Raw genomic sequence first — 144,179 nt, 5'->3', positions numbered from 1 at the left:
TCTTTTCTAATGCATATTACTTAATACCAGCAATGCACTTGGATCTTCCCTTTCACATATTTAATCTAGATCTCAAAGGAGTACCTGATTTTAATTTTTCTTTTCTTTTATTTTCTTCAGATAAGTGAGGGCTATCAAGCATGTAGTTCATCCTTAAGATTTATTGACATCAGAATTTGACAGATAAGAAGCAATAATCTAGTTTGTGACTTGGTAATAAAATACGGGAAGTAAGTTTGACTAAGATCAAAATCAGAATTTGCTTGTGTTAGTGATTTCCACATAAATAACTAATTCAAGCATGTCATACATAGTTTGTTAAAGACTACTAAGTCACCATCTAACAAGATAATCCTCATTGGATTGAATAGTCACAGAACATTCAAAATACTTTCAGAGTTTATAGAATCACATCAGATAGTAAGCAGTGTTTAATATGTTATAATTTAAGCACAGATTACATTAAGATAAGAAAATCTGTAAACACTGATCGTAAAATCTGATGTATGAGAACAAAAACTAAACAGATTTTGAGAAAGAACCTGAAACCATTCCAAGTTCATTTACCAGTCTTGTAAAATTAGCTTCACATAGTGGTTCTGTGAAGATATCTTCTAGTTGTTGATCTGTTGGAACAAAATGCAATTCCAATGTACCTTCCATCACATGTTCCCTTATGAAATGGTACCTAATGCTGAGGTGCTTTGTCATTGAGTGTTGAACTGGATTTCCTGTCATAGCAATAGCACTTTGATTATCACAGTAAATAGGTATTTTAGAACATTCTAACCCATAGTCCAGTAACTGATTCTTCATCCACAGAATCTGTGCACAACAGCTTCCTGCAGCAATATATTCTTCTTCTGTAGTTGATGTGGAAATTGATTTCGGTTTCTTGCTAAACCAAGAAACCAATCTGCCTCCAAGAAATTGGTAGCTTCCACTTGTGTTTTTCCTGTCTATTTTGCATCTTGCAAAATCTGCATCTGAGTAACCTATTAGCTTAAAATCTGATTCCCTAGGATACCACAATCCTAGATCAGCTGTACCCTTGATGTACTTGAAAATTCTTTTCACATCTATTAGATGAGGTTCTCTTGGATCAGCCTGAAATCTTGCAAAAGGACAGGTAGCATACATGATATCTGGTCTACTTGCAGTTAAATAGAGTAAAGAGCCAATCATACCTCTGTAGTTAGTAATATCTACTGATGAACCAGTATCTTTATCTAACTTGGTTGAAGTGGCCATGGGAGTGGATGCAGTTGAACAGTCTTGCATTTCAAATTTGTTCATTAAATTTCTGGTGTACTTGGATTGACAGATAAAAGTACCTTCTTCATTTTGCTTGACTTGAAGTCCCAGAAAATAACTTAATTCTCCCATCAAACTCATTTGATATCTTGACTGCATTAACTTGGAAAATCTTTCACAAAGTTTGGTATTTGTAGAGCCAAAGATGACATCATCAACATATATCTGTACCAAAAGTAAGTCATTTCCATGGTTGAGGTAGAATAAAGTCTTATCAATTGTGCCTCTGTGAAATCCACTTTCCAGAAGGAATTGAGCCAGAGTCTCATACCAAGCTCTAGGAGCTTGCTTAAGGCCATAAAGTGCTTTGTCAAGCCTGTATACATGATTTGGAAATTTTGGATCTACAAAGCCTGGAGGTTGTTCAACATATACCTCTTCTTTCAATTCTCCATTGAGAAAAGCACTTTTCACATCCATTTGAAAGACTTTAAACTTCTTGTGAACAGCATAAGCCAAAAAGATTCTTATGGCTTCCAATCTAGCAACTGGAGCAAATGTTTCATCATAGTCAATACCCTCATGTTGAGAGTAACCTTTAGCAAATAGCCATGCTTTATTTCTTGTAATTATGCCATCACTGTCAGTTTTATTTCTGAACACCCATTTTGTACCAACAATTGATCTGTCCTTTGGTCTTAGTACTAGGGTCCATACTTTATTTCATTCAAATTCATTTAACTCTTTCTGCATTGCTTGCATCCAATCAGCATCTTGAAGAGTTTCTTCCAGTTTCTTTGGTTCAGTCTGAGATAGAAAGGAATGATAGGGACATTCATTTATTGTTGTTGTTCTAGTTCTGACACTTGCTTCAGGATCTCCAATCATTAAGTCGGGTGTGTGTGATTTAGTCCATAACCTTGCAGATGGAAGTTGATCTCTAGAACTCGATCCCCCCCCCCATGATCCATGTTGTCTCCATCAGCATTTTATGATGCTCCCCTGAAGTTATGCTCTCTGAGATTCCAGAATTTGAGTTGGATCCTTCAGGAATTGAAGAATAAGAGTTTCCAGAATTGTCAGAATTTGGCTCATCAGAACTTGATGAATCAGAACTTGAAGAGCTAGTGACTGGTTCTGATTCTTCTTGAGAGTCTTGAGATGTGGTATGATAATCAGCTTGCTCCCCCTGAACAGGTGCATTTTCCTTTAGAGCAGTTACCACATTTTTAATGACATCAGAATTTAACCCGTCAAAACATACAGGATCAGGATTTAGATCATCAGAATTTACAGAATCAGAATTTACATCATCATTTTCAAACCTCAGCTGATCATGATCATTGAAATCTTCAAGTCCAGTAATCTTTTTATCATCAAAAGATACATTGATAGATTCCATAATAACCCTTGTTCTTAAATTATAGACTCTGAAGGCTTTCGTGGAAAGTGGATATCCAACAAAAATTCCTTCATCAGCTTTTAAATCAAATTTTGACAGTTGTTCAGGATGAGTCTTAAGAACAAAACACTTGCATCCAAATACATGAAAGTATTTCAGATTTTGCTTCTTTTTCTTCACCATCTCATATGGTGTTTTTCCATGCTTGTTTATGAGTGTAGCATTCTGTGTAAAATAAGCAGTCTGCACAGCTTCAGCCCAAAAATAGGTTGGTAGCTTTGCTTCATCAAGCATAGTGCACGTAGCTTCAATAAGAGTCATGTTCTTTCTTTTTACAACTCCATTCTGCTGTGGAGTTCCAGGTGCAGAAAATTCCTGCTTTATTCCTTGCTTTTTGCATAACTCTTCCATGATTGAATTCTTGAACCCAGTGCCATTATCACTTCTTATTATTTTAATAGAATCTTTGACTAACTTATCCAGCTGTCTAACATGATCAGTTAAAGTAGATGTAGTTTCATTCTTCTTGTGCAAGAAATACACATAAGTGTATCTTGTGAACTCATCCACTATAACCATAGCTAATTTCTTCTTTTCAATAGACATGACATTGAATGGACCAAATAGATCAACATGCAGCAAGTGATAAGGCTCAAGAATTGAGGATTCAATTTTCCTCTTGAATGAAGATTTTCTTTATTTTACCTTTTGACATGAGCCACAAAGACCATCAGGAACAAATATTGATTTTGGTAGTCCTCTCATAAGATCTTTCTTTACTAGCTCATTTATGTTGTTGAAATTTAAATGAGGGAGTCTCTTGTGCCAATTTCAACTTTCTTCAATTGATGCTCTGCTTAACAGATAGATTGCAGAACCATTAGAATTTTTTAAAAGTCGGGCTTCATATATGTTACCATGTCTGTAACCTTTCAGAACCACTTTTCCTGTAGAATTACTTACAACTTCACAGTGTTCTTCAAAGAAATCCACATGATAACCTCTGTCACGGATTTGACTCACACTTAGCAGATTGTATTTAAGTCCTGAGATAAGAGCTACTATTTCAATTATGAGATTCCCAAGATTGATATTGCCATATCCCAGAGTCTTTCATTGTTGCATCTCTATAAGAAACTCCTGGGCCAGCTTTCTCCACAAAGTCTGATAGCAGGGCTTTATTTCCAGTCATATGTCCTGAACATCCACTGTCCAGAACCAGGATGTTTTTTATGTTTCCCTGAAATCATGAAGACCACTATTGATTAGTTTTAAGGACCTAGACTTACTTGAATCCTTTGGCCTTGTTAAGTTTGTTCGCATTTGCAGCGGATTTAGTTTTAGAGTTTATGCTAACATGCTTTTTATCAGACTTTATATCAGACTTTGCATCAGAATTTACACTAGAAGGAATTACACTAATTTTTTTTAAAGAAGGTTTTATTTCATAATAATTATAGTACAAACTATGATATTCCTTACAAGTATAAATAGAATGCCATAAACTACCACAATGAAAACAAAGATTTTGTGGTTTAAACCTAACAGACTGACTCTTAACTCCTGATCTAGGAGGTAAAGAATTTATATCTTTATTTTTCCTGCAAAAAGAAGTAAGATGGTTAGAGTTTCCACAATTATAGCATTTATTTCTAGGAGCATTAGGAATAGGCATATAATTATTACTTTTATTCACACTTTCCTTTCCATTCCAATTTTTCCTAGCTTCCTTTACCTTGTTCACATTTTTAATCTCTTTCATCTTATACTTAAGCTGCTTCTTTGTCATTAAGCCAATGTTTACCAAAGCTGGTTTATCCTGTTTTAATTTGTCAGAAGTTGACTTTTCTTTGACTTATATTTTAGAGTCTTTCATCTTTTCAGAATCAGACACAACGGTTTTTAAAACAAATTTAACAGGATTTACCTTTGGCTTTACATTCTGTTTAATTGCAATTGGCAAAGTCCCTTTCTCACTTTTACCATCTTTATAACCTAACCCCTCTTTCCAGTTTCCACTACTTAGAATATTCTGAGTTGTTCTTTCTGAGTTAGTCCAATTCCTGATGATTTCTCCTTCTTTTTCTAATTCAGTTTTTAGATAATCATTATGTTTAAGAAATTTATTCTTAACATACACAACATTTTCTCTCTCTGTCTTAATAGTGTTCATCTTGACTAACTCTTCTTCAAGATAGCTATTTCTGTTTTTGTACTTTAGATTTTCAGATTTTAATCTTTCATTCTCTAAAGTCTGATCTCTATAGCTAATATAAATGTTTTTCAGAAATAATCTCAACTCAGTAATATCTTCTGTATCAAAAGCAAGAGTTGATAGAGGTACCTTTAGTTCAGCAGCATCAGAACTGCTATCAGCATTTGCCATTAAGGTATAGTTCACCTCTTCTTCAGATTCTAAAGTGTCTGCCCAGTTTTTCTTCTTTGTGATAAGTGTCTGGCTTTTATCACCTTTTCCTTTCTTGCAATCAGGAGAGATGTGGCCTCTTTCACCATAATTGTAGCATTTGACATTTGAGTTGTCTCCTCTGTCAGGCTTTCCTCCTTTTCCTTCAGTCTTTCTGAACCCTTTCTTGTCAGAACTTCCACCTATCCTAGAAAACTTTTTACCCTTTATGAATTTTTTGTAGGCTATCTTTGTGATACCCTTCACCATAAGAGCAACAGTTGCATCATCTCTGCATCAACATCCACTTCAGATAAATTTTCAAGTTCTGAATCATCATCATCAAAATTTGATGACTGAATCAGACTGTATGATGAGAGCCTTTCCTTTTGCCTTCCTAGAGACAATTGGCTTTTCTTCAGTCTTTAAAGCAACTGTCTTAGACTTCCCTCCATGCCTCTTCTTTCTTTGCTCCATCTCAAGTTCATGAGACTTGAGCATCCCATAGATTTCATCAAGAGACATATTAGCAAGTTCATAGTTGTCCCTTATTATAGTAGCTTTCAAATCCCACTTTTCAGGAAGAGCTAGTAGGAATTTCAGATTTGAATCTTCTGGATCATATTCCTTATCCACTAGTGACAGATCATTCAACAGCTTTGTGAATCTGTCATATGTATCAGTTAGTGACTCTTCAGATTTTGAGTCAAAATGCGCATACTCCTGTGTGAGTATTGTCTTCCTGTTCTTTTTGATGGCATTGGTTCCTTGACATCTCACTTTCGATGCATCCCAGATTTCTTTTACAGTCTTGCGTCCAATCACCCTGTTTGACATGACATTGTCAAGTGCACTATGAAGTAAGTGTCTTACTTTTTCATTCTTTCCTAGTGAAGAGATGTCTTCAGTGGTGAGTTCTCTCTTTTCTTTGGGAATCATCTTCTGTGGCTCATTCCCACTGCAACAGAAAGCTTTGTGGGTTTGTGTGGACCATCATAAATTATGTCTAAATATTCTGGATCTGTAGTTTCCTGAAACATGTCCATCTTCACACTCCATACAGGGTACTCAGACACCCTGAGCATAGGAACCCTGATGGTTTCATATCTACTAGTGTTTTGAATGGGTTGAGCCTTTACAGGTTCTTGAGGGTCTTGTGTTTTTGATTGATCATATATGATTGATTGTTTGTTTGGATCTTAACTGTTTGTAAGCTTAATAAATTGGTTCTAATACCACTTGTTAGGCCTCAATGATACTATAGAAGGGGGTTGAATATAGTTTCTACAATCAATTTGATTATAAACACAAGTATGTAACAGAAAACAAGTTTGTTCAATATATCAAACTCTGTTACAGTGGGTTTAATCTACTCTCTCAGTGATGTATGATATCACTAAGAGTTGCTAGGGTTACAATGAATCATATTCTCGTGAATGATAACACATATAGTGTAAACCCTAATTTGTGTTTATATACTACACAGTTACAAGATATCTCCTAATTGATATGATATGTTCTGTTTCCTAAAATACATCAATCAGAGATTATCTGTAGTCCTTTAGTTGTACAACTCTCCAAGCATGTCTTCTTTTGTTTAATCAAGATCCTATCCTGTAAATCAACCACTTTTCATCCCTGAAGTGTATCCGCACTTAAGTTCTGATGAAAGTCCTGATGGCTTAAGTTCTGATACTTCCTGTCTTTAGTAAGTTCTGATTTCCAGTTAAGTTCTGATAGTAAGTTTTGAAACTAAACAAATCAGATTAGACATGACATCACAAATATATCTAACAAATAATGTTACCTATGGGGTTGCAAGTTTGTTTAATGGTTTATACTCATGTCTATAACATAAATAATGATAATAAACATATTAAGATGAAAGACTCAAATCAAACATACCTTTGGCATTGTCGTTTAGGTCACATAAATGAGAAATGCATTTCCAAATTACATCAAGATGGTTACTTGAATAAGTTTGATTTTGAATCATATGAAGAATGCAAATCTTGTCTCATTGCAAAATAGCTAAAGCTCCTTTTACCAGACAAGGTGAAAGGGCCATTGAATGATTAGGACTTATACATAGTGATATGGACTGAGAAACGTCACATCATGTCGTTTATGAAAGTATGGGGATGCGAAGCATTTATGAAATGCTTGGTGTCTGACAAGCTAGGACTAAAATCAGATAAATGTTATTTTATGGGATATCCTGAAGAAACTAAAGCGTATAGTTTCTATAATCCTACCGAGAACATAGTGTTTGTTGCTCAAACCGATGTATTTCTTGAAAGAGAGTTACTTTCCAAGAAAAATAGTGGGGGGACTATAGATCTCGATGAAGATCGAGTTGTACAAAATAACATTGAACCGAAGTTAGAAAGTGGGCAGGATGTATATCAAGATATTACTGCTCCGGAAACACAGGTTGTTCGTGGATCTAGTAGGGCTCATCATGAGCCAGAGAGATATTACGGATTTCTCTTGACTCAAGATGAAGATGTAATGCTCATCGATAATGATGATCCTCTTACCCACCAAGAAGCTATGAATAATACAAACTCCGAGAGATGGCTAAAGGCCATAAAATCCGAGATGGAACTCATGTATCAAAATGAAGTATGGACTTTGATTGATCCACCTGAAGGGGTAAAACCTATAGGGTGCAAGTGGGTATTCAAAAAGAAGATTGACATGGATGGTAAAGTACAGACCTAAAAGGCGTGACTAGTGGAAAAAGGTTTCAAACAAATTCATGGTAGAGACTAGGATGAGACTTTTTCACCAGTTGCTATGGTTAAGTTCATCGGGATTTTACTAGTAATAGATGTTTACTATGACTATGAAATTTGGAAAATGGATGTCAAAACCACTTTCTTAAATGGGAGCCTTGAAGAGGATGTATACATGATACAAATTGAGGGTTTTGTAAGTTTGCTAAGATGGTCTGAAAGTTGCTTCGAATTATTTATGGACTGAAGCAAGCCCCAAGGAGATGGAATCGTCGTTTCGATGAAACAGTCAAAGAATTTGGCTTTATTTAAAATGAAGATGAACCATGTGTTTACAAGAAGGTTAGTGGGAGCCATGTGGCATTCCTAGTACTATATGTACATGACATATTACTAATAGGGAATGACATACTTTCTCTACAGGCTGTTAAGACTTGGTTGGGAAATAGTTTCTCGATGAAGGACTTAGGCGATGCTACCTATATATTAGGGATCAAGATCTATGGAGATAGATCAAGAAAATTAATCGGCCTGAGTCAAAGTACATACATTGACAAAGTATTGCATCATTTGGGGATGCAAGAGGCAAAAAGAGGATATGTCCCAATATCTCATGGGATATTGATCTTAAAAGATAAATGCTCTAAATCATTAGATGATAAGGGCCGTATGAGCAAAGTTCCATATGCTTCAGCTATTGGATCTATAATGTATGCGGTGATATATACTCGTCCTGATGTGTCGTATGCCTTGAGCATGACGAGCAGATACCAGTCTAATCCAGGTGAAGGTCACTGGACAGTTGTCAGGAATATTCTTAAGTACTTAAAGAGGATTAAAGATTCATTCTTGGTGCATAAAGGAGATAAGAAGCTGGCTGTAAAGGGTTACACTGATGCTAGCTTCCAGATAGATAGAGATGATTCTATATCTCGGTCAGGTTTTGTGTTTTGCCTTAATGGAGGTGTTGTAAGCTGGAAAAGTTCAAAGCAAGAGACAGTAGTTCATTCTACAATGGAAGCTGAGTATATTGCTGCTAGTGAAGCAGCCAAGAAGGCTGTTTGGATACTGAAATTCATAACGGAACTTGGTGTGGTTCCATCGATCACAGATACAGTTGATCTTTATTATGATAATAATGGAGCTATCGCGTAGGCTAAAGAACCAATGTCCCATTCCCAGGAAAAGCATATACTTAGGAGATATCACCTTCTTCGAGAGATCAACGAAAGTGGATATATATATATATATATAAAGTGCATATTGATGATAATTTTGGAGACCCGTTGATCAAAGCTTTGTCACAGCAAAAGCACGAAGGTAATACTAGTTCCATGAGTACTAGAGACATGGGTGATTGGCTCTAGTGCATGTGGGAGATTTTTAGTATGTGTGCACTAGAGAAAACACTACTATGTTTATGTTATGAGACATTTGGATTATTAATTATGATTCTATGGATTATTCTTTAGAAATTTATTATATCTTTATTTTCTGTGATAAAATGTTAGATTAATAAATGTCCTTGGAATATGATATATAAATATATATCTTTAAGTACATGACTTATAAATGAGATTATGATAATAGTATTGATATTCCTAAAGGTCCCTAATAAAGTATTATTATTACGGGACGATAATAAATACGTTGAGAAGTGTGTTTGTTGACTGATGATCACATCTCATTGATCATATGTATGGTGATACTAAAGTCAAAACACAGGCACATGTATTGGATACATGATGCTGGATTGACTCGTTGTGAGATACTACATGTTTATAGTGTCATAAGTTAATTTCACAATGATAATGATGTATTGGTCCTTACACCTGAAGTCATTATATTTCTATACGAAAATTAATATACTTTGATATTATTGAAAGTTATCCTTGACAATGTAATAATAAAAGTAGACATTGGGTATATTATGAATCATTAAGAAATATGAATGATCTAGATGGGATTTAGCCCTCCTATATTAAAGGAGTGATATTATTGGCATCTTGATTGAGTAAGACTATAAAATGCATGACCGTTCTCAAATACTGATTTGTTTAATAGTTTACTCATCGATGAAGGAAACAAGGAATGAACGTTAACAAAGGATGACATAATGCATGCCTCGAGTTTGACCTATAATATAAGGCTAAAGGGATTATATTACATTGTATATTATTCACAAAAAGTTTAATTGAATTACTAATTATTATTATTACTTGGGTAACAATGATGTCACTACCACATAAATAGTCTATAACAACATTCAAAAAAAATGTGGAAAATGCTAAAAAATGTTGCCATAAAGCGTAACGCAACACTTTGGTCAATTTAGAGAGTGTTGGAAAATTGCATGTGGTCTTTGATGTTATACCAACCTTTTTGTAAAACTATGCCAACATCCGAAATTTGTTGTTTTTGACATATATGGCAACATTATTCTTTCAATAGCAACACTTGAAATGGTGTTGGCTTTAATGTTATGGCAACACCCTGTAGTTAGTAACAACAAAGAGTTGATGTTGCCTTAATACTTATGGAAACACATTTCTCGATCTATAGCAACACCAGTTGATTACCATTTCTTTTCTTTTCCAACACTTATCTTGCTTATCAACATCATTTGATTTATTTTTTCCAACACCATATCAGGCTAAGGAAACATTTTTAATGATAAATTTTGAATAGCTTCTTACCTAAATTAAACATCCCAATATTAATCAAATTCAACTAAAACAAAAAACCAACCATTAGTAATCACCCATATATACCACTAGATGCAAGTAAATTAAGTTAAATAAAGATGTGTCAAGTCATACAAACACGACATAACATTTCATGCCTACCAACTTGATATACGCCATAAGTGCTCAAATGATATGCTCTTCTTTTGTTTCCTTATGTCAAAAAAGTGTTGCATTTTCAATAATGCAACACCAAGGGGCGTTACATCTACGGTCGTTGCATTAGAGGCCTAATGCAACATTTTTTGGGGCTCTACAGCAACACAAATAAGCATTACCTAATAGATGTAATGCAACTTTATATACATCAAATGCAACACCAAAAAGCGTTGGCTCTGATATAAGCTGGATGTAAGACTCCATGTGTGGGGCCCACATGAAGGCCACGTCGGCACGTGACAAGTGGATGCCACATCAACAGTGGGTTATAAAAATGTAAAAATGAGTGAAGTCGGCAGGTTCCCGATTAAATTAAATAGTTTATAAATACTCGGAAAAAAAACTTATAAATCCATAAATTTCCTATAAATTCATAAATCAACATAAATATAAATAGGAAGATATGACAATTATCTATATTTTATTTTGGACATATAAAAATTAAAATACTCAATTTATATTATTTTTAAACATCTAAGCACATATACCACTTAACAAATACTTCACAGAATAAACACGGAACATGCATAATATTTATTTATTTGTAAATTAATTACACGATATATCCCATATATCTCTTTTTGAAAACAGTTGTAACAGTTGAACTAAGTAAATTGCATGTTTCTTTACAGAATATAAACAGTTAAGGGAATAGGGTATATGGTATCACAGGGGTATAACTGGTGCAATAAATAAAGTAAAGTAAAACAGGTGCAGTAATGTAAATGACAATGCTGGAAAGGAAAAGGTACTGCTATATATAGATCAAAAGTTTTAGGTAGTACAAGCGTTAAAACGCTTCGGAAGTAAAAGTAAAAGGTACAACAAACCTACTCACTAGTCAGCAGATCTAGTATATAAATATAAACCAAAATCTACTGATACATACTACACACTACTGTACATACTAAACAACCACAACAGCACTGGTCAGCATCTACATCTCTGTGCCTCTGGCTCTAACTCCACGGAAACTCTAGTCCGCCTAGCCTCTCAAGTTCCTCCATCACCTCACTAGCCCATCCCATAAATGCATCAGGGCCTCGGCCAGGTAATGTAGCTCCATTTAGCCTAGCCTCAAGAATCCTGCGTGTCAGATGGATCTCCTCTCGAAGCTCCCTCACACCACGATTAATATCTGTAGTCCTAATGATATTCTGCAGCTCTCGGATCTGTGCCAACAAGGAATCACGCTCTAATAAAAGAGCCTCATACTAATAATAAGGAACATGATGCAATGTAGACTGAAATGGGGCACCCGCAACTGAATGCCCAGTGGAATCTGAATCAGCTGGTGGGAGTCCTCTGATAGGTGGTCTCATGCCTGAGGGTGGAATGGCCTGCAGTGGTACGGGCTGCAACACAGTTGGAGGTAAAATAGCCAACACTGGTGGAACAACAGGTCGTGGATCTGAAGATGGTCTTCAAACTAAGGGCTCTGAGTGATCAGCTGGTAGGGAGATGAAAGAGTCGGCCATCGCTGCTATCAGAAATCATATCGCAATATAAGAATCTTGAACCACAATGTGAATTATACTAATACCTGTTATACCGTCACACTCAACCTTTCGACGTTCTATCTTGCTATTTTCTTACTTCTAATCCTAACCCTCTACCCATTCCCGTCAACCTAGGCTTGTGTCAGTGACTTATAACCTGTAGCTCTGATACCAAACCTATGGCGCCCTCCAAACCTGGGTCAGAAGTTTGGGGTCCACACACACACACCTTAATTATAACCTGCTTATAACAATATCAAAGATAATAATATTATGCAGTGACTCTACTTACCAACTACCACGGATCGCAACAGGTTAAAGTATGCACAGAAGCCACACACACACACTTATCTTACAAACGCCCAAATCCCAACTATTCAAACTTACAACTGAATATTAAACATTATTACAAACTTCATAAACTTAAACTATTCCAAAAGCTATCAGCTAGCTTAACTCGATCAACCTGGACCCGTAGCTCCCGCACTGGATTGGGGATCCTCACTACCAACTGCTTCCTTCTTAACTGGAAAAGAACATAAACAACATCGCACAAATGAGCTAACTAGCTCAGCAAGTCACAGTGACAAGACTGAGAATAATGATCATCAAGTGAAAAGGGTTAAGGTATCAAGTGAACAATGATTAATGATCTAGAATTGGATATTATATTTTTATTTTAAAACCCAAGGTTAGGCTGCTGATCAGTCACGCACTAACCCCGAGCAAGGCACACAACTCTGCTCTAATTACTGGATCCAAGGCATACATTGGCCTAACTAGACCACCAATTTGGTCTGACCACGAATCTGGTCCACAATTTTGTAAAATAATCCAATTCTAACATAATAACAGAATAAATAATGTAAAGCAGTAAACAAAATTCATAAGCAACATTGGATGTTCAATAATGAGATGGTTCCAATTTTCATAAATGAAGTATGGCTATCAAATGATGAAAGAAATGGATAATAAAAGAATCAAAGTTTCAAGGTTATAAGGATTTAGTCTTTCAGAGCGTAAGGTACAATGGTTTGAATATGTAAGCAATCTGATTCACTGTTCGGTATTTAATTTGCATGTATTTATGGAGTAGTATCGTATATTTGTGGTTCGTTTTCGGGGATTTAACAATCAATGGTTCATAAAGAATAAGGTTTACGGCTCAAAGATCAATAGCTGGAATCAAGGTATAGGTTGCAGTGCTTCAAAGCACTTACAATATAGGACTATCAATAAACTACAATATATCTCGAGAAAGTTCAGAACACTTTCCTGGTACTAGCTTGCTATACTTTACCAATTTCCAATCACAATCTCCTACTCCTTGACTATCTGTTTCCCTTTCCTACGCCTTGCCTCTTCTGCTCATATAACATAAATATCTATCAATATTCAACTCATACGATTCTGTTTGGTATACACTTCTATCTACCCTTCGTTTTACCCAAATCCGACTAACGGATTGAAAGTTATGCTAAAAACAAGTAAACACTGAACATATAGACCGACAGTCAAACAACAAGTCACATATAACACGTACACGTCAAACAATCAATGACATTCCATTTATAAAGAAGTCTCGAGTTATAAACAGGCTTTCGGGTATTTAATATGATTCTTAAAACATTTTTCGGAATTAAAACGGGTCGCTGGATCAATTTTAAAGCAATAAATAGGGTTCGGTTGGCCACATATGGCTATAAAATAATTTTTTAATAATTATCGAGCCTTGAAAACAATTTAAAATAATATTTTAAAGCTCAAAATTATTTTTCGGAATTTTTAAATCATTAATAAATAATTAAATCTAACTAAATAAGTAATTAAAAAAATTTAATAATTAATTAAATCAATTAATCAATTAATTTTCGAATAATTAACCAATTAACTAATTAATTATTAACTAAAATTAATTAACTAATTAATTCATATTTATTTTTTAATTAAAAATAATTTTTGGAATTAAAATGATAATTTTTGGAATTTTCAGAAATTAAAAACGAATTTTTATAATTAAAATAAATAAAAAATATGATTATTAAATAATTTATAAACAGGAATCCTAAATTTGCAAGTTCTGGAAACCTGGGGGACCAAACTGTATCGTTTTTAAAACTACAGGGGCCTGTTTGCAATTTTGCCAGCCCCGCCGTCGACTTCGCCGGAGTGTGGTCGAAGAACACGATCCCGGCCACCTCAGGCCACCAAACTCTCCAGAATTAAAGCACAGACCACCAGGAACTTATACCAGTAATCAAAACACATAACCTATTTCATAATTGGCCGAAAAATGCTCAAGAAACTCGCCAGTTTCGGGTGAGCTCGACGAAAACTTAAAAATACAACTTCCTTCGAACCAGGGATCGTGTACACCAATCGATTGCAAATTTCAAGAGGTACAAAACCCACCCATCTAGAACATCTAATAACCCCTGGAACAAAAAGGCCTAAATTTCAATTAAGAACATTCATACGGGTTATAAACCCTAATTTCAAAATTCAAAAATCAAACTCAATTTTGAACATGTTAATGAACTCCAAATCAGTCATATGACATATCAAAATCATCAGGAAAACAAGTTGTACAACATGTAAGCATCAAATCATTCAAACAATCATCCGTACAGAAATTCATATTTTTAATTAAAATAATTCGAAAATAAATAAAAATATATAAAATCAACCTTTGATTCTGCAGTTCTGAAACTTGTATAATCTGACAGTACTCTTCAAACCCTTCGTTTTGATTACCAGAGCTTTCCAAACGGATTTCAATAACACCTCTGATTTGCAGTTTGATTATTTAAAGGTTATATGAATATATGAATTTTCTCTGTAAAGTTATATAATTACTGTTTGCAAATGATTTTTGGTACAAAATAAAATACGGTAAAGGCTATTTATAATTACGGAAAATTAGTATCCTGTTGGATCATTCCGAATATAAAATAGTACATTTATTTATAAAAACAGATCCAAACGGTACCGGTTTTCGGGATAATTATCCAAATCAGTACAATTTGTACTGCGGTCTTGGTCTCAGCTCCCGGTTACACGTATTATGAGGTGATAATTATAATAGTTTAATAAAAAGATCCCGTTTATCAAAAATACAAGTTTTATTGATTTACCGAAATGAATAATGTATCGAAAATATTGCGCCGGGACCCCCACAGGACAAACCGTACGCCGGATCGAAAAAGTCGAAATATGAAAATGCTCGAAATATTGCAATTAGGTTAGGAAGGAGTTCTCGAAAGAGTTTCGGGTTATAAAAACGTAAAAACGAGTGAAGTCGGCTGGTTCTCGATTAAATTAAATAGTTTATAAATACTCGAAAAAAGAATTTATAAAATCCATAAATTTCCTATAAAATCATAAATCAACATAAAAATAAATCGGAAGATATGACAATTTTCTATATTTTATTTTGGACATATAAAAATTAAAATACTAAATTTATATTATTTTTAAACATCCAAACACATATACTACTTAAAAAATACTTCACAGTATAAACACGGAACATGCATAATATTTATTTATTTGCAAAATAAATACACGATATATCCCAGATATTACATACTTAGCTGACTTCAACTCATCAAATACAGAATCTGTTACTTGTCTTCTTAGTAAAGCAAGTCAAGATGAAAGTGGCTATGGCACAAAAAGTTATCCCATCTGAACTTCAAGACCATGAATGAGCTTGTAAAGAAAGAACTGGTTAGAGGTATTCCTCAAGTGGAGTTTTCTAAGGATGGACTGTGTGATGCTTGACAAAAGGGAAAGCAAATCAAATCATCATTCAGAAAGAAGCTTGATCAACAATTGAAGAACCTTTGCAACTGCTACACATGGATTTGTTTGGACTAGTCAATGTGTTGTCCATCTCAAGGAAAAGATTTTGCAGTAATTGTAGATGATTTCTCAAAGTTCTCATGGACATATTTCCTTAAGTCTAATGATGATTCTAGTGAAATCATCATCAATCACAGAAGGCAAGTCAACAATCATCCTGATTTCAAAGTTAGAAGAATCAGGAGTGACAATGGAACTGAGTTCAAGAATTCTATTATGACAGCATTTTGTGAAGAGAATGGGATTATGCATGAGTTTTCAGCAGCAAGAACTCCACAATAAAATGGAGTAGTAGAAAGAAAGAACAGATCACTTATTGAAGCTGCAAGGACAATGCTTGAAGAATTAAAGTTACCAACATATTTATGGGCTGAAGCTGTAAATACTGCATGCTACACTCTTAATATTTCTTTGGTTAATCAAGCAAAATGCATGACTCCCAACCAATTGTTCAAGAACAAGAAGCCAACTCTAAATTTTCTTCATGTCTTTGGCTGCAAATGCTATATCTTGAGAAATCAAACTGATCAAAATGGGAAGTTTGATGCTAAAGCAGATGAAGGAATTTTTGTTCGATATGCTATTGGTAAAGCATACATAGTCTACAATCTAAGAACCAACATTGTTATGGAATCAATACATGTGTTTGATGATAAAAATATTAAAGGACTACAAGATGGAGATTACCATGAGAGCCTAAAATTCGACAATGTGGAGATGGTTAGTGATGACAGTGATGATGAAAGTGATCAAGAAACTACAACTAAGGATAGTGCAGAAAAATCTACAACCAATGAAGCTAATAACTCAACATCCATCGAGTTACAAAATACTTCATCTGTCGACAGACAATCTGCATCATCCATCAGGAGACAATCAGCTTCATTCGTCGAAACTCAAAATATACCATTCGTCGGGTCATCAAAAGAAGTTGAAAGTCAGAATAGATCAGTTACAAAAAGTCCCTCTTTCTCAAATCATAGATTTACAAACTCAGGGGGAGTCTCTAATAATCAAAACTCAATCTCACATCAAGACAAGAATGAGGCTTCTTCATCTAGAGCTAATCTACCTCAACAAAGAAAATGGACAAAGGATCACCCCTTTGAGCTCATCATTGGTGATGTATCTTCTAGAGTTCAAAAAAGGATAGCAACTCAAGAAGAATGTCTATATAGCAGTTTCCTATCTAAGGAAGAACCAAGGAAGGTAGAAGAAGCTTTGTTGGATCCTGATTGGATTTTAGCTATGCAGGAGGAGCTAAACCAATTTGAAAGGAACAATATTTGGAAGCTGGTACCCAAGCCTAAAGGAAAAAATCCAATAGACACCAAATGGGTATTCAGGAACAAGATGGATGAAAATGGCATAGTAGTCAGGAACAAAGCTAGATTTGTTGCTAAGGGATATTGTCAACAAGAAGGAATAGATTTTAATGAAACCTATGCTCATGTTGCAAGACTTGAAGCCATCAAAATCTTCTTAGCCTATGCAGCCCATGCCAATTTTAAGGTCTATCAAATGGATGTCAAGAGTGATTTTCTAAATGGAGATTTGGAGGAGGAAGTCGTTGTCAGTCAACCTCCTGGTTTTGAAGATCCAAATCTACCTGATCATGTATACTATCTTTTGAAAGCACTCTATGGATTGAAGCAAGCACCTAGAGCCTGGTATGACACTTTGTCAAAGTTTCTTTTAGAGAATCACTTCACTAGAGGTACTGTAGACAAAACTTTATTCTTTAGAAATGTTAATGGCTATAACTTACTTGTTCAAATTTATGTAGATGACATTATTTTTGGCTCTACAGATGAAAAACTTTGCAAAAAAATTTCCAAATTAATGCAAAGTAAGTATGAAATAAGCATGATGGGAGAATTAACTTAATTTTTTGGTTTGCAAGTTAAGCAAGTTAGTGATGGAATATTCATTAGTCAAACTAAATACATTTATGATCTTTTTAAGAAGTTTGAACTAATGGATTGCACATCTGCAAAAACTCCCATGGCCATTGCAACTAAACTTGAATTAAACACTACTGAAAAGTCTGTGGATATTTCTAGTTATAGAGGCATGGTTGGCTCACTTCTATACTTAACAACAGTAGGCCAGATATAATGTTTGCTACATGTCTTTGTGCTAGATTTCAGGCTGATCCTAGAGAATCTCATTTAATTGCTATTAAGATAATTTTCAGATATCTCAAAGGTACACCAAAATTTGGCATTTGGTACCCTAGAGATTCTGATTTTGATCTAACTGGTTATTCGGATACAGATTATGCAGGTTGTAGAATTGATAGAAAAAGTACAACAGGAACCTGTCAATTTATAGGAAATAAGCTTGTGTCATGGTTCAGTAAAAAGTAAAATTCAGTTTCTACTTCTATAGCAGAAGCTGAATATATTGCTGCTGGTGGTTGTTGTGCACAGATTTTGTGGATGAAAAACCAATTGCTAGACTATGGTCTGCAAGTGGAAAGAATTCCCATTTTCTGTGATAACACAAGTACAATTGCCATCACTGAGAATCCAGTACAACACTAAAGAATAAAGCACATAGACATCAAGTACCACTTCATAAGGGAACATGTAATGAATGGTACCATGGAACTATATTTTGTTCCAAGTGAAAAAACAACTTGCAGATATATTTACTAAGCCACTGGATGAATCCACCTTTTCAAGGTTGGTAAGTGAGTTAGGTATGCTTAATTACTCTTGAATCTTTTCAGATAATTTGCATGTTGTGATGCAGCCAGAAATTTAATTGATTTTTCAGTCTTGGATGAAATTTTGGCTAAGTCAAAATTTACATCCCGACGGATGATCATTATCCATCAAGTTCGATCATCCGTCGATATAAAATTTGTTAATAAAATCAATTATTTTTCTGGAATATTTTATATCTCGACAGATAACTGATTTATCCTCATTCGTCGAATTGTCTCATTCCTAGCTGTTGATTTTCTGAACATTATCCATCGAGTATACTTACAGTTTGTAAGCATAACACGACGGATAAGTGATGGAATTTTACAGTTTATTTTTTAAACGGCTATTTTGGGCAATTTTTATCGGTCACCTTATTTTACATTATTATTTTTAACAGTTATTTTTTGAGATAGTTTAAAAGCAAAATTCATTTTCATTTCTTTTCTTTTATCATTCTCAATTCATATGCTCTAACTTCTTTCTTTCTCAAAAACAATGGCACCAGTCGTCAAAATCATGTCTCAAACTGGCTTTATCAATGAGAAGAATAATTTCACGGCTCTAGTGAATAAGGGGATTCAACAGTCTGGTGACTACCACAAAATGATGGATTTTGTGCAAGGCTGTAAGCTCAAATATGCCATGTTGGATTCTCCCACTATCTACTGTGAGGTTGTGGAGAAAATATGGACGACTGCAGTGTACAACTCAACTAACAAGACCATCACTTTCACTATTAAAGGTAAGGAATTATGTGTTAATAGTGACATTGTTAAAGCATGCTTTAAGATTCATGATAATACTGTCACTACTCCACACACAGACAATGATATTGTTAACATGTTAAACTTCATGGGTTATGCACTCACCATCCCTAAATTAAGTGAAATTAGGAGATTGGGTCTTAGGAAAGAATGGAGTTTTCTGTGTGATATAGTTACTAAAGTATTTTCTGGTAAAATTAGCAACTTTGCTTCTGTTAATATCTCCATGCTCAACATGCTTTACATGCTAGTAACTGATAAATACTTCAATTTTAGTGATTTAGTCTTGTTTGAGTTGGGGTTTAAGTTAGGGGAGCTTAATAAGAGGGGTAAGAATGTTTATTATGCTAGATTTTTCATGATGCTTGCTAACCACCTCTCTGAGGATATTGTGCTTGAGAACCCAACCAACAAGTAAGATTGCTAGGTTCAAGAAAGAATAATTTTTGCAGATCTCAATAGAGCAGATTACCACAAAGAGGTGCCACTCTTCTACTTTCCAGTAATGGAGGCACCTCAGGTAGGTGAGGTAATTTCAACCGTCTCTACTCTTCCAACCTCAACCATTTCTTTGCCTTTTAGTGTAGCAGTGGCATCTGTGTCAATGACCAGAAAGATGCCTACCCAAGCTACCAAAACCAAAGTTTCAAAACCAAAGACAAAGAAAGCCCCCTCTGGTGTCTCTCAAAAGATGCCAGCTGTAATATCCACTAAACACAAAGAGGGGAGTGTGAAGGTGGGAAAGACAGGTGAGGGACAGGGTGAAAATCAAAGAAGCCCTAAGGATAAGGATGGTGAGCATAGTGTACCCAAACCAAGCCACACCACAGTTTCCCAACAAACTGTGGTTGTTAATAAGGATAAAATCTCAATTCTAGTTTCATCCTCCCAAAAGGATGTAACTATTAAAACAAGCTCTCAACCAGGAGCACAAAACAAAAGGGGTAGGGACACAAGTTCACCACAAACCTACACAAGAAAGAAAAAATCTAAAACACTTGGGGATGCACAGGGTACACACACAATGCAAACTGGAGCTAAAGACCCAGTCACTGCACCATCTCAAAGTCAAATTGACGTGGCTCCAACAAATATGGAGTCACAGCCAAAATCTGTACAAATTGAGACACCTCAACACCAAATTCTCCCACACAATCTTTGGATGCTGATATGATTCAAACATCATAACCATATTCTCTATCTTTACCTTTGTTGGAGAAGCCAAAAATCCATGCAAGTGAGCATCATCTGCTAGATGATTTGTTGGCTCACTTGCCATTTCTTTCTGAGACTGTTGAGACATCTATGCCAAAATTTTCATCAATCTGCACAGAGTCCACAATAGTCTCCACTCCAAACTCATTCATTTCTACTCACTCGATGGATATTGTTCATCCGTCGAGTAGTGATTGTATCCCGACGGATGTGCCTAACAATAGTCATCCGTCGGATAGTCAAATTACTAACCCGATGGATATTTCTCATCCGTCGGGTGTCTCTGCACAACTCCAAAGTTTAACTATAGTTACACTTGCAGATGACTTAGTAATTGTGCAATCACTATTAGGATTGAGGGAAGGTAGTGACATGAGTGAAAGTCTGGGTTGCTCCCAGGAAAAAGGAGAGGAAAAGAGTGATCCAATGCAGTCCATTTCTTCAGGACTGGCAAAAGTGAGTGTGAGGAGTCCCATCTTAGATGGTGAAGGTGAGGGTGTGAGGGTGGGGTGCCAAGGTGAGACCTTGATGCAAGAAAAGAGAGATAATGAGAGAAATGCAAGTATAGGAGACATAAGGGTGGATGTCATTGTAAGTGAGTCAATGAATGTCCAGGATGCAGACAGGGAGGGACTATCTTAGCAAACTCAAGCTGTTATAGATTCTACCTCCTTAGATGTTGAGACATTTACTAATCATGTTCCAACATATCAACTTCTAGCTGGACAGGGCAATGACAATGCAGAAATGATACTAAACTTGGTGCACCACACAGTCCATGCAAAGAGCTAAGGATGCCATCACATCTTTGCCTTCAACAGCTGGTGATTTTGATTATGAGACTGGTGGTTCAGAAGAATTCTTTGGAGGTAAGGGTGGAGATAGTGAAGGAGAGCCATTGGACATAGGGGGAGAAGTAGGCCCTAGTTCAAGATCAGTCATGCTATCTTGGGCATTTTCAAAGCAATGTGATGAACACTATTTCAAGACCACTCTCATCCAACTTATCATCCAAACACAGTCTGCACTTCAATCAACCACAAATGCTAGCACCAAGAAGCTTCTGCAAGCATATCTTGCATCTCTCTAACTACAGAAAATATCAGGCTACCAACAAAGTCAAAATGTCTCCCTCATCAAAAATGAAGTTGATCAACTCAAGAAAGACATGTCTGACAAGTTGGAAGCAAGACTTCCAGAGATAACAATGATAGACATCAAAAGACAGCTCAGGAAAAACTCTGATCTTGGAACCAAGGTAGATTCCTTGGACAAAAGAATGGTTGCTATGGAAGCTTCTCTTACAGCAATCCATCTACACCAAGCACAACAAATAGACTTGCTTCAGAAACTGGTGGCTGCACAGACCTCCTCCTCTACTCAGCTTGATGATAACAAAAAGGGGGAGAAAGAGAGTTCTAGGAGTGGAGGGGAGAAAAGGTGCTTAACATTCAAGTGAGTAAAGTAATTGTGCCAATAATTACTTTCACAAAGACACCAGCTAAAGATAGCATTGATATGATAAATGAAGCAGCAGCCACTTTGAGAGCAGCTGAAAGAAGCAGTTTAGTATAATAAACTGGAAGAAAATTGATGAGGATATTCAAAAGAAGTTTAGTCTAGCAAAGAAGCCAGAAAAATCAGCCAGTCATCACTCTCAAGTCAGGAAAATTTCTGTGAATGATATGAGCATGAACTATCTGGAAAAAGGCCAAACATCCTGCATCAAATCCCCAAAGGCAGATCTAATCATGAAGCCAAAGGTGAACTACCCAAAATCTTCACTAAAGAACCCTTTGGACACAATGTATGAGACACCAAAGCCTGATGAGAAAAACTGTTATCAAGATCTATTGCATTCTATAAGGATCCAGCTGATTCAGCATTGAAAAGGAGAATTTCCAAGGTTTTCAGAAATGGTAAGGAAATTTGTGTGGTGGCTGGACACCCTCAATTTGTTGAAGCAAAAAGGGAAGAAAAGGCAAGATTGAAGCAAGAAAAGAAGCAAGCTGCTCTAGATGTTAAAAAGCTCAAACAAAAGAAGGAGCAAGCTGCTATCTTGGCCAAGTTGCAAGTTGTGAAACCCATACAACAAATTCCTGAACAACCATTTGAAACCACTGGATCTAAGGATATGAAAATGCAAGAAGAATCACAGAAGAAAAGAAGGTTTAGATACAAACTTCACTCCAAGAGAAAAGTGAACTTTGATGAAGAAGGATTGGAAGATCAGTTTCACAAAAAGTCTACTTCTACAACAACTCAAACATCCATGCCCTATGTGGCACATGAAGAATTCAAGATAGATCCATCCAAGAATTTCCATGGTGAACCTATCATTCCAAAGGATGAGCCAATAGACTGGGATAATCTACCAATTCCTGAACTCAATCTACCTCATTTCATGAAGCCAAAGAAGAAAAAGACCAGAGCAGCCAAGAAAGTGAATCCCTCAACTCTCAGATCCAAGTCTCTAACCAAAGCTCAAACCAAGGTCAACAAAGGAGATATCATGTACATCTGTGACATCAAGGAATTCTCTGATCTAAATCTCTGTCTATATGAACTGGAAGAAGTTAGAGGAATTGATACTTACAGGATTCTACCTGAAAAGTCAGTATTCAAGTACAAGGGAGGAAAAGAGATACCATGGCCATTTCACAGGATTCTTCAAGAGAGCCAATCTGTACTGATAAAAGTTTATTCATCTTTCCAAAAGAACTATGGATTCAATGTGACAGCTAGAGGATTAGTTCTAAAGAAGATTGAAGAACTGAGGATTATTAGAGCCAAAGATGCACTCCCAAAGACCTTAAATATTCCTTACACAGGGAGTAGAGTGCATCTAAGGCCCTACTGGCTGATGGAATTCATGAATGATAAGGGAGTTAGAAGATTCTTCATATTAGAGGACCAGTTGAGCATCTCTAGCAATGAAACTCTTCCGAAAATGCAAGGAATGCTAGATCTTTCAGAATCTGATGAACTTGAATTACACAGACAGCTCCAAAATTAGATAGAAGAAAACAACAGGAGGCTTGGAAAGAAATCCAGACAATCAAGGAAATAGATCAATCTGCTCAGACTAGAGGAGCACCTTGAAAATGATTGTGAGCAAAACTTTGTACACTTTGTCTTGTAAATTTTTCACTAACTAATGCAGCACTTATTGGTTTTATCTACTACCTTTTAAATCTGTATTTTTAGGGTGTTTTTTTATCATCAAGTTTCTCTTAATTTATGACTATAATTCTAGCAGGTATAAATTGGGGGACATTGTTAGGAATATATTGTGAACTTGATGATTACATTAACAAAATACCTTAGTAGATTTAACTTAATGAAAAATGTAGCACTCGCCGGATGATCAAATGTAGTCCCGATGGATGACTCAATATAGTCCCGACGGATGATGATTTGACATCCATCGAGTGAGTAGCTTATGTAATAAGAAGTCATGTAGCACATTTCTGAAAACACCTTTGCATAGATTCTGTAGTAGCATATAAGTCATGTTGACTTTAATTAGATATGCAGAATAGGTTGATTAATTATAAATATAAGATGTCTTGTAATTCTGCATAAATGAAATGAAGTCAAGTGTCAAATAGCTACCCGACAGATGATCAACAAAGCTACCCGACGGATGATAATCATGTACCCGACGGATGATCAATTCAAACATCTGTTGATAGTGACAACACAATCACATGCATCGAGTGTTTGCAAAAGGAATGTGGCAGCCTATTTAGCTAGGTTTTTTAGAAAAAGAAGCATTACCATTTCCATGCTATTATGAAGATATTCAAAGATGTTGGAATAGAGTAGTGAAGCAGCATGGTATTTGACTTGATAGATTTTGTTTTATTATCTTTTCTTATTACTATGTAACCTTGGTGATATATAAACCAAGAGTAGCAAGTAGAACAACAACAAGACTAAGCAAATACATTCTCAGAGAAACAATTGTAAGCTGAATCATGTAGCATTTCTCTATAAGTTTAGTTGTTCATATTTGTAAGCAGCTGTGAGCTATTCAAGCTTCACATGGTTCTCTTGATATATATATATATATATATATATATATATCTGGTGGATACATTCTAATCCACCAGAAAGTTTTTAAAGACTTGTGTTTTTATTACTAGTGTTTTGATTTATCTAACTCTTCATTCCGCACTTTGCAAATCCAACACTTATATATTATTAAGTTAGAATCATTTTTCATTAATCTCAAAAAGTAGCACCCCCCCCCCCACTTCTGTAATTCTTGTTGTATTGTTAAAGACTAACAAGTAGCAGCTGAAGAGGTAACTCCTTAAAAGGAGAATGAAGCTGAGGCTTCTGGTATTTTGAAAAGGAAAAGAACTTCAAGTTTTGATGCTGCTCAAGCAACTCCTTCACAACCAAAGTCCAGATCAAAGAAGAAGAGAGCAGGTGTGAGTATAACACAAGCTCAATATGAAGAAGTTGAGGAAGGGGATCAGGAATTTCTGATCTCATCAGAGTAAATAGTCATTGAAGCCCTTCCAGCACCTAAAGACACTGTTCAAGATACAGTGATCATACCTCATGTCTCTCCAATCAGAGAAACAACTACATTTGAAGATTCAGGATTAAGTCCTGAAATTGATATTCATAGGCTGCATATTCCATCTGTCCTATTTCTGGAAGTACCACAAGTGACAACTCCACCAGTTTCTCCATTAAAAGCTGAAATACCAACTTCTCCAATTCTGGATGTGGAAACAGGTGAAGTTGTACCAGAATCTCCTATAGCCACACACACTCTTGTGTTGTCAGAAGATGATGAGCTTCTTCTTGGAAAGGAGGCACTGATTAGAAAGTTTGTTGAAGAAAATGCTCATGTTCCATGTGAAGAAACTCACAGAGGAGTTGAATGGACCAAGAAGTGAAATGATGCTGACTTCATTCCCAGTTCAAAAGTTCTGTCAGATCATATTGCAAAAGCTAATGAGTTGTTGACAAATTCTGACTTCAAAGCTCAACTTAAAGTCACAGCTTTCAGTACTAAAAGTCTTCAAGGCCAACACTCCATTACTCATGCCAAGGTTGATAAACTATAGGAAAATGCTGATAAGCTGGACCTGATGCTCAAGCTAGACAAGAACAGGTTTATCGGACCTATTCATGAAAAGGTAAAGGCTATTGAGAAAGTTCAAGAAAAGCTACAGGCCCAACTGAATGAGATCCTGCAGAATAAAGCCTCTCAACAAACTCAACTGAATGAAATCCAATTTTCAGTGGAACTTCTTCTCTCTCTACTCCTACCAGATGATACCAAAAAGGGGGAGAAGGTAGTTAAGTCTAAATGCTCAACTAGTCAAGTACTGAAGAAGAAGGATGATAAAGGAGATGACCAGGGAAACCCTAGCAAGGGTCAAGGTCAAAGGAAAAACAATAAAGTTCCTTCACAGAAACTAATTTCTGATTCTAGCAAATCTTCTACACATAAGAATACAAGTTCTGTAGTTGTGAATGCTCAAATTCTAAAAGCAAGTTCTGATGATCAAAGTCTGATGACAAAGCCTGATATTTTGATTTAAGCAGAAAGTCAAGACTCTTAGAAGTTTTTATAAACTCTGAACCTTAAGGGAAGGGAGACTACTGTCTACTATAAAGATCCCAAGATTCATGCACTTGATGAAGAAATTGCTAGAAGATTATTTCTCAAGGATAATCATGGAATGGATTTAGAAAATCTAAAGGAGGAAGAAGCTGGATTTGCAGTTGAGAAGACAAATCTTAAATCTAAAGCTTCTAATGCAAAGAAACCTCCAAGGTCTAAGGCAAAAGGCATTGTGATCAAGGAAACTTCTGAGGCTTCAAAGCCCAAGACAAGATCACAAGTTAAAATTGATCCCAAGGCAAAAGGGAAAGGAAAAATTGATGAACCAACAAAGACACAGGAGATGAAGATTCCTCAAATCCAGATGAAACCAGTGTGCAAAATGGTTCAAGTTTTTTATGATACAGTTGCTGAAGATGAAACTGTTGAAACTCTGAAAAGAAGGAAGATAACAGAAGAATCTAAGACAACCTCTGACATAGCTCAAGTTGTTGATAGTGAAGAACAACGAACTATAGAAGAAACAGCAAATCTTGAACAAATCATCAAGACATCAACCTCTAACAGAGCTCAAGTTGATTTGAACAAGATGATAGTTACTGATAAGAGGAAACTCCTATGGATAAATGTTCAACCATCAGATCCTAAGAAAAGTCAACTGCTATCTGATTTCATGAATGTTGGATTGAAAGCCAGAGAAGCAAGAGACAGAGCTGGATTAGGTTCTGAAGAAGCCAAGATCGAAACAGGAGTTAAAGTAATTACCAGAGATCCATTCTTATTAACTGACAAACCAATTGAGGAAGTTACACAGAAACACCTTGACAAGGTTATATCTATTCAAGTGGTACTGGATACTCATGATAAGAGTAATATCAAAGAAAAGCTGATTATGTTTCTTGAAGATGGAAGAACATACCGAATGTCAGAAACAGATGTGCTGAACAAATCTCTGAAATAACTTTAATTCTTTCATTATCTCTTGGAGATATAGTCTGAGATTACTAGAAGATGGTCAAATTTCATAATGAAGACCATAAGGGATAAAGCCAGAATCTCTGCATCAAGGGTTGTAGAATTTATTCCAAAGATAGTTGAAAATGATGGAAGTGAAATTCCAGTGAAGAAGAATTTTGCTAAACTTGAAGTTATTCTGAAGGAGAAATGTCTGTTCTATAATGAAGACTCATCTCATCCAAGGGTAATCAAACTTGGTGATGGTTTGGAAAGAAATCACATCTCAGCACTTAGGACTGCAATCTACCAGATTGGAAGTCAAGATGAAGAAATGAAGCAAGTCAAAGCTACAATAGCTCAAGTCCTAAGAAATGCAGAAGAGAAACTGATATCAAACTTTGTCAAGAATCACTTTGGATTCAAATTTACTCGGTAAAATTGATAAAAGCTGCAAGGACTGTAAGTTGTAGTTAGTTGTCTAAATAAAATCTCATTGCATTTGTACTTAAATGTTTTTGACATCATCAAATCTATTAACTTGTATATTTTTCATAATTTACAAGTTAGGGGAGATTGTTAGATATAGTTGAGATGTCATGTCTAATCTGATTTGTATTTAGTTTCGGAACTTAATATCAGGACTTATCAGGACTTACTGGAAATCAGAACTTACTGAAGCCATAACTTATATCAGAACTTAAGGTCGTCAGGATTTATATGAGGACTTAAGTGCGGGTACTTCAGATAAGGAATACGGCTGATTTACAGGAGAGGATCTGGACTAAAACAAAGGAAGATATGCATGGAGAGTTAGACAGCTAGAAGACTTGTAGAAGATAATATCTGATTGATATATTTTAGGAGACATAATTATATTCAATATCAATTAGAAGATATCTTGTAACTGTGTACCATATAAACACAGCTTAGGATTTACACTATATGTGTTATCATTCACGAGAACATTATTCATTATAACATAGCAGCTCTTAGTGATATTTTTCATCACTGAGAGAGAACAATTGTTCTATTGTAATAGAGTTTATTATATTGAATACTGTTACATACTTGTGTTGATAAATCGATTTGATTGTATAAACACTATATTCAACCCCCTTCTATAGTGTTGTGTGACCTAACACCTATCGTTGTGATGCACCTACTGATAATAGTTGACTCCATGGCCCCCAGCTGAAAGGAACTTTGATTAGAATTTCTGTAGAATACTAATACTATAAGTACTTGGAATTTTGAAATGAAATTCAAATAACAATTTGTGCAACACTAAATACTTATTGGGAATCTGGTACGGCCCATATAAAAGAATTACTTTGGCATTCAAATAACAAGAAAATTAAAGAAAGACATATAGCCTTTATACTATGATAAAATGTGGTCTCTTATAGACCATAGCTAAAACATAAATAGGACACTAACTCGATTACATAAAAATAGATAAAATAGGCAATAACTGGAGTTGCTGAGTTAATTTAAGCTAAATGATACAGTTCTACCAGGACCATATCAGAAGTTATTTATGCAGTATGTTATAAGCATATGTAGCTAGGACTGGAGATGATTTAGATGGCACGAAAGTCAAAAGACTTGAAACTAAACTCATTTGAGGCTCCTCGTTTTCTAAATTCATCTTTATTCGTTACAAAAAAACCTTCTTTATGTCACCTAACCTCTGGACTAATAATCATGTATTAGTCCGTATAATCTTTATCCCATTGATTGAAGAATGGAAGCAGGTGGAAGATATTCAAAGGATATAATTATACCTTCCTGACTTTAATGTTCGTAGAAATAGCCGAAAGCAATCTTTGCCTGGGTTCACTAGTCCTTTGTAGCACAAATGAAGTGCCCTGCACTATACCAACATATATGGGGTCCTTAATCCTTAGCAGGTACATACTAGAAGTGGCTATGAGTATAATGTTTTACAGCTGAGAGCGGAAACTTAAAATAGCAGATAAGCCAGAGGTGCCAAATAGTTGCATATTTACCAGACATATTCGCAGACAAACATTGCATGTTAAAAGATGTTGCTAAAAACAAGGCACAAGTACCATGAGCATGTCATTTTTGGTGGTGAGTAATCGATCCTACTGCCGGAGTTCCTCTAGCGCAATTTATGCTGCAACAAGCTCAGCCTGTTTTCTGTCTATTTCCTCGAGCCATCTAAATAAAAGATGAAAAAAATATAGATATGAAAATGGAACACCGGAAGTAACTGATCCTCAGACCTGACATTGAAATTTAATGTAAGAACTTACCCTTTTCTCTCCACAACGAACTCAGTTAGCTGCTTTTTTAGATTACAAACTCATGTTATCATCTTAAGTTGGACAACCCCGAAGTTGAACACATCACTTTTTTCTGTTAGCCTTCCTAAAGTGTAATAACTGTAACAGAAAAAAAAAGTGAATTAAGACATAAGCATGATATTTCTAATTAAATCATAGTTACTCTTGATACCTCACATTCAGTTAACCAGAGAGTTGGTAACTTAAGTAGCAAATTGTAGCTTTGATAACATTTTGCCACCCTTGTTCAATAATAAAAGGATGTACTAGGAGGAGCAAAACTTATGCCATGACTTTTAGTGCTTTGAACTGTTCCCCAAATTATAAATTATTAAATTAAAAATACATGGAATTGTTTAGCAAAATAAATTAAATTATGAAATCTCTGTGTTCCCTTAAAGTACTACTTTATGACGAACCTTTTGCTTGTACTCACAAGCCTGTGCTACAATTCTTACAATGGAGATTATGTTATCATATAAATAATGATGCCCATTACAATCAAGATTTAGTATCAAATTTAATCCCATACCAACTGTACCAGGTAGTAAGCATCTATATAGCACGGCAACACTACACTCCCACATTTTAAAAGGTGGCCAAACTGATTTAACATCAATATAAATCAGCTACATACCAGCTATACCCAATATCATCTCCCTCATTGCGGCCATTGCGCTCTGCCTCTTCCCTCTCTAGGGAACTCCTCTCCTTTTTAATGCAACCCCATGCTTGAGACAATTAACAAATGATACTAAACAGGTTCTCCGCCGGATGTCGAGCCTGGGAAAAAAATATTCTCCACTTACATGTTCATAGATACATTACATACACTAAATATTACAATTTTTAAACACTTTATCAATGATTGGTGAGACACGTGTTGGTTACAACTCAATTTATTGATCATTATAGTCCTCACAATAACAGTTAATGTAATAGTGAATCAGGTTCATTTGGATCTTATGCCTAAAAATATTTACTTTATTAAGTCGAGAAAAATCTTAAATACTGGCATATTAAGTGATGAAATCAAACCATAGCAAACTCAAAACCTAATATTTGAAGTTGACAATTAAAAATCCAAACATAAAGCAAACTGATAGAGAGCCTATTATAAGTACTAAATCCTCATATTATAGTTAGTTCTTTATCACACACCAATCAATTTCACATAAATAAAATAAAAAAAAAAACCAATCAATTGACAATGTTAAAGATTCAACTTAAAATTTTAAAACCTAGGAAGAGAGAAAGATAGATAGATATATAGATAGATAATTAGATAGAGATAAAGATAAAGAGAGAGAGAGAGAGGGGGGGGGAAAAGAGAGAGCACGAGAGAGAGAGGGATACAGTGGGAGAGAGATAGAAAGAGAAGGGAGAGGGAGAGGGGGGAGAGAGGGAGAGAGAGAGAGAGAGAGAGAGAGGAGAGCACCTTCTTTTTGACTTTCTAGTTGAGGTTTTTGATGTAAATAGTTTGATTGGAAGGAATGTCTCCGGTAAGCATAGCTGCTAATGCTAATAGAGCAAGTGAATCAGTGTGTGCTCGCTTGAAAGAAGACGAAAGAGGTGAATCGCAGCAGACGATTGGTGAACTTTAGGAGCCCTAATTTATAATTCATGTCTCTACAGTTTGGGTCATGTACTTAAGTTAGCTCCACCCAACCGAAACATTATATGGCTTCATTTCATAACAGGCCCTTCTCTTCCCATCCTTTTATTATTTTTAGATTTTTTTTAATTTTCAAAATTTATAATTTTACAAAAATTAATAATATGATTTAAAATTATATAAAATATATGTCTAAATATGTTTAATTAAATAAAATACTATATTTTATATTTTGAATAAATGATTAAAATTTTAAAGTTATTGTATTTATTTTGATAATATATCTATTTTTTAATCTCAAAAATAATTTAACGTAATGAAACGCTTAAACGAAAAACCTATATTTTGATTAAAAAATATTTTTAAATTTTTTTTTAATTTTCAAAATTTATAATTTTACAAAAATTTAAAATACGATTTAAACTTATATAATATGTATGTCTAAATATGTTAAATTAAATAAAATATTACATTTTATATTTTAAGGAAATAAATGACTAAAATGTTAAAGTTATTGTATTTGCTTTGATAATATATCTATTTTTATAATCTCAGAAATAATTTAATATAATGCAACACTTAAACGTGGTGTTGCACGTCACAATACTAATAATTTTACCAAAACAGTATATTTCTGTTAAATGCAATGATTTTTGACTAGTGTTGGAGAAGATTAAGCAAAACCATACCTAACAGAACGTTTTTCTTGCAACACTTAAAAAAAGCATAGCATTTCAGCACTTATGGCGTAGTACTACATAAATAAAAGTACATGCTTCAAGTTAATTCTACGGCCACACATAAACATATTTAAAAAGTACCACATATGCTTCTAATATCTCAAAAGATTTCTTTATAACTACGATATGCAGGATCAAGGACTGGAATTGCTTGCTCCAGTTGCATCACTTGGTGGCTGCTTGCTCAGCCCTTCAATATAAATATGCAGCTCCGGATTCTTTTCCGCCAACTTGGACATCATCGCCTTGATACTGTCTCGAAGCTCTCGGACCTCTCGAACATTCCGATCCATTTTCTCTTCCATCTTCTACTCAACTTCATCCCTGATCTTTTCAGTTAAACTTAACAAGTACTGATCTGAGATAGCTGATGCACGTGATGTGGAGTTACCCTTTGGCTCCTTTTTTTAAATAAGTCTCCCTACTAAATAAGAGCGGCTGTGTTCCTTACCACCATGGAAAAATTCGTTAGCAGCATCAATATCATCCTGCAATAAGGAAAGTTAAAACAATAATATATAAAAATTGTAGCAAATATTTTTAAGTACTGAAAATTAAATATATTCTCATTTGGCAACTTACAATTTTCTTTTCAATCACATCAGCATCTGATATTGGTACCACTAGTTCATCAGGTTTAGCAAGGAGCTCCCTCCCAATTTCCTTGCATATATGAGAAATTATTTGATTTTAAAATGGTGGAAATTTTAATAAATCGCGGAAACAACTATTGACAGGAAATTGATACAAATTATTAATAGATACAAATTATTTATCGGCTTCAAATATTGACATATCTAAATTACCATTGATCTAGTCTAACCAACATATATACAACCTTCTATATTGACTTATCATAATCATCGAAAAAGTTCACAGCAATCGAAATTATTACTAGCATAAGATCTACATTAACTGATCCAGTAGTGAAATAAATATTTTGACTTACCATTTTATGGCAGACTTGGGCGAAACTCCTAGGCCTAGCAGTATGTGTTTCTGTTATCTTGTTTCGTGCATCTGTATTTTTTCTGGCCATTTCCTATATATGACACAATAACAAATTTAATCGGGTGATTTGATTAATTACATGAAATATCTAAGAAAAGATCTTGTAAGTATCAGGAATGTGATGATAGAGGTTGGATGAATAGATTTGTTACCTGGACTTTTTCATCACCCCAATCATTTAAAAGTATCTTAAAATCTTTCAAAGGAACCTCTCAAGGTCTGTTTTGCAGTCTTAACTCATCAATATCATACTTACTTTAATGATCTTTCTTGATGGAAGCTTTATACCCCCTAAACTCATCACACATCGTTGTCATTACATATTGATACCCCTCTTCAGAAATGGTGTACTTGTCCTAAACACGAAACAAATCAAGTATATTTCAAATACCAATCAACAGGAAAATAATTGATTTAATTTAAAAAAAAAACATAATCCCTAATTAAAAGTTACTCCTAAAATAAAACTATCCTTTCTTATCAATATCAGATATGCAGATTATATATTCTTGATTCACGGGCATATATAATTTCTAGCCAGACACTATTTTGGTTGTTCATCTTAATCTTAACATATATATAAACAAAAAACACAAATAATATTTATATCGGCCATTTATGAATTTTTGAATTTTATTTTCAACCTTCTTAGTTATTTAATAGATACAAATTATTTTAATTGGGGTTCATCTACCCTATCTTACATAAATTTATTTTTATCTTATATTACCCATGTTACTAAATTTTAAACCATCATTGAATAATTAAGATAGTCCCAACTCATTTGAATTATAATAATTTTGTTTCAATCCCCCAACACCAAAATAGTTCCTCTCTTTAATTTTCACTTTTATTTGGAGGAAACCCAAAGACCAAAAATGGTGTACACGCATAATAACATATCATAATCATCGAAAAAGTTCACATTAATCGGCAAGTATAATAAATATATGATATAATAATTTACCTTGACATATTGCCATAAGATGTCTTTATCAGGAACTTCAGTCTAACTACGACATGTTAGAGAAAAAAAATCCCTTACCGTTGTTCCCAAAAAATTGTTGAACTCAGATAGAAAGAGATCATCATCTGATATTGGTTGGCCCAGCTTTGACAGTATGATCTCTCTCTTCTCACCTCGTGTATGGACATGATTCATTTTTTACTTCCCTCGAGTCTTTCTAATTTTTTTTGCATGTGCATCTGCTAAAAATTAAGTAAATTGTAAACATACAATTAACTACCATGGCGTACATACGAAATATGAAGCACTTCATATATTTCGAAATATAAAGCACTTCATATTACCCTGACATTCGACAAGTGATGATGACAGTGGTCATATCCGTCGCCCAAAGCCTTAGCAATATCTTTGATCCCTTTCTCGACCTCTAACTTTAACGTATCATTATTAGAAAGAGTTCCCTTATGCGCTTCACGAAGGTCGAAAAGTTCTGGATCTAGTGTATCTCCCCTTTTCCTCTCCTCATCATGGAGTGCGGCCTCAAGCTCTCTCACCCTGCCATTACTCGCTTTCATCGTGGTACCCAACTCACCAACCTGCGTCAAGTAATCAGAGTTACTCCCAACAAGTTACCCAGCAAGTTTCTCCATCTCTTTGTAAGCAACCTCCAACTTCTTCTTCTCCCCTTTCAGCTACTCCACCTTGACCCCCCAACTTCAATCGGGCCTCGCCATCAGTATCATCCATAAACTTCTCTAAGATAAGAGTCAAATCATCCAAAAACTGTGAACATAAACTGAGAAAGTCAAAAAAGGAAATATATGCCATGCCAATACATAAAAAAAAGAAACAAAATAATAGTGGTAAAAATAGACAAGAAGGATCTTACATGCCCTACTCGCCCTTTACACCTTTCCACAAGGTCGTTGCGACTCCTCGAGCCATAGGCGACAGAATCTTGAGAAAGATGAAAAAATATTAAAAGCCTGAAGGGGGACAACATTACCACCCGTCCAACACTCTGTCGGCTGAATTTCCACACGAACAACCTCCCTTGGCACATGAGAATCCACTGTATTAGTCATAATAGCACGATTCCCTACTGAAGTCAAGGTCTTGTTGCCATTACCCACACCAACATCACCTAACCCCAACGCATCCCCCCTGAGATCCACAGTTTCACGACGATATCTTTTGCGAGGATTGGAACCGATGAGATCAACATCCGACACAATCTTGCCCTGATCCTCTGCTACCTTATTCCCCTTATCATCCAACAGCTCTATCGAGACATAATGCTCAACCTTCGACAGACCAGGCTTGGCCACATCGACAACTCCCTTCGACGCTCGTTGCACGAGAAGCATCATCGCCTTATCCATCTCTTCTCGAACACCGTTGTTCAAAATTTTCTTTAATGAAGCCTCATCCACTGCAAAAAGAAGAGCAATAAAAGAGTCGGTTAATCTTTAATATAACAAAAAAATAAAATAAAAATAAAAATCATATCATATACACAATTAAAAACTATCAAATTCATTCCCCTTACAGTCACGCATCTCCAAAAACCTAAGATCTTTTAACTGTAAATGGGTATATATCGACCTCGACCCATGTAACTCATCCAGATAGCTCGTAGCATACTTATCTATATTGTTCAAATAATTTATAGTACCCTGGATATCCTTCCTACTCAGTCTCACGAACACCAAATCCGGGCCACCAACATATAACCACTTGGCATGGTATTCAAAGACCTCACACTCACAATTTTCATTCCCTTGTGAAGGGTATCAAAGTAAACATGTCCTTTGTGGTAACGAACCCCGTATATCGAGAAAATTAACTTTATCGACGAAATCATATTCTTGTCACAACACAAGGCGACAAAGAAACTAAGTTTAGCAACAGAGTTGGTTTCCAGTTGGCCAACCCCACATCCTCTGGCCTCGTACATCGCCAAATTGAAGGGATGCATCGGTAGCCGAAGCCCAAAATGAAATAAGATCATCAGGATACCATGCATCCTGAATTTGATCATCATCCAAACATGGTCGTTAGCAATCAGAATACGATATCGATATTCATTGTCTAAATCGACATACATCTTTTATTTTCTTAAAAGGAAATCCTTATTTATGTAGGGACTCAGATAGTTGAGACTTGGCTTATCCAAGAATTCTTCTCTTCCCACATGGAAACTTTCCTCTTGAATCTGGTTTCTAAGCGTCACAGTGTGAGGGCTCAAAGGAGGTGTAGGATGTGGACATCGGGGATTCCCTTCAAAAATTTATCTTCCTCCAAGAAGTCAAAGGAGCGACACTGATCCAAGTCAGGATTCTCCAGCTCGTTTAAGTTCAAAGAAGATTCTTGAATGCCAAGAGGCCTTTTACCAGGATCACGGTTGGAAATAGTGCGTATAGAAGAAATTACCTTACTCCCTCCATCGTAATCTTAATTTTACTTAAGATATTACAAAAACAAGAACTTACTCCATCCATCATAATTTTTTAGTACAATTGGGCCTAGTGGACCTTTTTCTATATATATTTATCTATTCTAATTATTATAAATGGGCCCTTTGGGTCCTCTTCTAATTCTTAATCCAACAATAATCTATTTATTATATATATAATACAACAACAGGGGGTTTGATGAGTAATTTAATTAATATGACGATTATAACCCTACATTAATGTCTATATAATATTTAACTTCATCATTCATTTATTAAAAGTTATTAATTGTTGTATAATAAATATGTGCATACATATATACATACATACATATAATAAATATATATATATAAATAAATTAATACATGTATGCATGCATGCATACATACATACATATATACATACATACATACATACACACATAAACACATACACACACATACATATATACATACATACATGCATACATGCATGCATGCATACATACATACACGCACATACACATACATACATATACACATAGATATACTAATATATTCTTATTTGTTATTAATTTAACATCGTTCTCCAATACAATGAAATGACCAAATATTATATTTAATTATATGAAATAAAAAAATATTTATACACATATGTACATTTTATACTTCATTATTAATAATTATGTGACATATATCATATACTCCCACCTTCCCATAGGTTGTTAAGACCGTTAAGGGGTTTGTTGAGCAAATTAATTCATATGACAAATATACCCCTACATTAATATCTATATAATAGTTAATTCACCTTGTCACTCATTTATTAAAAATTATCAATTATTGTATAATTAATATATGCATACATACATATATATAATAAATATATACATATATATAAATTAATACACGGGCATACACTCACATATATACTCATACATTCTTATTTATCATCAATATAACTTCGTCCTCCAACATAATGAAATGGCGAAATATTATATTAAATTTAATGAAATAAAAATTAAATTAAATTATTTATACATATATCTATGATTTATATTTCGCTATTAATCATTCTATGACATATATTATATACTCCATCTGTCATAATTTATTACTTTCTGCAAATGCACCATTGCAAACATACCTCAATCACTTCTACTCATATGTACTCATATGCATAAACTAATAAATTATTCTTATTAGGTAACAATATAAATTTATCATCAGCAAATACAGCGAAAACAATTTTAATTAGCACCATATAGAGTATGTTGGTGAACTGCACGGGGTACAGAGCTAGTTCTATAAAATACTTACTCGGTGTGTTTCCTGTCATTGATTGTTTATCAGCATCGTAAGAGCGAGCGGTGATGTTTAAAGTCACAGGGGTAACAGGTGTATTAACTGAACACAGTTTAAGGAAGCTTTGTAAGCTAAACAACATTTTTAAAACAGTGATAAAGCCAAATAACAATTTTCTCCTGAAGATGAGAAATGTTCAAATTCCAGAAATTGGAGATTGTTGTGAGGTGGATGTCCCCCCTATTGACATTGATGATGTTGTTCTCTTTTTCATCAAAGACTTTACTCGTGCTCCTTCTCGCCATTCTTTTAGGTTTGTTATCTAGAGTTCGAAACTTTCAACAAATGTTAATGTAATAATTTCAAAAAAGACTGATGAATTACTAAGCAAATAATATTGCTTCTGCATAAAGGACCTAGCATCAGATCTTCAGAAGAGAAAAAACGCTAATCTTGGTCTTGTTCTTTGTTCTGCAAAAAAAATGAAGAAACTTATTATGTTAGTAACACCGTTATGCTCATAAATAAAACTACAAAAGATTAAGGAAGTGCTACGAAATAGCTTACAGCTGCCATCTTGAAATCTTGATGAAAACATTCTCTGATTGGAAGTGAATACGGCGTATGCGGAGTGAAGTTGTTGAAACTAATCTTGTTGCATCCAATTATTTTTTCGTTGTCTGTAAAGTTAAACAAATCTCTAATGTCTAATTTGAAAATTTAAAATTGATAGGTTAGGTTTTCATTTCTCTTTTGGCATGCTGTGTCTGCTATACTTGAAGATATGAGGGTCGACGATTTTTAAAAGATTGGTTATATAATCTATATCAATACTGCAAATGGTTTGTTTAGTAGTTCATGCAGTGATTCAGCAGCAGTTGAGTACATTCCTTTGCACACATGCCCATGTCAGAAGGGTTTCCAATAGGTAATGCAGCAAGGCCTAGCTGGAAGTGAGGTTATTTTGTAAATATCGAAACTCTCAGTAGCAATCCAGATGCGAAAAATGAAATGTTATTGTTCAAAACAGGCTTCGGCAACTATTATATAGAAGAATAGATAAAGAAGTTGTAGGACATTGTCATGGTGTATTTTTCTTTCTTTTTTGACTGATTTTCCGTTGTGTATTAGTTACGGTAAAAGTAAAAATAACACTTGAAAATCGGATTGAGATTTAAAAAAATCGATAAATTTAAATACACAATTGGGTCAGTGAGGCTTGGACCTCCGACTAATATCTGCTAGGATACAATATTAGAAATGGGTTACTACTTTTCTATAGTAATAATACTAAGAGCATATGCACCCCTCAACTTCATCAATTCATCAATTCATCTATTCAATCGATAGAGTTGATTACTATTCATGCTAGAATCACTTTTTTCCTTAATTTTTATACACCCACATGACTCCATCAATCCATCAATCCATCAATTGCTATTCATCAAATAAATAATTATATTATGGGTTAAGTTCTATGGAGACCACTTTTTTTTGGAGACCTTGGAGACCACTTGTGTCCTGCAAGTTAAATGTTGCATAAAAACATTGCAAAACATATTATTTTGTGAATCATGCTCTACAAAGATATTTATTTTATTCAAAATCTTGAATATCATATATGTACTGCATGTAAAAGATTACAAAAATACCTTATTCTCCAAAACATGTTAAGTTTACAGAACATTTTTTCAGCTTGCAGAACATACACATTCTACTTATTAACCTTAAATAATCTTCAATAATTTTAATGAATTAGTGATACTCGTAGAACATACTTCACAAAATAATAAATTTTATAGTGTTTTGATTGCAGAACATATGTGGTCTCCAAGGTCTCCGATTAAAAAGTGGTCTTCATAGAACTTTTCTCATTATATTATATATCATAAATTTAATGAATTTGTGGAAGAAGATTTTGTTGATCCGGTTGAAGAAGATTTAATGAATCCATTAGCATCACAGGTTTATGATGGGCCAATAGATAGTAATGGAGTTTGAATTCCTTTTGCACCAGTACAGAGAAATGAAAGAAATCAACAAGCATTTTGGGATTGTATCGAGAACTTGGAATCAGTTTATATTCATACAATGCTTCAAAATGATTTGGTGGAGCATAACTAGGCAATGGAAGCTAATCAGTAGTTGTCAATTTATTATCTCTTGAAATGTACGATTTGACAATTTATAATAAGTTTATTTTATTGAATTCAAAAGTAGTAAACATGGTTATAATTAGAAAACATGGAACATAATTAATTTAAAAACATAATAGCTAAATCTAATCATAAAAATCATCATCAAAGCGAGGAACATAAGCACTGCCAGTAGTAGTCTCATTCACTTGTTTCATGATCTCAGCATTCTTTCTTTTAAACCATTTTTTTGTATTAGGGGTCATTTGGCTAGTATCTATTGTCATGATCTTAGTTTGCTCCCTTAATTCTTCAATAACCTCATGTTTTTCCAATCTTTCTTCTTTCCGTTCCTCTAGTAAATCAAGTCTTGCCTATCTTGCTTCTTTTTGTTTCTCAAGTTCTAACATCTTCCTCGACATTTGAAGGGTTTCCTCATCTCTTTTGATATTGGCCTCCACTAATTATTTTTTATGACATTGCATACTATTGAAAATAGCCATAAACATCTCTTCTTTTTCGGTCATATGTTGTTTTCCTTTCTTTTTGCATGTTTGGACGCCTTTACTCCCATCGGTCTAAGTGGACTGGAAGGACTTTAGGTTTCTTGATTAGACTCTAGAGTTGTAAAACCTTCTTCATCAACACAATCATCACTATTCAAATTCATTAATGATTTCGTTTGTGTTGTAAAATTTTATTGAAATAGTGGAGAAGTAGTGGGAACATCCACAAATTGAGGATGTGTTGCAACTGCTTTATAACATTCCAATTTGTCAAATGTCTTATTCATTTCCTTAAAATATAATCCTTGAGCCTGAGTTATCTGAAAAAATAAAAAAAAATTGGATACTAAGTTATCACAAATAAAAAAAGTATTGAAATATATATATATATATACCTCATCTACCAAATTGGTTCCTCTTGCACTATATCTACTAGCTTGATTTTTTGTACATTGCCATTTTTTAGTGCTCTCTTCAATGGTGCCCAATGCGTGTCTAGAGCAATTTTGGAACGAGGTTTGGAACGAGGATTCTCTGAAGTGCCACACCAAATTTTTGCATAATCCTCGTGAATTCGCCCCCATAAATTATTCCTGTTTGAATAGCGACCGGTGATCGGATCAACAGATTGTCGAGCCCACGAAACACATAATTGTAATTCTTCGGAAGGAAGCCAATTAGTGCCCATTTTCTTAACTATAAATATGGAAAAATCACAAAATATGTAGAAAAAATATGAGTGAAAAAGTTGATAATAGAAATAATACTTGAAGTTGCTATTTATAAGCAAAAAAAGAATGTTGGAATTGATTTTTTATAGCGGTTGGCACACATGACCGTTGCTTGACTAATAAAACTACATTTTTTCTTCATGTAACATGTGGGGTCCAGCAACCAATGGCCATTAATCAGTCCATTAATAATCAATTGCCTCCTTGCTGAATTGATGCTCCATTTGATGGAGTAATAAAAGGCACGTTGCATGCCACTTTTTTGAGTGACCATCAATTCAGTTGCTGAATCAATTTTTTTTCACTCCCGGTGCATATGCTCTAAACTATAAGATTTTGTACTTCCAAAGGAGGAAAGAAATTGGTCCAGATATGGTGTGTGCATCTTCTAGACTGATGTTGTGTAAGCATTTTGTAGGGCTTAATTGTGTGCGTACATAACATTAGTATGATTAAGTTGTTTTGGGATTACTTATCTTATAAATTTTATTAATAATGTTGTTCTGTTTTGTTGGAGATATAGAAATGATAAGTTGTGAGCACGAAATAAAGGACTTTAATAAGTAAGAGTGAAAAATTATTGAGTGTGTCTAAATTGTATGATGCGGTTTGCAAAGAAAATGAGATCTAAATGCATTGCTTGGAATTATTAAAATTTCTTAGTATAAACTCAACAGTTAACATCTAGATGTTTTCCCCCAACAAAAAAAAGGTCAGCATCGGGATTGATTATCTTTTGCTATGATAGGTTTAGTGGGTCAAAGGGCTTAAGAAAAAAATTAAATTTTCATTGGGCGATTGTATCCTATTATATTATGCTTCTCTGAAATTCTCACCCACCATTAATTAAACTTCAATATTGTGTGTGATATCTTAACTTGGTTTTACATTTGATGTTATTTCAATAACAGGCGGAGAGTTACATGAAAACTCTAACGGACAAGACCGTCACTCTTGAAGTTGGAGATTCGAAAACTGTTGAAGAGAAAATTCAGGATAGAGAAGCCATCCTCGCAGCTCTACAAAGACTTATTTTTGCTGGTCAAGTGCTCCAGGATGGCCCGATCCCAGCCGATTACAGCATCCAGAAGGACTCCACCCTTCATTTGGTTTTCCGTCAACTTGGTGGCATGCAAATATTTGTAAAGACCCTTGTTGGCAAAACTATCACCCTTGAAATAGAAAGCTCCGATACCATTAATAAAGTCAAAGTTAAGATTCAGGGAAACGAAGGTATTCCTCCAGACCAGCAAAGACTCATTTTTGCTGGCAAGCAACTCGAGGATGGTCGTAAGCTTGCAGACTATAACATCTAGAAGGAATCAACCCTTCACTTGGTGCTCTAGCTAATAGGCCATAAATAATTAGGTCCAAAAGAACATTATAAAAGCCCAAAGAAAGGGCACCCCAGGCCCAAAATGGCGTGGTCCCGGGGACACATGGAAGGTACTCAAAAGGTCAACCATCCCATGTTGACAGAAATGGAACAATAACTTCCCAGCCGTCCATGTGTGTCAATCTCAAGGCACCCCAGCTACAAAAGGACAGTCGGGCCCCACTAGTAATCTAAACCATCCAATCATTCACCAACCAAGAATCATCAAAGTCTAGGATGAAGAGGTACAAACCCCTAAAACCCTAAGATTGGGAGCCTATAAAAGGCCCCAAAAAAGGGGTATTAGGGTTTGAAAAATATTTACCTGCTTTCTACACATATACACACACCACTGCATATATATTTGAATAGCTCTTTCTTCCTTCTTCTTCTCCTTCAAGAAACCTCATTCTTATTCTCACACCGAAGTTTCTGCGGGGACACGACCCCTCTTTTGGTTCTGTTTTGCAGAAGCCCCCACACAGCAGCTTAACCACACAACTTCTGCCATGTGTACTGAACTCGAGCTCGTGGAGAGTGAGGAGAAGATCGGGGAAGAAACAGAGTTATCATTGGTGCTAGAAGGAGGGCCGAACCTCCGAATCGATGGTGTCACTCACAGCCGTGCCGTTCCACCCCAGAATACAGAAAGCTTTACACCCAGTAAGGCTAACACCCATACTCTCTCTTAAATTTGTTTTTCGTACCGTTCATCCCTTAAAACCATACATATCATTGTATTTATGGTATATTTCCCTATTTTACCCTGAAAATGATTACGAGGAAGAGCAAGACGACAGTTTTCGGGTCAGTCCTTCCCACTGTCATCCCCGCCAGATATGGGGAAATGGAAGAAATAGAAGAGGAGCCCCCCATAACTCGTGCTTTGTCACAACAACTCCATCCAGGAGACCAGATGATAACTATTGGGAGAGTAGCCCATAAGTATGCTGAGACGTCCACAAACCCTTGGGCCAGTATGACCCCGGAGCAGATTCAAACAGCTGTGAGCTTATGGAAAGAAAAGAACCACCATGAACCTGAAACCCATCTAAAAGATCAGGAAAAGCATTTCGGGGAATCTCGTGGATTAGTCCTGGACTGAATCGCCAAGAACCTAAAGAGGCCGCCTGAGGATGCTCGGGATGAAATCAAAAGAGCCTCGCTCCGGGACCGGATCTGAAAGGAAGAAGGAGCCAATGTTAAGGCTATCATTGAAAATAGAATCCAGGAAGAGGAGGCGAAGCTGAAAAAAAGACACGCAGAGTTCATGACTACTTAGACTCCGAGCCTGAAAATGAGTCCAAACAAGAGCAGATAGCCCGGGCTCTCCGGGACCTCAAGAGGAGAGTCGAGAAAGACATGGAACCTCCACCTGGTTTTTTGTGAAGGCTATGTCAAGGACCTGATTCACAGAGAGCCCTAGAGCCTTGCCGCGGCCTATGCGCTAGCCTCAAAATTCATCAAGGAAAATGACTTCCTAAAGTCGATGAAAATGAATAGGAGAATCCACGATAAAGACGAGTCCCTGGAGAGGCGCACATCGTACAAGAGAGAGAGAAGGTTCAAGGTAGATAGACAAAACAACTATATCCAACAGTCTCGGGGAACCCCACCCCGGGGCGATTATTCAGCTCCAGAAAAGAACCAAAGAAAGCCATGAAGCAAGAGAAACCTCAAACTCGATCCCGAATGGACCCCCTCAACCATTCCCGGGTAGACATTCTAAGAGAAGTCAAAGCAAACATTTCTACTATCCTCCAAAGCTCCTGCTCGCTCCTCCGGAGAACAGAGTAAGAGACAAGCATTGTGGATACCATGAAGAACACAGACACACCACGGAAAACTGCTTCTCATTTAAATTTTTTATTGAGGACCAGATTAAAAAGGGAAACATGAACCAATACTTGTAGAGGAAGCCAATATAACAAGGACAAAGCCCCTGGGAGTGGGAAACACGTAGTGAACGTGGTACTGGAAGGCACTTCCACACCACCCCGGAGTCTAGATATGGACAACAATGACATGATGATCCAGCCCTATGAAGATGAGGCAATTTCCTTCTCGTACGCTAATTACGAGGGGTTGGATCCGGGGCACAATCAAGCATTGGTGGTGAGCCTGGACATGGAAGATAATGAGATGAAGAGGATCCTGATTGACAACGGATAATCTGCTAACATCGTCTTCGAGCACACCCTCAACAGGATGCAGCTAGGTCCGCATGGATCCCTTCCTGGAAGACCCTTTCTATGGTTTTGGGAATACCATGATCCCGATCCGTTGACAAATTTATCTCCCTGTCACATTTGGAATAGCGCCCCGACATGTATCCCATATCATGAAATTTTATGTCATGAGTGGAGCTTCTTCTTACAACATGATTCTAGGAAGGCCTTCCATCACCAATCTTCCGGCCATTCCCTTCACCTTACACCTTTAACTTAAGTTTCCTACCCCGAGTGGGATTGGAGAAATAAAGGGATACAGAGATATGGCGAGCGGATATTACGGGAAGGCTCTTATCATGGCCGAAACTGAACCCGAGAACAAAAAGAAGGAAATGTCCTTTCCTAAGGGGCAGAGCCGCAAGAAGCACCGTGAGCACCTGAGCAATAAGAAAAAGATGGATATAAATGTCACTGAAGACTCGGGCTACAACATAACCAACGCAGATGCCTGCATTCAGAAATTTTTGCAAGTCAAGTAAAATACCAAGGTCGAGCCCGCTAACCAAATAATGGAAATTGAGTTGGATCCCGTGAACCACACTTGGAAGTTAAAAATTGGAAAAGGACTCGGAACCACCTATCAGAAGGAACTGATCGAGCTATTAAAGGATTATGCTGACGTATTCGCGTGGAGTCCAGAGGATATGCCTGAAATCGACGAGTCTGTGGCCATGCACAGTTTGGACATAGATCCCAAAAAAGCCCATCAAGCAAAAAAGAAGGAATTTTTCCCTAGAACGATATTGGGAAATCGACGAAGAAGTAAAGAAGCTCCTGAAGGCATACATCATTTACGAGATAAAGTACCCAGACTGGGTAGCCAATGTGGTGCTGATCAAGAAACCAGGCGGCAAATGAAGGATGTGCGTCGACTACACAAGTCTAAACTATACCTGCCCCAAGGACTCCTACCCTTTCCCCAACATCGACCAGTTGATCGATGCAACTTCGGTACATGTAATGCTGAGTTTCACGGACGCTTTTTCTGGCTACAACCAAGTCAAAATGGAACCCAAGTGTAATAACCCCAATTTTTTGGGAAATTTTGAAACCCTTATGAATAGTGTTTTTGCTGAATGAGAAAACTTTTCATGCCACACTATGTAGGGGTTCTGATATGGATATTCTGAGATTTTATTAGTACTTTATATGGGATATAAGTGTATGTAAAGATCGTCAGAATCCAAATCCGAACACTTTGATTTTTCCCGGAAATCCAATAGATACGGAGAGAATTGAGTATAAGGTAACAGGATAAAAAGGATTTAAATTAAAGGATTATAATAGAGGATCATAAAAAGGAATATAATGTATTGAGAAAGGTTAAGGGAACCTAAGTAATAAGATCCCGGGTATGATCCTTCAAACGATAAACGAGAATGAAAGTTAAGCGAACCGTATAGCAGATCAGCGGTCATTAGGCAAACAATTAGGAAGTTAATCAAAGGGATTAGAGTGAGTGATGTCACCCAACCAATGAGAGGAGGACAAAGAGGGAAGGATGACATCACAACATGACATAGGCATGACATGGGAAGGAAGGAGGTGTGGTTGAATGAGAACCACACAAATTCAAGGGCAACAAGGTAATTAACTAAATCAAACACAAAAACAAGTCAACCAAGCCAAGAAAAAATCATTTTTCATCAAAATCAAAAAGCAACCAAGGCATTGTTCATCTTTGCTCTCGGCTTTTTACTATTGCAATTGGGCAAGAATTCAAAACTCAAGATCCAAGCCTCCTAAATTGGTGAGTTAATTCCCTAATCATCTTCATGCTTAGTTAGGGCTATATCATGAGTTTAAGCCATCAATTCCTTCTCCATCTTCTTCATTTAATCAAAGAAGAAGACAATGAATAGTGTTTTCAAGTTTTTAACTTGATATTTTTCTTGTTTTCCTTGAAGATCCAAGCATTCCTAAGACTTCTCAAAGCTTCTTAAGGCTTCCTAGCTACTCCCACCACTTCAAGGAAGGTATACCATCTCCAAACCCTATATTTCTATGTATTATAAGATGATTTTGATTAGTAGGGTGATATTGTAGCTTGTTGTTGTGATTAGAGTTTGGGATTTGAAATGGTAGTGAAATGGAATGGTAAATGTTGTTGTTTTGATTAAAAGAACTTAAGTATGATTAAAGTTAAGCTTAGGCATAAGTATGAATGTTAAAATTGAATTGGTTGGGGTTTTTATTATGTGATAAGGATGGATGTTGGTTGTATGTTGGATTTGAGGTTGAATTGGGTTGGTTTTGAATGGTTTAAAATTGGGAAATCGCGTAAACATAGCCGTCGTAACGTCCGATTTTCTTTAGACTATTTTATGCATAACATTAGGACCCGAGAACCCCCTGCTAGATTATGACCACTGCCATGTTTAGATAGCTCATGTTACGAGCTTCGTTTTGATATATAGTTCGTTCGATTCCGATGCACGGTTTAGGAGAAACGACCGTTTCAAGTAACGGCGTTTCGCGAACGAAACTTTTCCCCTCGCCTTACTTTGAAATATAGGTTAAAGACCAAAAAGGGTTAATTAATGTATGAAACATTTATGGTAAGTGTGTTAGGCAGTTGGTAAGACACTCGCGAAAGAATCGCCTTAAAACTCGTAAAGGTTAAATTATTAAAAATGGTGGAGCCGAGGGTACTCGAGTGACTTAAGAGAACCAGCGAGCGCAAAACAAGCGTTAGAGTCTAAGTTAGTTAAAGTATAGATTTACAAGTGACTTTGGTTTAATTCCAACTTACTTGTTGTTTATAGGTTACCAGACTCGTCCCGAGCCATTCGTAACCCCCAGTCGCTCAGGCAAGTTTTCTACCAGTTATAACTGTTGTTGTGATGTATATATGTATTTGCATTATCTTGCGATAGATGCATGTTGGTTAATTAGCAAATGTTGCAATATATTGAAGCATGCTGCTATGGTATATATATATATGCATGCATGTTTCGTATTCTTTCCATATATATCTGTTGATTCAGTTGATAATACCTATGCTAGAGGATAGCGGTAATTTGCATATACCCTTAGTATAGGGACCCAAAGGTGAAAATATTTTCTAAAATCGGGAGTCGAGGATCCCGAGTAGATTTTGTATATATGGATATAATATATATATATATATACTTATATATATATATATGGTCATAGTTTTCAAAACTATTAATCGAATAAGGTTTATTCGATAACTTTAACTTTATATTATTTATTGAATATTATTTTGAATATTCATTCGAGAACTTATGACTCCTTTTATTTTATTAATGAATATTATTTTGAATATTCATTCGAGGACTTATGACTCCTTTTATTTAATTATCTGAATATTATTTGAATATTCATTCGAGGGCTTATGACTCTTTTATATTATTTATTGAATATTATTTGAATATTCATTCGAGGGCTTATGACTCAGTTTATATTATTTAATGAATATTATTTAAATATTCATTTGAGGATCTATGACTCCGATTATTTGCTGAGGTATATTCTTTATTCTATTAAAGAATAAGGTGTCAATAATCAAACTTATTTTCGATTATTCAAATAAAGATAGTACTTTCATATAAGTATATCTTTGGTTATTTAATACTCGTTTCAAGTATAAGTTTTAATACTTCTACTTCAATTATTTTTATAAAGATTATTCTTTATGGGAATATTATTTAAATAATAATATTCAGTCATTTTCTAAATATTCCGGGGACTGATTTACTTCATTAAATCAGCTTTACTCCAAACACTCTATAAAGTGTTTTCGAGTCTTCAAAATGATTTTTAAAAGTTAGAGCGGATCCCAAAACTCATTTTTTATATTTAAGATCTTCCTTTTTAAGGGGATTTAAATACTCGCTCAAAACCTGAGGGATTCGGCTCTGTGGTGTATTTTATATTCGCAACACGGTTGCAGCTTTGGTAAATGAATTGATTACTTACCCAACGTTCGGGAAGTAAGTCCATCTATTGAGTCGGCATAAGCAACATGGGCTCAGTGGGCGTCCATGATAGTGTAAGTGGCTCAGTGGGAGTCCATCAAATGCATAAGTGGCTGAGTGGCAGTCCAGCATAAGGTCCTATTACGACCAGGGTGATGACCAGTGGGGAATTCGTCCATCTACTAGTAGAAAAGGTTACTTATGGGTATCTTTGCCTGATCAGCAAGATACCTGGTTTATGCCAAATTTCTTTTCCTTTCCAAATTTATTGGATATTGCAACTCTGTTCATACTTTACATGACAGAGGTTTTCAGGAAATGTATAAAGAAGATGTATATGTGGATATATATATATCAGAACTTAATGAAGTATATCCTAACTTCATTTCCTTTAATAATAATTCAAAGATTGAATCTATTCAAGTCTTATCTTGTGGTCTCATTAGTGGGATGAAGTTTTGAAATTAATTATAACTTGAACGGTGGTAGTTCAAGTAGTATTTGGAAAAGATATAAGTATATTGGAGTATCTTGTAACTTCATCTTTTAAACTTATATCTAGTTAATAATTGTCTTATGAATGACAAAGATTTTCAGAAAAACGTTGAGACAAGGTTAGATATATGAGATCACCTTGCAACGATATTTTTTTTTATACAGTTATACACTGGGACTTTGTGTATATTATGCATGGAAGAGGACTTCCAATATTTTGAAAAGTATATATGTATATATATATACTGAATATTTTGCGACTTCATCGCATTAAGTTATCAACTTGGTTCATTTCTTTTGACCAAGACTTTCATGAGTATTATGAGTAGGCTCATATATTGTTAATCATTATACATATTATTTTGGTGGGCTTGCTGCTCACCCTTGCTTTCTTCTTTCATCACACAACATCAGATAGATAAGATGAACAGGACCAAGCTCCCAATTCGCAAGCGGATAGGAAACGTTCCGCAGCTTTATGGAAGCGTTGAGGCCGCTGTAGCTGAGGTAGAAATTACCAACAGGCTAAGTTTTCAACTAGTAATGTACCAGACTTATGTATATTATGAATTGTAATAATGGCAAAAAAATGTAAATTTATTCAGAAACCTTTTTAAGGTGTATTGACATATAATTGTGGAATAAAATGACTTGTGATTATTTTTGGATATTCATCTCTGAGACTATAACTTGTAGTGTGTGTGTTTATTGTGGGGTCACAGTACAGAGTAGTTGATTCTGTATTAAGATTGGGTGTTATTAAGGGAAATGGAACTCGTGACAACCCGGATCCCCGACCCCGGATTTGGGGGTGTTACAGAAGTGGTATCAGAGCTAAGCGTTATAAACCTCAGAGATGATGGGACGTTAAGATAATAAGTTCACTAAGATAATAAGAACTCTTGCCAAGTTCATAGTCGGGCTACCTAACGTAGTACTGACAGTTAAAACCCTTATGGGAACCCTTATAAATATCGTGATAGAAGAGTAGTCCGTTATCATATATGGTAACGGGACTCCGAACCCTGAGGTTGAGGAGCAACAACACGATGATGTTTTATTACTAATTGGAGATCGGATTGTGGATCCGATAGAGCGTCCTAACGTAGGACCGGACGATGTTGATATTGAGGATGTAACGGTTGAGGATGTTGTCCTAGAAGGGATTGTTGCTGAGGAGGATCCCGTGAAGGATCCTGACAAGAATGAATAAAGGACCACTGAGGAATTGATGACCAGGGGTAGGGCAACTCCCAGAGGTAGGATTGGTTAGGTCGACTACCAGAGGTAGGATTGGTCGGTCACTACCGGAGGTTCGTTCAAGTTTGTAAAGATAGTAGCCCATTTAACGCGGCTTACTCGTAAGACTGAGAAGTTCGAATGGACAGAGAAATGCGAGAACAACTTTTAAGAACCGAAGCAAAGGTTGGTGACGTTCCCTATGTTGGCGTTGCCGGATGGAAAATGAGATTTTGTGAAATGTAGTGACGCTTCGCATAAGGAATTAGGGTGCTTCTTATACAGCACAGCAAGGTAATCGCGTACGCGTCAAGACAATTAAGGAAGTATAAAATTCGATGTCCCCATCCATGAGCTTAGGCTCGTGGCAATAGTTTTGCTCTAAAGATTGGAGGCACTACTTGTATTGAGAGAAGTGCGAGATTTACACAAGCCATAAGTGCTCTAGTGCATTTTCGTGTAGAAAGAGCTCAACATGCGCCAGAGAAGGTGGTTAGAGCTAATCAAGGATTACGATTATGAGATTCTTTATCATTCGGGGGAAAGCCAATGTGGTGGCTGATGCCCTTAGTAAAAAGGAGAGACTCAAGATGATAATGTCTTTGGGAGAATTGATAAGAGATTTTGAGGGAATGGAAATAGTAGTGAAGGTAACCGGAGCCGGTACCGAAAAGCTGTTTCAGATTGCAATAGAGACCGAATTATTGGAAAAGAGCATATTGTGCCAGAAAAAGGTGATGAATGAAGGCAGAGAGCCAACAAATAAATATGAGATTAATACCGAGAAAGATGATAAGGGAATAATGAGGTATTCCTATAGAATTTGGGTTCCGAAAGTTCAAGAGCTTAAGGATGAGAACTTAGATGAGAGCCATAGTTTGAGGAATAGGATTTAGGGCAAACCCTGAACGTGATAGTCAGGGAGGTCGTCATCAAGATAGAAGGAACCCATGACATAATGGAGTGGAAAATGAGGATTTTAAATTAAAAGATGACCCCAATTATGGGGAGTAGGATGAAACATTTCATACTAAGGAAACAGAAAGTCGAGTAAGGAAAGGAGACCCGAGACGGTACTCCTATACGGCAATTCATGGACCTGTCTAGACAGAACTTAGACTATTATCCCCAACCACCACCCTGAGGAAACAATGCGGTGAGAAATTCTTTCAGGTTCTTTAAGTCGCTAAGCTCTCAGAGTTCCAAGGAACAAGCTGACCTAGTGGAGGCAAGAGCCTAGCTAAAGGAAATATAGGAATCATTTGAGATTCTAAAGGATTGACGAATCACAAAAGATTGTTTTTGTCACTTACCCTCCTAAGAGAGAGGCCACCCGCTGGTGAAAGACCAAGAAAGGCACGGAGCCAGAGGTTAGAATAAACTGATTTAAGTTCAGTCAATTGTTTTCGGGAAAGTAATTCCCAAAGATAAGGAGATAGTGTAAAAGCTTTGGAGCTAGAACAAAAGTGGATGAGTATGATGAATTATGAATCTAAGTTGTAAAAGTTATCAAGATTCGTTCTGAGGACATGACTCCAGAATGACGGGATGTTTGAAATTAATGCTTATGTTGTGTTGGTTCATGAAATAATGAAAAGAGAAAGGAAAATAAAAAAGAAATTGAAGTGGAAAGGAATATAACGGCAATAGAGTTTGAGGAATGATAAGGGAGTTGGGTATGAGGAAACCCTAAAGACTCGTAGCAATAGACATAGAAAAGTATGCATTCGTGAGGATGAGGGTGATTCACCATGAGTTAAAGTTGATGGTTGAAGGCATAAGAGATATATATAGTTTACCCCTTGTAAGTTGGGAGGATTTGAGGAAACCTTGAGATAGTTTGAAAGATAAATAATGAGACGCGGATAGACTGAGGAGACAAGGAAGTAAGAAATTTGGAAAATTGGATGAAGGAAGTGACCTTCAAGAATGTGAAGTGTAAGACTGGTGGCTTGATACCCGGAAAGGGAGACGCCAGGTATGAAAGATATCCCAACATTGAGGTGACTGTTGAGATAAACAACAAAAGTAACTAAGGAATTATTAAGAAGAAGTTCACGTTGAACATGACCAATATCTTCCAGAACATCCTTGTTATCGTTACCAAATTAGGAAAGACAAGCGGATAACCATTGTTATCTTATGGAGGCCATATTGATTGACCCCATTTTGAATACAGATGTTATTGTGAAATTAGACATATACTATCGAGGTGGGAATGATTGAATAAGACACCCTTATCAGGGATATATGACTTGATTTATCCATGGAAGGATGCAGGTACCTTTTAAAGGTGGAATTAAGGATAGAACAGCGGTAACTTAAAATGAATCCTAGGGGAATGCATAAAGGTTGGCATTTCACCCTTAATAGGGATAGTATGAAATTTGACAGTATGAATTGGAAAGGATTAAGGTAATAACAACCTTTAAGGATCAGTGGAGAAATTTTTCAGAAGTATATAGACAATGGTTCTAGTAATAGTAAATGGTATTTTGATATGCCCTGTATCTAGGGAATACAGGAGGAACGATTGAGGGATAACCTTAGAGGTTTTACAAGGAGAAAGGTGATATTCAAAATTCTCAAGAATAGAAATGTTGATAAAGGAAATGTGTCGTAATTATAATGATGCCAAGTGGGGCATGTGTTACACCACGAGAAAGTATGGCTCGAACCAGTAATGGTCGAAATTGTTCATGGCAATTAGGACTTAAGATAAAAGATGTTCTAAGTATGATTGAGAGTCAGTCGTGACAGTGATTAACCTCTAAAGACTGAGGCAATAACTTATGGAAAAAAAATGGTGATTTTTTTTACTTATCAGATTTAAAGGAAAACATCTTCACATAAGCTGTGATTGAAATAAGGTAGAAAATTTATTTGGAGATGGTTAAAATGACATTGACTGTAAGGAAATTTTACTATCAGGAAAGGCCAAAGAAGTGGCCGACACTTTAAAGGTAAGAGGATAATTATAGGCGCTCGTGCGAGAGGAATACAGTGATGATGGTTAAAGCTGTGAAGGTTGTTTTATGGTTTGAGAAATTGACATTCCTTCTGATGACTGTGCAAATACCCAACCGTAATAGTAGGTGGTAAAGGTTTAATTCGTGTAATCGCCATGAACGGGCTATCTATCTTAGAAGGTCCTATCTTGAGATAAGCCAGGACCATATTTCAAAAAGGACTAGACGAACCTTTGAGTAAGTCTTCTATTTAAGGCATATGATTTAGAATGGTATTAACCTGCTATCGTTGCTTTGATTGAAACTCTTCTGCAATTTTATCTGCTTCATGTCATGTATGTATGTCAGGATCAGGAGTGTTCTTCATGAATCAGAAATGGTGATTATGTTACCTCCCTAGAAGGATTTGATACGACATGTATGGACTCCGTATGGTTAGCTATTAAGACTTCATGGAAAATGAATGACGATAGTAGGTCAGTAGTGGACCATAGTAATGCAGTAATGATTCTGCGAGTAATGAGCTGGTTACAACCGTAAGAGTTGTATTGGAATAGATGTTGAGATTGAGTACCACTAATCGGGTCGTGGTAGTGTATAAGTTATCATTGATAGACTAATTAAGTAGAGTGTCTACCTAGTGAATATTTATTCTTTCTTATCGATAGAGAATCGTATTATTATACGAGGAAGGTTGCGGTGCAAGCATAGAATTCTAGTAACGATGATGTCTAGAATGAGATCCCAGGTTCGATTTTCGATATCGAGGGAGTTTCAAAGGTGATTGTGGATAAGCTCAAGGAAGAGCCTGGGTCCATAGAATGATGGACGAAATAGCAAAAATATTTAGGCATGTGATATACGATGCTATAATACTTGATGTTGATATAAATACATATATGTTTTGTTCTCCTATGACAAACCTCTATAGTTCAGAGGTAGATTCCAAGCCAGATATTTTATGGCAATACTTTTTTTTCATATATACAATTCTCTTCAGTTCGTTCTTTTCTCTTCTTTTCATTTCATGTAAGCTGAGAAGAACAACCCTTCCAGAAGGGGAGGTATTGCCGAATGACTATCTATCTTTGTGATAGAAGCCTAGTAGGATACCACATGTTGTTTAATTGCTTGTCAAGTACTAAAGGCTGGCCACCTTCTGTACTAACTATGCAATAGAACAAGTGTTCATGATCATAGTGATCTCTCAACAAATTCTTTACTTCTATATGATTGATCAAACTTTGGGAAATAGAAACAGCTGAAAAAGGAGTAATAAAGTTGTGGTAGTATTCGGAATGGAAACACATTCGTGATACTAAGGTTGACGTGGTTATTAAAAGGTTATAGAACGCTAACGAGCAAAAGTATAACTAGTATAATATTAGGAACGGAAGGTAGTAGCGACTACGAACTGGGAAAAAGGATGGGTAGTGAGAAGCAAAAGCTCTAATGCTAAAAGCTATAATGAGAGTATGTGCAATAGACTTGAAAGAAATTGGAATGATCACTTAACACGGGTTGAGTTTTCTTACGACAATAGATCATATGTCATTATCGAGATGTCACTTTATGAGATCCTTGAGGGAAGATAATGTCGATCTCCCTTATGTTAGGATGAAGTTGTAGAGCGCAAGATGCTCAGACCAGTAGTGGTCCAAAGGACCAAGGATATAATAGATCTAATCAGAGGACGGCTGGTAGTAGCCCAAGATGGACATAAAAAGTATGTTGATTTGACATGAAAGGACAAGGAATGGGAAGTAGGGGACCTAGTGTTGTTATAGGTATTCCCTTGGAAGGGGTTATTGAGATTCGGAAAGAAAGGAAAGCTAAGTCCACCAATTGTTGGACCCTTGGATATATTAAGAAGTATTGGGAAGTTAGCATATGAGCTAGCCTTACCCCAGCACATGTAGCAAGTCATAACGTGTTTCACGTATCAATGTTAAGGAAGTGTAATTCGGATGCCAGATAATTAGGGGCATATGAGCGCATAGACATGCAACCAGACGTAACCTATATGGAGCAACCAGGAAGGGTTATAGAGTAAAAAGGAACAAGCACTTAGGAGAAGGGTTATCAAACTAGGCGGAGTTTGGTGGTAGGACCACAATGTGGAAAAATTTACTCGAGAGTTAGAAAGTGCAATGCTAAGAGAGTATCCCTATTTATTTTCAATTTGATTCCGGGACGGAATCCTTTTAAGGAGGGGAGACTGTAATAACCCCAATTTTTTGGGAAATTTTGAAACCCTTATGAATAGTGTTTTTGCTGAATGAGAAAACTTTTCATGCCACACTATGTAGGGGTTCTGATATGGATATTCTGAGATTTTATTAGTACTTTATATGGGATATAAGTGTATGTAAAGATCGTCAGAATCCAAATCCGAACACTTTGATTTTTCCCGGAAATCCAATAGATACGGAGAGAATTGAGTATAAGGTAACAGGATAAAAAGGATTTAAATTAAAGGATTATAATAGAGGATCATAAAAAGGAATATAATGTATTGAGAAAGGTTAAGGGAACCTAAGTAATAAGATCCTGGGTATGATCCTTCAAACGATAAACGAGAACGAAAGTTAAGCGAACCGTATAGCAGATCAGCGGTCATTAGGCAAAAAATTAGGAAGTTAATCAAAGGGATTAGAGTGAGTGATGTCACCCAACCAATGAGAGGAGGACAAAGAGGGAAGGATGATATCACAACATGACATAGGCAATACATGGGAAGGAAGGAGGTGTGGTTGAATGAGAACCACACAAATTCAAGGGCAACAAGGTAATTAACTAAATCAAACACAAAAACAAGTCAACCAAGCCAAGAAAAAATCATTTTTCATCAAAATCAAAAAGCAACCAAGGCATTGTTCAGCTTTGCTCTCGGCTTTTTACTATTGCAATTGGGCAAGAATTCAAAACTCAAGATCCAAGCCTCCTAAATTGGTGAGTTAATTCCCTAATCATCTTCATGCTTAGTTAGGGCTATATCATGAGTTTAAGCCATCAATTCCTTCTCCATCTTCTTCATTTAATCAAAGAAGAAGACAATGAATAGTGTTTTCAAGTTTTTAACTTGATATTTTTCTTGTTTTCCTTGAAGAACCAAGCATTCCTATGACTTCTCAAAACTTCTTAAGGCTTCCTAGCTACTCCCACCACTTCAAGGAAGGTATACCATCTCCAAACCCTAGATTCCTATGTATTATAAGATGATTTTGATTAGTAGGGTGATATTGTAGCTTGTTGTTGTGATTAGAGTTTGGGATTTGAAATGGTAGTGAAATGGAATGGTAAATGTTGTTGTTTTGATTAAAAGAACTTAAGTATGATTAAAGTTAAGCTTAGGCATAAGTATGAATGTTAAAATTGAATTGGTTGGGGTTGTTATGATATGATAAGGATGGATGTTTGTTGTATGTTGGATTTGAGGTTGAATTGGGTTGGTTTTGAATGGTTTAAAATTGGGAAATCGCGTAAACATAGCCGTCGTAACGTCCGATTTTCTTTAGACTGTTTTATGCATAACATTAGGACCCGAGAACCCCCTGCTAGATTATGACCACTGCCATGTTTAGATATCTCATGTTACGAGCTTCGTTTTGATATATAGTTCGTTCGATTCCGATGCACGGTTTAGGAGAAACGACCGTTTCAAGTAACGGCGTTTCACGAACGAAACTTTTCCCCTCGCATTACTTTGAAACATAGGTTAAAGACCAAAAAGGGTTAATTAATGTATGAAACATTTATGGTAAGTGTGTTAGGCAGTTGGTAAGACACTCACGAAGGAATCGCCTTAAAACTCGTAAAGGTTAAATTATTAAAAATGGTGGAGCCGAGGGTACTCGAGTGACTTAAGAGAACCAGCGAGCGCAAAACAAGCGTTAGAGTCTAAGTTAGTTAAAGTATAGATTTACAAGTGACTTTGGTTTAATTCCAACTTACTTGTTGTTTATAGGTTACCAGACTCGTCCCGAGCCATTCGTAACCCCCAGTCGCTCAGGCAAGTTTTCTACCAGTTATAACTGTTGTTGTGATGTATATATGTATTTGCATTATCTTGCGATAGATGCATGTTGGTTAATTAGCAAATGTTGCAATATATTGAAGCATGCTGCTATGGTATATATATATATGCATGCCTGTTTCGTATTCTTTCCATATATATCTGTTGATTCAGTTGATAATACCTATGCTAGAGGATAGCGATAATTTGCATATACCCTTAGTATAGGGACCCAAAGGTGAAAATATTTTCTAAAACCGGGAGTCGAGGATCCCGAGTAGATTTTGTATATATGGATATAATATATATATATATATATATACTTATATATATATATGGTCATAGTTTTCAAAACTATTAATCGAATAAGGTTTATTCGATAACTTTAACTTTATATTATTTATTGAATATTATTTTGAATATTCATTCGAGGACTTATGACTCCTTTTATTTTATTAATGAATATTATTTTGAATATTTATTCGAGGACTTATGACTCCTTTTATTTAATTATCTGAATATTATTTGAATATTCATTCGAGGGCTTATGACTCTTTTATATTATTTATTGAATATTATTTGAATATTCATTCGAGGGCTTATGACTCAGTTTATATTATTTAATGAATATTATTTGAATATTCATTTGAGGATCTATGACTCCGATTATTTGCTGAGGTATATTCTTTATTCTATTAAAGAATAAGGTGTCAATAATCAAACTTATTTTCGATTATTCAAATAAAGATAGTATTTTCATATAAGTATATCTTTGGTTATTTAATACTCGTTTCAAGTATAAGTTTTAATACTTCTACTTCAATTATTTTTATAAAGATTATTCTTTATGGGAATATTATTTAAATAATAATATTCAGTCATTTTCGAAATATTCTGGGGACTGATTTACTTTGTTAAATCAGCTTTACTCCAAACACTCTATAAAGTATTTTCGAGTCTTCAAAATGATTTTTAAAAGTTAGAGCGGATCCCAAAACTCATTTTTTATATTTAAGATCTTCCTTTTTAAGGGGATTTAAATACTCGCTCAAAACCTGAGGGATTCGGCTCTGTGGTGTATTTTATATTCGCAACACGGTTGCAGCTTTGGTAAATGAATTGATTACTTACCCAACGTTCGGGAAGTAAGTCCATCTATTGAGTCGGCATAAGCAACATGGGCTCAGTGGGCGTCCATGATAGTGTAAGTGGCTCAGTGGGAGTCCATCAAATGCATAAGTGGCTGAGTGGCAGTCCAGCATAAGGTCCTATTACGACCAGGGTGATGACAAGTGGGGAATTCGTCCATCTAGTAGTAGAAAAGGTTACTTATGGGTATCTTTGCCTGATCAGCAAGATACCTGGTTTATGCCAAATTTCTTTTCCTTTCCAAATTTATTGGATATTGCAACTCTGTTCATACTTTACATGACAGAGGTTTTCAGGAAATGTATAAAGAAGATGTATATGTGGATATATATATATATATATATCAGAACTTAATGAAGTATATCCTAACTTCATTTCCTTTAATAATAATTCAAAGATTGAATCTATTCAAGTCTTATCTTGTGGTCTCATCAGTGGGATGAACTTTTGAAATTAATTATAACTTGAACGGTGGTAGTTCAAGTAGTATTTGGAAAAATATAAGTATATTGGAGTATCTTGTAACTTCATCTTTTAAACTTATATCTAGTTAATAATTGTCTTATGAATGACAAAGATTTTCAGAAAAACGTTGAGACAAGGTTAAATATATGAGATCACCTTGCAACGATATTTTTTTTATACAGTTATACACTGGGACTTTGTGTATATTATGCATGGAAGAGGACTTCCAATATTTTGAAAAGTATATATGTATATATATATACTGAATATTTTGCGACTTCATCGCATTAAGTTATCAACTTGGTTCATTTCTTTTGACCAAGACTTTCATGAGTATTATGAGTAGGCTCATATATTGTTAATCATTATACATATTATTTTGGTGGGCTTGCTGCTCACCCTTGCTTTCTTCTTTCATCACACAACATCAGATAGATAAGATGAACAGAACCAAGCTCCCAATTCGCAAGCGGATAGGAAATGTTCCGCAGCTTTCTGGAAGCGTTGAGGCCGCTGTAGCTGAGGTAGAAATTACCAACAGGCTAAGTTTTCAACTAGTAATGTACCAGACTTATGTATATTATGAATTGTAATAATGGCAAAGAAATGTAAATTTATTCAGAAACCTTTTTAAGGTGTATTGACATATAATTGTGGAATAAAACGACTTGTGATTATTTTTGGATATTCATCTCTGAGACTATAACTTGTATTGTGTGTGTTTATTGTGGGGTCACAGTAGAGAGTAGTTGATTGTGTATTAAGATTGGGTGTTATTAAGGGAAATGGAACTCGTGACAACCCGGATCCCTGACCCCGGATTTGGGGGTGTTACACCAAGGATATTGAAAATATGGCCTTCATCACCCATCGGGATGTCCACTCCTTCCTAATGATGCCTTTTGGGCTCATCAATGTCGGGGCAACCTACTAGAAGATGATGAACACTATCTTCAAAGACCAGTTGGGAAGAAATATGGAGTCCTATATTGACGACATGGTCGCCAAGTCTAAGACTGTCATGGATCATATCCAAGACCTCAAGGAATGTTTCAAAAATTTAAGAAAATACAAGATGAAGCTGAACCCGGAGACCTGTCTGGCAAGTTCCTTGGATTCTTGGTTAGTGAAAGAGGGATTGAAGAAAATAATAGAGATAAAAGTTCCCAGAACACAGAAGGACATCCCAAGGCTGGTTGGATCCCTCGCAGCCCTGCGAAGGTTCATCCCGAAGCTTGCAGAAAGGTGCTTACCTTTCTTTGAGCTGCTGAAAGGAGCACAAAACAAAAAGCTGATAGACTTGACCCCGTATTATAATACTGCCTTCGAAGAAGTAAAGAAATACCTCATGAACCCCCAATCCTGTCCAAGCCAGAGCCCGGGGAGCCTCTATCACTCTATATAGATGCAGGCCCGAAAGCCATCTCCGCAGCCCTTATTCAGGAAGAAAATGGTCTCCACATCCCGGTGTATTATGTCAGCCAAGTCCTTAAGGACGCTGAAACTCGGTACCCAAACCTGGAAAAGTTCACCTTAGCACTTCTCCATGCTAGCAGGAAGCTCAGGTAATACTTCCAGGGCCAAGAAATCAGAATAATCGTGGATGAACCCCTCAGGAAAATCATCCACAAACTGGATGCTTCTAGGAGGCTCCTCAATTGGGAAATTGAACTAAGTCAATTTAACATCAAGTTCATACCCCGGACAACAATCAAATCTTAAGCCCTAGCAGAATTCGTGATAGAGTGCACTTTCCCCGAGCCACCGGCAACAATGAAGAATCAAACCCCTTGAAAATGAACCCATCGGTAGGGACACATGGAAGCTATATGTAGACGGATCCTTGACAGCAGAAAGATCTAGAGTCGGGCTAATCCTCATCAGTTTAGAAGGCTTTACAATCCAATAAGCAATAACCTACTCCTTCAAGGCGATGAAAAATCAGGCTAAATATGAAGCATTACTCTCTGGACTCCGACTAGCAAAGTCTCTCGGCATAACAAGCTTAATCATCCACAGCGACTCCCAGATCGTTTTCAAACAAATAAATGGAGAATATATCGCCAAGGATGAGATGTTGGTAGAGTATCAAACCCTGGTAAGAGACCTCTTGGAAATCATCCCGGAAGCCACCATCCTTCAAATCAACAGAGAAGAAAATAGCAAAGCAGATGAGCTCTCAAAGTTAGTACAGAACTCCTCAGATTGAGCTCCTCGATCTACTTCGAAGAATCATTCCCCTGCAGATCATGGTCGTACCACTCAGCCCCCAATGGCCAGTTGTAGATCCCAAGCACTGAAAGGGTGGAGATCTTATGCGTTGCCAGCCTGGACAATTCAAAGACCCCCTTCATAGCATACTTGAAATATGGGAAAGACAAGAACAAGGCAAAATACCTGAAGCACAAAGCTACCTGATTCTTCCTGGACAACGATAAGCTATACAAGATAACCTTCTCGGCACCAACTCTGAAGTGCGTGGATCCGAAAGAAGCTGACTACTGTCTCTGGGAGGTTTATGAAGGTATTTGTGGTGACCACCTAGTGGAAAAATGCTTGGCGTATAAAGTCATAAGGCAAGGGTACTACTGGCCTACAATTCACGCGAAACCGGCATATGTCAAAAAATGCGCCCAATGCCAAAAGTTCAGCAATGTGCCGAAACAAAGCCCAAGTCTCCCAGCATCAGTACTCTCCCCAGTCCCTTTTGTTGTTTGAGGCATAGATATCATGGGCCCCTTTCCCCGGGCAAAGGGAGATTTATGCTAAGTCCTAGTGGCAATTGATTATATGACCAACTAGGCAGAGGCCAAAGCTATGCAGACAATTAACCAAGAAGATTGTATAAAATTCATGGATTCTATTATAATGAGATTCGGGATCCCGATGGTTCTGGTCTCAGATAACGGACCGCAGTTCGTCAGCTCAGAGTTTGTAGCATACCTCAAAGAGCTCGGCATCAAGCATAAACGGGCATGAGTAGCACACCCCTAAGGGAACGGGAAAGTGGAAGTAACAAACAGGACCATACCCAGGGGCCTGGAAAAAAAATTAAGCGAGTCCAAGAAGACTTGGTCAGACGAACTCCTGAAGGTCCTATTGTCCTACAGAACAACTCCAAGGACAAGCACCGGAGAAACCCCCTTCAGACTCGCCTACGGAACCAAAACTCGGATCCAAGTTGAAACTGGATCCCCATCCCACACGATTTCCAATTTCGATGAAGTCTCAAATATTGAAGGGCTGAAAACCAACTTGGAGCTTTTAGATGAGGTAAAAGATCGAGCCGTGCGAAAGATGGAGAGCTACAAAGAAAAATAAAGTTCTACTTTGGAAAGAAAGCTAAGATCAGAGAATATAAAGTTGGGGATCTCGTCCTCCGGAACACAGAAGCTTCACACCCGATAAATGAGGGCAAACTGCAGCCCAACTGGGAGGGGCCCTACAAAGTAAAAGAGGTGTTACGTCTGGGGATTTACAAACTAAGTTATCTCAACAAAACGGAGGTCCTGAATACTTAGCATGAAGGTCGCCTCAGAAAATTCTACTAGTAGAAAGGTGTGCATGGATGCATATTTTATATTTAACAATAAGAAATTTAAATCTGTATCTACCACCACCTGGAATGTAATCGATACTCAATCTCTATTTTATAATGAAAATACCATACTTTGGGAACCTCACCAATTGAAACAATGTTACTCTTATGATTACAATTAATTTCAAATTGAGGGTTTTAACCCCATCCGGGGGACAACTACACAAACCATGTGTACTTATAAAAAAATTATTCATTTAAAATCTTCTAAACCCTATCCTGGGGATAATTACACAAACCATGTGTACTTATTAAAATTTTATTCATTTAAAATTTTCAACCTCCATTCCGGGGGCCACTACACAAACCATGTGTACTTGCAAAAAATTTATTCATTTAAAATCTTCTAAACCCCATCCCAGAGACAATTACACAAACCAAGTGTACTTATTAAAATTTTATTCATTTAAAATTCTCAACCCCATCCCAGGGGCCACAACATAAACAATATGTACTTATAAAAATTTTACTCATTTAAAATCTTCTAAACCCCATCTCGGGGACAATTACACAAATCATGTGTACTTCAAATTTTATTCATGTAAAATTTTCAACCCCATCTCGGGGACAATTACATAAACCATGTGTACTTACAAAAATTTTATTCATTTAAAGTTTTCAACCCCATCCCGAGGACAATTATACAAACCATTTAAAATTTTGTTGATTTAAAATTTTAAACCCCATCCTCGGGACACGATACACGAATTTTACTCAGTTAAAATCCTTCATCTCCCATCCTGGAGGCTGAAGCACAAGCTATGAGTACTTAAGAAAAATTTCAAAGGAAATATAGAAAAAGGAAATATATTTACATACTCGTCCGGGGTGAACTTACCCCAGACCAAATTTAACAAAGCCATAATTCAAAGTTTTGAAGCCAAAAAGCCTTAGTTTCATGACACTACAACCTAAAAAGGAAATTACAAGAAATTAAGTCTGAATCATTAAGAATCCTGGTTCTTGGGAGGAGGGGGAGCAGTCTTCTCGTGACCATCTTAGGAGGAGGTGGTGGTTGGGCCCCGGAAGTGCCTTCTCCAGCAGCTTGAGCATTATCACGATGGAGCTCTTCATCAAGGTACAACTCTACAAACCCGTACATGTCGCCATTAGGATTCTTAGCAAGATATGCAGAGGTAATGTCCCAGCACATGTTTACCTTCTCAAAGATCTTGTTGTCGAGCTCATTGTAGCAGGCAGGAGTACCCCATAAGGCAGCAATAACTTCCTCTTCCCGGGGCCTAGCAGTGAGCTCCTTCTTCAGACTTTCAACCTCCGCCTGAAGGGTCCCTACAACCCAGACAGCCTCCTCCCGAGCTTTGACCTCCTCAGAAAGGGCCTTCTTATGCTCCCGGGACTCTCTCTCCTTAGCCTCCGGGTACTTAGCGAACTTATCCTTCTCTTCTTCCAGCTCTTTCACTGTAGTCTTGGCCTTCGCCACCCTCACCCTATAGTCATGGATCACGATATAACAACCTTAAATCCGAGCATTATCCTGGAACAAGAAACAAAAGATAAGCAATAACACAAAGAAAATAGCAAAACGGAAGTACAATATATACGAACCTCTGAAACATCCCGAACAAGGTGATCAAGGAAGGTATCAACATCCTTCTTGACATAAACTTCGAATTCCTCAGGGTGGAAAAGTTGTCAAACATCTCGCTCCTCCGGTCATCAAGAGTCATCCGGGCTTGGAGGTTCTTTAGGGAATCGGTTTCCACCAGCTTCTGACTCTCCTCTTCCGAAGGAGTCTGGCGAGCAACCCTCCTGCGCTGAGGATTCCCGTAGCCACCAACAACATCTTCACCAGCCTTCCTCTTGCGAGGGTTCAAAGCACCAACATCTTCCTCGTCCAGCTCCAACACCTCAACCTCGGGATCAGTAACAACAACCGGAGGATCCTTCTCCGGAATGGTCACACTGTTCCCAGAAGAACAGGTATCCCGGATCTGAGAACCACTACCTCCGTCACCTCTCCTCTTATTTCCTGAGTCAAGATGAACAACACCACCAATTTTCTTGAACCTGCTAACCAAATCCTGAAATTGCTTCGACATCTCATGGTGAAAGGGATTGAGCAACGGGAGACTTGCACAATGGAATAGCTACTCAGAAACCACAACTGAAAAAACACAAGTACATATAAGGAAGAGATACATAGAAGAAGGATACATGTAATAAATGCACTTACATCCGACATTAAACAATGCTTGATTATCTAAAAAAAGTGCCCCGAGTTCACTGTGCTCCAAGAGCCACGACAAAGTCATACATCTTTGCAAAAGCAGCTCTCCCGAGCCGCTGGGTTGGGCTATTTTAAGAGTATTTTCTTATACGGGCATAAACTCCAGGTCCCTACCCAGGATGAAGATGAACACTTGATGCAAACCCCGGAGAGAGTTCAATGACGGGGAATGCTTGGCATAAGCAGGGAACCCGCAATCATCTATTTTAAAGGTCAACTCGTACAGGGGGCATTGGTGGACTTCTTAATTTTAAAAAGATGGTGAAAAAGCTTAAAGGTCGGTAAATAATCGAATTAACTCAGTTTGGGTCCACTTGTTGAACGGGATCCCATTGACATCGCGACAGAGAGATTTGGTGAACTAGTGAAGATTGGGCCTCATACTACATAGATGCTCTAATGGGATGGCTACCCAACCCCCATCGGGACGGTGATACACCCTCTCATGAGGCTCAGGCCACCTCCGCTCCAACTCATCCCTGAAATAAAATACAGCCTTAACAAGGTCATCTGTTTGATTAGAATTATAAATGCCAAGGTTTGGGTGACGGGGGGTTGGGGCGTGACCAGTCCCCGGGGAGCTATAGAACAGTGCATCCATTCGGTTCCGGTCATAAGGCTCTTTCCCTATGGGTCGGTAAGCATCAGACAGATCTCAAAGTAATAGTCATGGGGGGGCTATTCTTTCGGGTCTTCAAAAAATAGTGATCTATGTCTATCGAAGACCAGTCCCTTCGGGACAGTGTCTGTCCAGGATGTAAAAGAAAGGTGAGTAATTCCTCAACTACAGGATGTGAAGAACGGGGAGACATGTTATCAGGCTCCGGAGATGAGTCACTAGAAGAATGTTCGGGAAAACCAAAGCAAGGTCTGTCAGATCTACGGTTAAGGATAGCTAAACTGTTTAAATCTCCTAACCATATAACTACCCGGAGTTTATGCCATTTCGGATACCAAAAATAAGACAATAAAAACAAAACTCAGAAACAAATTTTGAAATCAAAACAACCAAAGTATTTCCTAAATCTTATACATACACATATACTTATACCAAAATAAGAAGAACAGCGATGAACAACAAACAGAAACCCAAATTTTATAAGAACCCATACTCCAAAAAAAATAAAAACAAAAACAAATTAAATTCCAAAACAAACCCAGTGTTGCGAAAAAACCAAAAATATACGAACAAAAACTCTAAACACAACAATAGTTTTGCATATCAAATATTAAAACCCAGAACAATAAAATTAAGCCAACAGTTATATTCGAAACTAGTTACATGCATTTGAAAAAACTTGCATACATAGTACAACAAATCAAGTACAATTACGACGAAGAAAATCAAGAGAAAAGGGAGAACTTACAAGAAAGTAGGATATATTAAAGGCTTCAAGGAAGAAAAGCTCTGAAATTTGCCTTGAAGAACAACTCAAAGGGTGTTTGATATTTGTGATTACGCAAAAAATGAAGAGAGTGAAGGAGGCGGGTATTTATAGAAGGAAGGGTAAAAACCCACTCAACCGTTGGGAAATCGTGTCCACGGAAATGGGACATGTGGTGCGATCCTGGCCTTCTGTAAAGTAACCGCAGCAGTTAATGATTATGTAGCTGTAATTATTTAACAGGCGCGACTTTTGAGGAGAGAAAGAGGGGGGAAACTGCAATTTTTGGATATATATATACATATACACATGTATACATATATTTACACAGAAACTCAACCACCGCCTGACATCCCGGAAAAATGATAAAAACTGTACACCAGTAACTTCCGTACTTAGCCGGTCATATCAAAGGGCCCACTCAAACACAACCTCGGGGGCTTGTACCCAACAAAACCCCGAGGTTAGGGGCCACCAATCAAAAAAATGCAGAATCTTTTTTAAGTCACAAAAATCAAAGGGCATGCCTAAACAAAACCCCGGGGACTTGTACCCAACAACACCCGGGGTTAGGGGCCACCAATTAAAGAAAAATGCAGAATTTTTCCTATGTCACAAAAATCAAAGGGCCTACCCAAACACCACCCCCAGAGACTTGTACCTAACAACACCCCGGGGCCAGGGGCCAGGGGCTACAAATCAAAGAAAAATGCAGAATTTTTCCTAAGTCACGAAAATCAAAGGGCCTACCCAAACACAACCACAGGGATTTGTACCCAACAACACCTCGGGGTTAGGGGCCTCCAATCAAAGAAAAATGTAGAATTTTTCCTAAGTAACAAAAATCAAAGTCCTTCCCAAACATCACCCCAGGGTTAGGTGCCGCCAATCAAAGGAAAATGTAAAATATTTCCTATGTCACAAAAATTAAAGGGTCTACCCATACACAACCCCGAGGACTTGTACCCAAAAAACCCCGGGGTTAGGGGCCTCCAATCAAAAAAAAATACATAATTTTTTCCGAAGTCACAAAATTCAAAAGGCCTATCCAAACACAACCCCGGGGGCTTGCACCCAACAACACCCCGAAGTTAGGGGCCATAAATTAAAGAAAAATGAAAAATTTCGCCAACTCTGGGCAAATATACTACTCCCCCATCCAAGAAAACCCGCAAAAGGGAGTGGGAGGCAAATGATTGGCCATAAATAATTAGGCCCAAAGAACATTGCAAAAGCCCAAAGAAAGGGCACCCTAGGCCCAAACTGGGGTGATCCGCGGGACACGTGAAAGGTACTCAAAAGGTCAACTATCCCATGTTACCAGAAATGGAACAACAACATCCCAGCCGTCCATGTGTGTAAATCTAAAGGCACCCCAGCTATAAAAGGATAGTCGGGCCCCACTAGTAATCTAAACCATCCAATCATTCACCAACCAAGAATCATCAAGGGATAGTGTGGTGCCCCAACTCACACAACTGTTACAACCACACAACTCACACTACAATATATAAATACTCACGCTTCATGACCCCACACTGATCACACACACACACATTTACAGGTTATTGTCTTGGAAATGAACCATCATATCTAGAGTACTTTCAACCATCAAGTGATAATTATTACAATCCAAAAGTAATTTAGTCTTACCAGGGAGTAACCTTTAGGGAAAGCTAGTCCTCCGGCCAAATATACGTTTCTTGTTTATTATCTTACATAAGTCATACTTATAAATAAGCCGAACTAAAGACAACTAAAAACTAATCCAGCTTATTCGGACTACCTGAGTACAACACCAAACAATCTACGGAACAACTAGCCATTTTCTACGCATTTCCTGGTTGTGGTTCTCATGGCAGGCATCTTGATTCACTGTTGTGTTGTGTCAATTTAAGAAAACAAGTGTGAGCTATAATGCCCAGCATAATAATGTACAGTATGAAAATGATTGTATGATAACATCATATATAATAATTATGTTTTATTCGAAAATAGTTTTCCTTGGTGATACACACCTTCTTATGAAAACAATTCTTTAAGGGATTTTAATATCCTGCGAATACCTTAATTGTAATCCCAGCACCTAGGCTTGGGTTATGGTATTGCATCTCAATTCCAATTGTTAGAATTAGGACACTCGTTGGAGCCACCATATATGATGATCAGTCATAATACGATAATAGTAACCTTTTCTACTAGTAGAAGGACGACACCTTCGTATCCCGGTTATCACCCTTGCCGCATTCGGGCTACGTGTCCCATTTTTGGGTATACACATACTTCACAAGTTCCTGAGTACACTGAGAACCTTCGCCTGCGGTACCTTTGGTAGTCCCTCTAGCACACATAGTACCAGAGTCGACCCCTCCCTTGTCCTTTTTTTTAAAAGAATTCTATCATATCTCGAGAACTCGAACCACATCGAAGTTCCCCAAGCATTTTGCTTGTTGATAGAACAACTAATCTCACGAAGATATAAGTGTATATATGTACATATGAACTTCCGAGATTTTTGGAGGAAGTAATAAGGATGTGAGTTGACCGTTGTCAACAGATAATTAAATAAGGGGGAAAAGTTTCTCCTTGACACTATATTCAAAATATTAAATAAGTCGGGATAATATTCACCGACGATCTGAAATTATTCGAATGATATTCGGAAATCAGGAAGTATATTTTAAATCAGGATCTATGATTTTTAAATCAATAATAAACCCTTTAAGAATAATAAATAATTAAATAATAGTCGATAAATAATTAAACCTCGAATGAGTTTACTCTCTAAAAGAATATTTAAAATAATATTCCTCAACCAGTTTGTGTCTACATAATTAATAATCTATAATGATTAATCGGGTTTGAAATAAATATTCGTTGGAGTATACTACTCCCATAATAAAGGAATAAGTATATAGTAATTATTATTCAAACCATAAAATATAGTTGAGGTAATATGATCGTTGAGAAATTGTTTTAATAAAAGTTCGAGGTATTTTAATGTTTCGTAAGTGGACGATGAATCCCTTTAAAACGTACTATTATGGACTTATAATCGCCCTATAATATCACCGGAATGATTCCCGGGTTTTATCTTAAATCCCGACCGACTCTCGGTCTGATATAATATGTCACGCTTATAGCGGAATAAACATTTCACGATATATACTTATCATATAACATTGCTACATTATGCAAAAATTCAACAACTACGTATCATGGGAAATATGGTATTTATGCAATGATAAAAAAACAACCCTTTCACAACACTACAGTAAATGGAGTTGGGTTCGTAAACTTGCCTGGGTATCTCGAGGTGGAGGATGCTCTAGGTTCTGCTCGGAAATCTAGAACCATAAACACAATTCACTTCGTCAGGTCCCGTTCTAATTTACGGCGACTCGCACTCGTGTGCTACTTATTATGCACCCTCTCAACTTATACTACCCTTATTATTCCTTTAAGTCATTATTCACATTATGGTCGCTTCATTTTTCTAAGTATCTTGGGTTCATTCTCATTATCGTCGTCGGCTCCGCTTATGGATTCTTACCGTTTCTACTCGCACGGTCTCGGCTCCGATATTTTTATAAAATTGAAAAATCATTATTTTCACTTGAAATTTTTATGGAAGTTAGGAAACTCAAAATTTTACTCTCTGTAAAGATTTCATGATTTATGAACATTTTTAAGTCGATCCTTTATATTTTCAAAGTTCGTAATTCGTTGCAGTTTTTGTCGCGTAAATCACTTTTAGTAAAACGACCATAACTTTTGATCCATAAATCGGAATCAAGCGATTCAAGCACCTAACCTAAACGATCCTTATAACATTGTATATCCTAAAAAAGGATTATTTTTCAAGAAAATACAGTTTACAACTTCGGGACTTTCTGCAGAAACTTAAAGTTACAATTTGTTGGTTTTAACGGAGTTACGTTTACGATTGGGGTTTCATTTACGCCCTAACTCCTAACACAACCACCAACAATCATCATTACATCATCAACACATAAACTCCTCTCAAGAACATCATGTTCTTGAGGCAACAACAATCAACCTTAAATCTACTTAACTTAAACACCAAGATTTCATCAATACCACTCATTGAACTAGGTTTACTACCACATACTAAATGGATCTTAAAATGAATCTTAAATAAAATTGGGCCAAAGATTTTTACCTTTCTTGAAAGCTTGAGATGTGTTCTTGAGGATGGTGGAAGCTTGGAAGTGCTTGGTATGAATTTTGGAACCTAAACCCACCATTGAAATCAAGAAACCAAAGAGAGATTACTATTCATACTATTCACTAGTGACTTTCTTGATTTTATTTCACCCATCAAACCTTGATAAAAAGAGATGAAAGAATTTTCTTACCTTATTTTGATTTCTAGGAAGCTTTAGAATTAATGGGATGATTTTATCATGGCTAGATTTTGAGATTTGAATTTGGATTTCTTTGTTTTTCTTGGAATGGACGAATGGAAGCAAGGTGAGGGGGGTATTTATACTTGCTTCTCTTGGTTGCTTCTCTAGGTTGCTTCTAGGAAATGGGGGTGATATCTTTCCTTGATTTTTATTCTCCTAGGTTGAATCCTAGGTTTATTCTTGTTGCAAATCTTGGGGACAAAATCTAAGTAGCTTTCTAGCTTACAAGCTAACTACATCGGTTAGCTTCCTTAGCACGCTATTTTTTAGCTAGCTTGATCATTCTATGGTTAGCTCACTATTTGATGAAGTAACCATGGTTACTTTCTTACCATGGTTTAGTTAGTGCGTTATGTTTATTTAATTGTTTACGCGTTCGCTCGGTCGCTTAAACATTTTTGTAATACTTATTCGTAAATAGTTCGTGACGTAATTCCTTTAGTATTTATTCCTTATATTTTTAATTATCATACTTGAATATAAATCCGTAGGGTTTTAATCTCGTAATAATATTGTGATCCCCGTAATCCTCGATGGGTCGTAAATACGGTCGTTTTTCAAAGTTCGTTTTCTTCGAAAAGTAATAGCGTTTACATACACTCATTTGGTACGTATAACCGTAATATCAACTCCGAAACTTATTTTCTCATGTACTACATAGTATGGGCTTAAAAGTTTTTCCCGTCTGGCAGGGTTACTATTCATTAAACGTTTTACAAGGTCTCAAAATTTCGAGTTATTACAGTCTTCCCCTCTAACAAGGATTTCGTCCCAGAATCAATTAGAAAATAAGTGGGGATAACTATTCCTCATTGCATCTTCAAGTTCCTAAGTTGACTCTTCGACATTTTGATTTCTTTATAAGATCCTAACCAGCTTCACAGTCTTGTTCCTCAGCACTTGCTCTTTTTGGTCCATTATCCTTACTGGTTGCTCGATGTAGGTTAGGTCTGGTTGTAAATCTACTTGTTCGTATTCTATTACATGTCGTGCATCTGCATGGTACTTCCTTAACATGGACACGTGGAACACGTTGTGCACTTGTTGCAAATTAGGAGGCAAGGAGAGCTCGTAGGCTAGAGGTCATATTTTCCTCAAAATTTCAAAGGGTCCTATGAATCTAGGACTCAGCTTCCCTTTCTTCCCAAACCTTATCACTCCTTTCCACGGAGATACCTTCAATAGCACAGAATCTCCTACTTCGTATTCCCTATTCTTCCTGGTCTGGTCGGCGTACTTCTTTTGTCTGTCCTGGGCTGCTACCAGCCTTTTCCTGATGAGTCCTACCATTTCCCTGGTCTGCTGAACTAACTCTGGTCCTAATATCTTGTGTTCTCCGACTTCGTCCCAACACAGGGGAGAGCGACATCTCCTTCCGTAAAAAGCTTCATATGGAGGCATTCCTATGCTAGCGTGATAGCTATTGTTGTAAGCAAATTCGATCAGGGGTAAGTAGTCATCCCAATTTCCTTTGAAATCAATGGCACACACTCGTAGCATATCTTCTAGGGTCTGAATAGTCCTTTTGCTTTGTCCATCAGTCTGGGGGTGGTAGGCGTTACACATGTTTAGTCTGTTGCCTACGCATTCCTGGAAGCTTCTCCAAAATCAAGAATTAAACCTCGTGTCTCTATCTGACACTACGGCTACCAGAACGCCGTGTCTAACTACAATTTCCTTCAAGTAAATATCTACCAACTTATCTACGGTGTATCTTTCATTGATTGGTAGGAAGTGTTCGAACTTGGTCAATCTATCTATGATAACCCATATAGCATCGTGATTGGTCTTTGTTCTTGGTAAGCCTGTCACAAAATCCATGGCTATATGCTCCCATTTCCATTCCGGAATTTCTAGGGGCCGTAATAGTCCACTAGGTCGCTGATGTTCAGCCTTCACTCTCTGGCATGTCAAGCACTTGCTGACCCACTCTGCTACTTCTCTCTTCATGTTAGGCCACCAATAATATTCCTTAAGGTCACGGTACATTTTTGTACTTCCTGGGTGGATTGAATATCTAGAGATGTGCCCTTCGTGCAGCAGCTCATCCTTTAACTCTTGCACATTTGGAATCAAAATTCGGGATGCATACCTCATGATCCCTTTCTCATCCTTCTCGCATCTCACTTCTTCACCGGTCAAGGTTCCTCTTTCCTCACTCATCTTCTTTTCCTGACATACTCGTATCTTTTCAGTCAGCTCCGGCACTAGCTTAATCTCAAATAATCCTGCCGTTCCCTTACCAGTCGTCCTCACATCAATTTCCATCTTCTCAAATTCTTTAATTAACTTCTCTGATGTCATTATCATCTTGAGTCTTTCCTTCCTACTAAGGGCGTCAGCCACCACATTGGCTTTACCCGGGTGATACAAAATTTCACAGTCGTAGTCTTTTATCAACTCTAACCACCTCTTTTGTCTCATGTTAGGTTTCCTTTTGAGTGAAAATATATTTGAGGCTTTTATGGTCAGTGTAGATCTCACATTTCTCACTGTATTGGTAGTGTCTCCAAATTTTCAGGGCAAACACTATGGCTGATAATTCTAGATCATGCATAGGGTATCTGCTCTCATATTCCTTCAATTGTCGAGAGGCATACGCTATAACTTTGTCGTGCTGCATCAGTACACATCCTAATCCTTTAAGCGATGCGTCGCTGTATATCACAAACTCCCCCTTTCCATCAGGAAGAGCGAGCACTGGTGCTGATACCAGCCTCCTTTTCAGTTCTTGAAAACTTTCCTCACATTTCTCTGTCCATACAAACTTTTCTGTCTTCCGGGTAAGTCTAGTCAGTGGACCGGCTATCTTAGCAAAATCTTGCATGAATCTTCGATAATATCCTGCTAAACCCACAAAACTCCTAACCTCTGTTGGGGTAGTTGGTCTTTCCCAATCGGATACGACCTCTATCTTGGCAGGGTCAATTAAAACTCCTTTGCTACTCACCACATGTCCTAAACACTGAACTTCTCTCAACCAAAACTCGCACTTCGAGAACTTGGCATACAATTTCTCATTCCTCAAGATTTATAAGACTATCCTCAAATGTTCGGCATGTTCTTGCTCTGTCTTTGAGTAGATCAGAATATCATCTATAAAAATTATCACACATATATCCAGGTACTTTTTGAACACTCTGTTCATCAAATTTATAAAGGCTGCGGGTGCATTGGTTAACCCAAATGACATAACTAAGAACTCATAGTGTCCATACCTAGTGCGAAAAGTAGTCTTCGGTATATCTTCCAGTTTGATTTTCAACTGGTGATATCCTGTTCTCAAATCTATTTTGGAAAAATATACAGCTCCCTTGAGTTGGTCGAATAGGTCATCAATCCTGGGGAGAGGGTGCCTATTCTTAATAGTCAGCTTATTCAGCTCTCGATAGTCTATGCATAATCTCATACTGCCGTCCTTTTTCTTTACGTACAGTACTGGCGCTCCCCATGGCGACACACTGGGTCTTATCATTCCATTATCTAATAACTCTTACAGTTGAGAAGCTAGTTCCTTCATCTCAACTGGGGCTAGCCTATATAGGGCCTTGGATACTGGTGTCGTTCCTGGTGCTAATTCTATAGCGAACTCTATTTCTCGGTCAGGTGGCAATCCTGGTAAGTTCTATGGAAATACATCCTCGAATTCGTTTACTACGGGTATGTCCTGTATATTAGGGACTTCCTTCTTGGTATCTACCACATAAGCTGTAATAACCCCCAAAATTTTCAACTTTTTGTAACCCTTGTGAATAGTGTTTTAGCTGAATGAGAAAACTTTTCATGCCACACTATGTAGGGGTTCTATTATGGATATTCTGAGATTTTATTAGTACTCTATATGGTATATGAGTGTATGTAAAGATCGCCAGAATCCAATTCCGAACACTTTGGTTTTTCCCGGAAATCCACTAGATACGGAGAGAATTGAGTATAAGGTAACAGGATAAAAAGGATTTAAATTAAAGGATTATAATAGAGGATCATAAAAAGGAATATAATGTATTGAGAAGGGTTAAGGGAACCTAAATAATAAGATCCCGGTATGATCCTTCAAACGATAAACGAGAACGAAAGTTAAGCGAACCGTATAACAGATCAGCGGTCATTAGGCAAACAATTAGGAAGTTAATCAAAGGGATTAGAGAGAGTGATGTCACCCAACCAATGAGAAGAGGACAAGGAGGGAAAGATGACATCACCACATGACATGGGCATGACATGGGAAGGAAGGAGATGTGGTGGCTTTTTAACCACACAAAATCAAGGGCAACTAGGTAATTTACTAAAACAAACACAAAATCAAACCAACCAAGCCAAGCAAATCATTTTTCATCAAAATCAAAAAAGAAACCAAGGCATTGTTCTTCATGCTCTCGGCTTTTTGACATTTTAAAGGAAAGGAAATTCAAAATCAAAGATCCAAGCCTCCTAAATTGGTAAGATAATTCGCTAATCATCTTTATGCTTAGTTAGGGCTATATCATGAGTTTAAGCCATCAATTCCTTCTCAATCTTCTTCATTTAATCAAAGAAGAAGACAATGAATAGTGTTTTCAAGTTTTTAACTTGAAATTTTTCTTGATTTCCTTGAAGATCCAAGCATTCCTAAGACTTCCCAAAGCTTCTTAAGGCTTCCTAGCTCCTCCCACCACTTCAAGGAAGGTATACCATCTCCAAACCCTAGATTCCTATGTATTATAAGATGATTTTGATTAGTAGGGTGATATTGTAGCTTAATGTTTGTGATTTAGAGTTTGGGATTGAAATGGTATTGAAATGGAATGGTAAATGTTGTTGTTTTGGTTAAAAGATTGTAGTATAGTTAAATTCAAGCTTAGGCATAAGTATGAATGTTAAAATTGAATTGGTTGGGGCTGATATGAGGTGATAAGGATGGATGTTGGTTGTATGTTTGATTTGAGGTTGAATTGGGTTGGTTTTGAATGGTTTTAAATTGGGAAATCGCGTAAACATAGCCGTCGTAACGTCCGATTTTCTTTAGACTGTTTTTGTGCATAACATTAGGACCCGAGAACCCCCTGCTAGATTATGACCATTGCCATGTTTAGATAGTTCGTGTTACTAGCTTCGTTTTGATATGTAGTTCGTTCGATTCCGATGCACGGTTTAGGAGAAACGACCGTTTCAAGTAACGGCGTTTCGCGAACGAAACTTTTCCCCTCGCCTTACTTTGAAACATAGGTTAAAGACCAAAAAGGGTTAATTAATGTATGAAACATTTATGGTAAGTGTGTTAGGCAGTTGGTAAGACACTCGCGAAGGAATCGCCTTAAAACTCGTAAAGGTTAAATTATTAAAAATGGTGGAGCCGAGGGTACTCGAGTGACTTAAGAGAATCAGTAAGCGCAAAATAAGCGTTAGAGTCTAAGTTAGTTAAAGTATAGATTTACAAATGACTTTGGTTTAATTCCAACTTGTTGTTTATAGGTTACCAAACTCGTCCCGAGCCTTTTATCACCCCAAGTCGCTCAGGCAAGTTTTCTATCCGTTATAACTGTTGTTGTGATGTATTTGTGTATATGCATGATCTTGCGTTAAATGCATATTTGTTATAGCAAATTCTTGCGATATATTGTAGCATGTTATATGGTATATATGCATGCCTGTTTCGTATTCTTGCTATATATATCTGTTGATTCAGTTGATAATACCTATGCTAGAGGATAGCGGTAACTTGCATATACCCTTAGTATAGGGACCCAAAAGGTGAAAATATTTTCTAAAACCGGGAGTCGAGGATCCCGAGTAGATTTTGGTATATATGTATATATATACGTATATATTTATATATATATATGGTTATAGTTTTCAAAACCATTAATCGAATAAGGTTTATTCGATAACTTTATTTTATTTAATGAATATTATTATGAATATTCATTCGAGGGCTTATGACTCTTTTATATTATTTATTGAATATTATTTGAATATTCATTCGAGGGCTTATGACTCAGTTTATATTATTTAATGAATATTATTTGAATATTCATTTGAGGATCTATGACTCCGATTATTTGCTGAGATATGTTCTTTATTTTATTAAAGAATAAGGTGTCGATAATCAAACTTATCTTTGATTATTCAAATAAAGATAGTACTTTCGTATAAGTATATCTTTGGTTATTTAATACTCGTTTCAAGTATAAGTTTTAATACTTCTACTTCAATTATTTTTATAAAGATTATTCTTTATGGGAATATTATTTAAATAATAATATTCAGACATTTTCTAAATTTACTGGGGACTGATTTACTTCATTAAATCAGCTTTACTCCAAACACTCTTTAAAGTGTTTTCGAGTCTTCAAAATGATTTTTAAAAGTTAGAGCGGATCCCAAAACTCATTTTTATATTTAAGATCTTCATTTTAAAGGGGATTTAAATACTCGCTCGAAACCTGAGGGATCCGGCTCTGTGGTGTATTTTATATTCGCAACAAGGTTGCAGTTTCGGTAAATGACTTGATTACTTACCCAACGTTCGGGAAGTAAGTCCATCTATTGAGTCGGCATAAGCAACATGGGCTCAGTGGGCGTCCATAATAGTGTAAGTGGCTCAGTGGGAGTCCATCAAATGCATAAGTGGCTGAGTGGCAGTCCAGCATAAGGTCCTATTGCGACCAGGGTGATGACCAGTGGGGAATTCGTCCATCTACTAGTAGAAAAGGTTACTTATTGGTATCTTTGCCTGATCAGCGAGATATCTGGTTTATGCCAAAATTCTTTTCCTTTCCCAAAATTTATTGGATGTTTCAAACTCTGTTCATACTTTACATGACAGAGGTTTTCAGGAAATGTATAAAGAAGATGTATATGTGGATATATATATATAGATCAGAACTTAATGAAGTATATCATAACTTCATTTCCTTTAATAATATTTCAAAGGTTTAATCTATTCAAATCTTGTCTTGTAGTCTCATCTATGTGATGAACTGGTAAAAGCTCATTATACTTTGAACAGTGGTAGTTCAAGTAGCTTTATAAATGGTATAAGTGTAGTGAAGTATTTGGTAACTTCCTCCCTTGTTTTTACTTATATCTAGTAAGTAATTATCTTACACATGATAAAAGATTCTAGTAAGTATCCATTTAGATACTTATATTATTGTTATCACTACATATTATCTTGCGAGCTGTAAGGCTCACTCTTGCTTTATTTCTTCATCACACAACAACAGTTAGGAAAGATGGCCAGACTCCAGCAGACCCAGCGCAAGCGCGTGGGAAGCGTCCCGCGTCTTCCCGATGATGTTGTAGCTGCTATAGCTGCAGAGGTAGATCTATTGTAGATCAGACCATCTACTTTTGAGAATCAATTATGTATAATTATAACTTGTGGCAGATAATGGCAATTAACTGTAAATTTATCAAGTAATCATTTTGGGTTGTAATAACTTTTAAATTGTGGATTCAAAGACTTGTACTTATTTCAATTTCATCTCTGAGACTATAACGGGTTGTGGTGTGTGTTAGTGTGGGGTCACAGCATAAGGTTATTATTATTAATTAAGTGAAGTGATATTGTGGAAAGAAAGACCGTGACGACCCGGATCCCCGACCCCGGATCTGGGGGTGTTACAGAAATGGTATCAGAGCTAAGCGTTATAAACCTCAGAGATGATGCGACGATATAATAATAAACTCACAAAGATAATAAGAACTCTTGCCAAGTTCATGGTCGGACTACTTAAAGTAGTGCTGACAGTTAAAACCCTTACGGGAACCCTTATAAGTATCATGATAGTAACTTAGCTCGTTTAATGTGTAGGCGCCTGAGATAGAGGACCCTGAGATGTTCGAGCGTGAGCATTATGAGGCATTGCTAGATGTTGAGGATCAGGAGGAGCCTGAGATGGAGGAGGATGAGGAGGACCCCTCAGAGGAGTCAGAGACGGAGGTCATTGCTATTTCAGATGAGGAGGACCCGGATGAGGTCCCAGTAGCTGAGGAGCGTGTTGGACCTATGGTAGTGTATGCTGGTACCCCTTTACCCACACTTTCGGTGGTCAGAGCCCCTACCCCTCCACCACTATCTTGGATTCCCGATGATGACAGCTCAGAGACCCATACTTCCGAGCCTAGGCAGACCTAGGAGGCACCCTCAGCGGCTCCGGATTCACCACCTCTTGACCCTGCCCACAGGCAGTCTTCGTTAGCTCATGGATATGTTCAGGATGTTCTGAGGACCCGAGTGGCTGTTGCCGAGGGCCGACTGGATGAGGCTAGGAGGGAGTTGGATGCAGAGATGGCGGGTAGGCGTACCCGAGCTTATGAGACTAGGGCTTCTATACCCCGATCCTTGAGGAGGGAGCTTACGGGGATAGAGCTCATATCCCGAGCGAGGCTCAGATCGCTCCAGGGGGACAGGCATGGTAAGATCTCCAGGCGGCAGGCCGACTATATCTTCCGTCGTGCAATGGAAAGGGTATGGGAGCTGACCCGCTCCGGTGTATGATTCAGGATTGATGATGGAATAGTCTAGTTGTCTAGTTAGCCGAGGCCTTAGTAAGAGCCAATTTTCCGGGATAGTTGACTTGTATATAGCATCCCTTTTTCTGACTAGACAGATAGACTCTTGTGTATCACTTTTGGGACAGATGACTGTAGCACTGTTGTACTTTTGACCAGATCAAACTATGTATTTCTCGCATTATGTATATATTTGTTTCCTTTCGGTTCAGTTCCATAGTGACAGGATCAATGCTTTTATCATTATTATTACTGCACTTCGTATTAGAACTGTCATAAAATAATAGAATTGCGATATACGTTCTCCCCATTATAAGAGCTGTGCAAGGCACAATGTTGTATATGATTATGACCTAACGTTGAATTTCCCAATAATTTTTTTTATTATCAGAATCATGCCGCCAAGAAAGATTGGAACTAGGGCGAACCCTGGATCTGAGGACCAGGGAAGCCATAACCAGGATGATAGGAACCAGGAACACAGTGAAGAGGAAGATGAGGATTATGTGGAATAGGATGACTCCCTGTATGAAGAGGAAGAGGAAACATATGATGTTGAGGGATTTGAGATAGAGGCTGAAGAAGGAGAAACTGAGGTTGAGCAACCGGTACCAAACCTGGGCATGGATCCCATGGGCCAGTTCATGCAACTCCTAAGGCAGAATTTGGAACGTCAACCCAACCCACCCCCTCAAGGAAATAACAATATTGTGGCAAACTCTTTCAGGGCTTTTAAGTCCCTTAAGCCCCCTGAGTTCCACGGATCAGCCGACCCAGTTGAGGCAAGGGCATGGTTAAAGGAAATGGAGAAATACTTTGAGATTTTGAGTACCGATGAGGCACAGAAGACTGTATTTGCTACATACCTTCTGAAAGGAGAAGCTAACTACTGGTGGGAGGCCAAGAAAAACATGGAGACAGATGCTATTATAACCTGGGAGAGATTTTGTCAGTTGTTTCTGGGAAAGTATTTCTCGAGGTTTATGGAAAACCAGATGGAGCTCAAGTTCTTGGAGCTAAAGCAGAATAACTTGTCTGTAGCAGAGTACGAAGCGAAATTTACTGAGTTATCAAGGTTTGTGCCGGAGTTTGTGAGCACCGAGGAAAAGAAAGCTAGGAGGTTTCAGCAGGGACTGAAACCGTGGATTCAGAATAGGGTGGCAATCCTTGAGCTTACGGACTATGCCACTCTGGTGCAAAAGGCAACGATTGTAGAAGTCGGAAGTGAACAGATACAGAAGGAAAGAGAGAAGAAAAGAATAAAGAGAAAAAGTATGAGCATGGGTGGAGGTTCCGCAGGAAGGAGCTTCCCAACTAGATTTAATCGAGGAGCAGTGGCCCTACCAGGAAGGAACACTGGGTTTAAGCGGCCAATGAGTGTGAGTGTGAGCCAGGGCGGCCAGAAGTCAAGAATGTCCTATTCCGACCAATCTCGACCCCCATTGCCAGCCTGTAACATATGTGGAAGGAATCACACTGGGGAGTGTAAAGGAAAGCCAGTAACCTGCTTTAAGTGCGGTCGGGAAGGCCACTATTCAACTAAGTGCCCATCATCAACCCCTGTCGTCATTCCAACCACCACTTGTCATCAGTGTGGACGCCCAGGTCATTGGAAGAGGAATGCCCAATGAACAAACCAGAAGCTTCGGGAGCAAGCAGGGCTGCTTCTAATAAGCCACCTACTGCGAGGACTTTCAACATGACAGTTCAGGATGCTATGAAAGATTCAGATGTTATAGCAGGTACCCTTTCTCTAAATTCAGTCAGTGCAAACATTTTATTTGATTCGGGAGCAACTAAATCTTTTATATCAAAGGACCTTGCGCGTAAGTTAAGACTTAAGGCTGAACCCTTGATAGAACCCTTACAAGTAGAAATAGCCAATCATGAAATTATTCCTGTTAACCAGATTCACCCCGCCTGTGAGATAGGCATAGGGGAGCAATCTTTTAGTGTTGATCTGATTCCTTTTAAATTAGGGGAGTTTGATGTAATATTAGGAATGGACTGGCTATCTAGCAATGATGCTCAGATAGACTGTAAAGGGAAGAAAGTTAAGCTAAATATCCCAGGGAAGAAGGAAGTTATATTTAGAGGAAAGAGGCAGACGCATAAATTTTTGACTATGGCCCAGGCCAGAAGGATGCTACGAAAAGGAAATGAGGCCTACCTAGCCTATATGGTGGACACGCAGAAGGAGGTGCCCAACTTACAAGATATTCCAGTTGTCAACGAATTTGAAGATGTATTCCCACAAGACCTTCCGGGATTACCACCCGATAGAGTGATTGAATTTGCTATTGAGTTGGCCCCGGGGACCGCGCCAGTTTCAAAGGCACCTTACCGGTTAGCCCCGTTAGAAATGAAGGAATTAGCTATCCAATTGCAGGAACTCTTGGATAAGGGTATGATAAGACCCAGTGTGTCTCCGTGGGGAGTACCAGTTTTATTTGTTAAGAAGAAAGATGGGAGCATGAGGCTGTGCATCGACTATCGAGAGTTGAACAAGCTAACCATAAAGAACAGGTACCCATTACCTAGAATAGACGATCTGTTCGACCAGCTAAAGGATGCTGTTTATTTTTCCAAGATCGACCTGAGAACTGGATATCACCAACTAAAGATTAAACCCGAAGATATTTCCAAGACAGCGTTCCGTACCAGGTATGGGCATTATGAGTTCTTGGTAATGTCCTTTGGATTAACCAACGCCCCAGCGGCTTTCATGGATTTAATGAATAAAGTATTTAAGAAGTACTTGGACAAATGTGTGATAGTTTTTATTGATGATATTTTGATCTACTCAAGAACTGAGGCAGAACCTGCAGAGCATTTAAGGATAGCTCTAGGAATACTCAGAGAGGAGCAGTTGTATGCCAAATTCTCGAAGTGTGAATTCTGGCGGAATGAAGTACAGTTTTTAGGACATGTGATCAATAAAGAAGGAGTATTGGTCGACCCCTCCAAGATAGAGGCGGTCTCAAATTGGGAAAGGCCAACCACACCCACAGAGGTAAGGAGTTTTATAGGATTGGCCGGCTACTATCGTAGATTTCTACAGGACTTTGCGAAGATCGCAGCCCATTTGACACGACTTACTCGTAAGACAGAGAAGTTTGAATGGACGGAGAAATGCGAGAACAGTTTTCAGGAATTAAAGAAAAGGTTGATAACGGCTCCGGTATTGGCATTGCCGGACGGAAAAGGAGATTTTGTGATATATAGTGACGCGTCGCACAAAGGATTAGGATGTGTGCTTATGCAGCACGGTAAAGTGATTGCGTATGCGTCGAGACAATTGAAGGAATACGAGGTTAGATATCCTACTCATGACCTTGAGCTCGCGGCAATAGTATTTGCCTTAAAAATTTGGAGGCACTACTTGTATGGAGAGAAGTGCGAGATTTTCACAGACCATAAGAGCCTCAAGTACATATTTACGCAGAAAGAGCTCAACATGCACCAGAGGAGATGGTTAGAACTAATCAAGGACTATGATTGTGAGATTCTCTATCATCCAGGGAAAGCCAATGTGGTGGCTGATGCCCTTAGTAGAAAGGAAAGACTCAGAATGATAACAACTTCGGAAGAATTGATAAGGGATTTTGAGAAAATGGAAATAGAAGTAAAGGTAACCGGAACCGGAACTGAAAAGCTTTTTGAGATCTCAATACAGCCAGAGTTATTGGAAAAGATCAGATTGTGCCAGGAGAAAATAATGAATGAAGGTAGAGAGTCAATGACTGGAGAGGAGATCCATACTGAGAAAGATGATAAAGGGATAATGAGGTACTCCTACCGGATTTGGGTTCCGAATGTTCAAGAGCTTAAAGATGAGATATTGGATGAAAGCCATAGTTCAAGGTATTCCATTCACCCGGGAAGTACCAAGATGTATAGGGATTTGAAGGAATATTACTGGTGGCCCAACATGAAGAGGGACGTAGCAGAATGGGTAAACAAATGTTTGACTTGCCAAAGGGTAAAGGCAGAGCACCAGAGACCCAGTGGACTCTTACGACCCCTGGAGATTCCCGAATGGAAATGGGAACAGATAGCGATGGATTTTGTTGTAGGCTTGCCAAGGACGAAGGCCAATCATGACGCCATATGGGTAATTATAGACCGACTGACAAAGTCAGCTCATTTCATTCCTATTAATGAGAGATACACAGTCGATAGACTGGTGGACATTTACCTTAAGGAAATAGTAACGCGACATGGAGTCCCAGCGTCCATTGTCTCAGACCGAGACCCCAGGTTCAACTCCAGATTTTGGAGGAGCTTTCAGGAATGTGCGGGGACCAAGTTAAATATGAGTACCGCGTACCATCCCCAGACAGATGGGCAGAGTGAAAGGACCATCCAGACACTAGAGGATATGTTGAGAGTCTGTGCAATAGACTTTAAAGGGAGTTGGGATGATCACTTGCCGTTGATCGAGTTTTCTTATAACAATAGCTTTCATGCTAGCATCGGAATGCCGCCTTATGAGGCCCTGTACGGAAGAAGGTGTCGATCTCCCTTATACTGGGATGAAGTAGGAGAGCGGAAGATGCTCGGACCCGAAGTGGTCCAAAGGACCAAAGATATAGTGGATCTTATCAGAGGGCGACTTGTAGCAGCCCAAGACAGACAGAAGAAATATGCAGACCTAGCCCGAAAGGACAAGGAATATGAAGTAGGGGACTTAGTACTGCTAAAGGTATCCCCTTGGAAGGGATTAATGAGGTTCGGAAGGAAAGAAAAACTAAGCCCAAGATACATTGGACCTTTTGAGATATTAAGACGGATTGGAAAGTTAGCTTACGAGCTAGCCTTACCCCCTAACTTGCAACAAGTTCATAATGTGTTCCATGTGTCAATGTTAAGGAAGTATCATCGGGATGCCAGACACATAGTGGAGTACGAGCAGGTGGATATGCAGCCAGATCTAACTTACGTGGAGAAGCCAGTAAGGATTATAGATAAGAAGGAGCAGGTGCTTCGGAACAAAGTGATCAAGCTAGTCAGAGTACTATGGCAGAATCATAATGTGGGAGAATCAACTTGGGAACTAGAGAGCACAATGCTAGAAAAGTACCCCCATTTGTTTTTTGTTTGATTCCGGGACGGAATCCTTTTAAGGAGGGGAGACTGTAATAACCCCCAAAATTTTCAACTTTTTGTAACCCTTGTGAATAGTGTTTTAGCTGAATGAGAAAACTTTTCATGCCACACTATGTAGGGGTTCTATTATGGATATTCTGAGATTTTATTAGTACTCTATATGGTATATGAGTGTATGTAAAGATCGCCAGAATCCACTTCCGAACACTTTGGTTTTTCCCGGAAATCCACTAGATACGGAGAGAATTGAGTATAAGGTAACAGGATAAAAAGGATTTAAATTAAAGGATTATAATAGAGGATCATAAAAAGGAATATAATGTATTGAGAAGGGTTAAGGGAACCTAAGTAATAAGATCCCGGGTATGATCCTTCAAACGATAAACGAGAACGAAAGTTAAGCGAACCGTATAACAGATCAGCGGTCATTAGGCAAACAATTAGGAAGTTAATCAAAGGGATTAGAGAGAGTGATGTCACCCAACCAATGAGAAGAGGACAAGGAGGGAAAGATGACATCACCACATGACATGGGCATGACATGGGAAGGAAGGAGATGTGGTGGCTTTTTAACCACACAAAATCAAGGGCAACTAGGTAATTTACTAAAACAAACACAAAATCAAACCAACCAAGCCAAGCAAATCATTTTTCATCAAAATCAAAAAAGAAACCAAGGCATTGTTCTTCATGCTCTCGGCTTTTTGACATTTTAAAGGCAAGGAAATTCAAAATCAAAGATCCAAGCCTCCTAAATTGGTAAGATAATTCCCTAATCATCTTTATGCTTAGTTAGGGCTATATCATGAGTTTAAGCCATCAATTCCTTCTCAATCTTCTTCATTTAATCAAAGAAGAAGACAATGAATAGTGTTTTCAAGTTTTTAACTTGAAATTTTTCTTGATTTCCTTGAAGATCCCAGCATTCCTAAGACTTCCCAAAGCTTCTTAAGGCTTCCTAGCTCCTCCCACCACTTCAAGGAAGGTATACCATCTCCAAACCCTAGATTCCTATGTATTATAAGATGATTTTGATTAGTAGGGTGATATTGTAGCTTAATGTTTGTGATTTAGAGTTTGGGATTGAAATGGTATTGAAATGGAATGGTAAATGTTGTTGTTTTGGTTAAAAGATTGTAGTATAGTTAAATTCAAACTTAGGCATAAGTATGAATGTTAAAATTGAATTGGTTGGGGCTGATATGAGGTGATAAGGATTGATGTTGGTTGTATGTTTGATTTGAGGTTGAATTGGGTTGGTTTTGAATGGTTTTAAATTGGGAAATCGCGTAAACATAGCCGTCGTAACGTCCGATTTTCTTTAGACTGTTTTTGTGCATAACATTAGGACCCGAGAACCCCCTGCTAGATTATGACCATTGCCATTTTTAGATAGTTCGTGTTACGAGCTTCGTTTTGATATGTAGTTCATTCGATTCCGATGCACGGTTTAGGAGAAACGACGGTTTCAAGTAACGGCGTTTCGCGAACGAAACTTTTCCCCTCGCCTTACTTTGAAATATAGGTTAAAGACCAAAATGGGTTAATTAATGTATGAAACATTTATGGTAAGTGTGTTAGGAAGTTGGTAAGACACTCGCGAAGGAATCGCCTTAAAACTCGTAAAGGTTAAATTATTAAAAATGGTGGAGCCGAGGGTACTCGAGTGACTTAAGAGAATCAGTAAGCGCAAAATAAGCGTTAGAGTCTAAGTTAGTTAAAGTATAGATTTACAAGTGACTTTGGTTTAATTCCAACTTACTTGTTGTTTATAGGTTACCAAACTCATCCCGAGCCTTTTATCACCCCAAGTCGCTCAGGCAAGTTTTCTACCCGTTATAACTGTTGTTGTGATGTATTTGTGTATATGCATGATCTTGCGTTAAATGCATATTTGTTATAGCAAATTCTTGCGATATATTGTAGCATGTTATATGGTATATATGCATGCCTGTTTCGTATTCTTGCTATATATATCTGTTGATTCAGTTGATAATACCTATGCTAGAGGATAGCGGTAACTTGCATAACCCTTAGTATAGGGACCCAAAAGGTGAAAACATTTTCTAAAACCGGGAGTCGAGGATCCCGAGTAGATTTTGGTATATATGTATATATACATATATATTTATATATATATATATGGTTATAGTTTTCAAAACTATTAATCGAATAAGGTTTATTCGATAACTTTATTTTATTTAATGAATATTATTATGAATATTCATTCGAGGGCTTATGACTCTTTTATATTATTTATTGAATATTATTTGAATATTCATTCGAGGGCTTATGACTCAGTTTATATTATTTAATGAATATTATTTGAATATTCATTTGAGGATCTATGACTCCGATTATTTGCTGAGATATGTTCTTTATTTTATTAAAGAATAAGGTGTCGATAATCAAACTTATCCTTGATTATTCAAATAAAGATAGTACTTTCGTATAAGTATATCTTTGGTTATTTAATACTCGTTTCAAGTATAAGTTTTAATACTTCTACTTCAATTATTTTTATAAAGATTATTCTTTATGGGAATATTATTTAAATAATAATATTCAGACATTTTCTAAATATACTGGGGACTGATTTACTTCATTAAATCAGCTTTACTCCAAACACTCTTTAAAGTGTTTTCGAGTCTTCAAAATGATTTTTAAAAGTTAGAGCGGATCCCAAAACTCATTTTTATATTTAAGATCTTCCTTTTAAAGGGGATTTAAATACTCGCTCGAAACCTGAGGGATCCGGCTCTGTGGTGTATTTTATATTCGCAACAAGGTTGCAGTTTCGGTAAATGACTTGATTACTTACCCAACGTTCGGGAAGTAAGTCCATCTATTGAGTCGGCATAAGCAACATGGGCTCAGTGGGCGTCCATAATAGTGTAAGTGGCTCAGTGGGAGTCCATCAAATGCATAAGTGGCTGAGTGGCAGTCCAGCATAAGGTCCTATTGCGACCAGGGTGATGACCAGTGGGGAATTCATCCATCTACTAGTAGAAAAGGTTACTTATTGGTATCTTTGCCTGATCAGCGAGATATCTGGTTTATGCCAAAATTCTTTTCCTTTCCCAAAATTTATTGGATGTTTCAAACTCTGTTCATACTTTACATGACAGAGGTTTTCAAGAAATGTATAAAGAAGATGTATATGTGGATATATATATAGATCAGAACTTAATGAAGTATATCATAACTTCATTTCCTTTAATAATATTTCAAAGGTTTAATCTATTCAAATCTTGTCTTGTAGTCTCATCTATGTGATGAACTGGTAAAAGCTCATTATACTTTGAACAGTGGTAGTTCAAGTAGCTTTATAAATGGTATAAGTGTAGTGAAGTATTTGGTAACTTCCTCCCTTGTTTTTACTTATATCTAGTAAGTAATTATCTTACACATGATAAAAGAATCTAGTAAGTATCCATTTAGATACTTATATTATTGTTATCACTACATATTATCTTCCGAGCTGTAAGACTCACTCTTGCTTTATTTCTTCATCACACAACAACAGTTAGGAAAGATGGCCAGACTCCAGCAGACCCAGCGCAAGCGCGTGGGAAGCGTCCTGCGTCTTCCCGATGATGTTGTAACTGCTATAGATGCAGAGGTAGATCTATTGTAGATCAGACCATCTACTTTTGAGAATCAATTATGTATAATTATAACTTGTGGCAGATAATGGCAATTAACTGTAAATTTATCAAGTAATCATTTTTGGTTGTAATAACTTTTAAATTGTGGATTCAAAGACTTGTACTTATTTTAATTTCATCTCTGAGACTATAACGGGTTGTGGTGTGTGTTAGTGTGGGGTCACAGCATAAGGTTATTATTATTAATTAAGTGAAGTGATATTGTGGAAAGAAAGACCGTGACGACCCGGATCCCCGACCCCGGATCTGGGGGTGTTACATAAGCCAAATAGGTCTCGTTACCTTTCCTTAATAATATTTTTGCTTGTAGCATGGTTAGACATTTATGGTTCTGTCGTTGACCTTTAAACACTCCTTCTTTTTCATTCTACACTCTTATCTTGACTTTCTTCCGTTCACAATCTATTTGCGCTCCGTTACTAGATAACCAATCCATTCCTAAGATTACATCAAATTCTCCTAACGCGAATGGGATTAGGTCAACCTCGAAGATCTTCCCTTCTAATTTTAACTTGCACTTAGGGTGTACTTGATTTACAGGAGTTATTTCTTTGTTTGCTATTTCCACTCGTAATATCTCACGTAAGGGTATGGCATTAAGTTTTAACTTTTTAGAAAAATCTTGAGATATAAAAGACTTGGTTGCTCCAGAATCAAATAGGATATTTGCATGTTCGGAATTTAACAAAAGGGTACCTGCTATAACGTCAGTGTTTCGGACAGCATCCTGAACAGTCATGTTGAAGGTCCTAGCAGCTGAGGTCGGTTGGAGGCAGTTTTATTCATCCCTAAGGCTGGGGGCTTCAACGTTGGGCAATCCTTTCTCATGTGCCCTATCTTCCCACATTGGAAACACGTTACATTGGGTCGGGTGCAGTTATTGGCAAGGTGTCCGATTTGGTCACACCGGTAACATCTTAGAGGGGCTCTTGTCTGGGTACACTCTCCAAGGTGTCTCTTCATACAGGTTTGACACTCTGGTATTGGGGCGCGGGGTTGGCTATGAAATGTGGCCCTAGATTGTCCGCCGCCCTGGCTAACACTCTCACTCGGGGCCTTTCTGAATTCAGGGCCTCGTGCAGGTTGGGACACCGCTCCCCTGACGAACCTGCTCGGAAGGCTCCTGTTCCCAGTTCCTATTCCTTGGCTTCCTATCTTCCTCTTCCTATTTTCCTTTTCCTTCACACTCTGCTCACTGCCAGCTTCAACAATCGAGGCTTTCTGTACAAAGGTGGCATAGTCTGTCAGCTCTAACACTACCACTCAGTTTTGTATCCACTATTTCAGACCAGGCTGAAACCTTCACGCTTTCTTCTCTTCTGTGTTCACAAATTAAGCCACAAATCTCGACAACTCAGTAAATTTGGCCTCATATTCTGCTACAGTCATCTTATCATGTTTCAACTCCAGAAACTTAATCTCCATCTGGGTCTCCATAAACCTAGGGAAATACTATTCTAAGAACAGTCAGGTAAATCTATCCCATGGGATCACAGCATCAGTCTCTAGGTTTCGTTTGGACTCCCACCAGTAGTTAGCTTCTCCTTTCAACATGTAAGAAGCAAAATTAGTCTTGTGTCGTTCCTCAACACCTAGTATCTCGAAGGACTTTTCTATTTCTTTGAGCCAGGCCCGTGCTTTAACGGGTTCGGCCGATCCTAGAAACTCTGGGGGTTTGAGAGATTTGAAGGCCCTAAAGGCAGTAACTGCAGTCTGTTGGGTAGTATGTGGCTGTGGTGGAATAGGCTGTTGGTTCAGATTTGCTCTTAACAGTTCCATAAATTCATTCATAGGGTTCCCTCCCTGATGGGTATCCTCAGCCTCTTCTTCTACATATTCTTCCTCATCATATCCATTATAGTCTAGGTCTTCTTCGCTTTCCTCATTTACTACCAGGTCAGGTTCACTCCGTTGTTGGTTAACAGATTCTGCGGGTTGTGCCCTGATTCCTCTTCTATAGGGTGGCATTGTTCTGATAATGAAAATTGGTCAACATAGTTGTAATTATAACAGTTGGATTATTTTATTCATATATAAGCATGTTATTTATTACCTAGCAGGTTTTTTTTATAAAGTGCAATAATATAGACATCAATTTCTTAATAACTGCTTAGATATATATTAATAAGATCTCCCATTTATATCTTGGGGGACGAAACAACTAGATGAGTTCATACATGTTTGATTACAATACATCACTACTATTCCTGAATACTGAAATGAAAATACATAAGCCGTGTACCCTGAAGGGCTAGGAACGATATCTACTACTAGCTATCCGATCAAAATTGGTGACAAGTCACCCATCCTTCTTCAAGGTCCATATCTAGTCACTAGTCCCTCAGTCACTATCACTGCGAGTGAGGTCACGCACCCTTCTCATCGCTCCTGCTAACATCAGCTCTGCATCAACTACCGGGATGTATCCTCCAACCGCTGTCATCCTCATCTGAACCCTGGTATGGAGCTCGATCCCATTGATCTTTCTGCGGGCTATGGCTGGGGAAGCAGCTCTAAAATCCCCTGGGTATCCTAGTCGGGTGGCTCTCTCAGCTGTCAGTGCCTGGCGTAACTCCACAATGCGAGCAGATGCCGCAGTGATCTCAGCGTTAAGCTGACCCACTATCCAGTTGTGTATGACTACATGCATGGTCGCCGATGGTGGTAGAGGTGAATCTGGGTCGCTAGAGGATATGTCATAAACCTCATGGATCTGTGCACGTATCGCCCCCTCCTCATCATCATCATTATAGGGCATAGGGCTCTGAATCCATGGGGGTGGTGTAGGAGAACGAATAGTTGGGTGAGGGTACATCTCTACATCCCTCCAGACTACGCCATTAGCTATGAGGACATGAAGGTTAGTCTCCTCCTCTAGGACATCCTCAGTAGGGTCATCATCTGAATCATCCATGGGTGGGCTCTTTGGCTCGGGAATAGGGTCACGCTCAGGGACCATGACATCATCAACAGGATCAATCTCCCTCCTAGGCTCCACTGGTACCTGACACAATATGCAAGGTGTTACTAACTTAGAGTTGGAATTCCCTTGAGGGTAAAACTGTCAAGAGCACCCGTGTAGCCTGACAACAAACTCGACTTGAGCTCTAATTGATTATTTTATTATTCCTATGTCAACGTATTTTATGTCCTATCATTTCCAAGATTTGATAACCTAAGGCTCTGATACCATTTCTGTGGCGCCCCAAAACCCGGGGCCAGGAATCTCGGAGGCCACGCCATCTAAACTGTTACAACCACACAACTCACACTATAATATATAAATACTCACGCTTCACGACCCCACACTTATCACACACACACACTTACAGGTTATTTTCTTGGAAATGAACCATCATATCTAGAGTACTTTCAACCATCAAGTGATAATTATTACAATCCAAAAGTAATTTAGTCTTACCGGGGAGTAACCTTTAAGTAAAGCTAGTCCTCCGGCCAAATATACGTTTCTTATTTGTTATCTTACATAAGTTATACTTATAAATAAGCCGAACTAAAAACAACTGAAAACTAATCCAGCTTATTTGGACTACCTGAGGTACATCACCAAACAATCTACGGAACAACTGGCCATTTCCAACCCGGCTGTGGTTCTCATGGCAGGCATCTTGATTCACTGTTGTGTTGTGTCAATTTAAGAAAACAAGTGTGAGCTATAATGCCCAGCATAATAATGTACAGTATAAAAATGACTGTATGATAACATCATATATGATAATTATGTTTTATTCAAAAATACTTTTCCTTGGTGATACATACCTTCTTATGAAAACAATTCTTTAAGGGATTTTAATATCCTGCGAATACCTTAATAGTAATCCCAGTACCTAGGCTTGGGTAACGGTATTGCATCTCAATTCCAATTGGAAGAATTAGGTTACTCGTTGGAGCCACCGTATACGATGATCAGTAGTAATACGATAATAGTAACCTTTCTACTAGTAGAAGGATGACACCTTCGTATCCCGGTTATCACCCTTGCCGCATTCGGGCTACGTGTCCCATTTTCGGGTATACACATACTTCACAAGTTCCTGAGTACACTGAGTACCTTCACCTGCGGTACCTTTGGTAGTCCCTCTAGCACACATAGTACCAGAGTCTACCCCTCCCTTGTCCTTTTTTCAAAAAAGAATTCTATCATATCTCGAGAACTCGAACCACATCGAAGTTCCCCAAGCGTTTTGCTTGTTGATAGAATAGCTTATCTCACTAAGATATAAGTGTATATATGTATATATGTACTTCCGAGATTTTCGGAGGAAGTACTAAGGATGTGAGTTGACCGTTGTCAACAGATAATTAAATAAAGGGGAAAAGTTTCTCCTTGAAACTATATTCAAAATATTAAATAAGTCGGGATAATATTCACCGACGATCTGAAATTATTCGAATGATATTTTGAAATCAGGAAGTATATTTTAAATCAGGATCTATGATTTTTAAATCAATAATAAACCCTTTAAGAATAATAAATAATTAAATAATAGTCGATAAATAATTAAACCTCGAATGAGTTTACTCTCTAAAAGAATATTTAAAATAATATTCCTCAACCAGTTTGTATCTACATAATTAATAATCTATAATGATTAATCGGGTTTGAAATAAATATTTTTTGGAGTATACTACTCCCATAATAAAGGAATAAGTATATAGTATATATTATTCGAACCATAAAATATAGTTGAGGTAATATGATCGTTGGGAAATCGTTTTAATAAAAGTTTGAGGTATTTTAATATTTCGTAAGTGGACGATGAGTCCCTTTAAAACGTACTACTATGGACTTATAATCGCCCTATAATATCACCGGAATGATTCCCAGGTTTTATAATCCTCTCAAGAACATCATGTTTTTGAGGCAACAACAATCAATCTTAAATCTACTTAACTTAAACACCAAGATTTCATCAATACCACTCATTGAACTAGGTTTACTACCACATACTAAATGGATCTTAAAATGAATCTTAAATAAAGTTGGGCCAAAGATTTTTACCTTTCTTGAAAGCTTGAGATGTGTTCTTGATGATGGTGGAGGTTTGGAAGTGCTTGGTATGATTTTTGGAACCTAAAACCACCATTGAAATCAAGAAACCAAAAACAGGTTACTATTCATATTATTCACTAGTGACTTTCTTGATTTCACCCATCAAACCTTGATAAAAAGAGATGAAAGAATTTTATTACCTTAGTTTGATTGTTAGGAATCTTGAGAATTAATGGGATGATTTTATCATGGCCAGATTTTGAGATTTCAATTTGGATTTCTTTGTTTTTCTTGGAATGACCGAATGGAAGCAAGGTGAAGGGGGGTATTTATACTTGCTTCTCTTGGTTGCTTCTCTAGGTTGCTTCTAGGAAATGGGGGTGATATCTTTCCTTGATTTTTATTCTCCTAGGTTGAATCCTAGGTTTATTCTTGTTATAAATCTTGGGGATAAAATCTAAGTAGCTTTCTAGCTTACAAGCTAACTACATGGGTTAGCTTCCTTAGCACACTATTTTGCTAGCTAGCTTGATCATCCTATGGTTAGCTCACTATTTGATGAAGTAACCATGGTTACTTTCTTACCATGGTTTAGTTAGTGTGTTATGTTTATTTAATCATTTACGCGTTCGCTCGGTCGCTTAAACGTTTTCGTAATACTTATTCGTAAATGGTTCGGGACGTAATTCCTTTAGTATTTATTCCTTATATTTTTAATTATCATACTTGAATATAAATCCATAGGGTTTTAATCTCATAATTATATTGTGATCCCCGTAATCCTCGATGGGTCGTAAATACGGTCGTTTTTCAAAGTTCATTTTCTTCGAAAACTAATAGCGTTTACATACACTCATTTGGTACGTATAACCGTAATATCAACTTTGAAACTCATTTTCTCATGTACTAGATAGTGTGGGCTTAAAAGTTTTTCCCGTACGGCAGGGTTACTATTCATTAAACGTTTTACAAGGTCTCAAAATTTCGAGTTATTACAGATAGGATGAAAAGGTGCAAACCCCTAATACCCTAAAGTTGTGAGCCTATAAAAGGCCCCAAAAAAGGGCTTTTCGGGGTTGGAAAATATTTACACACACCACTGTATAATTATTTGAATAACTATTTCTTTCTTCTTCCTCTCCTTCACAAAACCCCATTCTTATTCTCACACCGTAGTTGCCGCGTGGACAAGACCCCCCGTTCTGTTTTACAGAAGCCCCCACACAGCAGCTTAACCACACAACTCCTGCCATGTGTACTGGACTCGAGCTCATGGAGAGAGAGGAAAAGTCTGGGGAAGAAACAGAGTTATCACTACCTATGTGGTGGTTTGCTAATATTTGTCAGATATCACATGGGGAAGACAATAACTTTGGAAGTTGAGAGTTTCCATACCATAGACAATGTCAAGGAAAAAATTAAAAACAAGAATGATATTCCTCTTGAACGGCAGAGATTAGTTTTCGCTTGTAAGCAGTTGGAAAATGAAAGAACTTTGAAATATTACAACATTCAGAACGATTCCACTCTTCATTTGACAAAAAGGAAGAGTTGAATGCACATATTTGTAAAAACTTTGGCAGTGAAGACTATCACTTTGTTTATGAATAACTCGACCACTATTGGTGATGTTAAAGCAAAGATCCATGTCAAAGAAGGCTTGACATTGGACTACCAAAGGTTGTTATTTGGTGGCAAGCAGCTTGAGAATGGTCAAACTCTAGTATACTGTGGTATTTCTAACTGGTCTACCCTTGATTTGGTGAAGCAGCTGCCCTATTCCATATCAAGTAAGGGTGAACCCAATAATCCTACAAATGTCGATACTGATGATGGGATACCAGAAGAAGAGGATACTGAGGATTTCCTTGAAGGGTCAATCGAAAAAAGTCAAAGCTCGACTTCTGATTCAGTACAAGAGAGATGTATGAAGAACATATCTGGATGTAAAGGGGATGCATGTATTAAAATACATTTCGATTGCTAGCTACATCAGTTTTTGGAAGTGATGCAGAAAATGATCTTAATAAATAAAATAAATAGATAGAACTATATGTCTTAGGTTTGCTATCTTTTCCAGCTAAGGAGACTAAATACCAAAAGGAGAATTTGACTGTGAGAGACCAGAGCCAGGTCAGGACTTGCACAGATAATACTCAGATTTCTAGGGTGTGAGTGCCAACTATTAAAGGGAGGAGAAGATCTAGTGATCATGCGACTGGTATGTATACTGGCCCGAGAGATTTTGAACCCAAGAGAAGAAGAGTTGATAATACATTGCTTGGCAACCCAGTTAGAAGTCAAGAGCTTTTACCCAATCGGCATATTTCACTTTATCAAGAGGATACTGCCAACATCTCTACTGAAGTGATGATATTACAGCTAAGCGAAGTACATCTTAATCCTCACATCCCTAACATAAGCCTCCTTACTTTCTCCTTGATACCGTAAAGTTATGTTATCATTTTGTAGTATGTACCAGCTGTGGGGAGGCATTTGGAGTCTCAAGACTTGATGGTTAGCAAGCTCAAAGAGGATGTACAAAAGAATGATGAAGAGATCCATTCATTCACAAACAAACTTGAGATGACAAAGAATAAGGTTTCCCGGCTTAGGAGGATCATATCGAAGGTGGCTGACGTAGTACAGGAGATAGGATCATGAAAATTTGAAGGTGGTTTTCTAGTCTCCTAACATAGTGTTAAATGCTTATGTGCAGAAAAAAGACACATGACTGAGTTGTATTCCTTTCTATTGAAAGCAGCTAGTGATAAGATCTAAGCAATTCAGCTAGAGCCCAACTCAGGTCTAGGATGATCCAGGATCAGTTGGACGACTAAGACCCCCTCACCCAAAACAGTCTAGTGGAGAGACCCAGGCTAAGGTTGATAGCCAAGCCCAGGCCCAACCCAGGAGTAGGGTCACCTCCCAGTTAGGATCCAACCCAGCTAGAGCACACTCGAGGGGGGTCCCCCGAGAACATGCATACCCCCACAACCCTCCAAAGAAGGGCATGTGGGCATGTGACAGTGACAGCTATTAATAACCAATATCTAGGACAAGCATGACATGCATCAGCATACCTTTGGTGCATCCTGAAGGTAGTCCACACCTAGACACGTGTACGTAATCTGTCCACGCCAGGCCTCATCCTCCTCCAACAACGAACGGCCCTGATCTAAAGGTACCAACCCCTAAACCCTATCTTTGGGCTATAAATACCCCAAAGGGAAAGGGTTTGGGGGTTAAACACATACACGCTCTCACACAAACTCATACACACACAGCCACCTCTATTTCCTATCTATATTCGTGTTCTCCAAACAAGTTCTTACTCTCACACCGGAGGCGCCGTGGGGCTCAAACCCCCCTCTGGTGTTGTTTTGCAGACACCCCATAGCAACTACACCTCAGTCACCGCAAGGAAGTCTAGGCACGACATCGGAAGGAGCCGCCCCGCTCACCAGAGTTATCATTTGGCTCTAGAAGGAGGGTTCTCCATCCTTGGGTCACGGTGCCCCTGGATTCAGCTTCATCAAAAAACTCATAAAAGAGTTCATTTCTTTAACCTGTAAGAAACCAAGCAACCATACTCTTTCATAGATTTAAATGCTGTTTATTTAAGCCACATTTGTGTGTGCTCGTCATTTTAGGCAACATTTGTGTTTGCGCAGTTTCTTTTGTTTTTTAAGCCACGTTTGTGTGTGCTATAGATAGTTTTAATTATTTTAAAATCCAGATCTGCTTTAGCTTGCATATTGTCTTCATGTTTTAGACCCCGCTATACTGGTTCAGCAATATTGTTAGCAAAACCCAGAAAAATTGTTTGCTGTTGTTCTGGAAAATTTTTGTTACCTTTGAAAAATAGCGTCACATCTACATTTTTAGCTTCAAATCTTGGTTAGTTGTTGTTTGTACAGTTGAGATATTGGCAAGAGCAGGAAAGAGCATAGCTGGTAGACCTTCTGCAAGTACTCAAGTCCAAGACCAAGACCATTCTTAGGCACAAGACCCCGGGGGAGACCGAGACACCCTCTAGGAGCAACAACATTCCCCGGTCTTGGAAAGGGTAGTAACGCCCCGGGATGCCAGGAGTCTTATTGAGCTAAATCAATAAAAGTATACCAATATTCCAGTGGCCGAGGAGCATATGGCTAACTAACCAGCAATAAATTGGATGAAGCAATCTGGCTCTACAGAGAAGAGCAAGCCCAGGGTCAGCTAGAATTCGAACAAGAGGATGATCAAGAAGAGTCTGGGGACACTCAGCAATCTAGGAGATCTGTCTTCGACCGTTGAAATATTAAAGAAGTAATATCTGTGAGGATCAGAATATTCTTGAAAATTAGGAAAAAATCCCAGGAATTAAGGGAAAATTCCTGAAAAATACCAAAAATATCCTTAAGAAAGGGAAAAAGGTAATAAAATAATAGGGAAGTTCTAAAAACAACCCTGAAGCCATGTACAAGGCAAATCATTGTAAATGTGTAGGTCGCTCCACACTTTACGCCAAAACGATACCCTGTAAGGTAACAAATGAACTTAACTTCTGCAAAATCTTTTAAGGTTTCCCAGAAGTTGGGGGGCAAATGATAGGGAATAAAATAAACCCTGATTGCATAATTAATATCGCATTAATTGTATTAACATTGGGCTGACAGTTAAGCCCATTAGAAGAGGCCCAAGACCCTTGATAGGGGCCAAAAATAGCCTAGGAATATAATTGGTGTTAAAATTAATTAGACCAGATACGGTCCAATAACGAAGCCCAATTAGAAAGGGCCCAAAACCCTGAATATTAATTAATTTCATAATTAATTAATAAGGGATAAATCAGCTGTCAAGATGAGTCCCAGTGAGGATATAAATCCTTGAAGATTAGCCCCCAAGGGACCTGATAGGATAAGGAATTAGTTTCCTACTTCCTAGGACTCCAAAGTGCATTCTAATTCTGAGACTTGCCCACCAAGTCTCCTAACCCAAGTCCAATTCAAGGACTCCCAACATCTATATAAGGGGTCTCACCCCACAAATCAGAACTACGTTTTGGCTTAATCCTCGATTAAGGACATACAGGCCACTATGTCCTTGGTGTGCCCTCGCCGCCATAGCCCCGAGGGCAATAATCAAGAACTACGTTTTTGGCTTGATTCTCTAATTCACAGAGATACATAGGCATCCCGTAAAGGCAGAGTTAAGATACGAAACACGAGAGCAGCCATTAAAGGCCTTGAGCTTCCGAACCTTAGTAAAAAATACAACAATTAATATACCTTAGTTTTTAATCCACAACACCTCCAATATCATGCAAACACACAAGATCATCACATATGTTTCACATTCACACTTTTAAATATTTTCATCCCTTTTTAATACGGGTACTGTTCAACTTGATGGCCCGACGACACAGCTTAATCCCTTAGCTGATTCATCAAACTGGAACGAGTTACTTTACATTCCTAGTTACTATTACATAATAATAACATTTAACTATATAATCATTTAATCTTTTATTTATTCACAAAAATCCACATAATCCATAAAACTATATTTTAATCTTTAAATTACATCGCGAAATTCCCAGTCACTACAATCTACCCCTTAAAAGGATTTTGTCCTCAGAATAGTCTAAAAATAGATGGGGATATTTCTCTTGCATTTCACTTTCGAATTCCCAAGTTGATTCCTCTATCTTAGAATTTCTCCACAAAACTCTAACTAAAGGCACCACTTTATTTCTAAGCGCTTTTTTCTTTTCGATCTAGGATTCGCACTAGTTGTTCTACATATGAAAGATCTTGTTGAATCTCCGTTGTTCCAACTCGATCACATGACTAGCATCGGCATTATACTTTTTAGAAGGGAGACGTGGAACACGTTATGAAGATATTGCATCTGAGAGGGTAATGATAACTCCTATGCCACTTTTTCGACTTGCCCTAACACCTCGAAAGGTCCAATATATCTACGACTTAACTTCCCTTTCTTCCTGAATCTGTATAGACCTTTCCATGAAGAGATCTTTAACAGTGCTTTGTCTCCGGGTTCGAATAGCATATCTTTTCTATTTTTATCTGCGTACTTTCTTTGTCGATCTTGAGCAGCTACCAGCCTTTTGTGAATCACTTCCACTTTCTCTTTCGTTTGTTGCACTAATTCTGGGCCCAACAGCTTGCGCTCGCCAACCTCATCCCAATAGGTAGGGGATCTATATTTTCTTCCATATAACACTTCATAGGATGGCATGCCGATACTCGCGTGATAATGTTATTGTAAGAAAATTCAATTAACGGCAAATTGTCATCCCAATTTCCTTTGAAATCCAACGCCTAAGTTCTCAACATATCCTCGATCATTTAAATAGTCCTTTCGCTTTATTTGTCAGTCTGCGGATGATACGCCTTACTCATTTTTAACTTAGTTCCCAAATGAACATGAAATTGTCGCAAATATCTCGAGTTGAATCTCAGATCTCTATCGAATACGATAGACACTGGTACTCCATGACGCATTACAATTTCATCCAAGTACATTTTGACCAACTTTTCCAATGAGAATCTTTCGTTGATAGGCAAGAAATGTGTTGATTTTGTCATTTGATCGACTATTACCCAAATCGCATCTTGATTATACTTAGTCTTTGGCAATCCTATCACAAAATACATCGTGATATGCTCCCATTTTTATTTGGGTATATCCAATGGTTGAAGCAATCCACTCGGTCGCTGATGTTCCACTTTTACTCTTTGACACGTATAGCATTTACTTATCCATTCCGCGATTTCCTTTTTCATATTTGGCCACCAATAATTCTCTTTTAAGTCCTTGTACATTTTCGTACTTCTAGGGTGAATCGAAAACCTCGAATTATGTGCTTTGTGCAAAATTTCGTGCTTTAGTTCCACAATGTTAGAATCCAAATACGTGAGCCAAATCAGTATATTCCTTTCTCATCATTTTGAGTTCTAACCTCTTCTCCTGTCAATTTGTCATTTTCGTGATTCATCACTTATTCTTGACAATATCGAATCTTTTCCAAAATCTCTGGCTGAAATGTCATCGCATACGTTGCTTCATTTACAAATTCTAGAACTCGTACTTCTATTTCCAACTTCTCAAATTCCTTGATCAACTCTTCGAACGAAGTCAACACATTCAACATTTCCTTGCGGCTTAACGTATCCGCTACAACATTCGCCTTCCCGGGATGATAACTTATCGTACAGTCGTAATCCTTGATCAATTCCATCCATCTCCTTTGCCTCATGTTCATTTCTTTCTGCGTAAAGATATACTTTAAGCTCTTATGATCCGTATAAATCTCACACTTTTCTCCGTAAATAGTGCCTCCAAATCCTAAGAGCAAACATAATTGCTGCTAATTCCAAATCATGCGTAGGGTACTCCGGTTCGTGTGGCTATAAATTCCTTGACGCATATGTTATTACCTTTCCGTGTTATATTAGCACACAACCTAGTCATTTATATGAAGCATCATTGTAGATTATAAACTCACCCGTCTCATCGGGTAGAACCAATACCGGTGCCGTTACTAACCTCTTTTTTAGCTCTTGAAAACTTTCCTCACACTTATCCGTCCAAACAAACTTTTCATTCTTCCTTGTCAATTTAGTCAAGGGAACAACAATCTTAGAAAAATCTTGTACGAGTCTTCTATAATATTCCGCTAATCAAAGAAAACGTCTTACTTCTGTGGGAGTCTTTGGCCCAATTCATCATAGCTTCTACCTTTGCGGGATCGACTTTGATACCCTAACTATTGACTACATGTCCGAGAAAGTGAACTTCCTTTAGCCAAAATTCACATTTCAAAAACTTCGCGTATAACTTCTCTTTCCTTAAAATTTCTAAAGAAATCCTCAAATGTTCCATATATTCAGCCTCTGACTTAGAGTATATCAAGATATCATCAATAATACACTATCACAAACTTATCTAAATATTGCTTGAGCACTCTATTCACAAGATCCATAAATGCTGCTGGCACATTATTCAAACCAAATGCCATTACCAAGAACTCATAGTGTCCATATCTCGTTCAAAATGTCATCTTGGGTATGTCTTCGGCCTTGATCTTTAATTGATGGTATCCAGATCTTAAATCAATCTTCGATAAATAGGTAGCTCTTTTCAGCTGATCAAATAAATTATGAATTCGCGACAGAGGATACTTATTCTTAATAGTCAAATTATTCAATTTGCGGTAATCGATACACAATCACATGCTTCCATCTTTCTTCTTTACGAATAACACTGGTGCACCCCACGGGGATACACTCAGGTGAATTACTCCTTTGTTTAACAATTCTTGCAATTGTATCGTTAATTCCTTCATCTTGACAGGCGCCATTCGATAGGGAGCTTTCAAAACTGGTTCCGTTCCAGGAGCTAAATCGATCATGAACTCAATCTCTCGATCCGGAGGTAGTCCAGGTAATTCATCTAGAAACACATCGAGAAAATCTTTAACTACTGGAATATCCTTAATTCTTAAGGATTCTGCCTCTACATCTTTTACATGAGCCAAATACGCTTCGCATCCCTGTCGTAATAATCTCTTCGTTTGGATAGCCGTTAGAAACTTTCCTGCCTCTTTATTCTGAATATCACCTGAACACCATCTTTGGACTTTAATTTCACTTTCTTGCTTTTACACTCAATTTGCGCGTCGTGGTTTAACAACCAACCCAGCCCTAATATAACGTCAAATTCTCCTAGCTTAAAAGGTATTAAGTTAGCAGAAAAGTGCCGACTGTCTATAAGCAATTCGCAATTAGGACAAATCCTGTTGGCAGTAACTCTTTCTTGAATCGCTACTTCTATAATTAAAGTGGTTTCAAGAAGATACGCAATGCACTTTAATCTATCAATAACACTTTCAGCAATAAAAGATCTAGTAGCTCCAGAGTCCATTAACACTTCGACTTCTACTGAATTTATAACAAGCGTACCTGCTACCACATCCACATTCTGCACTGCATCTTTCATGGTCATGTTGAATGTCCTTGCCCTTGACTGGGCTGTTGGTGTTTCTGGGAGTGGTGGTCCAACAATCCTAAGAACATTTACCTTCTGAACAGGCTCCCTACAGTTCCTTGCCATATGGCCTACCTTCCCATATTTAAAACAAGTCATCTCTGGCTTTCCTGCACCGCTTGGGCATTCCGTTGAGTAGTGTCCTTTCTGGTTGCATTTAAAGCACGTCACATTTAGCTTATTGCACCTCCCCAGGTGTCGCTTTCGACAAATCTTACACTCCTGAATCTGGGGTCTATTATCCTTCACTGCTTGTCCCGACTTCTGGAAACGATTTTTCTGATTTCCATTCCCAGACTTGAATTCTGAAACTTCTGGTTCTGATTCACAAGATTCTTCCCAAACTTTCCTCCAAACTTAAAGCTTCCTTGTTCTTGATCAGATCCCTCAAACTTTCTCTTCTTTCCTTTATTTTCCCTCTTAGTTGCTTCTCTTTCTCCTTCTATAATTATTGCTTTATGTACCAAAATTGCATAAGTCCTTATCTCCAGAAGAGCCACTTGACTCTGAATTCATGGCTTAAGTCCTTGTTGAAATATTTTGGCCTTCTTAGCTTCTGTATTCACGTACTCAGGCATAAATTTGGCCAACTCTGAAAACTTCACTTCATATTCCGCCACTGTCATGTCTTCTTGTCTAAGATTCAGAAACCTCATTTCCAACTGGTCTTGCATATAACTTGGCAAATATTTCTCTAAAAACATCTTTGTAAACTTTTCCCAGGTTATAACTTCTCCTTCAAGCAATGCCTTGGAAGATTCCCACCAATAACTAGCCTCATCTTTAAGATAATAACTCATGTACTGCGCCTTCTTATCATCCCTGACTTCCGCTAACTCAAAAGCCTTCTCCATTTATGTCAACCAAGACTGAGCTTTAATCGGATCTGGAAATCCTACAAACTCTGGGGGATGTACGGATTGAAATTTCTTGAAGTTACCGACTTTAGGGGCTGAGGGTTGTTGCAAAAGTTGGAAGAGTCGGTTCATCATAGGAGTATCTTGGTTTTGTTCTTGATCTTGGGTTTGAGTTTCCTCTTCTTGATGATTTGGTTAATTGGCCATTTCTTACAAACCTGAATGAGCAATTATTTAACAATACGATAACATGGCATATATAACAATAGAGACTCTTTTAGAAATTGCTTTACGGATTTTAAGTTTTACCCAGTTGCGCATGCAATCCTATTACAACATAACTCGCTCATTTATTAGTGTTCTCACAAGATACAAAGTATGTTTTCATAGGGTATTAAGTACGGTTGCTTGGAAACATGATATGCAAAATAGTTTATGAAAATTCCAAGGTCCACAATATAAAACAAGATGCATAATTTATTTAACGATTCAAAGGTACTCAGATAAAAGGTTCGAGTACAACAAGTGCTGACATAAGGTAAAATAATAAAACAGGGTTAAATAGAGGAAAAACTGGATAATATCCCCCTATCGACCCCTAACTTCTACCTAACTACTACTGCTGCAACCAACACTAAGTTCTGATATTCAGTCATGAAAAGAAAAAGGGATCCCGATATCTGACCAAGTATCCCAAAGCCTATCAGTGCTGAAAAGAACCACAAACACAATAACCACGGGCTCCACCAGATGTCCCATCTGAACTCACAACCTCTCTAACCATCAAGAATCTTCCTCAACACTGTTAGCATCCAACGAATGATCTTACGCACTCTCCGGGCCTCAGCATCAGCATCATTAGAAGATGGTCCCTCATCCAACCTCCTCTGGGCAACCTTCTCCACCATCTGAATACGAACTCTCCACTCATCCTCCAGCACCGACGTCTGCTGCCTAGACTCACGAGCTAGCCTATCCACCAAAGCTCTTAACTCAGGAATACGGGAGTAAACAAAATCTCGATTCTGGGCCAACTTGCCACCAATACTGACAGGCATACGCACAAGCATAGCAAACTCTCGTTCAGGGGCTGGGGTCTCTAGATCCTGTCTTAGGGGAGAAACATGCATATGGGCCTCACTACTCTCAGATGGATCCTCCTCAGGGTCTGAATTAACATACAGGGTCTCCACTGAAAGGGGTGAAATAGAGTCCACTGGGGAACCAGGTAAACTCTGCCCAGATTCTGAATCGCTACCAAAACTAGGGTCCTGAGATGAAACATAAAACAATAGCCAATAATCAACATTAGGGTTAAATAAGACTTCCAACTGACTCCACACCCTAACTCCAAATACTATCTTGACCTAATTACCTTACTTGGACTATACCTAATAGTCTAACTCAACTCTATATGAGTCAAACACTCTCGTAATATATATATATACCCAAATACCCTTTTATCCTAACTTATCTCAGGGACTAGATCCTGTAGCTCTGATACCATTAAACTAATAATAATAACAGATATAATAAACCCTGATTAAATAATAACAAGATCTAAACATGATTAAGTTTGAGACAAAATTACAACAGCCAACCAGAATAAATATATTACAACCCAAAATATTAATAAAATTCAAATTCATTCGATTCTGACATAGAACCAACAGATAACCCACTGTATTCGATCCAACTTATAGATTCCTTCCAACTATTACACTTGCTCAAACACACTGCTACCTGATCTGACATCTGGAGACCTACGACGCGGTAAGGACCACCAGGAACGCTCTTCCGAGCGGTGCGCCTAAGTCTGGCCATCTTCTTGCTTAACTGCCATGGTTAGATCAAAGAAAATAAATGAGCACAAAAGCTCAGAAAGTAACTATATAACAGTTCTATAATGCAGTAATAATATCAATATCAACCTCTGAGGCATTCTAATTTAAATCTCTAGGTGGCAGATTTCTATCTTTGACTATGTAAAGATTATGAAAAAATGTTTGGGCTTTCAAGAATCAAGGCTCAGGATAGGGTGAAAGCCGACATTCATCACAAATCATTAGAAGGATTTCAATGAGTTGCTCAATTGAAAGGAAGCATGTAATTAAGCTTCGAGAATCAATATCACTATTAGTGTAAAGTAACAGGGTTCTCAAATTCCACAATTTAAACAAAATATGATTCAATCCATTTCAGTTTTAAGGAAGCTACTTCTTGAAGAATGTAATCAATTTTTCTTTTATTAAACAATAGGGAACCCATGATTGGAATACTCATCTTATTATATATAATACGGGTATTCAGCCTGTACCGACCTCCATCTGGTCGTTATGGTACCTATGGCATTATTTCAGCCTTATGTCGGACTATCCCCGCTAGCCTATTATATGACTGGACTAGTCCCACTAGTCTCTTACATCTTTATCCTATCCATCAGAAATTCGTTTGGAAAACCTTTGTGTCGGAAGAAGGAAAAGTTGACTAGGTTCATTTTATCATTACCAAGAAGGTGAAATCATTTGGACTTATTCAAGTAAAAAATCATTCTTAAGTTCAATTCAAGATTCAAGAGAAGTGAATGAGTCAGAAGTAACAGGAATCAATATTAAAGATCTTGATCAGAGGAACACAAGGTATAATAATTCCGAATTAGAATAGTTTCAAAGAATCCAGGTTAGTCAAAGCGATACGTAAGGGAATTCATGCAGGTTCTCTTAAGGTTTACGAGATTATAGGGTGACAAAGGAATTAAGCAAGGTAATAAGGTTTGAATCAATAAAGTTGCTATAAATGGGTCGAACAGGATTCAATAACAAGTTATCACAAAAATCAAAATCAAGATTTCTCAAAATCAAAGACAGGTTTATCATAATTGCTATAATGGTTGACTACCTTATCATGGCATCAATAATTCCTCTCAACATTCAAATCATAAGGGAAGGCAGAGTTACTTGTCTTAAATCACTTTCCTGCTTAACGGTTATTGAGCTATTGCCACCTAAGATAGTATTTCCTTTACTAGCCTGAATGCCTCCGTTATCCGAATCTACAATCCAAAACCGAACCCCTAATTAGCAATGTACTCAACACTTGACGTTTCTCAGAGCGTCTAATGATTACCCCATATCGCGATAACACTTAAAATATATACTCAAGTCTAATCACAAATACTCCCACATAGCACATAGTATACTATACCTTTATACTCAAAACTCTATACTTTAGTTATAGTTGCAAATTGTATAGCTCGATATCGAAACAACTCATTCCTTTCTTTTTAATCCCAAAATTCGAACCAAACCACATGATAAACCAAGTAATTTCCTAATAACTCAACATGCATCCACTTAATCTTACATGCAACTTTGTAAATCATACATCACTTAACAATAATCATCATGCAAGTTCAAAATCAAGAATAAACTATAGTTCAAACCAAAAACTACTCATTCGTTTTATTTCCTTCAAAAACTGAACCTCACTATCAAATTTTCGAATTAAAATCCTCTTTAAAACTCGAAATCAAAATCAATCTCATTCTAGCATACTAAATACATTACTCTGAATCTCACTTTATACAATTTAACTATTTAACCCTTTATAAACTTAGATTTATACCATGCATTCATAAAAACTTGACATACATATAGCATTTAGCTCAATAATTAACCGAATCAAACATGCAACCGAATTATTACCTCAATTGGCAATAATTCTATGAACAATTATCAAATAAGCCATTTACAATAAAAAATTCAACTTAATCTCTTTTTAAATTCAAGAGCAACATTCGGGTTTCATAAAAACTACAACATGCAACACTTGAAAAGATTCTTTTTGAATTAATAGAGCTCAGTCAAGCATCATTGCTCACCACCGGTTCACCGGTGTTCATCACCGGTGGTGGTGGCTTCTCGATGGTGCCCTCATTCGAGGGTATCCAACCAAAAACCCCTGATTTTAACGATTCCCCAAAATAACTAGAATGCATATCACGATTATCATTTAGTTGTGAAGAATCGAACTCAAAAACAAAATCAAAGTCAATAACCGAGTGGTTCTCGGTGAAATCCAAGCAACACATCCAAACACACACACAACACACACATGCAAGCATCTTTATGCATAAATAGAGTATAAGGAACTCAAATCTTGGGTGAAGATTGAGTTTAATGGAGGAGAGAGAGAGAGAGAGAGAGAGAGAAAGAGAGAGAGAGAGAGAGAGAGAGAGAGAGAGAGAGAGAGAGAGAGAGAAGTCGAGAGAGATGAGAGAAAAGAGAGAAGAGAGAACTGGGTGGAGAGAAAAAAGAAAAGAAGGGGAGAAGGAATGTATATATATATATATATGTACTCAAGGGAAAAATGGTCATTCTCCCTTTTAATTTTTTTTCTACTTTTCTTATTTAGGCAAAAACACAACAAAACAAATATATTTTTCGTTCACACAAAGTGCATTTATTTAAAATTAAATTTTCTTAAAACATAAAATTAGCTCCTTGCTAGTACTTTTAAATATATTTTTGAATAAGCTAATCATTTTATAATATCAAACTACTCAAATAAATTTATCCCTTATTTTTAGAAAATTCCTTGGATTATTATGAAGGCAATAAAATAACTCTCACACCTTGATCACATTTCTATAATTATATAAAAATGTTTTAAGATCAATAAAACCCTTATAATTCTTTTTATATATATTTAAAATTTCACAACCCTCAAATTCAAACACGCACACCTCCAATATCATCCAAACACACAAGATCATCACATATGTTTCACATTCACACTTTTAAATATTTTCATCCCTTTTTAATACAGGTTTCGTTTAACTTGACAGCCGAACGACATAACTTAATCCCTTAGTTGACTCATCAAACTGAAACGAGTCACTTTACATTCCCAGTTACTATTATACAATAATAATATTTAACCACATAATTATTTAATCTTTTATTTATTCACAAAAATCCACATAATCCACAAAACTATATTTTAATTTTTAAATTACATTGCGAAATTCTCAGTCGGTACATGGATATTATTTTGTTTTTTTCCGGGTGAATAGTATATATTATTTTATTTTAGTCCGAGGTAATTATACCGACTAATAAATAATTTTTTTAATTTTAATTATATTTTAACTCGGTTTATTTATATACTTTTTAGTAGGGTCAAATAGTACTTATTATTATTTTTAGCTTAAGACCCATCATACCGATCAAATCCGACTAATTATATTTGGTTTGATATTGATTTCATTTTAAGGACGATGAATAGTATAATATTAATTTGGCTCGGATGAAAATTATATATTATTTTATTTTATGTTGATGTTATTATATCAATTAATAAATTATCTTTTGATTTAATTGTATAAAATATTTCTAACTGGCACGGTTGTTGGACAAATCCTTCCTTTAAATTGATGGTGAATAGCATAGTGTACAAACATGTTGGTCCGAGTATAAAAACAATGTATTAGGCCGTGTGTTATGATTGAGAAAGGATTTAGCAAAAAAAACGTAAACCATAGATATATTGTATTTTAAATATAAAATTAAAAATAATTTAATGCATTTTATCCAAATAAAAAATTTGATAGAATTTTATCTGTGAGGGGTCATACAATTGAAATTATAGACTGAATTAGAGATGATTAATTGAATTTAATAAAATAATATTAATATAATCTATAAGTAAAGGTAATTATGTAAAATGAGCATGTATTAAAAAATGAATACCGACGACCAAATTTTTAATGTTTGTCTATATGAAACATTAATGTTATTTCATGTAAGTACCGAAAAATCAGTATTGACAATATTAATATATTTTGTACACAGACCTACTTGGTTATATGAGATCCAGAAGACTCGTATATAAACGCCAAAATGGAAGTACAACTTAATTAAGTGGCAATAAAATTTGATCAACGATGGTGGCTTTAAATATTTAGATTTTTTTATATTGTATATAAATCCCGTCAAATAAGTCTTAATATTTTTTACGAAGATTACTCGTATATTTAGTAACTTAGAGTACCTAATATCATGTAATTTTCCGAATTGATATACAAACATATGTTAAGTATATTATTCTTATTATATATTAGAATTAGAATATAATATATTAGGGTAATTAGGTAAATTCAACGTATACCAAAAAATAGGTATCGCATCATCCAAACTTTTAATGTACGGGGAATTTTACTTTGTTGATATGTCTAAGAATAATTTGTTAGGTGCCAGATCCATTCCTTCGGTATCGTGGTATTTGAAAAAGTTAAGTATTGAATCTTTATCTTATTATAATTAGAATTAGACTTTTTTAACGACTTTAATCTAGTTTAAATTAGAATAAACTATAAATTAAGTAAGAACAAATAAGTAATTTTGAGTTGATCGAATATCAAATTTAAAATATTTTGTCTAATATAATATAATATAGTATAGAAATAAATATGGATAATATGATTGATAGAATGATTTGAAAACAATAGCTAAAAATAAAACTTTTTAATATTTTTATAATAAGCATAATTATGTAGAACCATTATATAAAGTCTGCATCAAAGGTACAGAAAAAGAGGAGGTAAGATAGAGAAGAAGAGGAAGTAGGGAACACATCTATATATCCTATATTATAATTTCTTTAAAAAAAGAAAGGAGATACAGGACCCTTTTCAGGGATAAGAGAGCTAGAAGTCTCTCAGGCGATTATAGAAATGCCAAATAGTACTATTTTAATTAGGGAACTGATAGAGAATAAAATAATTTATGATTACATAATTAATGTGGAATTAATTATGTCCGATTTGGGCTATAAAAAATCCCAATTTAAAAGGCCTAACACCCTAAATATTAATTAATTTCGTAATTAGTAAATATGAGAAAAATTAGCTGACAAGAAGAGTCCGAATAAGGGTGTAATTCCTTGAAGATTGGCCTCCAAGAAACCTCATAGGGCAAGGAATAAATTTCTTACATTCTAGGACTCCAAAGTCAATTGTAAATCTGAGACTTGCCCCCAAGTCTCCTAGTACTAATCCAATTCAAAGGCATCACATGCCTATATAAGGGGTCTCATCCCACAAATCAGAACTACGTTTTTGACTTGATCCTTAGCACACAGCAAGGTACGTAGGCATCTTGTGAAGGCAGATTAAGTCACGAAATATGAGAGCAGTCAAATAGAGTCTTAAAGCTCACAAACCCTATTAATAAATACAACTTTAAATACACCCTAAATTTTTACCCATAACATTTGACACCATCTGTGGGACAAGAGGAACAACAACCATGGTAAACACACGGAGCGGAAACAACGTCCCTGAAGGAACACCGGCTGGGACAACCCAAATAATTTCATCCGCCATTGATATTCCCGCTCACTCAACTTACTCCTAAGGGACAATGGATCCTTTGAATCCCCAATCTGAATCACAGCCACCCCCAACTTTAGAGGAGAACCCTCAAAACTCGAATCTGAATGCTACTTTGGGAACTCAATCTGCGGGCTTTGAGATGTCAACCATAGTGCATCACACACCCATAAATCCCACCTATGGGATGCTAATCTATTCGGAGGCTGGAGGGAGTAGGACACCCCTACCACATCGATTCCAGTCTTGGGACGACCCTAATTATCTTAGAGGTCAACAACCACTCAACAATGAAAGCAATGTATCAGGACCCTATACCACTGAAGAAAGTGGATAGGCAAGTGATGAAGATGCCTATTATTAGTGGATGAGAAGGGATAAAGAGCCCATTGAAGGTAGGAACATTGAGCCCATAGGGGGAAGGCAACTCGGATTTCAAGAAGTTCAGGGAATAGCATCCCAGACTTTTGAGGAAAGGATACGTGTCCATGAGGCAGAAATCCTAAGGATAAGGAGGGACATGGAGAAGAGTTAGGCTATACAGCCAACAAGGGCCAACCAAGCTAGAGGAACTAGAGGAACTGCCCATGTCATCGATTTAGAAGAAGCTCCAAGGAGAAAATCAATGGATGCCCTTAGGAGAAACCCGTTTGAGTTGCTTCTCCTTGGAGACCCTGATGATCCAACTCCGCCTTTCACGGTAGTAATCATGAACACCTATATCACGAGAAAGTTCAAGATGCCGGCTATAAAGACCTATAATGGAACAGGGGATCCCACTAACCACGTCAGGTGCTTCTCTAATGGGTTGTTGTAGCCCGTGAATGATGCGATCAAATGTCGGGTTTTCCCTCAAACCTTATCAGGCATGGCTCAAAGGTGGTACAACCGTTTGCCACCAAACTCAATTGGGTCCTTTAGAGAGTTAAGTCGAGCTTTCATCAAGTAATTCATCAGTGAAAGGTGCATGAAAAAAGCTCTGCATCTCAAGTGAGTATTGTGCAGGGAGCAAAGGAATCTCTTAGGGACTATTTGAATCGATTCACAAAAGAGGCTTTGAAAGTCCCAGATCTTGATGACAAGATAGTTACGATAGAGTTGGAACAAGAAACCAAGGATGAGTTCTTTAAGATGTCTCTGGCCAAGAGGTCACCAGAAAATATGTTGCAGCTCTAAAATAGAGAAGGGAAATATATCCAAGTCAAGGAAAGCATGAAAAAGATAGTGGTAAAGAATGAGGTCGTTGGTGGAAATATGTTAGTCGCTAAACACGCACTAAAATACACACAAGTATACGCGTTTGTAAGTAGTATAAGATTTAGATCAAATTTGTTCCCACAGAGACTCTTTGGTTAATTTAAGAATATGCAAATATGCAACAATGATATGGTTATTATCCAATGCTAAGATGATTAACAAATTGAGATTGTTTTAACTAAACTAATCTAACAATTATAACTAAGATAATAAGAATGGTTGAATTAATATATATGACAAACATGAGATTTTAACTTCATTAGATACTTTATTCAATAGCCTTTTCGGTCTTAACCTTTGCATATAATGGTGATGACACTAATCAGATAACACGAAACTGATAACCGCCAACTTTCGTTGCACGAATACCATACTACCAGATATCCACAAAAGAGATAGAAGCTGAATAGACACAATTTATATTGAGACCCTATATGTGTATAGAATCTGACAACGTAACGGTTTAATGCGTAAGTTATCTATAGTGATTACATGGGGCGATGGTTAAAATTACCTACAAATCATGCATAAAAAATACACATGAACCTATGCTAGCATGACAAGTTCTAAACCCTTAAATTCACTTTCACTTCATTAAGAATTAACACACTATCTTATAAGTTCGCGACGCTCATAAGACGAATAAGCACAACCAATACTAGGTTATCATACAATCACCACACACTAAGGCATCAAAACAAATCAACTAAAGAAATCCATAAATAAATCCGTTGGAACCCCACGATAATGATTAGCCCATAATCGGACTCATCATCAATGTGGGTTCCGATTAAAGCATGATATAATAAATATAGTCTTTATAAACGAATAATAAACAAAGTACGAAACAAGAGTATAGGTTTCAAGAATAAGAAAACTAGCATCCAACATTACAACTTAAACAAAGAATCATAAGTTAAAACTGGATCTTCTTCACCTTGGTTGAATTATGCCAAAACGGTCTTCTTACGCCTTCTCCTTGTGCTCTGGTATGTCTCTTTATAAAAAACGAGCTTATTTATGTATATAGCAGCCCCATGCAGAGTAGAAGTCTTCTAGATCAAAAGCCCAATAGAATCAAGATTTCTTATCTCGACCTGGCGCGGCCGCGCGCTTGACCCGCGCGGGCGCGCTGAGCTTCTGGACTTTGGGCGCGGCCGCGCTATCACAGTGCGGGCGCGCTGACCTCCTGATGAAAATTCTGACTTCTTCATTTTTCCTTGTTGATTTTAGCCAGTTTTCTAAGAGCTTTTATTCGAACACCTTCCTAACACCAAATTAGCACCAAAACAATTCTAATTCATCTGATTACCTGGATAATTCATGAAAATGCAAACATACTAGAAAACACATTAAAACACCAACAACTTGAGTACAAATACACCAATTTAAAACTTTATGGAGCGTGATAAAGTGTCATAAATGCCACTCAACATACCCCCAAACTTGAATCGATGCTTGTCCTCAAGCATAAATAGACTCAATGAACAAAAAATAAAAATGCATGAATGCAACTAAATGAATGCAACAATCCCGATAGAATAACTAAACCAATCAACAAGCAACATCTCAACAAATGCAGTTATTCGCATAAAGATCAATCAAACCCCGCAAATCAATCTACAACCCAGAAACGTGTGTGTGTGCAAATGCTTACAGATATACTATCGCAACTAGATCAATAATCATGACTCACTACTCATCAAAGTAATCACAAGGCTATAAATAGAATAAAAGCAAGACTCAAAATAACTTACAATACTTTAATTCTTATATCGGAGTTTACATGGATTCACACTTTTATTCACAACAAAACAACACAAATATGCTTATTTGACCATGCAACGAGTGAGGTCCATAAAAGACTTATACAATAGTACTCATGTAGCGAGCGTTAGATTAGCGGATCCCAGACTATAAAAGCCTTAGGTCACTAGGCACAAATTAGCCTAAGAACTTAATAACCCGAGTACTAAAGAGCCCACTCGTGATCAATTATACATAACACTTAAATATATTTTTTTCCTTTTTTCTCCTCTTTTTTTTCTTTCTCTTTTTTTTTAACTTTCTGAACGAGTGTGTTTCGCTCCATCTTGCTCAACCCTAGACTACTCATATAAATATGAGCTGGCTACTAGCCACACAACTAGCAATAAAATCCAATTTTCTCCAATTTTTAAAAAATATCCATGTTAATTTATTATTAAGAGAATATCCTAAATTCTAAATATAAAAAAGCGATTAAACCTCGACAAACAAACAAACCATGACCATGATTTAGCACTTAAGCAACCTATAAGACTTAGTGAAATACAATTGCCTCTAGCATGCAAATCATTTCCATAAGACCTAACATCACTAAATACGACATCACTACACTATCATCAACATCACAAATCAATCGGCAAAATCATCTAAGAGATCATGTTATTATGCAAATGCATGAAACTATATGAACAAACTATCAGAAAAACTACCAAAAATAAAAAAACTACTAAATGGAAAAATATGCAACTATATGCACTAAACTATCATGAATATGCAAACTATATGTGACTCACACAAAACACATTCCTTCAACTACTACCCCCAAACTTAAAATATTCACTGTCCTCAATGAAGGTAATAGTAAGGAATCAGGCATACCTACTCCGAATCAGGATCATCACCCTCATACACGTAATCCTCACCAAATAATGGCCACTGAATGTCAACACCGGTGGCTCTGAATACAGTCCCAAGTGCCTGGGTGAGATCACGTGCAAACCTGCTATGGATGTCATGCATAGCATCCATCCTCCTCGCTAGACAAATATATTATGTCGTACTCAAACCAACTCCAACATAAGCTCCTGCCTCCTTCTACTCCTGCTGCGACGGACCAGCTTCCTCTCCCAACTGAGCTCTCCATGCTGCTTGACGCGCCTGCGAAGTTCCACCAGCAAATGTCTGATCCGCTGGCCTTTCCACATGGAAGATGATCATAAAAATATCCAAGCCCCTTAGGATCAGGCTTCCCACCATACCACTCTGTCATGTTCAACATCGTCGAATTATCGATAGGAGCACTGGGAAGCTACAACTACTCATGTGCGGGCCAATGAACACCAACTGCCACGCACAACTTCGTCACAACGGATGCATAGGGTATAAAACCCATAGTACCTCCTCGCAAAAATCTCAAAATCCCCTGATATATAACCATCCCCAAATCAAGATAATCGCCCTGAAGAATACCCCACAACAGACGAGCACGCTCCACCGTAATCTCATGCACATGAGAAGATGGCATGATGTTAGCACAGATAAATGAATTCCAAGCCCGTGTAAACCTGTTTATGCACGACCAGAGAACGTGGAGTAATTAGTTGTGCCTCACTTGAACTTCCTTTGAGTCTCAGGCACACATAGAGTAGCAACGATCAGATCCAAGTTAAAGTCCTCTGGAGTCTTATCGTTCCAAGTGTCCTGACCGGACTTCCTCACGGGCTGCTCAATCACCCTCCTTATCGCATTAGCACAATACTCCACAGTCGTCCCCCTAACCACCATGAAGCCATTCTTCTCTGCCTTCGCATTAGCATAAAACTGTCGAACAACACTCATGGGCACAGCAGCGGGAGCCTCGCAAAAAGGAACCCAGCCCATCTCCAGAATCATCTCCAACAACTTACCATCCTTCCCTAATGGCAGAAAACCTCGCTCATTTGCTATAGGCTTCAAGAGAAGCCTCGTGTACTCTGCTTCAGCCTCGGGAGTCAAAAACCTCGGCCTCACACCACCCGCAGATGAAGAATCGGTGGTGCTGCTACTTACTTGAGTTCTTTGTCTCTTAGGCGGCATTGGGATTGAATAAGAGAGAATAAAAGCTAAGTATTTGAGAGAGATCTGTGTTTGAGAATTTGTGAAGTGGTGGAGAAGTTTGTGTATAAGTGTATGCATATATAGGTGGTGAGAAGAGAATTAGATATGGAATAGAAGTGGGAATTGATTATGGGAATCGTGGGAATAATGGGTTTGATTTGGAGAGGGAAATTTGGGATGTAGAAGAGTAAAATTCGGGTAGAAATTGATTTTGTAGTAAAAATCCCGATTTTCTCTTCACAACAGCTATTTTTATTTTTCTCTGAGTTGGGACCCCAGCGCGGCCACGTGCTAGACCAGCGCGGGCGCGCTCACCTTCTGCTAAATCGGCGCGGTCGTGCCCTAGATCAGCGCGGGCGTGCTTGGTTTCTGGAAAAACAGCGCGGCCGCGCGCTAGATCAGCGCGGCCGCGCTCGGCTTCTGAAGTTGGCCCTGACTTTTTTTATTTTTCTGATTTTTTTGTGTTTTTCTCTTTTCTTCTTGCTTCCTCTACCTACTAATGTACAACAAACTTGAGTTGCCTCTCAAGAAGCGCTTGTTTTACGTCGTTAGCTCGACGTAGAATCTTGAGATCAAATAGACAATAAAACGGCACTAACCACCTCACGGTTTGCCGTGTCACTATAGTAATGCTTCAACCTCTGACCATTTACCTTGAATATTTGGATTGAATTATTCTAAAAAATTTCCACCGTTCCATGTGGAAACATAGTTTTGATTACGAAGGGCCCTGACCACCTTGACTTCAACTTTCCAGGGAAAAGACGGAGACGGGAGTTAAACAAAAGAACTTGTTGTCCCGGCACAAATGATTTGAGCACCAGACCCATATCATGCCACCTCTTGACTTTCTCCTTATAAATTTTGTTATTTTTATAAGCTTGAAGTCGAAAATCGTCGAGTTCATTCAATTGAAGCATCCTCTTCTTTCTAGCTGCATCCAAGTCAAGATTCAACTTCTTCAAAGTCCAATATGCCTTATTCTCAAGCTCCACAGGCAAATGACACCCTTACCATAAACCAACTGGAATGGCAACATTCCCAATGGAGTCTTATATTTTGTTCTATATGCCCAAACAACTTCATCGAGCTTCAAAGACCAATCCTTCCTTGATGGACAAACAACTTTCTCTAAAATGCGCTTAATCTCTCTATTAAACACCTCAGCTTGTCCATTTGTCTGAGGATGATAAGCCGTAGCAATGCGGATTCACAGTATACCTTTGTATCATAGCAGTGAACTTGCGATTTCAAAAATACGACCCCTCATCACTGATTATGACTCTTGGAGTTCTAAACCTTGTGAATATCTGCTTGTGAAGAAAATTAAGCACCGCCTTTGTATTGTTCATTGACAATGCCTTAACTTTAACCCATTTCGACACATAATCGACCGCCAATAAGATGCACTGATTGTTACAAGATGAGACAAATGGCCCCATAAAGTCAATTCCCCTAACATCGAAGACTTCAACCTCGAGAAGCACATTAAGAGGCATCTCATCCCTCTTAGACATATTACCCACATGTTGACTTCGATCACATTTCAAAATGAACTGATGATCATCTTTAAACAAGGTTGGCCAAAAGAAACCTGCTTGAAGAATACGAGCTGCTGTCTTTTCTTCACCATAGTGTCCTCCATAAGTCGTTGAGTGGCAATCTCGCAAGATCCCCCCCGTTTCGCTGTAAGGAATACATCTCCTGATGATTTGGTCAGCTCCTTGTTGAAAAAGAAATGGCTCATCCCACATATACCACTTCACTTAATATAGAAACTTCTTCCATTGAGCATATGATAAGTCAGGAGGCATGATATTACTCACAAGGTAGTTCACAATGTCTACAAACCATGGTTCTTCCTCTTGCACTCCAAACAGCTGCTCATTGGGAAAAGACTCATTTATCAATGTCTTGTCCAGTGAGGTAGCATTAGGGTTTTCTAAACGAGATAGATGATCATCGACTTGATTTTCAGTCCCCTTTCTGTTCTTGATCTCTAATTTAAATTCTTGAAACAAAAGAACTCATATGATCAATCTAGGCTTCGAGTCCTTCTTCGAGATGAGATAACGAATTGTAACGTGATCAGTGAAAACTGTCACTTTAGTCCCAAGTAGATAAGATTGAAATTTCTCAAAACCATTGACAATAGCCAAAAGTTTTTTGTCCGTGGTAGTATAATTCAGTTGAACACCATTCAAGGTCTTAGTGGCGTAGTAGACCACATGAAATATATTGTTCTTTCTCTGCCCAAGAACTACTCCAACTGCATAGTCACTTGCATCGCATATCATCTCAAAAGGTTCATTCCAGACAGGTGCAGTTATTATAGGTGTCGTGATTAAACTCTTTTTCAGTGTCTCAAAAGCGGCAAGGCACTCGTCATCAAACTTGAAAGGGACATCTTTTTCTCACAAACTGCATAATGGTTTCGAAGTCTTAGAGAAGTCCTTGATGAAACGCCTATAAAAATCCGCATGACTAAGAAAATTACAAATTCCCTAAACAGAAATTGGTGGAGGAAGATTTTCAATGACCCCCACCTTGGTTTTGTCCACCTCAAGACCTTTATTAGAGACCTTGTGCCTAAGAATACTGCCTTGTCGCACCATAAAGTGACATTTCTCCTAATTGAGAACCAAGTTGGTCTCAACACATCTCTTGAAAACATGTCCAAGATTTTGCAAGCATTCATCAAAAGAATCGCCAAATATAGAGAAGTCGTCCACTAACACCTCCACATTCTGACCAATCATATCAGAAAAGATAGCCATCATACATCTCTGAAATATGGCTGGTGCACCACACAGACCAAAAGAAACTCGTCTGAAGGTGAAAGTACCAAATGGACAACTGAATGTAGTCTTCTCCAGATCTTCTGGAGTGATACAAATATGATTATAACCCGAATAGCCATCCAGAAGACAGTAGTACTCGTGACCAGCCAATCTGTCAAGCATCTGATCAATGAAAGACAGAGGGAAGTGATCCTTCCTAGTGGCCTTGTTCAGCTTCCTGTAGTCCATACAAAATCCCCATCCCGTGACTATTCGAATGAATGAGCTCATTCTTCTCATTAGCAACAACTGTGATACCTCCTTTTTTCGGGACACACTAAACTGGACTAACCCAAGAACTTTCAGAAATGGGATAGATAATCCCTGCATCCAGCCACCTAAGAATTTTCTTCTTCACTACTTCCTTCATGATTGGATTAAGTCTTTTTTGCTACTCAACCGTAGGCTTTCTACCTTCCTCTAGCAGAATTTTATGCATGCAATAAGAAGGGCTGATTCCCTTAATATCTGTTATGGTCCGCCCGATTGCCAATTTGAACTCTCTTAGAATCCTCAAGAGCTTCTCTTCATCGCTACCTGAAAGGTCAGATGCAATAATCACAGGCAGAGTAGGTGCATCACCTAAAAAAGCATACCTCAAATGTTCAGTTAAAGGCTTAAGCTCAAGAGTAGAAGCTTCCTCAATAGATGGCTTGAGGCATTTAGGAGCTTTGTTCAACTCCTCCATTCCAAGAGTTCAAAAGGAATATCAATCTTCCTCTTCCGAGGAGAAGCATTCAGATGTTGTAATTGCTTTTTACCTTCGTCATCTTCACTATCTGAATTCCCCAACAAGGCCTTCTCTAAGGCATTAGACCTTAGCAATTGATCAAGTTCTGAAGTCACCACAGAATCGACCAAATCCACATTTAAGCACTCCTCATTTTCCGTAGGAAATTTCATAGCATTGAACACATTAAAAGTTACATCCTGATCCAGCACTCGCATTGTAAGTTCATCCTTCTACATATCTATCAAGGTACAACCAGTCGCCAAGAAGGGTCTCCCCAGGATTATGGGAATCTTCTTATCCTCCTCGAAATCAAGAATTACGAAATCAGCAGGGAAGATGAGTTTATCAACTTTGACCAAGACATCATCCACAATACCTCGCGGATATGTAATAAAATGATCGGCCAACTATAAAGTCATATAAGTCGATTTTGGATCAGGCAAGTCCAACTGCTTGAATATTGACAAGGGCATCAGATTGATGCTAGCTCCCAAGTCATATAAGCATCTGTCGAAAGACACTTTTCCAATAGTACATGTAATAGTGAAGCTTCCGGGATCTTTTAGCTTTGGAGGCAACTTCTGTTGCAGCACAGAACTGCATTCCTCCGTGAGAGCAACAGTCTCTAAATCATCTAGCTTCACTTTTCGAGAGATAATACCCTTCATAAACTTTGCGTAACTAGGCATCTGCTCAAGAGCCCTAGCGAAAGGTATGTTGATATGAAGTTTCTTGAACACCTCCATAAACTTCTCAAATTGCTTATCCATCTTTTTCTTCTGCAGCCGCTTAGGAAAAGGCGGTGGAGGATAGATTTGTTTCTCCCCTGTATTACCCTCAGAAGGAGTGTGCTCAACATTAATCTTCCTTGGTTCCACTTCTGCTTCTTGCTGCTCTGCTTCTTCTTCAGCCTCAGCTTATTCATTCAAAACTTGAGTTTGTTCAAGATTCGCAACCTTCCCAGACCTCGAAGTGATTTCCTTCACCTGCTCCTTAACTTCCCTCTTTCCTGGTACTTCAGTGTCACTAGAAAGTGTACTGTTAGGGAAAAAACACGTGCTAATAATACACGCAAGTATACGCGTTCGCAAGTAATATAGAATACTTTCTAGTTCGTTCCCACAGAGACTCAGACTAATTATGTTCAATTAAACTCACTCACCAATGTATGTTTACTTCTCAATGTTAAGACAATAACACTTAGAATTGTTCACTAATTATCAAATACAATTAACTACTAAAATTAACCACTTAACTAATACTTCGAATTAACAATATTAAAACACTCATGAGATCACAACTTCATTACTATTTCCTTCAATAGTCATTGTTATTACCCTTAACATGCAACAGTGATGATATTAATCGAATAACACGAAACTGATAAAAGCCAACTTTCATTGTACTAATACCATTCTACCAAACATCCACAATTAAGATAGAAGTTGAATAGGCATCAATCATGTTGAGTCCCTATATGTCTACAGAAATTGACAACATAATAATTTAAGCACGAGTTATTCCTTTTGATTACACAGGGCGAATAAAACGGTTAGAGTTACCCACTAATCATGCAACATCATACATGAACCTATGCTAGCATGGCAAGTTCTAAATCTCGAGATCCACCGTCGCTTCACAAGAGATTAACACCATATCTTATATGTTCGCGACGCACATAAGACGAATACGCACAACCAATACTAGATATCATACAATCATCACACACTAAGGTATTAAACAACTAACTAAAGAATTCCATAGTAAATCCGTTACGACCCCATGATCACGATTAGCCCATGATAGCACTTATCGTCATCATGGGTTCTTATGAAAAAATGATAAATAAACACAAGATAATAATAACTAAACTAATTATATTAAACCAGAGTACGTCACAAGAGTAAATAGGTTCAAAGCAAAGAAAACTAGCATCCAACGTTACAACGAAATAAAGAATCACAAGAAAATATGCTTCCTCTTCGTTGCGGTGTGCTAAATGGTCTTCTTCCTTATCTCCTTCTCTCCTTGCTTAATACAACGATCCAACCTAGTGAAAACATCTCTGAATCTACTTATATAGAAGTCCCATAAAACTCAGATTACACAGAAGTTGGAAGCCAAACAGAAATAGAAGTCTAAAATAATTTATCTTTTTTTCCCGACCCTGCGCGACCGCTCAGCATAGCTGAGCGGGCGCTCAAACATCTACTGGATTTTTTCTGAGTTTGCTCCGTTTCTTTGTTGTAATCTGCTTCCCTCTTCCCTCTCGCAATGCTAAACACGTGCCAAGGCTTATTCTTGATGATTACTCCCCCGAAATGCAACTATTACCCTGAAATGCACAAATACTAGAAAAACCGCATCAAATACACAAAATACTTGATTTCAAGACACCAATTTAAGCTATTTTAAGACGTTCTAAGTGGTATAAAATGCCACTTATCATGTACCAGGTTGATGATTTAGCAAGGTATTGGCAATTTGTCCAATTTGATTTTCCAAGGTCTTTATAGAAACAGCTTGGTTTTTGCACATAAGCTTCAACTCCTCTAATTCAGATTTTTCATTATCTTGTTACAGTTGAAGTTACTGTCTTGGTGCATATTGCGATTGCTGAAAACCAGGGGGTTGTACTGCTTAGCTGGGTACTGCTGATAAGGAAGTTGAACCGCATTCTGAGCGTTGCTCCAGCTGAAATTAGGATGATTGCGGTTGTTAGGATGATAGGTGGCTGGCACAGGTTGTTGTGATCGCTGAAAGTTGCTCATGAACTGAGCTAATTCACTAGAAATAGAAAACTGATCAGTCTCAAGGGCACCAACACAAAGCTCACAGACACTAGAGATTTGATTAACTCCATAATTAGCCAAAATGTCCACCTTCATCGCCAAAGCCTTAAGTTGGGCAGTTATAGCAGTTGCTGCATCCAACTCCAAAATTCCTGTTATTTTTCCCTGAGTTAGCCTCTAGGAAGGATTCTGGTATTAATTAGTAGCCATCAGTTCAATTAATTCATAAACTTCATTGTAGCTTTTAGCCCACAAGGCTCCTCCTGATGCTGCATCGAGCATGGGTCTAGAAGTAGCACCCAATTCATTGTAGAAACAGTTTATAATCATCCAATCAGGCATGCCATGGTGTGGGCACTTCGTTAGCATCTCCTTATATCGATCCCAAGCCTCACACAGAGATTTTCCAGTTTGATGATCAAACTGAGTAAGAGCATTCCTGATTGCAGCAGTCTTCGCCATAGGGAAGAATTTAGTGAGAAACTTTTGAGCAAGATCTTCCCAAGTTGTGATAGACCCTGGTGGTAGAGAATGTAACCAGCACTTAGCTTTATCCCTCAAAGAGAATGGGAAGAGTCACAGTTTAATAGCATCTTCAGACACACCATTGAAGTTAAAAGTGTCACAGATCTCGATAAAATCCCTGATGTGCATGTTGGGGTCTTCTGTAGGAGAACCCCCAAACTGAACTGAGTTATGTATCATCTGAATCGTGCTCGACTTGATCTCAAAAGTGTTAGCCGAGATGGTTGGTCTGATGATGCTTGATTGGATATCATTGATCTTAGGCTGAGAATAGTCCATCAAAGCCTTAGGAATTTCTGCTTGATCTCCCATCACTACTAAAACTGGTTCCTCGACTTTATTTTCTTCTTCTACCTTCTCTTCATCCTCAACAACTTCCCTTTGAACCACTACAGCTTCTTCCTCGGCTTGATCCAGATTTCTCTTACGAGATCGAGAACGCGTATGCATACACGCTCGCTAGAGTACCTGAAATAAGACAAGGAAACAGATAAGTAACAATGTCCGAATCAATAAATTTTAATGACCACTGATAAAAAATACATAAACCAAAAATTAACACCGAGTCCCTGGCAGTGGCGCCAAAAACTTGTTAGTCGCTAATCACACGCTAAAATACACGCAAGTATACGCGTTTGCAAGTAGTATAAGATTTAAATCAAATTCATTCCCACATAGACTCTTTGGTTAATTTTAAAATATGCATTTATGCAACAATGATATGGTTATTATCCAATGCTAAGACAATTAACAAATTGAGATTGTTTTAACTAAACTAATCTAACAATTATAACTAAGAGAATAAAAATGGTTGAATTAATATATATGACAAACATGAGATTCTTACTTCATTAGATACTTTATTCAATAGCCTTTTCATTCTTAACCTTAGCATGTAATGGTGATGACACTAATCAGATAACACGAAACTGATAACCGCCAACTTCCGTTACACAAATACCATACTACCAGACATCCATAAAAGAGATAGAAGCTGAATAGACACCAATTATATTGAGACCCTATATGTCTATAGAATTTGACAACATAATGGTTTAATGCGCAAGTTATCTATCGTGATTATATGGGGCAAGTAAGATGGTTAAAATTACCTATAAATCATGCATAAAAAATACACATGAACCTATGCTAGCATGACAAGTTCTAAACCCTTAAATTCACTTTCGCTTCATTAAGAATTAACACATTATCTTGTAAGTTCACGACGCTCATAAGATAAAAAAGCACAACCAATATTAGGTTATCATACAATCACCACACACTAAGGCATCAAAATAAATCAACTAAAGAAATCCATAAATAAATTCATTAGAACCCCAAGATAATGATTAGCCCATAATCGGACTCATCATCAACGTGGGTTCCGATGAAAGCATGGTATAATAAACGTAGTCTTTATAAACGAATAATAAACAAAGTACGAAACAAGAGTATAGGTTCAAGAATAAGAAAACTAGCATCCAATGTTACAACTTAAATAAAGAATCATAAGTTAAAACTAGATCTTCTTCGCCTTGGTTGAATTGTGCCAAAACGGTCTTCTTACGCCTTCTCCTTGTTCTCTGGTATGTCTCCTTATAAAAAATGAGCTTATTTATGTATATATAGCAGCCCCATACAGAGTAGAAGTCTTCTGGATTAAAAGCCCAATAGAATCAGGATTTCTTTTCTCGACCTGGCGTGGTCGCGCGCTTGAACATTGCGAGCGTGCTGAGCTTCTGGACTTTGGGCGCGGGCGCGCTGACTTCCTGATGAAAATTTTGACTTCTTTATTTTTCCTTGCTGATTCGAGCCGGTTTTCCAAGAGCTTTTGTTCCAACACCTTCCTAACACCAAATTAGTACCAAAATAATGCTAATTCAGCTGATTACCTAGATAATGCCTGAAAATTTAAAACACTAGAAAACAAATTAAAACACCAATAACTTGAGTACAAATACACCAATCCAAAGCTTTACGGAGCGTAATAAAGCGTCATAAATGCCACTCAACAAAAGAAGAGGAAAACATATCAAGAGTATGATGTAAAGGATAAGTATTCACGGGTTAACAAAGAAGCCGACTCAACCCCGAAGAAGGGAGGGCCTGGACAAATGTTTATCGAGTATGCTAGGCTGAATGCTCCTAGGAGCCAGATCTTGATAGAAATCGAGAAAGATAGAGATGTTCGTTGGCCTAAACCCCTGAAGGATGATCCTGCCAAACTAAATAAAATCAAATATTGTAGATTCCACAAAGATGCTAGTCATGACACCGATGAAGGCCGACAACTGAAAGATGAAATTGAATTCCTTATTCGAAAAGGGAGATCGAGTAAGTATACTGGAGATGCGGAAAGAGGAGAAAGAAATAATAATGGAAGAAGGAATTTTGATGACCGCGGGAGGGATCAAGATGATCAGGGCAAAAATCCCCAACCCCGAGGATCGGTGATTAATGCAAACTTTGAAGGACCGACTATAGTTGGATCGTCTAAATACTCAAGTAAAACTTATGCTAAAGAAGTCATGCCCATCATTGGACAAGTTCCGAAAAGGGCCAAGACGGGAGTAGCAATAACATTCGATCATTTCGAATTGGAAGGGGTCAAGTTTCCCTATGACGATCCCCTAGTCATAACACCTATCAGAGGAAACAGCCCGGTAAAGAGAGTCCTTGTAGACAATGGAGCATCGGTAGATATCTTACTATACAATACCTTCATAAGGATGGGATACAATGATTCTCAATTAACCCCGACTGATATGCCGATATATGGTTTCCCTGGAGTCAAATCTCCTATTAAAGGAATAATTAAACTATATCTAACAATGGGGCAGGAGCCAAGACAAGCAACGCGGATGTTGAATTTTGTGGTGGTTAAGGCTAGAGTAACATATAATGCAATCATGGGAAGGACGGGTATACATGCCTTCAGACAGTCCCCTCATCCTACCATTCCGTAATCAAGTTTCCAACCAGAAGCGGGATATGAGAAGAAAGAGGAGACCAGAGATGGCCAAAACCTGTTATTTAGCCTCGCTGAAGACAGATGGAGTCGGGGGAGGGTCTTGCCCATAAAAAATCTGGATATCCGTGAGAATAATGAGAAGCGAGGAAAACCGGTCGAAGATTTGATCCGGATCCCTTTGGCTCTCAAGGATCCCGAGAAAGTAACTTTCATTGTAGCATCATTGGAGGAGCCCCTTAGAGGAAAGTTAATAAGGTTCTTGTAAGAGAATAATGACGTGTTTGCATGGTTGGTAACAGATATGCCTGGTATAGACCCAGAGTAGATCACCCACAAGTTGAACGTGGATTCGAATCAAAAGACAATAAAGCAAAAGAAAATGAGTTTCGCCCCTAAAAGGCAGGAAGCTATCAAGCAAGAAGTTGAGAAGCTCTTAGAGGTTGGTTTCATTGAAGAGATACAGTTTCCAAAATGGTTAGCAAATCCTGTAATGATAAAGAAGGTCAATGGAAAATGGAGAATGTGTGTTAATTTCACTAATCTGAATGATGCATGCCCGAAGGATTGTTTCCCCCTTCCAAGGATAGACACTCTGATAGACGCTACCGCGGGGCACGAGATATTGAGTTTCATGGACGGATTTGGTGGATACAATCAGATCAATATGCATAAAGATGATATACCCAAGGTATCATTAATCACTGCCTTTGGTATTTTTGTTACCTCATTATGGCATTTGGTCTCAAGAATGCCGGAGCCACATACCAAAGATTGGTAAATAAGATCCTTTAGGACCTTATTGGGAAGACCATAATGGTTTATGTATATGATATGTTAGTCAAGAGTCTCGAGAAGACAGACCATATAACCCACCTGAGGAAAACTTTTCAGGTCTTAAGATATCACAACATGATGTTGAATTCTTCCAAGTGTGCTTTCGGAGTAGGTTCTGGAAAAATTTTAGGATTGATAATTTCTAAGAGGAGAATTGAGGCCAATACAGATAAGATAAAGGCCATCTTAGATATAGAACCTCCATATTCCGTAAAGGATGTTCAAAAACTTACCGGAAGGGTTACAACTTTAGGACGTTTCATCTCTAAGTCCGGGGACAAGTGCTTGCCATTCTTCAAAGCTTTAAAGAAAGTAAAAGACTTTGCATGGATTGATGAAAGTCAGATGGCGTTCGAAGAGTTGAAGAAATACAGGGTTCAAGCCCCTCTGTTGGATAAGCCAGTCTTGATGAGAGTATATACTTATACTTGGTTATTTCTGAAAACACCCTGAGCGCCGTATTGGTGAAGGAGGAGTTTAAAGTTCAGATTCCCATATATTATGTCAGTAAGATTCTGCATGGGGCTGAGTTGAATTACTCAACTATAGAAAAGTTTGCTTTAGCCTTGATAATGGCATCAAGGAAATTGTGTCCTTACTTCCAAGCTCATAAGATTGAAGTGCTAATAAATCAGCCATTGATAAACATCATTCACAGTCCTAAAGCCAGTGGGAGGCTGATTAAATGGGCCATAGAGCTGGGGTAATTTGACATTAAGTATAATTCACCAACGGAGATAAAATCCCAAGCCTTAACTGACTTCGTGGTTAAGTGTACCATCCCCAACCAAGAAGCCGAGGGAGAAGGAATATACTATACCTCAAGGCATGGAGGGAAAATAGGATAATGAAGGAGAACGGATCAAGGACAAGGAATTTTGGGTACTCTATTTTGATGGATCATCAAAAATAAATTCAAGTGAAGTAGGGCAAGTTTTACAAATCCCTGATTGTAACGCCCTCTAGACCCGGGGTATAAGTCTGGGGGTCACTAGCTAATCACCAGACCTGTACAATCTGATTGACAAATAATAAAGAAATGAATCTAAACCCCTTTAACACTAACCAGGATCTTTTTAGGTTGAAGTATGAAAATAAGAACCACTAACTACTTTATTACAAACCAAATTCAGAATCTTACAAACTCTCTTTATTATAAACCATTGTCTAACCAGTTTTAAACTAATTTCATCTTTCGTCCAAACACACATAATAACTATCTACACTCCACCTGTTCGGGCAACTCAAAGCTTTCTTCTTGGATTGGGATCAACACCTTGGGTATGAGAGGATCCCGAGGCTTGACCCGCTTCTTTACCACTCGAGTCCTGATGGATTTCATATTTCTTCTTAACTGAAAACAATAAGGTGAATAACAACAAAAAGAGTGAGCCAAAATTTGCTCAACAAGTCCGTAAAATATAAACAGTGTTAAAGCAGTATAAATGAATCGGTAACCTGGGTATATCTACAAAGATATAACCCCTCGAGAATAGAAAGAAGGCCAATACTGGCGAGTATAAATGAACTAAACTGGACATAAGTTACATCTATACCCTGCTGATCATCCAGGATACAGTGCAGATCTATATCCCACTATATAGATCTAATCGGGCACCCAGGCACTATGACCCATCTCAAGGATCCGGTTATGTCCCGGTCCTTAGGATTAAGTAAACTTAATCACCAAAAGTATCACTATCCAGTCCATGGAGTAGCAACCGAAACAATCGGTATGCTTTGATATATTCTAGTCACCAGAATATATCAATATTTGTGAGTAACAATTGGAATATGAACAATGAATTCAAATGAAAAGAAGAAATCAAGAATCGAAATAAAATATGAACAAGGGAATCAAAAAAGTGCAAGCATGATAAAGAATCTGATGAAATATCACTATTCTGAAATTAGAATAGGGGAAAAACTTGCATTATGTGTGAATCACTGCAATTATGTCACCTTCGTCTATCACTGACTCAACCTGCCTTGCTGGCTTAGCTTCTGTTAGAGAAATAGAATGGTTTAGTTATTTCGTACTTCAATTGCATCTTGAACTGACTTCACATCATTCCTATTATCTACCCATGCGCTTATGACTAACTCGTATATTATATATTAACAAGTAAGACTCGATTAACCACATACTACACATAAGCACATAAGCACAGAATCATTTTTATAGTTAAAATAATTTTTAGAATCAAAATCGACTCGCTGATCGCTCAACTGATCATTTTCTGACTCATTTCCTATTTTTTGGAATTTTTCGGACTCGTATTGGGCACGCAATTCGACTGATAATCAAACAAATAACCAAATAAACTAATGTCTAGAATAAATTAGGCTTTAATATTATTTTTTTATTGAAAAGAATTCAATTTTCTGAGTCAAAGGGCTTTCGTTTCGCTCGAATCGGACTAACGGTCTAATTAATATCAATTAAATACAGATAAATCATTTTATTATTCAATATAAATAATTTTTACTAATTTTAAACCCTAAAATAATTTTTAAATAATTATTTAAGAAAAATCAGAACTAAAAATGATTTTTTTCTAATTTTTAGAATTAAAATGAATTTATTATGATTTGTTGAATTTTTTTTGATTAATTATCAAAATAATAAATCATTTTTAAAGAATTAATAATTATTAAATAAATAATTAAGAAAATAATTAAATCTGATTTTTAGAAAATATTTCAAAATTATTTATAATATAAATCAATTAATTAAATAATTAATTAATCAATTTATAAAATATATAAAACTGATTTTTAAATTATTAAAAATAAAAATAAAATAAAACTCCAGAAACACTTGTCAGAATCCAGACATTTGACAATTCAGATCAAAACCGGGTTAACCAAACGGGTCACCCGGGTCACAATCCGGGTCATAAAGAACAAGATCGGATTATTTCCAGAATCCGGCGACTTCACTGGATTTCGGTGAGTCTAAAATAGTCCCAAATCAACACCGTTTGGGACGTTTTTTTGTGCTTTTCATTGTAAATCGCATTAACAACTCAGTCCAACAATCCGTTCATCAAAATCATCCCTGCAACAACTTCTCCGGCCAAAAATGACATGAACTCCGGCCAACATACAAAATCACTCATCTGTACATGAAACTCGATGATTTATAGTGCAAAACAAAGCTAAGAACACGTATAATCAAAGCCCTAACAATTCAGGAACCAAATATTCACCAAAATCACGAAGCTAGGTTTTGAAAATTGAACATAAACCCTAGTAATCGAATATTACTATTTAGACATCGTTCATTCAATTAAACACCATGAATCGACTGTAAATCATCTAACAAAGCTATATCAATCATCAAAATATCATAATAACCCTAGAATCAAAAAGTCCTAATTCGAACATAAACCCTAGAAATTGAAAATAAAAAACGATGCATTAAATCATGAAATTGATGCTAGAAACAGAAAGAACAGATCAAAACCTTCGATTTGGGTACTGGAATCACTTGATTTGATGCTGTAATCGGCTCGAAATCACCGGTTAAATTCTTGACCCGACCCTGTTCTTCCCGACCCAATTTGCAGAGGATTTTGTAATTTTCTGATTCTTAATTACTTAATTAATAATAATTAAATAAAAATTAGGCTATTTATAGTAGTGAAATTAATACTCCTAAAAAAATTAAGGCCCTAATTCTACACTTTTTAAAATTAATAGGCCCCTAATTTTATAATTTTTTGGTATTAAAATTTAATTTATAAATATTTTATATATACAATATATATGCCAAAATTTCCCAAAAATTGTGAATAATGTAAAAATACAAAGAAATGGTATAAATAAAAGTCCTAAAATTTTATAAAAATAAAAATGTGATTTTTGTGGGGTTTTTAACACCCAATGGGGCCCGGAAAAGTCATTTTTCGTAAAATGAGAAAATTTATAAAATGCCTAGATGTTTAGAATAATGCGATGGTAAAAGCCGTTTGATGAAAAATAAGGCCCATTATTTTATTTGAAATATCTGCTTTAAAATAATGATTCGGGTCGTAAAACTTTTGAAATGCAAGCTGTAAATGAAAAATAAAATATTTGAAAAATATCTTAAAAATACCATGATGACACAGAATGCACATAACACATAGCAATTAGGGTTTGACGGTTAATTCCACATAAATGACACATTAAAACGCATAATTTATTATAAATATGATATAATACAGATGTAAATTTCCCAGACGTTACATCCTTCCCCCCTAATAGGATTCTGTCCTCGGAATCTTACCATGAAAACAAATGAGTATATTTCTCTAACATTTCACTCTGAAGTTCCAAGGTTGATTCTTCTAACTATAGGGTTTCTCCACAATACTCGCACTAAAGACACAAACTTACTTCTCAGCACTTTCTCTTACCGATCTAAAATTCTTATCGGCTGTTCTACAGGAGACAAATCAGGTTGGATATCTACCGGTTCATCCTCTATTACATGCCTAGAATCAGGATTATATCGCTTAAGCATCGACACGTGAAACACATTGTGAATATGTTGCATATGAGGCGGTAAAGCTAATTCGTACGCAACTTTTCCTACTTTCTTCAAAATTTCAAATGGTCCGACGTATCGTGGCTTCAATTTACCCTTGTTTCCAAATCTGGTTAATCCTTTCCATGGCGATATTTTGAGTAACACGGGCTCTCCTTCCTTGTAGTCCATATCCTTCCTTACTTGATCTGCATATTTGCGTTGTATATTTTGTGCTGCATTCAATCGCTTTCGAATAAGTTCTATCTTTTCTTTAGTCTGTTGGATTAATTCTTGACCCAAAATCTTGCGTTCTCCAACTTCATCCCAATATACTGATGATCTGCATTTTCTTCCATATAACGCTTCGTACGGTGGCATTCCAATGCTTGCGTGATAGCTGTTGTTGTAAGAAAATTCTACCAAAGTTAGATGCTCATCCCAACAGCCTTCGAAATCAATCGCACAAACTCGTAGCATGTCTTCGATTGTTTGAATAGTCCTTTCACTTTGCCCATCGGTTTGCGGATGATAAGCGGTACTCATGTTTAATTTAGTTCCAAGGCATTCTCGAAATTATGTCCAAAATCTTGAATTGAATCGGGGATCTCGATCAGACACGATAGATATTAGAACTCCATGTTGCATCACAATTTCCTTGAGATACAAGTGCACTAGATTGTCAAGCGAAAATCTTTCATTAATTGGTAGAAAATGTGCCGACTTTGTTAGTCTATCAATGATTACCCATATCGTATCATGATTTGCTTTAGTCCTTGGAAGTCATACCACAAAATCCATCAATAGATGTTCCCATTACCATTCTGGAATATCCAATGGTTGCAGTAATCCACTCGGACATTGATGTTCCGCTTTAACTCGCTAGCATGTGTAGCATTTACTTACCCATTCGGCTATCTCTTTTTTCATATTTGGCCACCAAAAGTTTTCCTTCAAATTACGGTACATTTTTGTACTTCCTGGATGAATGGAATACTTCGAACTGTGCGCATCTCGCAATATTTCTTCTTTCAGTTCTGCCGCGTTGGGGATCCAGATTCTTGTTGCAAAGCGTAGGATTCCTTCGTTATCCTTCTGGGTTGTAATATCTTCTTCCATTAAGTCGTCATCTTGACTCATCACTTCTTCTTGACAATGGCGAATCTTCTCTAGTAATTCCGGTTGAAAAGGCATAGCGTAGATAGCTTCAGTAGATTCATTGGGAACACAAATTTCGATTTCCAATTTGTCAAATTCCTTGGCTAATTCTTCACATGTAGTTAACATATTCAATCTCTCTTTCCAGCTCAGTGCATCTGCCACAACATTCGCTTTTCCTAGATGATAACTGATCATAACATCGTAATCTTTAATCAACTCCAGCCATCGGCGTTGTCTCATGTGATGACTGAGAATTTTTTGACATAATTAAGTCAATAAAGTATGTTTTATGTGATGTGATTATAATAATGTGACTAAGTGTTGATTAACTGTCTTTGCTGTATATTAGAATATAGGAGCGTAAGTAAAAACGTTCCAATTTAAAGAGTCAGCTTAGGAGTTAAGCTGTGTTGTCAGGCAGTCAGGTAGAACGGAACCCGTCCTAATAAGGATTTAAAGAATATAAAATGTGAAATATGTGTGTTTGAGTGAAATGAATGTTTAAATAAAGTATTTCGTCCTAAGTGACGTATCGGTCGATAATGTTAATGAGAAGCGTAATCGAAACGCTGAGCGTCGGGCCGTCAGGCTGAACGTGACCCGGTACGCGTAGAAAAGGGTAAAGATTAAAGAAAGGCAAATTCTTTGATCAGACCTGAGTTGTTATGTGATCGTATATGTGTGATTGCTTGTCTGTGTGCCTGACTATGTGCTCTGTGACATTTTTATGAATTTAAAGGAATTATTTGATTTAAATAAAGGTTTATTTAACCTTCGCACATTTTTATAAAATTATCTGAGTAAGATAAAAACATGGGATTTATTTTGTTATCTTCATGATAGTCCTAAAGACTTTTTAAAAAAGAGTAATGGATTTATTTGGTGGTCATTGCATTTTAAATTAATTTTTATGTAGAAAAATGTTATTATTAAGGCGAGCTTGCGAAATTCATATAAAATCAACCGTTCTCTCAAAAATTTATTATGAGTAATGGTTGGAAAGCTAATTTCGAGATCTACGTATTAAAATTGTCATTTGCAATAATTTTTGACTTTCTGAGAGAGATATATTTTATATTTGATTTTTATTATGTTTGAGTAAAAAGAAAGGATTAAATAAGCCTAAAAGGGATTTAGTATATTACTAAATTGCCCTTATCCTTGATTGTTTATAAACTCATCCCCCCCTTTTTTCTTTTCTTTCCCGTGCACCCCATTCTCCCCTTCTCTCTTTCTTTTTCACTCGCTCTCGGTTACTCTCTCTCTCTCGGCTCCCTCCATCTCTCTTCTCTCTCTCTTGCATGCAACACCCAATCTTCACTCAAACTCAAAGATATTGCTCTCTATAGTTTCTATTTTCGGTATACTTCTCAAATTCCATTTACATGTGAGTATTTGTGTAAGTTTTTTGGTGATCATCTCTATGGTAGTGTACAAGGAAATTGATTTCTTGATACAAGATCATAAGAGTGAATTCAAAGAGATTTTGTGGTTTAAAACTCGAGAGGAGACCCATTGCGGGCTCTCTTAAGTTCGACCACCACCGGCTATAATCCAAGGAGAGTCGGTGGAGTTTTAATGATGTGTTAATTTGATTTTTAAGCCTTGCATGTTTGGTTTTTCCAAAGATCAAAAGAGTTTTTGGTATTTCCTTTAAAACTTGAGTATGTGATTGAATATGGATTGTTTTGATTATTGATGTGTGTGTAAGTCATTTGATTTTTAGGAAATCAAAATTTAAGGTTGCATGTTCGGTTTATAATTTGGCTTTGTGCTAATTAAAAAGAGGAATTGGATTTGATGGCTTGATCTTAGTGTACACCAAGCTTATTTAGCATAGAAAGTGATTGCATGTTAGTTTTAAAGAAAAACAAGTAGTGCATGTCATTGTTTGATCCTTGTGATTGTAGATCATGATTTAGCCAAATGAAAATGGGTTTAGAAGAGATTGATTTGATGATTAAGTGAATGCATGTATGTTGATTTGATTAAGGTTGGAGTCACTAGGTGATGCTTGGTTTTGTGTTTCGGAAATCTTGATGAAAATGAATAGGATGACTAAGTTAAGGTTTAAAACAAGTTGGAAATGTAATATAAGACTTTGCATGTCAAAAATTGATCCTTGCATGTATGATTATTGGAAAACCCGAATGGGTCATATGATTAAAAGAGAATTAAGTGGACTTTTGTGAGAATATATTCTAATTACTAATAAGAATTTGGTTGCATGACATTGATTGGAATATGCATGTGTTCGAAGTTGATTTTAAAATGAATATGATTCGAATTTTGGACTAAAAGAATGAAGCTTGTAACATGCTTACCAAAGGATTTTATTGTGTTTGATTATATGAAAATGAATTTGAGTATATGTGATTGTGTTTTATGTGTATGGCCGAATGGAATACAAGTGTAAATGAATTGGTTCCAATACCTTGCTAAGTAATTGCATGTGAAATTCTAGGAGATAAGTGACTTATTTGTGGTTGTTTTGGTTCAAATTAAAGTATATAGAAATAGGATGATTGATTTGTATTATTTATGGTAGTCTTGTTGGATTAAAGAAGACTTTAAGGTCGATACTGCAAGTTTTGCCGTTTGTTTATTCGTATAAGAATTTCTAGTAGAAAGAGCTATGTGTACTAATATAAAGTACGATTTGACTTCAAAATAAGATAAGGATGTTTATAAGTCGATGGTCGAGTATAGAAAGGTGTAAAGGTTAAGAGTAAAATATATATGACGTGTGATGTGCTATGTGCTTATGTGTATAAGCTATATTCGTATACTCGAGTCAAGGGTATAATCGAGCAATCGTATTAAGTGATCATTCCGGGAACGAGAGTTGAGAACTGATTAAGATTTTGGTTTTATTGTAGATTCGGAGCATGAGGGCATTCAGGCTAGGAAAGGAAAAGGTATACTAGGTGGCAGTAGTTCAACCTTCAGGAAAGCAAATTCAGGCAAGTAACTCTCATTACTTGTGAAAATGATTATAGAGAGGTTGTTGTTCATACCATGTAGAGTATGGAATTGTTAATTAATGAACCCCTGTTAATGACTTGACATATTATGTTTTGATCTTGATACATTGTTATTGATACGCATACTGATTCAACCCATTTGGTAACCTGCCTTTTCAGTTCAAGTCATTTGTTAAGCCATGAATTGTATTGAACCCTATAATTACCTTTACAAAACCTATTTAATGATACCTCATTACTTGATCACCCTATTGATCCTTGGAACAACCTGATTCTTTTAACTTAAATACCTTGTTATCATTGAATCAAAACCCCTAGAATTTCATCTTGTTTATCCTTGATTCATTTCCTTAACTTTGAATTCTTGAAATTGAATCTAAGAATGAGTTTCGACTTGAAAGAGTCTGAATGATTTCATATTCCTGGTAATGATAAAAATGAATTTAGAAAACCTACTTTTTCCAACTCAAGGTTTTCCAAACGAATTCCTGATGGTTTGGATTGGACGTAAGAGGCTAGTGGGACTAGTCCAGTCATTGTAAGAGGCTAGTGGGGCTAGTCCTGTTTAAGGCTGAAATTATGCCGTATGGTACCTTAAAGACCGGATGGAGGTCAGTACGGGCTGATCACCCGTATTAAAATAAAATGAAAAGATAAAGTGGTCCAATCAAGGGTTCTATATTGATTACTTAAAATGAAACTGAAATTTCCTGTTCAGAAATTGTTTCTTGAAAATGAAAAATGGTTTATATTTTTTGAAAAGAGTTGATTGTGTTAATGTGGAGCTTAAAGCTCGAGAACCCTCATTTTAATCTGTCGATCATAAATTTGATCACATATAGTGAAATACTGTTGTTTTCCTCTTTCTGAAAGATCTATTCTGATCCTTTAATGATTTATGATGAATATCGGCTTTCGTCCTACGTTGAGCCCTGTTTCTTAAAAACTCCATATTGTTCCTTCAAAACCTTTCCTTAACCCAAAAGCTGGAAATCTGCCACCTAGAACAAATAAAGTAGAATGCCCTGAGTTTGGTAAAGTATATTATGGATTTGATATCGTAGAACTGTTTTATAGTTACTTGCTGAGTTTTATACTCATATGTTTTATTTTAATCTAACCATGGCAGTTAAGCAAGAAGATGGCCAGGCTTAGGCGCACTGCTCGTAAAAGCGTACCTGGTGGTCCCTATCGTGTTGAGGGCTTCCGGTTGCCAGAGCAGGTAGTGGTATTTTTGAGTGAGCAAGCGCTTAGAAGGAAATCTGTAAAGATACAATGGGTTATCTGTCGGTTCCCAGCCGGAATTGATATTGTTTATTTAATAATATTTTGGGGTTGTAAGTTATATTTTGTGATTGGTAGTTGTAATCTTTTCTCATACTTTATCCTGTTGATCCTGTTAGTAGTTAATCGGGGTTTATGCTTATTTAATTATTAGATTAGAGGAGTGTGGGTCCTCATTTCTTAACCCTGAGATTGAGGGCGTCACATCTCATGTTCAGTTCCTTCTACGTAAAGATGTACTTCAGACTTTTATGATCCGTGTAGATTTCGCATTTCTCACCGTAGAGATAGTGTCTCCACAGTTTCAACGCAAATACGATCGCTGCTAATTCTAGATCATGTGTAGGATACTTCTGTTCATGAGGTTTTAGCTGTCTCGAAGCATATGCAATAACATTACCGTGTTGCATCAGTACACATCCTAATCTGCGGTATGAAGCATCACTATAAATGACAAAATTTCCATGCTCGTCTGGCAATACGAGTACCGGTGCGGTTACTAACCGATTCTTCAGCTCTTGGAAACTTCCTTCACATTTGTCATCCCATACGAACTTTTCACTTTTTCGAGTTAACTTAGTTGGTGGCATTGCTATTTTCACAAAATCTTTGACAAATCTTCTATAGTATCCTGTCAATCCCAAGAAACTTCGAACATCTATCGGTTTCCCAATTCAACACAGCTTCAATCTTCGCTGGTTCGACTTGAATGCCTTATCTACTGATGGGGTGCCCTAGAAATTGTACTTCCTTCAACCAGAATTCGCATTTCGAGAATTTCCCGTACAGTTGCTCTTTTCTCAGAATTTCCAAAGATATCCTTAAGTGCTCAACATTCTCTTCTTCCGTCTTTGAGTAAATCAAGATATCGTCGATAAATACAATCACGAATTTATCCAAGTACCTTTTGAATACCCTGTTCATCAGATCCATGAATGTTGCTGGCGCGTTGGTCAAACCAAATGCCATTACAAGAATCTCATAATGTCAATATCTAGTACGGAATGCAGTTTTGGGAATATCTTCAGCTTTAATCTTTAATTGATGATATCCCAATCGCAAATCTATCTTCGAAAACCATGCGGCTCATTTTAGCTGATCGAATAAGTCATCGATTCTCGGTAAAGGATACTTATTCTTGATAGTGAGCTTATTCAATTCCCGATAGTCAATGCATAATCGCATGTTGCCATCTTTCTTCTTTACGAACAATACTGGTGCACCCCACGGAGGTACACTGTGTCTTATGATTCCTCGATCTAGAAGATCTTGCAATTGCGTTGATAATTCTTTCATCTCAACTGGTGTCATTCGATACGGAGCTTTCGAAACTGATTCTGTACTTGGCGCTAGATCAATCGTAAATTCAATTTCTCGATCTAGCGGTGACCCTAGAAGCTCGTCTGGAAAGACGTCAGGAAATTCACATGCAACTGGAATGTCTTCTATTTTGGGACTTCCCTTTTCAGTATCTAACAGGTAAGCTATGTACATCTCACCTCCCTATCGAAACAATCGTTTGGTCTGCATTACTGTCAGAAATTTCTTTTGCTATTTTTCGCCTTTGAATATTACCGTTGCATTTTCCGTAATTCGTAATTTTACTTTCTTGTTCGCACAATCGATCTGAGCATTATGACAAGCTAACCAATCCATTCCTAAAATGACATCAAACTCTCCTAACTTAAAAAGAATCAAGTCTACAGATATATGATATCCGGCTATTTCGACATCGCACGCAGAACACACTCGATCTACAGGAACTTGGTCGTCATTCGCTAATTTTATAATTAACGTCTCGCCCAACCATTCAATTTCGCAATGTAACTTATCAAGGAATTCTTCAGAAATAAATGAACGAGTAGCTCCAGAATTAATTAATACTTTTGAATCTACGAAATTCACCAGAAGCGTACCCGCAATTACACTAGGACTCTGCACTGCTTCTTTCATTGTCATATTGAAAGTTCTTGCTCTGGGTTGATTAGGCGGCGGTGGAGGAGGTAATGCTAACACTTTCGGAATACTAGCTGTCATTGCTGGTCCTTTGCAATTCCTAGCGATATGCCCTTTCTTTCCACACTGATAGTAAGTAATTTCTGATGTTTTTCTCGTTGGACATTCGTTATAATAGTGCCCTTTCTGCTTACATTTAAAACACGTCACATCCGCTTTGATACAGATGTCAGTATGTTTTCGTCCACAAGTTCTACAATATGGCACTGGGATTCTGACAATTCCCTGCTGGCTGGGGGCTTGGAAACGATTACCTGTTTTCTGGATACTTTGCCCTATCCTCTTAAAATTCAAATTTGTCCTGGCTTGAAATCCCAGCTTCCTGATGGAGCGGTCTTGGAAACTTCCATGTCCTCTTTCCTTTTGAGATCTTTCACTTTCCCCTTCCATAATCAAGGATTTCTGGACTACGGCGGTATACGTCGTTAATTCAAAAACTGCAACTTGCCCACGGATCCACGGTCGTAATCCTTCTTGAAACCTTTGGACTCATTTTTCTTCAGTATCAATTTGTTCTGGAACGAACCTAGCCAATTCAGTAAATTTAGCTTCATACTTTATCACGGACATATTTCCCTACTTTAATTCTAAAAGCTTAATCTGCATTTGATTTCTCACACAGCGAGGAAAATGTTTTTCTAAGAACCGCTCTTTAAACCTATCCCATGCCATAACCTTCTAAAGCCTTCTTAGATTCCCACCAATAATTCGCTTCTCCTTTTAACAAATAACTAGCAAAGTCAGTCTTCTGGTCTTCACCTACCTTTACTAGCGCAAATACTTTCTCTATTTCTTTCAACCAAGTGGTAGCCTTAATAGCATCTGTTGACCCATCATACTCTGGAGGTTTAACCGACTGAAACTGTTTGAAAGTAATAATAGGTATAGCTGGTGGTATCTGGGGCTCAGGATGAGGTGGTTGTTGTTACATTTGCTGTTGAATCTGCTACATTTTTTGTTGCATCATTACCATCTGTTATTGTATCAGATGGAACATTTTGCTCATGGTATTACTGGTCTGTTCTTCAGAATTGTTGTTGGAAGTCTCAGTCCTAGTCTTTCTCTTGGGTGCCATTTGTTGATAATAAAACAAGTGATGTCTTTTTAACAGTTTATTAAACAATTGACAGTAAGTAAGAAAATAATTTATCATGTTATTAAAAAAATTTAGATAATAGTTTGGAAAAAGAAAAACAGTTTGCTTAATATAAATAGGAAATGTAAACCGTTTATGTTAATATAAAAACAGAAAATGTAAAGAGTTAAATGAAATGTTTGTTCTCTCTTTTTTTTCTTTTTTTTCGACAAAATTTAAAGTACGAAAAGCAGTAATATAATAAAATAAAGGTAAATGCTGTAAAACTATAAAGACTGAAATTTAAATAAAAGAAATTTGAAAAGTTTATTTTATATATGACACCAGCCTCAGGTGTAAGTGCTTGGTACAAAAAGTCTCGCTCTGCTGGTCATAACTGCGGCTACAAGTCAAACTAACTACTACAAGTCAAACTACTACTACACACATACACCCTACTCACTATGTCATACTAGGCTACATCTATGTACATTTGTCCTCTGAAGTCAACCTCTCAGAACCCTGGCGGACTACGCCTCAACTCATCTCTAAGTATCTGAACCAATGTCTGCGCTAAACGGAAAATCCTGTAAAACTCCGCAAAAGAAGGCGGCCCCTCATGTCTCAAATCATCCAACTCCCAGGTAGCACTCATCAACACAGACTGTAACCTCTGCCTCATCATATTATCTGGTTGTAAGGCAGCTAACGGTCCTCGGTCTCTCTGATCAAACAAATGCATAATCTCCCTATACTGAGCTCTCTGATACTCAACGTCCTCTCTCATAACCCTGTACTCATGATACGGTACCATATGTGGTTGTGCAACCTGACCCACTGACTCCTGTGATGGAACCCTCGGCATCCCTGCACCTTGCTGTGGTAACCCCAACTTTAAATCCACATCATGCTCACCCATCCCCTCCACTGGGATCATCTGAAATACATCTGGCTCTGGGGCATGTACTAGTATAGGAGGTAACACTGGTGGTGGTGGAAGCTCTGGCTCAATCCCCGGTATAAACTGAGGCTCTACTGGAAGTGGAAGTGGGATCATCGGCTTAAAGAACTCCAATGGATCAAACATCTCTATAGGGTCATGAACTATCCCCTGCACTGGGGGTGCTGGCTCTTGTGGCAATGGTGGTGGAGGTGGAAGAGGAGGAAACATGAACTCATATACTGGTAGCACAACTGGTGCGACTGGCCCGGTAACTGTCCTCTCAGAAGAAGCCGGATAACCTGACGACGCTATCTGATAATATACCAAAGAAAGAAGAAAGGTCACTAAATCATTCCTAGAACTAATACCTTCCTATCCTAATCTTATCTAAGTCCTAACATTATTCTTCCTATTTGACTATTTCTATCTTATGTGATCTTCCTATCTTATCTTAACCCTAATGTTCTTGTTTTCAGGGACCAAACCTACAGCTCTGATGCCAAACCTGTAACGCCCTCCAGACCCGGGGTATAAATCTGGGGGTTACTAGCTAATCACCAAACCTGTACAATCTGATTGACAAATAATAAAAAAATAAATCTAAACCCCTTTAACACTAACCAGGATCTTTTTAGGTTGAAGTATGAAAACAAGAACCAGTAACTACTTTATTACAAACCAAATTCAAAATCTTACAAACTCTTTTTATTACAAACCATTGTCTAATCAGTTTTAAACTAATTTCATCTTTTATCTAAACACACACACACACACTAACTATCTACACTCCACATGTTCGGGAAACTCATAGATTTCTTACTGAATTGGGATCAACACCTTGGGTATGAGAGGATCCCGAGGCTTGACCCGCTTCTTTACCACTCGAGTCCTAATGGGTTTCATATTCCTTCTTAACTGAAAACAATAAGGTGAATAACAAGAAAAAGAGTGAGCCAAAAATTTCTCAACAAGTCCGCAAAATATAAACAGTGTTAAAGCAGTATAAATGAATCGGTAACATGGGTATATCTGCAAAGATATAACCCTGCGAGAATAGAAAGAAGGCCATTACTGGCGAGTACAAATGAACTAAACTGGACACAAGTTCGCATCTATACCCTGCTGATCAGCCAGGATACAGTGTCGATCTATATCCTACTATATAGATCCAATCGGGCACCAAGGCACTACGGCCCATCTCAAGGATCCGGTTATGTCCCGGTCCTTAGGATTAAGTAAACTTAATCCCCAAAAGTATCATTATCCAGTCCATGGAGTAGCAACTGGAACAATCAGTATGCTTTGATATATTCTAGTCACCAGAATATATCAATATTTCTGAGTAACAATTGGAATATGAACATTGAATTCAAATGAAAAGGAAAAATCAAGAATCGAAATGAAATATGAACAAGGGAATCAAAAGAGTGCAATCGTGATAAGAATCTGATGAAATATCACTATTCTGAAATTAGAATAAGGGAAAAACTTGACTTCTGCGCGACTCACTGCAATTATATCACCTTCGTCTATCACCGACTCAACCTGCCTTGCTGGCTTAGCTTCTGTTGGAGAAATAGACTGGTTTAGTCATTTCGTACTTCAATTGCGTCTTGACCGACTTCACATCGTTCCTATTGTCTACCCATGCGCTTATGAATGAATCGTATATTATATATTAACAAGTAAGACTCGATTAACCACATAATACACATAAGCACATAAGCACAGAATCATATTTATATTTAAAATAATTTTTAGAATCAAAATCGACTCATTGATCGCTCAACTGATCATTATCTGACTCGTTTCCTATTTTTTGGACTCGTATCGGCACGTAGTTCGACTGATAATTAAACAAATAACCAAGTCAACTAATTTCTTAGAGAAACTAGGCTTTAATATTATTTTTTTAATAAAAAGAATTCATTTTTCTGAGTCAAAGGACTTTCGTTTCGCTCGAATCGGACTAACGGTCTAATTAATATCAATTAAATACAGATAAATCAGTTTATTATTCAATATAAATAATTATTACTAATTTTTAAAGCCTAAAATAATTTTTCAATAATTATTTAAGAAAAATCAGAACTAAAAATGATTTTTCTAGAATTTTTGGAATTAAAATGAATTTATTATGATTTATTAAAAATTATTTGATTAATTATCAAAATAATTAATCATTTTTAAAGAATTAATAATTATTAAATAAATAATAAATAATTAAGAAAATAATTAAATCTGATTTTTAGAAAATATTTCAAAATTATTTATAATATAAATCAATTAATTAATTAATCAATTTATAAAATATATAAAACTGATTTTTAAAATTAATAAAAATAAAAATAAAACAAAACTCCAGAAACACTTGTCAGAATCCAGACATCTGACAATTCAGATCAAAACCGGGTTAACCAAACGAGTCACCCGGGTCACAATCCGGGCCATGAAGAACAAGACCGGATTATTTTCAGAATCCGGCGACTTCACCAGATTCCGGTGAGTCTAAAATAGTCCCAAATTAACACCGTTTGGTACGGTTTTTGGGTGGTTTTCATTGTAAATCGCATTAACAACTCAGTCCAACAATCCGTTCATCAAAATCATCCCTGCAACAACTTATCCGGCCAAAAACGACATGAACTCCGGTCAACATACAAAATCACTCATCTGTACATGAAACTCGATGATTTATAGTGCAAAACAAAGCTAAGAACACGTATAATCAAAGCCCTAACAATTCAGGAACCAAATATTCACCAAAATCATGAAGCTAGGTTTTGAAAATTGAACATAAACCCTAGTAATCGAATATTACTATCCAGACATCGTTCATTCAATTAAACACCATGAATCGACTGTAAATTATCTAACAAAGCTATATCAATCATCAAAACATCTTAATAACCCTAGAATCAAAATGTCCTAATTCGAACATAAATCCTAGAAATTGAAAATCAAAAACGATGCATTAAATCATGAAATTGATGCTAGAAACAGAAAGAACATATCAAAACCTTCGATTTGGGTACTAGAATCACTTGATTTAATGTTGTAATCTGCTTGAAATCACCAGTTTAATTCTCGACCTGACCCTGTTCTTCCCGACCCGATTTGCAGAGAATTTTGTAATTTTCTGATTTTTAATTACTTAATTAATAATAATTAAATAAAAATTAGGCTATTTATAGTAGTGAAATTAATACTCCTAAAAAAATTAAGGCCCTAATTCTACACTTTTTAAAATTAATAGGCCCCTAATTTTATAATTTTTGAGTATTAAAATTTAATTTCTAAATATTTTATATATACAATATATATGCCAAAATTTCCCAAAAATTGTGAATAATGCAAAAATACAAAGAAATTGTATAAATGAAAGTCCTAAAATTTTATAAAAATAAAAATGTGATTTTTGTGGGGGTTTTAACACCCAATGGGGCCCGGAATAGTCATTTTTCGCAAAACGAGAAAATTTATAAAATGCCTAGATGTTCAGAATAATGCGATGGTAAAAGTCGTTTGATGAAAAATAAGGCCCATTATTTTATTTGAAATATCTGCTTTAAAATCATGATTCGGGTCGTAAAACTTTTGAAATGCAAGCTGTAAATGAAAAATAAAATATTTAAAAAAATCTTAAAAATACCATGACGACACAGAATGCACATAACACATAGCAATTAGGGTTTGACAGTTAATTCCACATAAATGACACATTAAGACACATAATTTATTATAAATATGATATAATACAGATGTAAATTTCCCAGACGTTACACTGATGGATTTCTAAGTGAATATGCTATGAAGTTACATTTTCCTACCACGAATAATGAGGCTGAGTACGAAGGTATGATCACTGGCTTAAGACTAGCTGGGACATTAATAGTCAAAAAATTGAAAGTTTGTGGAGATTCGAAGCTTGTAATATCTCAGGTCAAGGGGGAATTCAAAGCAAGGGACGAGTCTGTACGATTAATGAGAGCTGTGATGACTCAATTCGACAAGTGCCATATCGTGCATATTCCAAGAGAAGAAAATGCTAATGCGGATGCGTTGTCCAAATTTGCTTACTTGGAAATGGAAGAAAGTTCCCGGAGGGTATACTTTCATGTCTTAAAAACACGGAGCATTGATGTTAAGCTTGTTGTCCCCATAGGGCTTGGGGGATCATGGATGGATCTCATTAAGGC

The 144,179-nt window shown here is 37.1% G+C and overlaps 2 protein-coding genes, 1 non-coding gene and 1 pseudogene across 3 annotated transcripts; 3 read left to right on the top strand and 1 right to left on the bottom strand.

Annotated features, from left to right (window-relative positions):
- Positions 1 to 41,659: 41,659 nt before the first annotated feature.
- On the top strand, positions 41,660 to 95,548 carry LOC141685384 (polyubiquitin-like; annotated as a pseudogene).
- Positions 95,549 to 99,893: 4,345 nt separating this feature from the next.
- LOC141685383 (uncharacterized) lies at positions 99,894 to 102,007 on the bottom strand. Its single transcript, XM_074490488.1, has 3 exons — positions 101,659 to 102,007; positions 101,168 to 101,515; positions 99,894 to 100,069 (listed from the first exon to the last, which is right to left on the bottom strand). Exons 1-3 carry the CDS (start codon positions 102,005 to 102,007, stop codon positions 99,894 to 99,896), a joined length of 873 nt encoding a protein of 290 aa, XP_074346589.1.
- Positions 102,008 to 122,014: 20,007 nt separating this feature from the next.
- On the top strand, positions 122,015 to 122,121 carry LOC141688504 (small nucleolar RNA R71). Its single transcript, XR_012561944.1, has one exon. It is a non-coding gene; the product is annotated as a small nucleolar RNA R71 (small nucleolar RNA).
- A 2,606-nt stretch (positions 122,122 to 124,727) lies between these two features.
- Positions 124,728 to 125,165, top strand: LOC141685382 (uncharacterized). Its single transcript, XM_074490487.1, has one exon. The coding sequence runs from the start codon at positions 124,728 to 124,730 to the stop codon at positions 125,163 to 125,165; it is 438 nt and encodes a 145-aa protein (XP_074346588.1).
- Positions 125,166 to 144,179: the final 19,014 nt, after the last annotated feature.

This window comes from Apium graveolens, chromosome 9, assembly GCF_009905375.1.
Source record: "Apium graveolens cultivar Ventura chromosome 9, ASM990537v1, whole genome shotgun sequence".
Classification (NCBI taxonomy): Eukaryota; Viridiplantae; Streptophyta; class Magnoliopsida; order Apiales; family Apiaceae; genus Apium; species Apium graveolens.
The sequence above is the reverse complement of the archived record's forward strand: the minus strand, read 5'-3'. Positions and strand labels throughout refer to the sequence as shown.

What these genes read in the sequence shown, in the direction of transcription:
- LOC141685383 (XM_074490488.1), bottom strand. Translation starts at nt 102,007, where the DNA reads ATGGCAAGGAACTGTAGGGAGCCTGTTCAGAAGGTAAATGTTCTTAGG. An exon ending in TTGCGAATTGCTTATAGACA is followed by an intron (nt 101,516 to 101,658) that starts GTCGGCACTTTT and finishes GATGGTGTTCAG; the next exon opens with GTGATATTCAGAATAAAGAG. An exon ending in CCTGAGTGTATCCCCGTGGG is followed by an intron (nt 100,070 to 101,167) that starts GTGCACCAGTGT and finishes CGAATGTTGTAG; the next exon opens with CGGATACGTTAAGCCGCAAG.
- LOC141685382 (XM_074490487.1), top strand. Translation starts at nt 124,728, where the DNA reads ATGCCCATCATTGGACAAGTTCCGAAAAGGGCCAAGACGGGAGTAGCA.